General features: G+C 32.3%; 4 protein-coding genes across 5 annotated transcripts; 1 reads left to right on the top strand and 3 right to left on the bottom strand.

Moving 5' to 3' along the window:
• Nucleotides 1–4,030: 4,030 nt before the first annotated feature.
• LOC122519419 (coiled-coil domain-containing protein 112-like) lies at nucleotides 4,031–6,110 on the bottom strand. The gene is made up of 6 exons (XM_043638827.1): nucleotides 5,765–6,110; nucleotides 5,590–5,693; nucleotides 5,241–5,519; nucleotides 4,551–5,163; nucleotides 4,243–4,464; nucleotides 4,031–4,177 (listed from the first exon to the last, which is right to left on the bottom strand). The coding sequence occupies exons 1-6, from the start codon at nucleotides 5,983–5,985 to the stop codon at nucleotides 4,120–4,122; spliced, it is 1,497 nt and encodes a 498-aa protein (XP_043494762.1). The 5' UTR covers nucleotides 5,986–6,110; the 3' UTR covers nucleotides 4,031–4,119.
• Nucleotides 6,111–6,466: 356 nt separating this feature from the next.
• LOC122520197 (GAS2-like protein pickled eggs) lies at nucleotides 6,467–93,159 on the top strand. Of its 2 annotated transcripts, none has more exons than XM_043640234.1 (8): nucleotides 6,467–7,340; nucleotides 31,688–31,877; nucleotides 48,909–49,436; nucleotides 83,765–83,966; nucleotides 84,117–84,201; nucleotides 85,377–85,863; nucleotides 86,861–87,341; nucleotides 90,391–93,159. In XM_043640234.1, the coding sequence occupies exons 2-8, from the start codon at nucleotides 31,707–31,709 to the stop codon at nucleotides 91,299–91,301; spliced, it is 2,865 nt and encodes a 954-aa protein (XP_043496169.1). In that variant the 5' UTR covers nucleotides 6,467–7,340; nucleotides 31,688–31,706; the 3' UTR covers nucleotides 91,302–93,159. The 2 variants fall into 2 exon arrangements, with proteins under 2 accessions (XP_043496169.1, XP_043496168.1); XM_043640233.1 differs by having other exon boundaries at nucleotides 85,377–85,974.
• Nucleotides 12,339–16,127, bottom strand: LOC122519418. The gene has a single exon (XM_043638826.1). It carries the CDS (start codon nucleotides 16,125–16,127, stop codon nucleotides 12,339–12,341), a length of 3,789 nt encoding a protein of 1,262 aa, XP_043494761.1.
• On the bottom strand, nucleotides 16,188–17,459 carry LOC122519417. The gene has a single exon (XM_043638825.1). It carries the CDS (start codon nucleotides 17,457–17,459, stop codon nucleotides 16,188–16,190), a length of 1,272 nt encoding a protein of 423 aa, XP_043494760.1.
• Nucleotides 93,160–109,785: the final 16,626 nt, after the last annotated feature.

The following is a 109,785-nucleotide window of genomic DNA, read 5'->3' as shown; positions in this document are numbered from 1 at the left end:
GAAAGAGCGAAGAAAAAAGAGACAGAGAATGTTTGAAAGCTTGAGTGCGTGCGTGAGTGTGCGCGTGATAGAAAGAGTGCGAGTTAAATGATGGTATGCATTTATGAAATAATATTGAATCTTTTTATTTAAAAAGAATCCTGTGTACATTTTTGCTCTTATAAATATGAATCAAAAAAAAGAAAGAAAAAGAAAAAAGAATAAAAATTTTTAATCCGCGCAATTTTGTTAACGAACGCATAATCACACACACGGAGGAAAATAATAATAATAATAATATTAATAATAATAATAATAATAATAATAATAATAATAATGATAATGATAATAATAATAATAATAATAATAATAAATACTACCGTTCGTTTTTAATTACGATTGATTTAAAAAATAAAATGGAAAAAAATATATTTAAAGAAGAATAAATAAAATAAATAAATAAATAAATAATATATCTCTCGAAGAAAAAAAAGAAGAAGAGGAGGAGGGAGAAGAAGAAGAAGAAGAAGAAGAAGAAGACGAAGCAGAAAACGAAGAAGATGCGGGAGAGGACGAAGAAGAAAATTCACGCTCTTTCAAAATAAATCGGGTCCCCCCCGAATGTGTAAAAGTTCATCTCTTATTATTATCGTCAATAAATTTGACAGTAAATATTAATATAATAATGAGGATTTTATTCGTTTTAAATTATAAGAATACGCGCGTAGAGAGAACGATTGAGTAAGATTTGTTAATAATCAATTTGCGTAAGATTTGTTAATAATTAATTATCGTTAATTTCTTTTTTTTTTTTTTATCTTCTCTTCTCCTTTTCATTTCGTTTTCTTTCCTCTTTCTTTTTTTCTCATTATTACGTTTGATTTTATTTTTCGTCTAAGAAAAGCGTGATGGGGGGGTGAGGGGGTAGCAGAGAGGGATGACCCTATCGGATTTCTCGATTATACGATAATTAATATCGATGTTTAGGTTGAAGAAACAATTTTTGTCTCGATTCATTTAGAAATTGTCGCGTGTCCGATAAATAAATGTACAAAATTAATCGATTTAATAATTCATTATTAACAGCGAATCTCTTTTTTAAAAGAAAGAAAAACAGAAAAAAAAAGAAATATAGATATTTTCTAAGAAGCTTTTTCCTTTTCGACGTTGTTTCGCCCAATCTAAGACTGTGTAAAGGAGAGACGGGGGGGGGGGCGGCTGGCTTTTGTAATATATATATGTAATGATTCTATACTAATTAAACGAAATATGAAATTGGTAATTAAATTATCCAATTGATTACACATTCGAGTGTATTAATTACGATTACTTGAGACGAAACAAATCTTTGTTTCTCACGAGAGAGAGAGAGAGAGAGAAAGAGAGAGAACTAAATCTATTTTTATAGATTTAATTTTCATTTCGTTAATGTGCTTTCCTTTTTTTATTTTATCCTCCCGTCTATATCGACTTTTATTTTCTCTCGAAAGCTTACCGCTCGTTGCTCGGCTTTTAATTAAACAATTATTTTTATTATTATTATTATTATTATTATTATTTTTGCAATATGTATAAATAAAAAAAAAGGGAATGAAAGGGAGAGTGAGAATGAGAGAGAGAGAGAGAGAGATAGTTATGATATTAAGTCTATGACTTAGAAATAAGCACTCGAAAGATAAAATTTTTCTTTGAACAAAATATTCTCGATTATTAATTTGAACGATCGAGAATACGATTGAATAATTTCTTCGTTTCGAAAAACTAAAGACTCAGTAAATCAGGATCTCATTTTCGGAATCTTAACCGTCCCCAAATAAATAAATAAAAAATAACAAAAATAAAGAGAGAGAGAGAGCGTGCAATGCTTAGAGCTTAAGAAGAGAGAGAGAGAGAGAGAGAGAGACGACGACGAAACAACGATAAGAAAATAATAATAAAAAAAGAAAAAAGGGTGGTGCTTTTTTATGAACTCTTATTTCTTATCATCTATCGTCTATCTAATCTAATCTTATCTAATTAATCTTCGTCTATGAAAGACACATGGCTTAAAAGATGTTTAAGGGATATTAAGAAGGGTGTTGCGTATCTGAGAATACGCATAAGATTTCTCTTTAGTTTTTCCTCGTTGTTTTTTTTTTTTATTATTTTTCTTATCTTTTTTTTTTTTTTCCTTTTTTCTACTATATATTTTTATATTCTTTTTATTTAATTTAATTTAGATTTATAAGAGAACAAAATATAAACAACTCGTGTGGATAGGGTCTGCGTTCGTTACGAAAGATCGTCGCGAACTTATTTTTCCCCCCGATCGTTTGTTCGATAGAAAAAAAACATAAATAAAAATAAGAAAAAAAAAAGAAATAAATAAATAGATAAATAAATAAAGAACGAAAGAAAGAAAGAAAGAAAAAGGAAGGAAAGATACAAATTTCTCATTTTTTTTTTAAAAATCCGTTTTGAAGAATAGTCCTCTCGTCGTGTGCGCATTACTAATTTTTTATTTTTATTTTTAAACAGATAGATAGATAGAGAGAGAGAGAGAAATATGGAAAATATGAAAGGGTGAATAGAAGATAAAGAAAATACTAACTAACGTAGAAAGGACTGGGGTTTAGAGATAGTTTCATGGGGAGGGGGAAGGGGGAGGGTTTTAAAAGACGATGTTGTACAAATGTTCGCGTGTACATATTTATTAATTGAAATAAATAATTAGAGAGAGAGAGAGAGAGAAACGTGTCGAAGAAGCCGTATGCGTGTGTATGTGTGAAATAGAAAAAGAAAGAATGAGAAAGAATGATTGAATTTTTCGTGTAGACGGATAACAAAAAATCGTGGTTATAGTGCGTCTTATTAAACAATTTATTGCTCGTTGTAATAAAACTCTCTTAGGAGATATACATTATAAATTCTAAATAATTATATTTCTACGTATATATATATATAATAATAAAAAAAAAATAAAATAAAAATAAAATAATAATAAATAAATAAATAAATAAATAAATATATATATATATATATGTATGTATGCATATATATATAGAAGTATGAATGCATGAATATATATATATATATATATATATATATATATACATATAGATATAAATAGTTTAAAAAGAGAAAGAAAAGGAAGTACTTTCTAAGAATTCTATTCGTAAGTATCTCGACAAAAAAAAAGTAAAAGGTGCCACCGTATCGTGCAGCTTTATGATGATCTATCGCGAGAAATATTAACGTAACAACAAGTTTTATCGTAATCAGTACAATACGTGGGGCACCCTTGTATTATAACACTATATATATATATCTATCTATATATATATATATATATTGTATCACCTATGTTTTTGTATTTGGTAATCTAAAAGGATATCTAATTAACGAACAGAAGGTTAATAGAAAGTATATTATATATATTTGAGTAAAATCGTGTCGAGTGTTGGTGTTATCCACGACCAGATGAGATAAATTATCCTTTTACTACCCCTGCCCCCCACTTCTTCCTTCTTCTGCTGCCTCCTGCTAACCCTCTCCTTCCCTGCTGTGTTTTAAAAAATCAGGTAATGTATTTAGAAAGTCCTAGGTGATTCTATATAGTTGTAAATGCTAATTAATACCGATTAACAAACTGTCCTGGATAAACTCAACGTTCGCTTACTCATAACTTATTATATACCATCGTCTGAGAAGAAACACACACGCATACACACAGAAAAGAAAAAAAGAAAACGAAAAAGAAAAAAAATAATAATGATAAACAAAAAAAAAAAAAGGTACGTTCGTAAAGAAAAATAAACATAAGTATATATCAATCGTTCGGCTCATTTCACCCCCGTGTTAACCCTTTTGTTTTATTCTTTTTCTTCATTTGTATGTTGAGAATGATTTGTTTTTTTTTATCATTTCTATATTTATGCGAAGTATAGTATTTTCTTTTTTTTTTCCATTCTCTCTTTATTTTTATGTTTAGAATACAATTTGCATGTTAAAATATATTTTATAATTAAAGCTATTATGTGTGTGGTATATATATGTATAGTGTTATACTGAGATACATTATTGCGACTAATTCATAATGGAAATTCCGTGTATGGAGTGAACTTTTGCGTGCATTTAAAAGAATAATGAAAGGTCGATTTATTAGAGAGCAAAATAATTTTGTAAATCTATAGACTCTTCGTTCCTCCAACGTGTATGTCTGCAAAGAACAACAAATTAATGGTACGTATTGTTAGTGTGATTAACTTCAATTAGTTTACTCACAGTTTTGGTAGATCTTTGATGTATCGTACTTTTTGATTATCATCTATTTTGTAATCCTCGATTTTACATTTTTCTTGCCACGCTTTCGTAGGTTTACACAATGTCGAGGTATTTGTATTATTTAATTGATATTTCCGCAATGTTCTCGATTTATTTAATCGAGTTTTATTCGTACGCGATAGTTGCATCCTTCTTTTTCTAACGTATTCCTCATCCTGTTTCCTTTAATTATGATTATTGATTAAAATTAATTTGTTTATAATTAAATAAAATAAATTCGCAGTGTGCGAGAAAATACGAAGACGTACCTAAATTCTTTGATCAAAATTGGATCATATTCTTGAATATTTTGTAATTCCTTTTTCGAATTTTCTAATAATTTATCCATCGATTTTTTATTCCTATAATCTCGTAAACTTTCTCGTATATTTTCTATCCTAATTCTTGTACGTTTTTCATCCAATGCTCGTTTAGATTCTAATCGCAATTTCGACTGTTCTTCGTCCATCAATCGTTTCTGTTCTTTTTCCAATTTCCACTTTTTTATTAATTCCTTTTTATTCAGATTTTTATCGGCAACTAAGTCGGATCTATTTTCCTTGTCGTTAAGTATATCTTTGTTTACAACATTCGAAGGAATTTTTTCAATTGGTAGATTATTTTGATCGATAATTCCTTCGTTTTGTAATTTTGTAACTTTGTTTAATTCCTTTCGCTTTCGCCATTCTTTTATTTTTGATCTTTGCTTCTCTCGTAGATCGAGATATAATTTGTACCAAGTTTCATGATTTATTATCGTTTCTATCGTCAAGTCTGGACACTTTCTTCTAATCGCGTTAACCAATGTTGGTACGTTTTTACACTGTTTTCGTATTTTTAAAAATAACGAATGATCCTCGTTGCTCCAATGTTGAGTGTAACCTTGGAATCAAACAACATTTCTATTTAAATTTCCTTGTAAAATGTCGGAACGTTTTTTAAATCGAATTTAGAAGCACCTGTTTTAGCGATCAACGTATGAAAATCTTCGATCTCTTCGTAATCATCGTAATCCTCGTGATTTTTTTTCTTATCTTTGTTAAGAGAAGACAAATCTATAGTTGATGATTTGATTGCTAAATTCACTGAATTATATTTATGTAAACGCGATGAAAATTCTTTTAAATCAGAGTCCAATTCATTTCCTTTTTCGGATAACGTTTGAAGAGGACAAGTATTCTTAAAATCGTCCAATTTTTTCGATATTCCAATTAGTTTCGATTTCAATTTGTTTACATCTAAATCAACGATCAAAAGTATTTATTTAAATCGATAAGTAGGGACTAAAATTTACATGAAATTTATTACCTAATTGTTGAATTTGTTCGGGGTCGGATATGATTAGTTTAACTGTCTTAACGTCGTTACTAATGTCAGAAATAGTTTTACGTAGAGTTGAAACAATATTTTGTCTACATGATACAAAAACAAAGGTTATACAAAAAACATGAATGTAACGAAATATTATAAACATCGAACGTACCTTTTGGCAGACAGTTCCTTCTCTTCTCTCGACAAACTTTTAATAACATCAGCATCGAGTTTCATATTATCTATTAAATTAACGAGTCCTCTCTCTAAAATATATTCCTGATTTTTTAATTTCATTAAACCCTTTAAATATTCCGATTTTTTAATCTTTTTTATTACCGACTTTACTTTGTTTTCTTCCACATTTTCACTGTTTTCTTTTCGCGTATTCATATTCGATTAATGTACACAACTATAAGGGGAGATTATTTATAATTATAGGAGATACTTTTTAAAAGAGTTTCGATTTCTTATTGTGCGTAGGGAATCGAACGGCTGTGCGTAGCACGTGCGTTTCCATGGCGATTTACGAAAGGTGTGCGTACACCTGCTCTTTTTAAAACGAAACGTATAAAACTATAAAAAAAGAAATAAATATAAAAATAATCTACACAGAGATATATATATCTTAATTTCGACGAAATAAAACAAAGAACAATATCGATGAGATATTTAAAAAAATTGTATAATAAAAAGTAAGATAAAAAAGTAAACTACATTATCGACCGCATATATGAGAGGTGTTCTCGCTTACCGACGGATTAATAGTGCTCTTCCTTATCGACTAATCGCTCCTGTTCGTCGCTATTCAGTGGCGCCCTCTAAAACGCCCGTCTTAGATCGTCAACCAATCGGAGACGCAGGATGCTCGTTTGGCTTTGAAAACGCGGCATTTATACGGGTGGACTGTACGTAGGCGCTTCAGTCTCTGGTTGGGACGCGAAAGTTTAGGAGTGTGGCTTTACGACGGATCCTCGGATTACGCGAGGCGCTCATATACACAGAGAGAGAGATAGAGAGAGAGGGAGAGAAAGAAATAGATAGAATATAACAACAACACACAACATAGAGATAGATAAAGTCCCGATCATATCACAGTTGATACATTGTTTACGTTATTCTCGCAGATGCAAAAAAAGGAGAGGTTCGAAATCGAAGACAACGACAAAGAAGAATCAGGAAATTTTTTCTAATATCGACGATTTCAATCTTTGCTTTAATTATTGCATTTAGCAAGTTTTTATTGTCGATCGGCCTAATAATCATCGTCATCATTCCCTTTCAAACGACGACGACGACGACGACGACGATTTAGCGTCGTTCTGTCGTCTTTTTCTTTTCTTTTTTTTTTCCTTCTTCTTCTTCTTTTTCTTCTCTCTCTCTTTTTATTCTTGAAAATCATTCGAGAATCGAGCTACGCGATTATTAAACCACGAAATGCTCGTCGTTGCTACATGCCGGAAAATTTCGTGATGTAGGCATTCGATCAATCGTAGTGATAGAAGAACCAAACCCCTGCTCGTGGTTATTATACTTCGACGAAGAGTTTCGTTATTGTTAGAACGCGCGCGTACGGGCGATTATTAATTTTTTTTTTTTTTTACACCGACTCGATGAACATACATATATATATGTATAATATTGGATAATATATTCCGGTGTGATTTATGCGATTTTTTTTCTCGTAAATGTACATCAACCACAACTGCACCTGAGGATCCAAGCTTGACTAAACAATACATTCACGCGTGAGTATATACTTTTCTATTTTTTCTTTATATTTATTATACTTTTTTCTTCTATCGCATTTTATACGATCGATGTAATAAAATTTAGGTTAATTAATCAATGAACATTTTGTCTATTGAAAATTTGTCGACTTTAATTTAGAGTCGTTATTAGAACGTTGATAGTTAACTTGATTAACGTAGTAGTTAATTTACTCGATAATCGAATTCAATTGTTTTGTTTTTTCAATACTATTTTTATTACTCGATCGTTCGTATTATCCCGTGAACTTTCTTCTCGTGTTCTTCCTAAAGTTCGTACATAAATAATGGGTAGAATAGAATGTTTGAGTTTGCGTGGAAGAATAATCGAAGAGAGGAGAGACTACGTTGTTCAGTTTTGATGAAAAAAAGAAAACGTTGAAATACTTGAATTGTGTGTGTTTGAAAAATTTATTGAATTTATTAGAACAAAACAAGTTAAGTATGAGAGACATGTTTTTACTTTTACGTAAGTTGAAATATTTGTTGTTGGGTATCTTAGAATCTGTTAATTCAAAGTTCTCATTAATTACGTAGCAAATTACACAGATAATAGATGGATAATCTTGAAAATGTTTCTCCACGAGATCTTACTCTCGAAACAAAAGCGTTAAAGGTGATAGTAATAGCACAGTGGTGGTGGTGTATTATAGATTAGTATTAGTTATAGTATAAGTATTTAAAATAGGTATCGTGGAAAATAATGGCGGGAACGATCGTGACTCGGAAAAGTCTCTCTTACATAGGATTAATACGGCAACTTCAAAAGCGTGCCGATTGAAATTCGAGATAAGGAAATCTCGTGCACTGGGATTAGAGAATTAGAACGGGCCTGGTTTATGAGAGCTCGGGATGTGTCATTATCTCGTTTCTTCAACGAATAGAAAGGAAGCGACTTATATACATACTACTTACTTATACAGTACACACACTATCCATCTCTCTTTCTCTCTCTTTCTCATTATTACAATGTTGACTCGGGCGTGTAAGTTTGACCTCGCAGATATACATTTCATTTTTTTGTATATTTAATTAATGAGTATTGCAAAAGAAAGATAGAATTACATATGATACATGTATACGAATATTTATATTGATTTTATAATTCGTACACGTATACACACATATGCATAACCAGGGTTGGGAAGTATCTCTGTGAATATTAATAAAAATGAATTTTTTGTTATATTTTTATAGTTTTATCGATAAAATTAAGACGAATAATTAATTGCAAATTTATAGGAGTAGCATGAATTACATATAATACATGTATACGAATATTTATATTGATCTTATAATTCGTACACGTACACACACATATGCATAACCAGGATTGGGAAGTATCTCTGCGGATATTAATAAAAATGAATTTTTTTGTTATATTTTTATAGTTTTATCGATAAAATTAAGACGAATAATTAATTGGAAATTTATAGGAGTAGCATGTAATTTATTTGAAAAACAGTACGATGGGTGTGATTCTTTGGGTCACCCTGTATATGCATATTATTAGGTCGCGATGCCGTAACGATAGATACGAGGAAATAGAGAGAGAGAGAGAGAGAGAGAGAAAGAGAGAATTTTTATCGAATTGAACAGTAAAGTTTCTGCACGCCTCGCACCCGCAAACAAAGGACGGATCGTATCGGAAGTATGTGTGCAAACTTTCTTTGTCAGACTTATCCGGCAAACGATTTTAACTCTAATATCATTTTGCAAGCGATTCTTCCCTAACAATCATCTATCCTCTTCCTATTTGTGTTATTTTCTGATCGTGAATTAAACTCGATCGAATGATCACGATTATTTTCTAGGACGAACGTAATATTGTTTTATCATTCGATTGTTTTGTTGAAATTTTGTTTTTTTTTCTTTTTTTTTTCTTTTCTTATCGGTAAAAATTTACATAATAATTTTACGTTTGTAAAAATTAATCGATGTCAATTTTAAAAAATTGATTTTAATTATTGATTTTCATATTATTAAACGTTAGTGTTTTCTTATTTTAAAATATAAAGCAAACGAGTTTTGCACACGGTTGTTTAATTACGAGAAATAGAAAATGGAAATTCGAGAGAGAGAGAATTAGTAGTCGTAGTTGGCGATTATCTCAACGGGTAGTTTCGTCAGTAATGACTCGATAACTCGATAATGATTGTATTTGCTAGAACGATTACTTTGAACCGTACCGAAGGTTGAAAAGTTCGACGAGAATCAACGACTATCTGCTTCGATGTAGATTACGACGAGAAGATGAACACAATTTCCCATCATTCTCTTTCTTCTTTCTACCTTTCTTTCTTTTTTTTTTTTATTCGTATAATTTAAAAAAGAAATATTGAAACGAGAGAACATTTTTCTTACACATATATGTAGGATATAAAAAAAATACTATTAATATTTATTAATATTTTTGGTATACACAAATAAATTTGTTTTTACACATTTCCATAGTACCGAATTACCGAATAATTTACTTTGTCTTTTCAAGATGAGATATCTTAGATATTTATTTTTCTAGGCACGTGATACGCATTATGCTCCTGCACGCTCACCACCCACAAACGATTTCCCCATTTATTTTCAACGTTTAATCCTCCCGTCTAGATTGCGAGTAACATCCTGAAATTGGCTGTGCTTTCGTGAACCATAGGATTATCCGCCGTGACTAATTGTAGGTGCATGAGCGCGAGAGTATCGGTCTTCTTTATTTTTTTTTTTTTTCGATGAAGGAAATAAACAAAAAGAAAACGAAAAAAAAAAGAAAAAAAAAGCGACAGAGAAAGAGAGAAATTAGAAAATTAGAATAAAAATCGAATTATTGTATACAGGATTTGGGGTCTCGAAACAAAAAAACATTTTTTTGACGAAGTGCAATTGATGTTTAGAAAAAAAAAAAACATTTGGTTTATTCTGTAGATTGTAAAAAAAAACAAAAGAAAAAAGGAAATAAAGAATTCGCATAGAAATTTCTTTGACAAAGTCAACCATAGAGCCAGGTGACATTTATGCGAGTTTCGTAGACACTTTAAAGATGTTTTTATACGGAGAAAGGAAAGAGAAAATAGTTTACGGTCTTTCGTGTCGGAGTGATTTGCATTGAAACGGCCATTGTGGATGGTAATCGAGTATTTTCCATCTGACACGGTACTACGATCGTTTTTCTATGTCTGTCTTTAAGTAACTCTTGCTTTTAAACGTTTCCCTTTTTTATTATTATTATTATTATTTTCTTTTCTATTTCCTCGTGCGTGTATTCCTTTCGACGACGTACTTTCTAATCCTTCAAAATTGCCGAAATTTCATTTCACACAATTTTCTTCTTTTTATTTATTACAAAATAGGACCCGTGACATTCTCGAATTTCTTTAATATTTCCGACAAATTCAAACAAGACGTGCTCTATAAAACCCGAACGAAAGAATAGATTTTCTCAATAATAAAATTTGATATTGTTTGTGCATTTATAGGAAAATCGTGACGAGACAATATCGTAACTTTTTTCAAATTGTAAGAGAAACGTTCTAAAACCTAAATTCTTACCTAACGCTCTTCTACAAACCAGATGTTCGTCTCCTAGTGTTAGGGTATAAGAATTGTTTGAAAGGTAGAATCCTAAAATGACCTACATTTTAAATTACAGAATTTTCCAAAATTCTTTTCTATTTTTCTTTTCCTTTTACTACGCACATTTTCATTCGATTATTTATCATTCGATCCCGTGCAGTTATTTTTTAATAAATCTTCTATTTCCTTAGAGAAAAAATACTTTTCATTTCTTTTGATGATTTTCTATCGTAGTCAAGTTATTCAAATTAACGAATAGATCGAGCTTAGAATATTCAATTTTACAGATAAAGAAAAGAAGAAAGACGAATGAATACATTGGTATATAGATTATAAAAGAGTGTGTAGGTGTGTGAAAGAGAGAAAGAAAAATAGTGTGAATCGTAATAGAAATAAAAAAGAATCTAAGTATATGAGTGTGTGTGTGTCTGCGTGAAAGAAATAAAAAAATAGTACGTAAATGTGCAAAAGAGAGAGAGAAAGAGAAATAATATAGATTACATGAGAAAGATTGCGTGGAAAATAAATAGAGTTAGTATAATAAACCTAATTGTATTTGCCAAAATTCCTCCAACACGGAGTCCTCCGGCGATTGGATTAAGCTTATTATAAGGAGGTGAAAAGGTGAATTAGAATAAATAAAAACACGTGGTTGAGCCAATAAGTGCAATGCTTTATTGGCTCGTCAGGGAAAAAGCCTTGCGGCAAAAAACCCTGGTTGTTATTAATACAATGGACGACGATGGATAACGGACATAGTCCGTAATCACTTCTCGTCACGATCACCCGGATGGGTAATCAAGTTGAAAGAAATAAAAATTATATCTCTCACCGTTAATTGTCGCCTCTACCTCTACTACCGGGTTACCACCTCTACGTCTATTACCGGGTATATCTCTAAGACGTATTCGTCTCAACAGATGAATTCCTTGCCTCTCTCTCTAATATTCCTTTCGCTTGTAGTCTCCGATTAACTTGTCTCCAAGTGTCCTCGTAGGCGTCCAGCGGTTGAATAGACCGAATGTCTTTTGTAATGGGCCCTGCAGGGTGCTCTCACTCGACGGTCGAGTGGTGGGGTTATGCATGCTAGTTACTAGTAACTCTCTATCGAATTAGTGGGCGCATAGTAATCTCGTATTTTAGTTACAATCGATTTTCGGCTATGATCGATTCCGATCGTACATACTCCCCCCGTTGAGAGGGTACCTATCAACAATATTCTTAACCTACGTAGGTATGACGTTAATTTCTTAATTTAGGTTACAATGGGTTTGTCGTAGATCGTTTAGCGTCGTTATAATGTCGCTGGCCAGGCGACTTATATATCTTGTATATCTTGTACGTACAAGCTTATCTATTGCAAATTACATTATGTCTTAATATTTCGTCTAGCGTGCATACTTAAACTATTCATCTATCACTTAATAAAGGACAGATGGTTGTCGCGTTTCGCTTGATGTTTCCGTGAGTAGTTTTTATGGTTACTACCCGAACCACGTCGTCTTCTCCGGGATGGACGTCTATGATCCGTCCCAATTGCCACCTCATGCAGGGTTGATTTTTATCGATGAGGATGACTATTGTGTCCTTCTCCAGTTTATATTGGGAATTATTCCATTTCTGTCGTTTCTGCAGCTCGCGTAAATATTCGATGTACCACCGTCGCCAGAAGTCTTGTCGCACCTTTGTAATGTGCTTCCATGACGATAGTCGATTTATCGGCGTGTTTTCGTAGTTTTCTTCTGGTAGCATATTAAGAGGTCTTCCTACTAAAAAATGTGCAGGTGTTAGAGCTGTCGCATCGTTCGGATCTGACGAAATAGGGCATAAAGGTCTCGAATTTAATATGGCTTCGATTTCGATCGCGAATGTGTTCAGTTCCTCATATGTAAATAAGGCTTCTCCTACCACCCGTCTAAAATGGTGTTTGAATGACTTAACCGCGGCCTCCCATAGACCTCCGAAATGAGGTGATAATGGGGGGTTGAAGTGCCACGAGATTCTTTGGTCGGTCGCGTAATTATGGATCTTTGTTTTGTACTCTTCCGATTCGATTAACGCGTATAATTCCCTTAATTGGTTGTTCGCCCCGACAAAATTGGTACCGTTATCCGAATATACGTGCGATGGAATCGCTCTTCGCCCCGTGAAGCGTCGAAAGGCGGCCAGAAAAGCGTCTGTTGTCAAGTCGCTGACTAACTCGATATGCACGGCCTTTATGCACATGCAGACGAAGATGCACCCGTATACCTTCACGCGACCCTTATTTCGGTATTTCTTTTCTTTCACATAGAGTGGACCAAAGAAATCCACTCCAGTGTGGGAAAACGCGATGGTTTCTTGGACTCGAGATCTCGGTAGATCGCCCATTTTGTATTGTATGCCAGATGCACGGAATCGAATGCAACGTACGCAATGACGTACGATTTTTCGCACTTGATTCTTACCGTCCAAAAGCCAAAATCGTTGGCGTATAGCGTAGAGAGTAGTTTGTATGCCGGCGTGAAAATTTTGTTCATGGAATTTCCGGATGAGGAGATCGGTCACGTGGTGGTGCGATGGTAATAATATTGGACATTTCTCCTGGAAAGGTAAGTTCGCATTCTTTAATCGGCCTCCTACTCGAATCAAGCCCGTTTCATCGATGATTGGGTTTAGCGCGGCGAGTCTTGCGCCCTTTACTCCCCCCGATTCAGTTAATCTATCCTTTTCGGCGCGAAATTGTTCATTTTGTATGAGCCTGAGTACGTGTCGTTCTGTATCTATTATTTCCGCGGTCGAAATTTCTCCCCGATATGAATTGGTTTTGACCCATCTTCTACATCTAGCTGTGATTCGTAATAATCGCGTGTAGTTAGAGAATCGCCGAAAGATGCTCTCCGGTTCGATCCGTGTCATCAATAATGGAATTTTTTTAAGTTCGGGTAGTTCGTCTGTCTCTGTTTCGGTCTGAATTGGCCATTCAAGTTCCGGTCGGTGAAGCCAAGAAGGGCCATGAAACCACGAATTGTTTTTTATGAATTCGCGTGGAAGTTGTCCGCGAGATAATGCGTCCGCGGGATTGTTCTCTGTACGTACGTGCCGCCACGTGATCCCTACACAAATTTCCTGGATTTCGCGTACGCGATTCGCCGTGAATTGTTTCAACGTGTTGGGATCCTTTCTTAACCAACCTAATACAATCGTGGAATCGGACCAAAAGATTATCTTGTTAGGTCTTATTCCGCAAGATGCCCGAATCTCTCTATATAGTCGAGCAAGCGTTAATGCTCCACACAATTCTAATCGCGGTATGGTCGTGTCCTTAAGTGGAGCCACGCGGCTCTTCGCGCAGAATAATCGTATGTGTACGTTACCAACTTGATCTCGCGATCTTACGTATAAACTGCCACCGTAACCCGCCTGACTCGCATCGCAAAATCCGTGGATTTGTACTTCAATGTGATTATCAATGATCAAACGTCTTTCAATGGTCAAATTGTCAATTAATTTTAATTGTTCTGCGAACCTTGTCCAGGAGGAATGCAATGCATTAGGTACCGACTCGTCCCACTCGACCTTAGTTTTCCAGCAATCTTGGATCAAGATTTTAGCTGTTAAGATAATGGGGCCTAATAATCCCAGTGGGTCATATATTTTCGCGATTTCCGACAGTATCCGACGTTTTGTGATTTTCTCATGAAGGTCTATCGGCGCGACTGTATAGATCAAATGATCATGATGTGTATTCCATGAAATTCCGAGTGTCTTTAGGATCGATGTTTCTCCGGAGAAGAATTCGACGTTAACCTTTTTTGTATCTAATTTATCGAGAATCGGCCTATAATTGGAAGCCCATTGCCGTATGTTAAAACCGCCTCGTTTTAATATCTCGATGGTCTGGTCTCGTATTCTCCCGAGTGTCTCTACATCGTCGGTTCCCGTGATGAGATCGTCGACGTATAAATCTCGGTTTAGAATCTCAGCTCCGAGGGGATAATTGACGCTTTCATCCGTCGCTAGTTGCTTTATGGTCCGAATGGCGAGAAAGGGTGCTGACGCTATACCGAATGTAACCGTATTGAGCTCGAACGTACGAATTCGATCCTTATGTATCCAAAATATACGTTGATATTGCCGATCGTCCGGATGTATCCATATCTGTCGATACATTTTCTCTATATCCGCGGTTAACACGTATCGATATGTACGAAATCGCAGTAAATGCTCCACTAATGTGTCCTGTATCGTAGGCCCGACTAACAATGTACTATTAAGGGAAATGCCCTGACTATTCTTTGCAGAAGCGTCGAATACGACTCGAACCTTCGTCGTTGTGCTGGTTGATTTAATAACGGCGTGGTGGGGAAGATAACAGCCGCCCGTCGGGTCGTCCTCGACAAGCGACATGTGTCCTAATGTTAAATATTCCTGCATGGTGCGCTCATACTCTTTCCGAAGTTCCGGGTTCGCGTTCAACTTTTTCCATAGGTTGTGGAAGCGACGTAAAGCTATATGATACAGCTCGCTGTAATCGTGTCCCTTTTCGCGGAATGGTAAACGCACTATATATCGTCCCGTTTCGTCGCGTTTTGTATTTTGAGTATAATGGGTTTCGCATTCTACTTCCTGTGTTCCTTCCGTTCGCGTCACGATCGCGTCCTCGATTAACCAAAACCTTTCTAATTGGTCTCTCAACTCTGTGGTCGCGAACAGTGCGGTTTTTTCTTTTGATTCTTCCGAGTCGATTCCGCCGACGACTACCCAACCTAACTGCGTCTTTTGAAGTATTAGATCGCCGCGGGCGCGTGACAAACGAAATTGTCCAACGGACATAAGGGATAACGTGGCTCCGGAACCTATCAAAATATCCACTGGTCGCGGTAAGTGAAACTGAGGGTCTGCTAATTTTCGATCGATTGGAATCTTAATAAGTTCTCGAGGAAAGACTTCGCTTGGAACTTGGTCGGCTATCTTGGGTACGATGAGTAATGAAAGGTTCCGTTTATATCGACTATCTAAGGATTGAATTGTTATCTCGATAATACCCGTCGATCGAGTTCGTGTATCATTAATGGCATTGATAGGAATTGAATACGGTCTGATTGGTAAACGTAATTCCTTCGCGACGTCTTCGGTTATAAAATGCGCTGCTGCGCAGGTGTCTAATAGTGCGCGGCATTGCTTATAAGTTCCGTCCCCCCTTCTCACGCGACACATCGCGCTCATGAGTAATTGAGGCGTTGTGCCTCGCGGGTTAACATGAAAAACTGGCCTAAGTCACAATGTTTTAGAATCGGTTTGAGACGCGGTCGCGACAGCTTCCCTTTTTGGCGACGGGCTTTCATAATTTTCCGCGTGATTATTTGAATCAGTTCTATGTAACGATGTATGATGCGGTCTGCAGCAAATCTGACAAAGTGGACCTGAACAGTTTCCTACATGTCTTTTTAAACAATTTGGACATAATCTCCGAGATTTTACTACTGTCCATCGCTCGAGCGGTGTCATGCGTCCGTATCGACTACAACGAAATAGTGCGTGAGAATCTCTTTTACAAAGGGTGCATTTCTGTTTAATCTCCGTGAGAAATGTACGCGTGGGTCTTACAATTTGTCGTTTCCGCGGTCGTAACGCGGTCGGTTCGGTGCGTTTACGTTTTTCGCGGGGCTCGTCTTTGATATCCGTCGTTAGCTTCTCCGAAGCACTGTATCGGTGGTCTATCTCTTTTAAAAATTTATAGAGTTCCTTGAGGGTAGGGTAATCGTCCGAATTGAGTTGTCGATCCCATTCTTCCCGAACGCGACGAGGTAAAAGGCGCTCGATAACGCGCACTGTTAGGGCATGAGGCTCGTTAAACGAATCAATCATGTTGAGATATGCCTCCGTATCTCTTATGAGTTTTTGAATCCCTCTTGCCGAATCATCCTCGGAGTGTGTTAAATCCAGAATCGCGTCGAGAAGTCTTGCTAGCAGTACGCGTTTTCTATCGTATTTTTCTAATAATGCTTCCCACGCGAGTTTGTAATTCGACCCGTCCCCTGAATATAGTGTAATCACTTCGAGTGCACGGCCCTGCAATGCATCTCGAAGATAGGCGTGTTTTTCTAGATCGGATATGTCCGACCGCGCGTCTATCAGAGTTAAAAAACCTTTCTTAAATTCTAACCATTTTTCTAATCTTCCATCAAATTTAGGTATCTCAATTCGTTTTAATTTAATCGGTCGGTCGGTCGTACTCGTCTGATTTGAAATTATACTGTTATCGTTCGGAATGTTAGCCGCGGGTATTGGATTTGGGTGAACTCTTGCTTCTATGGCATGGTACCGGCGTAATATTAACATTACTTCTTGTATTTCTTCTTCCCCTAAATCCTCATCATCACACTCCAGTTGTGCCTGATCGTATGCTTCTAAGTGTTTCGTGATTTTCTTAAATCGACCTACTAATGTTGTTTCATCTAATCTCTCCCCTTCAATTTCTTGTTCAAAAATTGTCAATTGCATTTTTAATGTCCTTCGTAACCGATTCAAACGTTCCTTCGGTTCCATCGTTTACCGGTTTTAATTATCTTACTTTTCGAAGATGGGTTAATGTAAATTATGTTGAATACGAAGATTTTAATATATGAATTTTTGTTATAATGCGTCGGGTTTCCGATTACGCGGTTACGGTCCTGAGCTGTGAGTTGGTAAAGAAGGGGGTGGGGGTCCCTTATCTATCGGCTCTATCGACGTCACGATTTCGTCGTTGCTTAATCTTATGTTTGAAAAAGTATCGTTGCTAAGCGATGTAACCGTGGAAACTGTTATCGCTCTTTGTCCGAAAACAAAGCGATTTGAAAATATGTATCGTTGCTAAGCGATGTAACCGTAGAAACAAAGCGATTTGAAAATATGTATCGTTGCTAAGCGATGTGACCGTATAAACTGTTATCGCGCTCTTTGTCCGAAGACAAAGCGATTTTCAAATTCTATTAATATACGTTACTTCGGTTAAAATTTGAAGTGGATTCGAATGAGTTATTTCCGATTTTAATATACCAATTTAGTAAGAAAGATGAGAGAAAATAATAAAATTTATACTAGAAATTACGAACTTCTACGGGGTTCGAAGACGTAATTTCCTATAGAATATTTTATAATATTTAAAGCGGATACGCATAAACGTATGCACAAATGATGCAATCTACTTATCTCCCTTTCGAATCCTTTGTGATGACTAGCTCGACGTGGCAGCGTGTATGTTCAGGAACTAGATTTTCTCAGTGGCGATTCCGTATACGCAGCTTCACTCAAACCAGGAATCAGAAATTCAGACCTCACAGGAGGCACCAAAATGTATTTGCCAAAATTCCTCCAACACGGAGTCCTCCGGCGATTGGATTAAGCTTATTATAAGGAGGTGAAAAGGTGAATTAGAATAAATAAAAACACGTGGTTGAGCCAATAAGTGCAATGCTTTATTGGCTCGTCAGGGAAAAAGCCTTGCGGCAAAAAACCCTGGTTGTTATTAATACAATGGACGACGATGGATAACGGACATAGTCCGTAATCACTTCTCGTCACGATCACCCGGATGGGTAATCAAGTTGAAAGAAATAAAAATTATATCTCTCACCGTTAATTGTCGCCTCTACCTCTACTACCGGGTTACCACCTCTACGTCTATTACCGGGTATATCTCTAAGACGTATTCGTCTCAACAGATGAATTCCTTGCCTCTCTCTCTAATATTCCTTTCGCTTGTAGTCTCCGATTAACTTGTCTCCAAGTGTCCTCGTAGGCGTCCAGCGGTTGAATAGACCGAATGTCTTTTGTAATGAGCCCTGCAGGGTGCTCTCACTCGACGGTCGAGTGGTGGGGTTATGCATGCTAGTTACTAGTAACTCTCTATCGAATTAGTGGGCGCATAGTAATCTCGTATTTTAGTTACAATCGATTTTCGGCTATGATCGATTCCGATCGTACACTAATCGTTAAAGTATAAAAATAAAAACTAATTTAATAGACTATATACGAAAGAGTGAGATAGCAAAGATGATAATGAGAGTGTGCGAAGAAAATAGAAAGAGAATATTATTAGAATATTATATTAATATTATTAGAATATTATTCAACGATTTTACAGATGGAGTAGTGGTGGATTTTACAGATGTATAGGTGTGTGAAAGAAGGAAAGAAAATAGTGTGAATCGTAATAGAAATAAAAAAAGTCTAAGTATATGAGTGTATGTGTGTCTACGTGAAAGAAAGAGAAAAATAGTACGTAAATGTGCAAAAGAGAGAGAGAGAGAAAAATAATATAGATTACATGAGAAAGATTGCGTGGAAAATAAATAGAGTTAGTGTAATAAACCTAATCGTTAAAGTATAAAAATAAAAACTAATTTAATAGACCATATACGAAAGAGTGAGATAGCAAAGATGATAATGAGAGTGTGCGAAGAAAATAGAAAGAGAATATTATTAGAATATTATATTAATATTATTAGAATATTATTCAACGATTTTACAGATGGAGTAGTGGTGGATTTTACAGATGTGTAGGTGTGTGAAAGAGGGAAAGAAAAATAGTGTGAATCGTAAGAGAAATAAAAAAAATCTATGTGTGTCTGCGTAAATAAAAAGTACGTGTAATAGTACGTAAATGTGCAAAAGAGAGAGAGAAAGAGAGAAAAATAATATAGATTACATGAGAAAGATTGCGTGGAAAATAAATAGAGTTAGTATAATAAACCTAATCGTTAAAGTATAAAAATAAAAACTAATTTAATAGACCATATACGAAAGAGTGAGATAGCAAAGATGATAATGAGAGTGTGCGAAGAAAATAGAAAGAGAAAGAGATGTAATATAGATCATGCGAGAAAGAGAATACGTACACGTGCGTGTATGTCTGTATGTGTATGTGAGAGAGAGAAAGAGTGAGTGAGTGAGTGAGTGAGTGAGTGAGAGAAAAGGAAGGCGTTGAGACTCGTTACGACTCTACCACTCCGTTTAAAAGTGAATGGAGAACCTGCTCATTCACAAGATTTTCTTCCGAGGGGGCGCGCTCGCGTGTCCGAGCTGTGTTGCCCAGCTTGCTTCTCGATCTTGCATGTGTGTGTATGTGTGTGTTTCAAAGAGAAAGAGAGAGAGAGAGGACGTTGTCGCAAGGTACAGATAAATCACGTGCGGATTTACTGCGTTTGCCGCATCTCATCGCGGAAAAGAAAAAAAGAAAAGAAAAGAAAAGAAAATAAAAGAAAAGAAAAGAAAGGGGAATAAAATGAGAACTACAGTGATTTTATTTCTCTTTCTCTCTCTCTCTCTTTCTTTTTTTCTTTCTCTTTCTTTCACTTTCATCTCTTTTTTCTTTTCTTTGTACTTTTCTCTCAACCCCTTTTTTCAGGGTTTATATACGTAGGAACAAAAATACGTATGTGTTGGTAGGCGTATATTTCTACACGTATACGGGTACTATAGCACATAGCAATTTTCTATTCGAAAATGCGTGAAAAGCTTTGAATTATGTATATGTGTGTGTGTGTGTACGCAGCTTTATAGAAGAGTACAGAAGGTTTTTTCTTCTTGTTTTTTTTCTTTTTTTAAAAGACTGGTTGGACGATTTAAAAAGATGAACGCTAGACTCGGTGCTGTTTCTGCTGCTGTTGCTGCAGTTCGCGGTGGTCGATCATTGCGCGAAAAGTCGGAAAAAAGAATTTGATATTCTCCCCCCTTATTTCGCTTTGAAACCGAATTCGTTTATATAATTTACGTTTTTTAAAAAAAAAAATACTGCGAGTGATTTTTTCAACGAAGCCACCTAGCACCAAAATCTTTTTTTTTCGATTTCTTTCGTAATTTGCGTCGCAATTAACGTCGCTTGGAAATCTCTCCATTTTTTTTTTTCCTTTTTTTTTCTTTTGTTCGTTCCACAATTATACACGCGCGAGTGTATCTTACGTATAATTATATTTATAAATATATTTTTTTAATTACACAATTCGTATATTTTATATATATATATAAATGCTTGTACGAAAGTGTGGAAATTATGAATATATATATAAATAATATATAATAATATATATATATATATTTTTTTTTATTTTATATATTTATATCTTTTTTTTATTTTATATTTATTTTTTTATTTTATATATATATATATATTTATTATGAAAATATAAATTATGAAAATTAATATCGTAACAGGTTTGATAAAGATAAGATAGAGAGAGAGAGAAGAAAAAAAAATCACAGAAAATTCTACAAAATAAATAGGGGCGGGGACTACTAAAAGCATGTCGACAAGGAAGAAAAAAATAACGAAGGTAGAAAAGACTAATCAATCTCGGCATACTCGAAAGGAGCTTAATGATAAACGACTTGAGAAATGTTACGGACATTATCGACCGTACGTCGAGCTTAGGGTTACACAAAGTCGAGATATCGCGATATTATTTTTGTTTCTTTTCTATCGTATACCGAACCCTACCTGCTTTTCTTTCTCTCTCTCTCTCTCTCTTTACAAGAGAAATGTTATGAACTCACAATCAGAGATATTCGTGATTTGCATGCGACACTATGAGACCCAACCATAACTACAACTTACAACTTACAACTACAACTAAAATTGTAATGACAACGATAAAAGGAACAGGTTCATTTTCTACGATCATGAAATAGAATGAATGAAATCGTAAAGCCTCTCTCTCTCTCTTTCTATTCGCATTTGTGTATGTGTGTGTGCGTGCATAGAAAGGGTCGTTGAGTGCTCGTGTCGTGAGAGGGTTGAACTTTTATTGGCTTCTTCTCGAGTCTCCTGGCTAGCGAATGCAATTATTATGCAAAATAATATGCTCGACCTCTTACGATTGAACCGATAAAAAGTCTCTGCTGCAAGTTTTTTTTTCGCGTCGTCGAATTATTCCACCATCGTCAATTTTTGCAATCATTCTTATACGATTTCTTCTCGATGTGTTATATTTTCTGGGCTGGGTCAAACATTATTTCTATACAAATATATTCCTTTCTTTGCTTTTTTTAAATCTAATTAACTATCACGTAGAAATCGTGAATCAAACGTCGTAGAAAAAGATCATTCGGTATTTGACTTTAAACCGAGATCCGCCATATTGATAAATTCGCACCGATGTGAAACTTTGCGTTTCTTTTTTTCTTTTGCGTTATATGCTAATCCCGTGTGTGAGATTTTCCATAGAATTAAAACGATTATTTAGCTTGGAATATATTCCTTCCTCAACCCACCCCCCCTCTTCCAACCCCCCCATCCTTCTCCTTCTCCTTCTCTTTTCTCTTTCTCGTATGATATTTGTTCTGTTTAACGGTAGCAACGAGAGAACATTGTAAACGCGTCCTGGGGGCCAGAGAACAACACGTCGTGTTCCTTCGGTACCAATAATTATGCAGAATCTGATATCCGTCTTCGTGTCTGAAGGAAAAGAGATCCGCATAGTCGATACTTAATGGCCCGTAAAAGAGGGAATGGACCATTAATTGCGACAAAGTTCTCCTATCGATAACAAACGCCAGATTCACGTTTCTTATTTTCTTAACTATTTTTTTTTCTTTTTTCTTCTATTTTTTTTTCTTCATTTGCTATTTCATTCTCTTTCGTATACAATTATTCTATAAATATATCATATAGAGATAATATTTATGACAATTAAACTAGGTCAATCAATTAATATTTTTATTTATTTTACGTTACAATTATTTATATCGCAATTTTTATTTTTGTATATTAAAAAAAGGAAACAAAGAACTATGGCCGAATGTATTTTTTTTCTATAAATATATCATATAGCGATAATATTTATGACAATTAAACTAGGTCAATCAATTAATATTTTATTTATTTTACATTACAATTATTTATATCGCAATTTTTATTTTTGTATATTAAAAAAAGAAAACAAAGAACTATGGCCGCATGTATTTTTTTTTATTTGCTATTTCACTCTCTTTCGTACACAATTATTCTATAAATATATCATATACCGATATATATAATATTTGCGACAATTAAACTAGGTTATTCAATTAATACCTAATATATTTTATTTTAGAAAACAAAGAACTATGGACGAATGTATTTTTATTTTTTCTATTTTTCTTTATTTGCTATTTCACTCTCTTTCGTATACAATTATTCTATAAATATATCATATACCGATATATATATAATATTTATGACAATTAAACTAGGTCAATCAATTAATACCTAATTTATTTTACATTACAATTATTTATATCGCAATTTTTATTTTTGTATATAAAAAAAAGAAAACAAAGAACTACGGCCGAATGAACGAACGTCTGGAAGAAATTTCGGTATGGTGGTAATAACGAGGAAAGGAGTTAAACTAGCTCGAACTATTCGCCGAAAGTTTTATTATTCATGGTGTACGAAGTAAAAAGGGTGGGAATATAAAGAGGTGGGTGCCCTTCGCACGAGTCATTCCTATAGTAACCCGCAACGTAAGTTTACCTACGTGAACATACTTTAAAGGAGCGCCACGTACCTCCTAACGGTATATCGCAACCATTCTACATATGAGTGTGTGTGTGTGTGTGTGTCTACATATGTGTATATAAGTTTGGTATATATCAAATAAATACTAGCATGCATATATGTTCATAGTATACTAATGCGTTTAGATGGACGGATAAATGGATGGATGAAATATCGATTGCACGTCATGAGAAAGAAAGAGAGAGAGGAGGAGGAGGAGGAGTAGGGGGGAGGAAGGTGGAGGGATAGAAAGCATTGCTAGAAGGTAGTAAAGTCAAGGACAAAAGAATATGTAAATCATTTATTCGCCATGTGATGAATAACAAGGCAATAGTAATCATTTTCCAAGTAACGATCAACACTTATTTTTTCATTCAAACATAGAGCATTAATTATTTCTATTATTCATTCGATCTATTGATCGATCGATCATCAATCATCTTTCGTACGTAATCTATTATATATTTCATTGTCAGATTAATTACATGTATTTTTCTTGTGATTATATATTATTATTTATTAATATTCACGCACGCAATTAATGATATAGATTAGATTTATTCTATTAAAGCAAAATGTTTGAAAAATTTCTACGTAAATTCGTAATAGAAAATATTTACGAATGCCTTTATTAAAGTATAGTTATATATCGAGGAATGAGTTGTTTTTTTTTCTTCGAATATTATCAAAAAAAATTCAATATTCACAAAAAAAAAAATAAAACTGCCTTTATTTTTAATGACATGATATTAAGTTGATATTAAAAATCATTCGAAAATTTATATCAGTTTATTAGATTTTCATGGGTAAATAAGTAAAAAATATTTGAAACTTTTTGATCAGTTGTGTATGCACTTTTACGCGTGGTATGTATGGTGGATGTAATTCGTTGGTGAGAATTGAAAATTTGTATTTTTAATGACATCTTGACGAATTCGAATAATTGAATATTTTGTCCATGTTTTCTAATAGAATCTTGTCAAAGATGATATCTTAGTAGAAAAATTCTCATTAAACTGATTGTAATTGTTAAAATTAATAAAATGAATACTACGAGAACATCAGAGTATGCCGAAAATCTCTTGAAACGTAATTCAACTTGATATTAAAAATCATTCGAAAATTTATATCAGTTTATTAGATTTTAATGGGTAAATAAGTAAAAAATATTTGAAACTTTTTGATCGGTTGTGTATGCACTTTTACGCGTGGTATGTATGGTGGATGTAATTCGTTGGTGAGAATTGAAAATTTTTATTTTTAATGACATCTTGACAAATTCGAATAATCGAATATTTTTTCCATGTTTTCTAATAGAATCTTGTCAAAGATGATATCTTAGTAGAAAAATTCTCATTAAATTGATTTTAATTATAAAAATTAATAAAATGAATACTAAGAATATCAGAGTATGCCGAAAATCTCTTGAAACGTAATTCAACTTGATATTAAAAATCATTCGAAAATTTATATCAGTTTATTAGATTTTCATGGGGAATAAGTAAAAAATATTTGAAACTTTTTGATCGGTTGTGTATGCACTTTTACGTGTGTTTGTATGGTGGATGTAATTCGTTGGTGAGAATTGAAAATTTGTATTTTTAATGACATCTTGACAAATTCGAATAATCGAATATTTTTCCATGTTTTCTAATAGAATCTTGTCAAAGATGATATCTTAGAAAAATTCTCATTAAATTGATTGTAATTGTAAAAATTAATAAAATGAATACTACGAGAACATCAGAGTATGCCGAAAATCTCTTGAAACGTAATTCAACTTGATATTAAAAATCATTCGAAAATTTATATCAGTTTATTAGATTTTCATGGGTAAATAAGTAAAAAATATTTGAAACTTTTTGATCGGTTGTGTATGCACTTTTACGTGTGTTTTGTATGGTGGATGTAATTCGTTGGTGAGAATTGAAAATTTGTATTTTTAATGACATCTTGACAAATTCGAATAATCGAAAAATTCTCATTAAATTGATTGTAATTGTAAAAACTAATAAAATGAATACTAAGAACATCAGAGTATGCCGAAAATCTCTTGAAACGTAATTCAACTTGATATTAAAAATCATTCGAAAATTTATATCAGTTTATTAGATTTTCATGGGGAATAAGTAAAAAATATTTGAAACTTTTTGATCAGTTGTGTATGCACTTTTACGTGTGGTATGTATGGTGGATGTAATTCGTTGGTGAGAATTGAAAATTATAGGAGAAGGAGGAGGAGGATGAGGAGGGGGATGAGGGGGATGAGGAGGGGGATCGTAAAAGCGCGGATTACACGTCGTAATAATGTTTCTTCGACCCACGCAACTTGTTCACCGTGGGGCTCGCGAGAGACACTCCTAACGACTTCGTCGACGGTACGCTTTCATTTCACCGTCTTGTTATTATATGGACACCATGCAACGTTGTTCCCTTTTAATCGTTCTAATCCAATAAGTCGCGTAAATAGTCTACGAGAAGGTTCAGCTCGTAAATCCGGAAAAGCCATTTGGACCGACGACTTGCGCGAGTAAAGGGGAAGACAAAAATAAGAAGAAAAATAAGAAGAAGATGAAGAAGAAGAAGATGATGATGATGACGATGATTAAAATGAGGAAGGAATATTATTTATGGTATAATAGAAAGCAGATCTCTTTCGGTAATACAAAACGATTGGAAAACTAAGTGATTTTATTTCGAGTAAGCAATAAATTTCATGTCCGTTAGTTAGAGTCGTTCGAAAAATATTTATAGACTGGTTTGTACTGTTTCGCGAGAGTGTTTTTTACTTTTTCCTTTCCTTTCCTTTTCTTTTTTTTTGCTTTACTTTTTTTTAAATTAATTACTCTTTCCCGAGACCACGCAGTCGGAGAGTTGTACTTTTATAAATTAAGAAACAAATATATATATATAGTTGGAAAAAAAATTCTTAATCGATTTTTAAGACGATCAAGAGACTTTTAAGATCCATCGAGTAATAATTAAATATTAAATAATCATATTAAATTAACGTACGAAACGAAAATGATATTAAATGAATTCGAGATTATTGCGCAGAGATTTTGTTCAACGACCGTATGTAAAGTTTGACGTTAATGAAAAAGAATAGAAGATGAAAATCTCGTTGAAAACGTCTTAAATAACATTGAAAAAAAAAAAAATAAAAAAAAAGTATAGTTATTTACTCAGGCAGTATAGAGTAAGGCCAAATCTCGATTATCTTGAGACTCTCTTGTTGGTTAGAAGATACGCACGTAGGATAAAGTAGACGTTTATTACACGAGTGTCGTTTAAAGCGTTGCAAGCATCTTTTCTTTCTTTCTATCTTTTGTATATATATATAAATGCATTTATGTATACGTGTATTCCATGTGTTTATATACGCACGCGATTTAATTTGCACACAAAGTACGTACTTCGCGTTTTGCGTACGCTCACGATCGAGAGGATAAGAAAGTGTCATTCCAGAGAATGCCAGATAAGTTTTACGAGCACGAATATCTTTCCTGTTAAATAAAGAATGTTTTATAAATGAAGATTGTTAAGAAAAAGAAAGAAAGAAAGAAAGAGAGAGAGAGAGGGAGAGAGAAATAACTCGAGAAGTTAAAAGAAAACATTATTTATTTTTATACATTTTTTAATCATTTCTTAAAAATTTTTTATCACTTTTATTTAATTATTTGATTATTACCATTTCCATATTTTATTTACCATAAAATATGGTTAATTATTAGCATATTTGATTATTAAACCATTTCTTAACAATTTTTATGACTTTTATTTAATTATTTGATTACAAATCAGATCGAATAAATCGTTCGAGTTTTTTCATGAATTCTAATTTTGTTTACTTCTTTTTTTTTTTAGTGGAATTTTTGATCCCCGGCTTGCGTGATATAAATATAAAGGATTTAAAAGTGAAGAGAAATATATTTAAGATGTTAGATACTTCGGATATAAATATTTCGTATTTAGAAGGGGCACACTTAAAACACAACTGATTTAGTAACTCGTTAGGTTCATCCACGTGATGATAACGGTCGAGTATTTAGTCGTAAATTAGCAAGTAGCTTCTTACTCTATCGTTTATTCCTTGTACTATTCGTGCTAGTTCTCCTCGATCTTATTCTTCTTCTTATTCTTCTTATTCTCCTTCACCTTCCAGGCTTAAGAGGGACATTTTAATACCATTTCGCCACGCGATTAAACGGACCCATCGTCCATAAATCCTTCCTTCCTTCCTTCCTTCCTTCCTTCCCATTTCTTAAGTGAAAAACAACAACTACAACGATAACTCTGTTTCGTTTTAATCAATGTTATTATCGATTCCAACTATTTATAATTAACGAAATTTCACAACACCCAAAATTTTAGGATTCTTACGAATTTATCATTTGGAATATATTTTATTTAGAAATATTTTCGTAATAGGTATTTTTTGGGTATCGATTAGTTATTTGCTTTTTTTTTTATTTTTTATTTTTTTTTCTCTAGAAAGAGATACATCCTTATGAATATTAACGAGCGTGGGATTTCATAGCGCATACGCACACACACACATAGAACCGCTCTTTAATCGGCCAATTCACTTTCTCTTCGTTTTAGCTAACTCAAGTTTTACGATCGTGAACGATGCGGACATTGAACGTTCGCGTGATTGGCGTTCTTTGAAATTTAGATACTAGGAAGAGACGATTCATTAATTTTTCGTTATATTATATTATGCTCGTGTGTGCGTGTATGTGCTTTCTATCTTTGAATAATTAATACCGAAATAGATGGAACACGTATTTATTATTAATGAGATAAAATTTACAAAGTGTTCTCTAGGTAGTTTCCTTTACTTAATTATTCAACGATAAATTACTTTTTTTATTTTTTTAATTACGATCCGAGAAGAACAAATTAGCTGTTAGAAATAAAATCATATTTGAGAATGATTTATGTAAATAAAAAATAAAAAAAAGAATATTTTTGTCCAGGGTGTATTTTCCTTTCGATTTTCTTGTTCCTCGTGTCTCTGTGTTCTTGTTTGGAAATATTTGTTTGCAAGATCCGCGAGTTGTGTTTGATCGTGTTATCACGAGCACGCGATCGAGGAAGCGAGCTTCTCGCGCATGAAATAGCAGAGGGCCGGTTAAATAAATTTAGAAACCAGGAAGCGGCGAGTCACTCGACTCCGAACTTTCTTTCTTTCTTTCATTTATTTATTTGATTTCTTTTTATTTTGTTGATTTCTTCTCTCTCACTTACTCGAAATATCTTCCCCGTGCGTCAACTTGGCTGGGCACTTATACACTTGCATCCATATATATGCATACGAAGGAATTCCCGCGTTTTATATCGCGACAAGTTCGAGATATCGATATCCAGCGGTGCGATCTATCGAGAAATCGACGTTACCTCCTCGTAACTTCACGCACGATCACATAATTCACTTGTTCATGTGTGCGGTTGCACGTGATAAATAAAGTTGCAAATATATTAGCCCGATTTCTATGTGCATTATTATTATTATTATTATTATTATTATTATTATTATTATTATTATTATTATTATTATTATTTGTGTAATTTTAGAAATATAATTTTTTCAGATAACACGGTTTAATAGAAAAATAATTATTGTTCATGTGTGCGGTTGCACGTGATAAATAAAGTTGCAAATATATTAGTCCGATTTCTATGTGCATTATTATTATTATTATTATTATTATTATTATTATTATTATTATTATTATTATTATTATTATTTGTGTAATTTTAGAAATATAATTTTTTGAGATAACACGGTTTAATAGAAAAATAATTATTGTTCATGTGTGCGGTTGCACGTGATAAATAAAGTTGCAAATATATTAGCCCGATTTCTATGTGCATTATTATTATTATTATTATTATTATTATTATTATTATTATTTGTGTAATTTTAGAAATACCATTTTTTGAGATAACACGGTTTAATAGAAAAATAATTATTAAGAAAAGTATGATAAAATACGACTGTCCTTTATTTCTGGAAAATAAATTGTTTCTAATTTTTCTTTTTTATTTTTTTTTATTATTTTTTTTTAAATATTTTCTTCACTCCTCTTTCCATGAGTAAATCACGCGCGCGTGGATATCATCGAGAAACACGAGACGGTGACATTTTACACAATTCACCTTTTGTTAAACGTAATCCAAGATATCCAAGGTGTTTTGTCGTACCAAGCTTTTTCTCGCTCTTTACATTCTCTTCTTCGACTTTTATATTTTTCTATTTTTTTTTCTCTCCTCTCTTTTACGTATCTTTTATGATTTTTTTTTTACCTCTCTTTCCATGACACCTTCATTTTCCTTATTCCTCCTCCTCTTCCTCCTCCCCTCTTACTCTTCCTCTTCCTCTTCTTTTATTCTTCCACTCAACTCTTTCTCTTTTTCTTTTACCCTTTGTCATCGTCCCTTCTCTTTCCTTCTCTTTTCTTTCCTTTCCTTTCCTTTTTTTCTTCCTCTCATTCATTCTTTTCGGTCTAGCCCTTTCGATCGAAGGAACCACGATAGGTATCATACTAATCTACTATCGTGTATGTAGGAATTGCTACTTACTCGTATTCCAGCATCCAAATTCTGAATTACACCCTTTGAAGTTCTTCTTTTTTCTGTCAAAATAAAAAAAAAAAAGAAAGAAACAAACGAGAAGAAGAATATTTGATCTCGTTTTAAAAGACTTGTCTTGTTAGGCGAGAAATGATGTCAATCAAAAAAGATATATCATTAAAATATTCGCAAAGGACTTTCGATATAAATACACAAACACGTACACACACACACACACACATAGATACACATTTATTAATACGTGTATACAATTTTCCGGTCTGAATAACGAGATTTGCATCGGATTGATTTTTGCATAACGAGTTGGGAACTCGATCGGTTACAAAACTTGGACTACATGATATATGTGTGTTTGTGTGTGTGTGTGTGTGTATACACACATATATATATTTTTCTCGATTTTTTTATATTACCGTTGTAATAGTTTGCACACTGTTGCTCTTAAATGACGTCCAAAAATGGTAGCTCATAATGAAATGAAAAATCACTTCACCCTTCCATTCCCCCTTCTCCCCAACTTCCCCCTCCCCCTCCCCCCTTTTGTCAAAGGAAAGAATGATATCTCTCGTGTTGTACGAACGCATTTAATACACAATACGAATGATGGAGATTTATATGGACTAGTTTGGGAACCCCACCGACCAGATATTTGTACTACGATAATGCCAACTGTGTGTGTGTGTGTGTGTGTGTGTGTGACAGGCAAACCGATTCAAATTGCATTTGAAAATGGTTTTAGCTGTATCGTTTCACTTTATGTTAGGGTTGCTGTTCTCGTATTGCTGTTCTAACGAGGGATAGACACATTTGTTCTGTTAACTTTTTATTACACGCGTGTTTTACGTGTACATAAACGATTTGATGTTTTTGAATAAAATTGATCAAAAAGTTTTTCTTACATATAAGTTAAATTTATAAAATTTAATTAATATTTTGCTAAACGTGTGTTTTATGCTAATTTTTGTTGGAAAAGTAAAATAAATTTTCGATTAATCTCTACTGTTTTTATAATATTTTTTTATGTTTATTATTTATTATTTTATTATAAGAAAAATATTTATTATTATTATATAATATATTTATATTATAAATTATTTTATTATATTATATTTTTATTATATTTTAGTTTTATTATAATAAATAAAAATAATATATATTAGGAGAGTGTATATATATATATATAGGGTGACTCAAAATAATATTTATTGTTAAATAATATAGTATCGAAGTATCTCCTGTATCGATTATTGTCTCTCAAATCGTTTAACTTATTTATAGTATTGTAATAACATATTGAAAATCTCCATCGACCGTGACACACCGTTCGTTGAAGTAAATTTGAACGAGCGACAGAACAACAACAGTGGAGAGTATATTTCGATGGAGATCGATTTGAATTATATTTCGTTGGATAATAATGGAGTGTGATATACTTGTAATTTGACGTAATAGTTTGACGTAAAGCTTTGTCTCGACGCTTGATAAAGCTTGATTAAAACGTTCGTTGAAATAATTCAATTAAAAACTTACAATTACACTGAATATACACGCGTCAACTAATCGTATTTGAAATATTATTCGTAGATAAAAAAAAAGAAATATAAAAATATAAGAAAAAAGCTTTTTTACTAACTCGAACGTAAATTTGTTCTTTCAGATCTTAATAATCATCGATCATGTCTGTACTACTGGAAGCCAGGCCTTACAGGCCCTTCAAATCTTCAGAGGAGTATTTGGTTGCGATGAAGGAAGACTTGGCTGAATGGTTGAATGCACTTTATCCGGAATTACGAATCAATGTTGACAATTTTATGGATCGCCTTGACACTGGCGTGGCCTTATGCAAAGTCAGTATTAATTATTACTTTTTTATTTCAATAAATTATAATTCAATTATTAATTATCGCGATATTAAAATACAATTATAGGAATTGACAATTCGAATTATTGAAGTATATTTTATTTCCGACAGCTGCTTGGAAATAAGAATATATATTATTTATTACAATTTTATTTATATAAAAATAATATTAGGGTGAACACTAAAAATTATTGTTTCAGATAGTGCAATTTTATTTTTTTTTCAGTCGAATAAAATTGAATATTTCATATGTAAAAAGTGTGAAATATTAAATGTTCACCCTAATATTATTTTTGATATATTATTTAATATAACGGGTGTCGCGATGCATTTGCCAAATGAATTTATGAATTTTTTTTTGACAATTTGGATATTTTTAATATATAATATTTGTGTTGTGTGTGTGTGTGTAGCTAAATAAAAGTTTGGCGAATAAAAGATGCGTTCCGTGCGTTCGTTGAACGATTAAATCTTTCGTCATTCACAAATACAACTAAAAGCAACGTACAAAGAAAGAGAAGCGCATTAAAGTCGTCGTGTACGTGTTATATGCGCTACCGCGTTTTTTTCCCTGCGTGCTCGCGTCAGTCGCGTTTAAAAGAGAGAGAAAGAGTGGAAGAAGTGGAGGAGGAGGAGGAGGAGGAGGATGCGTGTGACGTCCAGCGGAAACTCTGAGCCCTACGTGGCCAGAATTAATATACGATTTAACCTCTAATGAACGTGGGTAACGAAGAAAAGCGAAAGAAAAGTCTTTCTCAACCGTTACAACAGTTATTATTTGTATTTTTTTCGTTTCATAAAAACAACGATATTAATTATTTAAACGTGATCGATAATCGTGCTGTTAACGTAAATCTAACAAAAAATATATATTAGAAAAATGACGAAAAAGTAATTAGGGGGAATCAAAAGTATGCGCATTTTTAAATGAATATTTCACTTTTTAATATATAAAGTTATTTTATTGAACTTTTGTTTCACCTTAATAATATGAAATAAAAATCGTCAAATAAATTTGTTAATAATTTTAAATTAATAATAATTTTATATTAGTTAATTATATTATTAATTTTATATTAGTTAATTATATTAGTTAATAATTTTATAAAATTGCATTATCTGAAACAACGCGATAATTGCATCAACTTTTGTTTCACCTTAATAATATGAAATAAAAATCGTCAAATAAATTTATTAATAATTTTCGATAAATATTTGTGGGTCTAGTAACATTTAATATTCAATATAATAGAATTTTGTAGGATACACGAAATAAGAAATGCGCGTTTTTTTAAATGAATATTTCACTAACATATAAAATCAACACATAAATATAAATATAAACAAATAAATATATAAAATATATAAATATATATAAATAATAAATTAACAAATAAATTTGTTAATAATTTTCGATAAATATTTGTGGGCCTAGTAACATTTAATATTCAATATAATAGAATTTTGTAGGATGAAAAAAATTTGAAAAAAATTGCACTATCTGAAACAACGCGATAATTGCACCAACTTTTGTTTCACTTTAATAATATGAAATAAAAATCGTCAAATAAATTTGTTAATAATTTTCGATAAATATTTGTAAGCCTAGTAACATTTAAAATATTCATTGAATTTTCTTGAATATGAAGTAAGAAATGAAGTATATTGTCTAATCGGATTAGTTAGTATGTTTGTAAAAAGGTATGTTAATACGAGTTAGGGTAAGAGAATAGAGTAATCTCGAGGGATCGAATCGAATCGAATAGAATCGATAGTCATCGTTTCTCAAGCACAGCGAGTGGTATTGAGTAGATCATTCGAACGGCAGCAAAGTTAGAGTTGACTTTCACTGATCTACGAGGGACATTCGAGACACTGGGTAGTCTATTCGGAACGTACGGGGCCTGAAACGAGCTCCATTCATCGGCATGAGAGAGTCGACATATTCGTTGAACGCGTATGGCCCATAATGCCCACGGGTTCTCGTTCGATCACGGGGCCCTATCCTATCCTCTATCCAAGTGTGCATTGTATTCGTGTACACGTGTATGTGTGTGTGTATATGTAATGGCAAATATCGAGAGAGTTGAGATTCTGTTTGCAACTCGAACGGCTCGTTATTAGCAGCCGCAGCAACCATGCACCACCACCACCACCACCACCACCACCATCACCACCACCATCATTGCGTTCTTCTCGTCGTCGTCGTCGTCGTTATAAATTCATGCCAGAGAAATATTTAGAGTAGGTAGAACGATAAAACTGGCGGCAGGCCCCTAGAGAAAGTTTATGTGGTTGATCGGTATGGTGGTTCATCGAGGGGAAAATATTCGCAATGCCGAGCTTTTACAATTTCCTATATTTATTCTTTTTTTTTTTTTTTATATATTTTTCTACCATTTCCAAAAAGATCAATTTTTGAAAATTAAACGTTCGAACGAGATCAGATAATTGTCGATCGTTTTTACTTTTTATTCCTCCCCCCATAAAACACGTGTAAAAATAATACTATCGATTTATCGTGGTAGTTTTTTTTTTTTTTTTATAGTTAACGGGACAATGTCAGCAGTTATCGAAATTGATTATTCCGAAGTAGAAAATAAAGAAGAGAAAAAAAAATATAGAAATACGCACCGTTAGACCTTATTTGCTGCTTCGTGCGCCAGTAGCGATTTTGTTCGTTGAGATAAGACCGTATGAGGAATAAAATGTGTATAGGTAGGTGCGTGTGTGTATATACACGCGTATGGATATTACAGAAGGTAAAATCCGTTGTGGAATGTTCAATACGCAGGTACGAGGATGCAAAAGGTAGTAGGGGGTGGAGTCTTCTTTGCATACGCGCCGACTTTACGAGCCGTAACCGGGAGGTGGTCTATGAGGGAAAGGGGGAGGAGAGTTAGGGGAAGAATAGTAATAAAGTATCGCGGCCAATGAACGGTAAGAGGACCCACGTTGCTCTTAATTTTATCTATTTCATTTTTTTTTCAAAAATTTCTTGTGTCAGGGTTGCGTCAGGTAAATGTGTCAGGTAAGATTGATTTGCAAAAGTAGAACAAAAATATTTTCTGTAACACGTTCTCACTTATGTCTCAGAATCTTTATGAACAATTCCCATACGCCAGGTTATACATAGTATTTTGCTATTTATTTTTATGGTTTATTTTTGAAAATAATATCAGACTAAACGTAACTTTTCAGATTAGTGGATGCGTGTTTCATAATTTGTACTATGATTTTGTGTTTAATTAATAATTGTAGAATATATATATATATATTTTTTATTTTTTAACAAGTTCATTGAAACTAATTTCCATTTAATTCCGTGTCAAGTTTATTCCATAGACCTCTGGAAATGTTATGGGATTTTTAGTGGTGTCAAGTATGCTGCACGAAATCGTTAAAAATAATCTCGTGACACGTTGGGTTAACACGTGGAAAGTACTTCAAAGGGAACTTTTCAATTGTTATGGGATTTTGAGTGGTGTCAAGTGTGCTTAACGAAATTGCTAAAAATAGTTCGTGAAACTTAGCACACACTCTCTCTCTCTCTGCGTTATAAGATTTGTTCAAAAAGTTTCTATGATTTAATATACTTCCTAGTGTCAAAAACACAAACGTACGATAATGAAATGTTCTCTGTATAAATAAATAAAAAAATAAATAAATAAAAGAAAAGAAAAAAACAGAAATATTAAATTCATTTAATATAAGATTACTTTAACGAGTAATGAGAAATGATCGAAGCTCGTGTAGTTTCTAACGAAAATCAATTTAAAACTTGCTATGCAATCTTAATAGAAACATAAAAGATTCATTATTTATGTATACGTAAGAAGTCGGTGTCTAGGTTCTACAATTTAACACGCACACTCGTATCTCGTTTTCTCGCTTATAGCATTGAAAATAAGTCATTATAGAATTTAAACGAGATCAGAAATAACGACTCACCTAAATTTAAGTCACGTAATACTCGTTGTTCATTCGAACGCGGTTCGGTTTGTTCATTATTTTTATTCACTCGAGTTCCAACAGTCTCGACATAAATTTTCGATTGATTGGAAAATGGTTTTGAAATTCGATATTTTTATATTAGAAACTGGTGGTGGTGGTGGTGGTGTTGAGAAGTGAAGAGGAGGGGGTGGGTGGGGGAGGGGTTGGTTATGTTGACGTTGATAGAAAAAGATAGAAAAAATATTTGAGTTATTCGTCGATCGTGATAGGACGATATACGAACGAATACGTTCAACACGTGTGTTTAAATATATGTGTATGAGTGTGTGCGTGTGTGTGTTGGGGTTTCCTGTCGAAAATGACAAATACCAGGCGCCTCGATGTTCACTCCTTATATGAGAATCGTTCGACGCTATCTTTTAAATGCATTGCCATCGGTTACAGTTAGTGGTGGTGGTGTTGTGTAGCGTGTAGTTGTGTGATAGTAGTGTCAGTAAGTAGTAGTAGTACCGTAACATTGATTCCTAAGGCGATTTCGAGCGGTCGAGCTTGCTTACATTTTCTCTATTTCTATTTCTCTTGGTAAGTTTCAATGAGATTTCGCGAGATCTCTTAGGTGAGCTATGAGTGCATTGTGCAACCCTGATCGAAAGTTTTAAGATAATATACTAAATGTGCATCGTATATATATATATCTGTATAATAGAATAAACCGTAATCGTTAAGATCCTTTTTCGTTGATAATCGAATATATATTTTAAATTGATAAATAACTTTCTAATGAAAATTATATCAAAATGAATTAAATCGAAGATTTCAAATTAAGATTAAATTCATGATTGATCCTTTATGAAAGAATGAGTGGAGATTATAATGATAGATACATTAAATGATTGTTAATTAATCGTGTAGAAGCACGTAATATAAAAGTAAACCTTGCAATCTTTATTAACTCCTGTTAAAATATAAAACACGTAACTTCTCATTTTATTACAGTCCACCACATACTATATTCAAAACTTTTTCAGTCCTTCTCTAGGTAATAGTAAACATTACATTTTTTTTAAATAAATAAATAATACTTTTATTTATTTCTTTTTTTTAAAAAAGAAACAAACAAATTCTTACACAAGTTTCTCGCAATGACGTTAGTGTCTGATCATTCCTTATCGATTCGCGAGGTAATTTCACCTGTTACAGATATATCCGTTTACTTTATAAATAGAAAAAGAAAGAAATAGATGGAAAGAGATCTTTAGAAGATTCAGTTGCAACTTCCACGAAAGAATTTCTATCGGTGTATACCCGTACGTGTAACTTCGCGATTAATTAACCGCAATTGTCACCATCCTTGCTTGGAAGTAACCTATCTCCCCCTCCCCCCTTACCCCCCTCCTCTTCTCTCTCTCACTTTTCTTCTCTAAACGAATAAGAAGACTTTCCACTAAGGAATTAGAATTTATGGTGACTCCATCGAGGTCGAGAAGTTCTTCTTATTATTATTCTAAACGAATGCTCCAAGTAAACTGGATCGTCTTCTTCTTCTTCTTGTTCTTTAATAAGAGAAGAAATTTCAAATTAAAATACTTAACATTGTGTATATCTAATCTTCACTCTCTTTATTTTATTATTTTATTTGATTTTATTTGTTCGAAGATATTGAAACAATGATAAGCCTTAAGTTCGAGATCAATTAGATATTATTTTATTTTCCCTTCCATTCCACGCGTCTATTAAATTAATTCTAATTTTGAATAAAGTAATGAAAATTTACAAAGTTGTTAAATTAAGTAATTAAATTAAGTAATTAAAATTAAAAATTTACAAAATTACTTGAATTTTGTAAATTTAAGTTTATAGTTAATAGTAAATGTAGTTTAGTAATTAAAAGTAATTAAAATTTTAGAATTGAATTGAATTGAATTGAATGAAATTAAAATTAATTAAAGAGAGAGAGAGAGAGAGAGATACTCGAGAAAAATTCGTAGAAGGAAAAAGATCATTGATTTTGCATTGACTTGCATGGAAGAAAACTGTGCGTGTGTAGATTAGTATAATTGAAATACATGTTTACGAAGTATAACATTTCTCGAACTATTCTAACCGCTTTCATGGCGGAGTTAACAGTGCAAGGAACTCGTTTGCTTACGGAAGGAAATGAAAATAAACGGATTTCATTCTCGATTTCTTTTCCCTTCTCCTTCTCCTCTTTCATGTCATTATGTCGTAGATATTATTTCAATCGTTTTCGTCAATTCTGTTATTGCTAAGATCCAAACTATCGTTCAGATCAGCCAAAGGTTCCTCATTTCGTACTTTTACGAGTACCACGAACTATTCTATACGAAGAATGCGGTTATTTTGATGATCCCTAAGATCGAATTAAACGTTACCGTCCTACCATCCGGTCCTTTTTTCATCCATCCGTTCTATAAATATACCCGCTTTCTTTTTTCTTCCCTTTCATTTCTGTCTCCCCTTACTCTCTTTCTCTTTCTTCCTCTTTCTCTTTCTCGTACTTTCTTAGAAAGGGTAGGGGTTGTACTGGAAAAACAAGACGACGAAAATAGACGAAGGAGAATATCGTGCGGGCGCCAGGCTGATCTTTCGAAAAATAGTTTTCTACTTTTGGGACCACGGTACGGTGGGCATGGGCATGGGCATTTATTTTTATTGCTTTTTAATACCAACAACCAAATCATTCTGTCAAAGAATATTTCATTAATCAATCATTCTGTTCAAAAGAATATTTATTGTTTATTCAATTAATTGATTATTTTTAAAGATCAATCGTGCTTTTTTCAAATGATTTTTTATATCATTTAGATAACAGAAATACTGTCGAGATATCACTAAACATTTTTTCCTCCCTTTTTATTATCGGAATATTTTTAAATGCAAAAGAAATATTGTTTATTAAATTAATTGATTATTTTTAAAGATCAATCTTCTTTTTTCCATATGATTTGTTATACCATTTTAATAGCAGAAATATTTAGTAAAAATGAAAAAGAAACGAGAAAGAGAGAGAAAGAGAGAGAAACAAGTAGTAAGATAAAGTCTTTGTTATACTTAGGGAATTGTTGTGAAACGTGACAAAGTCTGGCTTCAAACGACCGTCGAGACGGATTAGCCACGCAAAAAGAGTACACCGGGCATTTCGGAGGAAAACTAGTGGAAAAAAAAGAGATGCGAGTACTCTAGTGTCATCTATCTCTCTCTCTCTCGTTCGAGGTGAATGATCTCGTGGGAGAGAGAAAAAAAAGAAATTGTGTCCGTTTGTTCTAACGCAAATTAATTTTCCTAAAGACTAAAAAAATATGAAAATAAAAAAGGAACAATTATACGAATGATCATTTTGATTTAATTTACACATTTTTTTTTTTTATTTCAAGTAGAATTAATTTATCCATCACAACGATCAGATATATCACTAACATAATTTATATTAAATCGATATATTGTTTTAGCACAAATTAATTTTTCTAAAGACTAAAAAAGTATGAAAATAAAAAGGAACAATTATACGAATGATCATTTTGATTTAATTTACAATATTTTTTTTTTATTTCAAGTAGAATTAATTTATCCATCAACGATCAGATATATCACTAACATAATTTATATTAAATCGATATATTGTTTTAGCACAAATTAATTTTCCTAAAGACTAAAAATGTATGAAAATAAAAAAGGAACAATTATACGAATGATCATTTTGATTTAATTTACACATTTTTTTTTTATTTCAAGTAGAATTAATTTATCCATCACAACGATCAGATATATCCCTAACATAATTTATATTAATTATTATTATTGTTTTAGCACAAATTAATTTTCCTAAAGACTAAAAAAGTATGAAAAAAGGAACAATTATACGAATGATCATTTTGATTTAATTTACAATATTTTTTTTTTATTTCAAGTAGAATTAATTTATCCATCAACGATCAGATATATCACTAACATAATTTATATTAAATCGATATATTGTTTTAGCACAAATTAATTTTCCTAAAGACTAAAAAAGTATGAAAATAAAAAAGGAACAATTATACGAATGATCATTTTGATTTAATTTACACATTTTTTTTTATTTCAAGTAGAATTAATTTATCCATCACAACGATCAGATATATCACTAACATAATTTATATTAAATCGATATATTGTTTTAGCACAAATTAATTTTCCTAAAGACTAAAAAAGTATGAAAATAAAAAAGGAACAATTATACGAATGATCATTTTGATTTAATTTACACATTTTTTTTTTATTTCAAGTAGAATTAATTTATCCATCACAACGATCAGATATATCCCTAACATAATTTATATTAAATCGATATATTGTTTTAGCACAAATTAATTTTCCTAAAAAAAAAAAGTATGAAAATAAAAAAGGAACAATTATACGAATGATCATTTTGATTTAATTTACACATTTTTTTTTTATTTCAAGTAGAATTAATTTATCCATCACAACGATCAGATATATCCCTAACATAATTTATATTAAATCGATATATTGTTTTAGCACAAATTAATTTTCCTAAAAACTAAAAAAGTATGAAAAAAAGGAACAATTATACGAATGATCATTTTGATTTAATTTACAAATTTTTTTTTTTATTTCAAGTAGAATTAATTTATCCATCAACGATCAGATATATCCCTAACATAATTTATATTAAATCGATATATTGTTTTAGCACAAATTAATTTTCCTAAAAACTAAAAAAGTATGAAAAAAAGGAACAATTATACGAATGATCATTTTGATTTAATTTACAAATATTTTTTTTTATTTCAAGTAGAATTAATTTATCTATTACAACGATCAGATATATCCCTAACATAATTTATATTAAATCGATATATTTCACGTGCACTAAGATTTCATTTTGTGACACAAGATCAGTTTATATTCTATCTCTCTGATATTATATAATATTTTTAATATTTACAATAGAAAAAAATGATTTATTTATAAAACGAGAGGACAATTTCAAAAGGTGAGAATGATTAATAGTCATAGATAATAGAATAAAAGAATCAAGATAATGCAATAATCGCGATCAATAAGTGTCCACTATACTCTGTAGTATAATTTTCTTTCGTTTTTATTTTTTTTTTCTTTTCTTATCCGATCCTCGGATATAATTCAATTTCTATGTTGGCTTACAGCTTATGGTTGTGACTAGGAAACGCTTTTGCTATCGCTTTATGTCGTTCTGGAATTCGTTAGCTATTAATTTACCTCACGCTCGAGATAAAGGAACGATAATTCAGTCGGACGAAAGCTAGCTAACTTTTATTTACTCTCTTTTTATTTTTATTTTTATTTTTATTTTACGTTTCTTTTCTTCCGTATTTCTGTCTCCGTTTTTCATACGGGTATCGGAGAGCAAGTAATCGACGTTAAGCGACCATTAAGCAATTGAGAGCAATTATGGCATCGGGGAGGGGTGTGGGAGAGTGGGAGGGACAGGGGGAGGAGGAGGAGGAGGGGGGGAGGGGGAGGGGACAGACAAGGAGATATCGCGGTGTGCTACTCGTAATTAATGTACGTTCATGTTATACTTTTCGTCCTATCCTATCTCTTTTCACGTCCTTCTACTTCAATTTTTATTTACAACTCGAGACAAATGATTTATAGATTATTTATTTTTTCAGTTTTTCAATAGTTATACGATATATTATACTTATACGAATCAATTATTCGTAATTGACATTTATTACAATTATATATTTTACAATTTTTTCTTACTTTTTCTTACTTTTTTTTTATTTTTTTTATTTACAGATTATAAGAGGGTGATACAAAAATAAAATTTGGGCATTGATCGATCTTTTTCTTTTCCTTTTTTATTCTTTTTTTTTTCATCGCGAGTAAAATTATTTTGCAACGTTAAAAAGATTCTTCGTAAGATTTTGTTAGATTACATATTCCTTTTCTTCAAATTTAAAAAAATTAGGAGCTCAAATAAATGATCGTGTAAAAAAATATAATAATGAATTATTGAAACACAAATTACGATGTTAGAAAAAAAAAAAAAAATCAATTAATCTTCTCTCAAACGAAATTTCTTTTATCTGGATTATACAATTACAATAATCATTTAAAATTATTTACAACAAAATAATATAAATATCAATTATAATATTGTATATAGAAAAAGAGAGAGAGAGAGAAAAGAATAATGAATGGTATGAATAATGGTGTTGAAAAATGTGTTGAAAAAAATGTGACGAAAATAATGAAAGAAAGACAAAGAGAAATAGAAAGAGAGAAAGAGAGAGAGAGAGAGATATAGAATACAACGAAATGGTTTTAACAAGGACCAATTTATAATGTACAATGTGCAACGACCATTTTCATTAAGAGCATCATTTCGCTATCTCTCTCTCTCTCTCTCTCTCTTTCTCTCATTTTAGTAGTAGTGTAGTAACTGGAAGAGACGTTTTGAGGGGGTCATAGGCCACATAATGTGACATCCTGCTGCCGGTCGACTCATCTGCCAAGCATATTAACATATGCGCCACTTCTCTCTCTCTCTCTCACTCTCTCTCTATCTTTCTCTTTCTCATTTCTTACCAGTGATTCTCAAACAACGCATAGATAACAATAATCCACGAATAATGAAAGAATAATCATTCGTGTTTATTTGATATTTTTATCCCTTTCCTTCCCTTCCCTTTTCTTCTCTTTTTGGTCTTCCATTTTCTTTTAGATTTCCTTACTACGATCAAAGCGAATAATACTTACCTTTAAATCACGTTTTTTGAAAGCACGTCGCGTGGCACGTTGCCTACGTGATCGTTTTATAATCACAATCGATTATTTTCTTAGTCAATGAAAAGAATAAAAGAATACAACGGTTATTTGTTATTCCACGTATAAACTTATAAGATTTTCTATTCGGTATCGGATTGCAATCGATTTGAGAGAAATCGATGCGAATTTTAATGAGAGTCGTCTATCTTCCTCTTTTTTTTTCCTTTTTTTTATTTTTTTTATTTTTATTTTTTTTTTTTTTGGTATATGTATTTTTGGTTGGCATTTTTTTTCTCTTTTCTTTTTTTTTTGGTATATGTATTTTTGGTTGGCATTTTGTTTCTCTTTTTTTTTTTTTTTGGTATATGTATTTTTGGTTGGCATTTTTTTTCTCTTTTTTTATTTTTTTATTTTTTTTTGTCGAAAGTTAACGAAAAGTACGATAAGAAGACGAATACTTTTACGGTCATTTCCGTTCAATCAACATTTTCTCATGTCAGATTCATTTTATCTAATCTTCGTCTTCCTATCTCCTTCTCTCTCTCTCTCTCTCACTTTTTCTTTCTTTCTTTATTCATTGATAAGAATTATTCGAATGATTGTTGCTTTGATTATAGAGCACTATTAATTTTTGTCACATCAAATTTATAACTTTGATAATGTTAAATAAATAAAAATTACGATACGTAAAACTTGCAAAATAATTTTTCATTGATAAATAAGAATATTCCTCGACTCGTAGTTATATAATTTAATCATTTCTTGAAAGAATTTGGTTACAACATATTTAAAGGCACAACTGTCGTAAATTAGAATAAAAAGAATATTCGACGAGTAATATATTTTTTATCGTTGACAATTCTTCCCAAGAAATAATTACATTTCGGAATAATTTTATTACGACGAAGGAAAAATTTCGTTAATTTTTAAAATCAATATTTCTAAAGTAAATTTAACAAAAATAAAAACAATCCATTGTACAGTTTCAAAATAAAAGTTTCAATACAATGAATACACGAACTCATGGTTCACCCTAATAATTAAATTAAAAAAATGCAACGAAACGAAACGAAACGTAAACATAGACGTAAACTTATGCAACCGATATTTTTGAAGATATTAAAAAAAAAAGAAGAAAAAAATATTTAAAAACTTTTGAACGAGCCTGTATATTTGATGTAGGAATCGTTCTCATCTTCCGACAAATAAAATGTCTCACTCTTTCTCCCCCTACCGTCCCGTTTTATTCATTGTAATTGAGAGAAGATAGAGAAGAAGGTTTGATGGTCCTGTTACGCTGATCGTTCGCGTCTCGTTTGGTAATTTCATGCGAAGATAACTCTTCTTTAGAGTCATCGTTGGGCGTGTGCGTTCTAATCTTTATATTATCCCGTTGGGAAGAAGTATACCATCATATTATAGCATGGTATGGTGGTAGTGATGATGATGGTGGTGGTATATGGTCGGCTTGTATGGCGAAGAGAAAGAGGAGAAGAAGGACGATGACGACCGGATGCTGTTAGATATGATTTTTACGAGTGTGCGTTGGGACAAACCGGCTGTGCGTAAAACAGGGCGCATAAGGGCCTAAGAAACCTTATGAGTTACACGTGCGAGAGAAACGTGACTACGGATTCTCCAACCCCTTTTTCCTTTCTTTTATTTTTCTTTTTTACTTCTTTTTTTTCTTTTTTTTGTTTTCCTTTTTCGATTTCTTTTTCTTTTTCTTAGTCGAGAACAATCACGAGAGATGTGAAGGGATAGAATTATTATTTATTCAATTTTAATATATAAAAATTAATATATATATATATTTATAATTTTATTATTTATAAATTATTATTATAATTTATAATATATACATTTTTAATATAGTTAAATGAATACAATTTTAGTTAAAAAATTTTATCACAGATATATATGTGGGATACGAGCACCTCCAAGCCAAACTTAAATAGGCGTTCGTGAGAAGATTGGACGGTGGGCTCTGGATAGCTCAATGGTTAAAGAGCAGTCGTCCGGAAATAAAAGCGGAAGATCCGGGTTCGAGTCCCGGTCCAGTCAGTTCTCAACGGCCAAATTTTTTCACGAATCCTACATATATATATATTTATTTAGAATTATTTCTAGAAATGTTTTTGAGATATTAGCATAAATATTTCATAAATTTAAGGATAAAAATTGATGAAATTTTAACGCCGTTATTAAATTTGGATTAGCATAAAAAAAAGGTAGTACATATTTAAAATTCGATTGGGACTGATTAAAAATTCATAGATTCCTCGAAGAGAAATAAATGACGAAAGGAAAGTTAGTAAGTACACGCGTTCAGTTTGAACTTTGCTTATGTTAGATTCTAAGAGTGGCATGCGAGCTGTGACTATAATATGCATTCGGTCACCGTTCCCTTGGTGGCCCACGTACTTGCATTCTTGGCTCGATCTGGGCGCCGAGATGTTATTGGAATCTTTGAAATATTCGGCTTTGCCCGATCCCACCTATAGAAGAGAATAAGGTTTGCCTTTGCGAAATGTTTCGAGTACGTTTCGTGCGTTTCGAATACGAACGAACGAACGAACGTGTACAACGTGGGAATTCCCCGATCGATGTTTCTATGTAATTTTCAAGACTAACATATTCGATGAAATTATGAAATATATATAATAATATAATATAATAAAAAATAAATATAAATATAATTTATTATATTTGTACTATTTTCAAGAAAATTTGTTTATATTCGTATTTACGAGATTTCACGAATTGAATTTTGTAATTAATGGTTCATTGACTTTAAGATTCGAGTATAATTAAATTAAAAAGAATTTCGAAAGTGAAAATCTGAAAGAATCGTGCGTCGAGTAAGCGAGTAGAGAATAGATTTATCGAGTTCAGGATAGTTGTCGAATCAATCAATTTGCGTAAGAAGAAAGATCGAGGCACAGAGGTTCATCATTTTCCATCTATCATCATTTCGATCATCGTTTGGACGTTGGACGTGTGCATCTCGCGAATAAATGGGGGTATACATAGGTGAATAATATTCCTTGGGTTAAAGGTTACGAGTACAAAAAGAGAGAAGATCAAAGCACGCCGATGTGCTATCGGTGATATTGGATCGGTTTACGATCGAAAGATTTCGTCCTTCGATAATAAAATTCAATATTGCATCTCTCTCTCTCTCTCTCTCTCTCTCTCAATTTTTTCTCATTTTTTTTCTTTCCGAATGGAGAAGGGGCCCGATCGTGTACTCGATTGAATCATTAATTAGTCTCGATCTTTTTTGATTAAGTTTCAAAGTGACAAGGACGAAAGTGAGAGAGAGAGAGAGAGAGAGAGAGAGAGGGAAAGGCTAACCGATGCTTTTTTTACCATAAGCATTTTAATGGAGTATGCCAAAATAGGAAGAACAATTAAAGTGATTGGTGGAAAAAGAATTGAAAGGATTAATTGAAATAATAATAATAATAATAATAATAAATTAAATATATTACGCGTATTTTTTCTTCAGTAGTGGAATGTTAATATATTAAAATAACGATAATAATGTTAATAATAATAATAATAATAATAATATAAATAAAAAGTATTAATTAGGTTTATGTTTGCGAGTATATAAAATGAAAACGATCGATCGATCGATCGATCGAAGATTCTCGTTGCATATTGCGTTTGTGCATAACGCGTGCATGAAGAAAAAAAAGAAATAAGAGAAAGAGAAAGAAAATCTTTGGTGTTTGCGAGTGAATGCAATGCGTGCGTGCGTGCGTGCGTGCGTGCGTGCGTGCGTGGCACGGTGAAAGGTTTTACGAAGGAAGGAAGGAAGGAAAGAAAGAGAAGAAGGGGGATCAGGGGGAGGAACCCTCTCGGTGGATCGTTGCTCCGCAGTTCTTTCCCTCCCTTTCCCTCTTTTTGAAAAAAAAAACTTCGTCGTCGTCGTCGTCGTCGTCGTTGTGTCGGAACACGCGAGTAAAAAGAACATTGGAACGAGTTGAGTAGGCACATCACTGTTTTAATAATTAATTACCGACGACTAGAACGATTTTCTACGCGCACAAGCTCGTTTAGAAACTAACGCAACACCAATAGAATTAGAGGAAACAAAATTCTTCTCTCCTTCTTTTCTGTTATATTATATTCGAGTTTTTTTTTCTCTATTTTTTTTCTATCGTTCGCACACAATTTGTTGTTATTTTTTTAATTACAATTGGTAAGATTGGAACCTACGATTGGCAAATAAAATATATTTGATATCCTCGTTCGATCGTCACACCCGTTATTAATATAACTTTCCTGCTACGGTACTGTTAAATACACGTAAATTATTTTGTTGCTCTTGAATTTATAGAATTACATATAAAAAAACCGTTCACTTTTAAAACACGAAGACTCCTGTTTAAAAGTTTGTCTTTCGATTATATCTGATAAACACTTTGGTCTCTCAATTAATTCGTATATAACGGATTATTATTATTATTATTATACTTATATTTTATTTCTGATCATAATTAGTCACACACTAGTTAGGTATTTTGTTTAAAATTTAATACGATTGTGGATTAACGAGTATGATTGAAATAAAAAAAGAAAGAAAAAGGAAAAGGATTTTGTATAATAAAATAAATTATTTGCGATCGACATACGTGCGTATACGTTGCGTATTTACGTATACTCGTGCACGTATACATGCACATGCATGCGTGCACGTGTAATACTTGTATGTGGGTTACACATATTGAATATAATTTTATTCGGGCCACGTGCAGAAGAAATGCGTGCTTCATTAGTCACGATACGTCGAACCGTAAACGGCCGATCCGCTTATTAACGCTCGTATTAAATGCATTCGTTGCGGCCCGTCGCGAATCGCGTAAATTTTATTATTACGCGTATGAAGAATGAGGAGAGGAACTCAAGTCCCGAGTAGTTAAATGCAACAACACTGTGCGATAAACGATAATCAACAAGAGCGGTCTTATTTTCTAGCGGTTTAAATTATACCCCAACCCACCAATCTTCTGGTTGGTGCTGCTGCACCTCGTCGCATAATCTCGCGTCACGCCTAATAACTGCTTTTCATTTCTCCCTTGTCAAGCTTGCCTTGCTATTCGAAACTTTTACGAGTATAAAAAGAAAAAGAAAAAAACATCCTCTTATAATTCTCGATAATAAATGAACCATTTTCAAATAGAAATTTCTAATACGTTCTTCTCGATCATTTGATTTGTTTCTTTTTTTTTTTTGCTTTTTTCTTTGTTCGTTTGTTTGTTTTATGATAGAAAACGAATCAAAAGTTTATTCAATTTTTGCGTAATATTTTTCTTCGCTCGTCTAATAGATTGATAGCAAAAACAATTTCCGATAACTTGCGTTTAATATTTGTATTTATTTTTGTTTTGTTTTTATAATACAGAACGAATCAAAAGTTTCTTCAAATTTTTGTTTTTTGTACCCAACAATAGTGTTGTTCGCGTAATATTTTTCATCTTTCGCGTAATATTTTTCATCTTTCGCGTAAGTGTCCATTCGTCTAGTAGATTGATAGCAAAAACAATTTCCGAGAACTTGCCGTTTATTATTTGTATTTATTTCTTATTATTTTCTTTCTCGTCGTTATTTGTCACGCGTGGCGTCATCCTTAAACGCTTGCTTTTTTTCTCCCGTTTTTTTTTTCCCACGTTGGCGACGTATCTCACCCAAATGTCAATAAAACGCGTTGGAATCCCATTATCTCGGTTGGACGCGAATTAATTTCGCGTCGTACCTCCGTTTTTCAACACACACACCCCCCCCTCTCACCCCTCCGAACGTTTGAAAGCCGATTTCACGTGGCGAAGGACTGTTTTTATATTTTTTTTTTATTTTTATTTTAGGGCGATATTACGAAAAGGAAAAAATCTCGCGATGAATCTCGTCGTTCGAGAATTATAATTGACTCTGAAATAATCTTCGAAATGAATTAATCGAAATAATGAATCAATCCTATTTAACCCTTTGCACTCGAGGCCTTTTTCGGCAACTCGAGACGATTTCGGCAAAATTAAGTAGACATTTTACAGGTACTTTAAAAACATTTCTAAACAAACAAGCGTATAGAAATAATAAAATATCATCAGTTTATTCATTTATATGTTCGAAAAAAACAAACTTTGGTTGAGTTGAGAGTTGAAATGTGTGAGCCGGGCGCCGTATCGGCGCCGCTCGAGTGCAAAGGGTTAAAATTGAACGATTATGAAAATATTAAAAATGTATAATATATTTGTTATTATTATTATTGTTACAGCACGCAAACAACGTGCGAAAATCCGCAGCGGAATACGTGGCACGACGACAAGCGAGAAAAATTAGTATGACGCGTTCCATAACATCGTCATTGGCGTTGCCGATGTCCCAATTGAGCGACGTGGCCTTTTTGCCAAATGCAAAAGCGGGAACATTCTTTGCACGGGACAACGTGTCGAATTTTATCGGTTGGTGCCGAAACAGTCTTGGTATCATCGAGTGTTTGCTATTCGAAACGGATGATCTGATAATGCGTAAAAACGAGAGACACGTTATATTGTGCATGCTGGAAGTAGCGAGACGCGGAGCAAAATTCGGCATGTTGGCACCTATGTTGGTTCAAATGGAAAGACAAATCGATCGAGAAATCGCTGCTGAGAACAAAGCTGCCAATGGTACCCAAACTAATGGTCATTCGAACGAGGACAGCGACGACGAATACTCCGACATGCATCAGGAAGAACCTTGTCTCATTTACGGTCCGCAACCACAGATTGTTACCAACGATCTCAAGAGTCTCGACGAGATGGTAAATAATTTGTTTGTTTTTTTCCTGTTTTTCAATTCATAACGATCGCTTTGCTATATACTAATGCATGATCTATCCGGTAATTATCTAATTGGATACAGTACAAAGACAATCGAATCAAATTATTTCCTATTTCAATTATTTAGATTGTAATAGTATATTCTTGCTAATTTTTTTTTTATTATTTAACATTTTTTTATTATATATACATATATCGTACAAAGTTGTTTATAATATGTAAGTATTTATAAAATTACCGAATATTTTTTTGTACGATTTCTTTTATGCGGTCCCTATCCACCGCACAAAAAGAGGTTTTACTGTATTTTATTTTTTTTCATTATAACAACACAATATGTAATGTAAAGATGTATTCTTTTTTTTTATTTTTTCAATAAGTACGAAATATAAATGCTTTACTATATACTAATGCATGATCTCTAACTATACGTTCCGGTAATTATCTAATATGGATAATAATAAATAATTATCTAATAATGGATAAAGTACAAAGACAACCGAATCAATTTATTTTCTATTTTAATTATTTAGATTGTAATAGTATATTCTTGCTAATTTTTCTTTTTATTATTATTTAACATTTTTTGTTTATATATATTTTATTTGTTTCATTATAACAACCCAATATGCATTACGGAGTATCGAAATATGTATTATTTATTTTTATTTTTTCTCAATAAGTACGAAATATAAAACGGCGTATAGACGCATTATCGTAAAAGCGAGGACGCGATGCAAATTTTCGAAAGAGTATTTCTATATAAATCATATTGATATTATCACGCGTTTTTCGTCAAAACTAACTCTGTGTGTGTGTTACACATGGGAACGGAACAAAGTACCCCTCATAAAGAGGAGAAATACGACCAACTATAAAATCGATTTTACTTTTTATATGCTTTTTTATACTGCAATGCTTCTTTGTTTACTTTTGATTATTTTTTGTTTGTTCGTTTTGTTCCTTTTTTTCTCTTTTTTTTTTCTTTTTTTTTTCGGTAAAAAGGACGTCTGTATTCTCGACTGCGAAAATAACTCTTGCCCTTACAAGCGTATCGGAGTTATATTTATGGCGTTGCAATGCAGTTCGCCATTAATATCTCGAGATCGGGGTATACGAAAGAAAGAATGAAAGAAAGAGATAGAACGTGTTTCTTTTTAACGTTGAATGGCAAAACGGGAGATGAGTGAAGTGTAGAGAGAAAGGGAAGAATGGCTGTTTTTAAACAACAACCCTTTTCCTACTCAGTATCCGTTAACGAGTATTTCACTCCCTTTTGTCCTACCAACTCAGTCATGCAACCATTCTCACGATACTTTCTTTCTTTAATAGTTCAGTTAAAGGAGTCTCGACTTTTCGTCGTTCCACGCGATTTGCCCAATTTTCATCCCTTTTTCCTTCTCCTCGTTTTAATCATTAAATCAAAATTTGTTCAACGAAAATAATTCTCTTAGTAACGATAATAATCATTTAAATAGTTATAGTTACTAACACATTTGTATATTGGAATTTATTATTCGTTTTAAATGTTATCGATTCGTAGATCGAGTTCAATGATTTACGATCTATTAATTTGCAATAAATTTTCTTTTATCGATACTATCATACTAATCGTAAGCGTAAGATTTTATTTATACGTCCTGGTTGATTTTTACGATACTCGTTGTTGGTTAGTTTTCTCGTCATGGGTGTCCATAAACGAGTATACAAAAAAATCTAAGAACGACTTCATCTCCCTCCCCCACCCCACCCCACTTCACCCCATTCTCTTACTCTTTCTCTTTTTATCGTGAACATGTTAGAAGGTCGAAGAAAATCTAAAACAATCGTATCGAAAATATCGGACGTTTAGTTGGCCAGCGGCTAGCACGACATAGTCGTTAACCAACCAGCTTTGAAAAAAATTCCCTACAACCGTGGGGAGATCTAGGGATACTTGTGTGTAACGTATCTGTGTATGTGTGTGTGTGTGTATGTGTGTTAAGTTAAGGGTGGGAGAGAAGAAAAAAGGGTGCCTACAACCGAGATTTACGTTACAGAGATTTCAATTCTGTGTCTGTGTGTGTTTGTGTGTGTGTTTGTGTGTAGAGTGAGAGGCCAAATAAGCGCGACATTTCACGAAGCAGAAATTTTCTCCACTACTACGGGGGTTTCTCGTCTACCAAAACGCGTTATCTCTCATTTTTTTACTTTTTCCTTCCTTTTACCTTTCTTTCGTGTATATAAGATTTTCTTGTTCTTTTATTCATGAAAATCTTTCGTGGATTTTCAAGAATCTACAAAATATTCTTTTATTTCCCCTCGTCAATTTTCATAACTATCTTTCTTCTTCGTCCTGGGAATAAAATAAAAACGCGAATAAATTTTTATCGAATTTACCTTTGATTTATTTATTATTATTATCGTAAGATTTTCTATTCGAACGAATTAATAATATCTGTCATTATTTCTTCGCGGTATAATTAAAATAAAAATAAATAAATAAATAAATTGGGATTGTGGCGCGTATTCAATTTTCATGTTTCTTATTTATCAACGTTACTTCCGATCGATCTAACTTCAATTTCTACTATTTTATTTCTACTATTTTATGAAGGATCGAGGAGACAATTTACGATGTGGGTTACGAGTTAGATAATCGTGTTCAAGAAGACACTACTCGTCACTTATTTCTACGTTTTATTTTGAACGTAGGCATAGGATTTATGTACATAACGTTCGCTGTTTATACGCGTGAAGAATCGTGAATAGGAAAAGATTGCAAGTAAGAAAGAAAAAGGGGCTGGGTAGGAGAGGGTAATGAAAAGAAGAAGAAGAAGAAGAAGAAGAAGATGAAAAAAAAAATGAAAAAAGAAAAAGACACCCTACCATGGTGGTGTTTCTCTGGTTGCAACCGCAATTGCGATTGCACTCGAGCGATGCATCAGTGAAACACCACTGGGAGGAGGACAAGAAGGGTGAGGGATTAGAGGGGAAAGGGTTTGAGAAACATATACATTTGAACCAATCGCGAATAGTTCTATCCCTCGACATCATTCCAACATCTTCTCCTTTTTCTTCTTTTCTTCTTTTACTTCTACTTTTTCATCCCTCTTTTTCAATCTTTTCACCCTTATCTTTGGGTTGCTTTAATAGCACCCTGTCACGAGCACCATTACTACTACCAACGTGTTTTATATCGTAAAGGGTTGATCTAAAATCCTACGATGAATACCAAATTTTTTTATTTTAAAAATTAATTATAATCTTTTTAATAATTTTTCTCTTTTTTTTTCATTTTTGTTTACGCAGAATTGTGCATACGACTGATTATATAGGTCTGATAAGTTATTATCAGAAATATTTATTTTGTTGTTAATATTATCTTAGCAATTATCTATCCAACTGTTAAGAGAGGCACGTAATTTATTTTCTTGTTTAATATTCAAAAGGGTAAATATTCTTCGGATAATATAATTATTATATTTGATCGGCTAGTTTGTTCGCGTTTATTTAGTAGCTTTCTAATAATACTTAATGGGATTTGAAGAAAAAAATCTAAGTAAAAAAATATATACTCTCGAGAGTTTAATTATTGGAAAAGTTGCATAGCGTTTAGTTTGAAAACATGAATAGTATTTTATATTTTATATATGCTGGTCACGTTATTTCGTAAGTGCAACATCAACTTGGTCGTTCGTCAACACCCATCCAAACGATTTCTCTTTCCTTTATTTTTCTTCACTTTTCTTGATTTTTTTTTTCTTTTTTTTTTCTTCTTGCGTCGTATCTATGCAACAACGTAGGAGAACATAAGTATCTCATATGGTACTTGGTGTCTAGAGTCGAGTACAACTCGGTTGAGAGTTACATCTAAAGAGTGAGAGAGAGAGAAAGAGAAATCTAAACTCGACGTGACTGAACTTTTCGCATAGTTTTTTTTTTTGGATAACTCTCTTGAGAAATATCGGTTTGCGTTTATCGTGAAAATACCCTGTCTTGATATTTTAGTATAATTTTACGATTATTTTTGATAATAATCCTAAGAAAAATATCGAATTTAATTGCTGAAATTGCATCGAAACTTTTGCACGTATTTATTTACAAAAAAATGTAAAATAAGGAAATAACATTCAAAAAGAATTTCTAACCCGTCCTAATTTCATGAGACACGTATTTTAATAGTTTTATTTTCTTAATTTAAATAAGGAAAATAATTTATTAAATTTTAATTTTAATTGAAATTAAAATAAAGAAATTTTAATTAAAATAAGGAAATAATTTTCTTATAAATAATTTAACCAATTCAAATATTAAAACGAAATTCATTTGAAAAAAAATAATAATCTGTATAATGAGCATCGTAATTTAAAAAACAAAAATCAGATTCGCGGATCGAACGATTTTTTTCTTTGAAGTCAAATTTATTGAACGATGTTTTGAGAGATTTGAAGTGAATTTGGGGAGAATTTGTAGCGCGTTTCTCGAGGGAGCAATACAATCGATTAAGTTCACCGTTTGTGTGGCATCAACGTGATCAACAAATTTCGTTTTATTACGCGGAGATCGTCCCAATTGGTTGGACCACAACACAGTTGCGGTGAATCACAGATTAAACTTCGTATGAAGAGTTACGTGTACAAGCAATATCAACGATGTTCATTGAAATTTATTTTAAAGGAAGTATCATAGAAGATTATTATTTACGACGATTTACGATTATTAATTAGAAATCGTGCGGGTATCTTTAAAACGAAAATTAATATTAAACGTTCATTTGGTTTAATCGATAAATCAAAAAATATCTGAGATTACGATATTAAAGTAAATAATAGAATATATATATATATATCTTTAAATCGATTAGATAAAAAAGAAACGATTAATGATTTTTAATTTCATTTTTTTTTTTTTTTAGATGAGATTAGATAAAACTATTGTCGTAACGTAACAATAATAATAAAATAATCAAAGTAATTAATTTCTCTCTTATTCGCGTAAAACTGTTCAACAAAAAACAATTAGAAAAATCTAAGAAAATAATCGTAAACTTTACTCAAATTTTCTATCGTGCGTTGGAGCAGTATAATTTCCAATGAAAATAAACAAATAAAATAATATATATTTAAAATATTAAATTTGATATATTTATAAATTATTCATAAAATGATAAAAATCATTTATTAATATAATAAACCTAGATCATCCTAGATTAAAAGATAACAAAATTGTGATATCTCTTAAATCAATTTCTAATCTCGCGATAAGTTTCAATAACAAAAGAAAAAAAAAAAATAGAAAAAAACGTCCTGACGTTAAACAAAAAAAATATAAAAAAAAAATAGAAAAAGTGTATAAAGATAAAGCGTGGAACTGTTCGTGGAATACCTATTGGACATCATCTATTTATAATATTATCTCGTAATAAATCGTTTTATCATCTCTCGAGAGTGCAATTAGAAACAATAGGTATTATTCTACTTAGCCACGATTCATCGTGATCATCTTCTTTCTATAATGCCATCCAACGATACTGAACTTGACACACACCGAGATAACCGAGAATTATAATCATCATTATTTTTTATACACAGTTCTATTTTTTTCATTTCAAAAAATCAAAGTCCAATTTTAAATAGAACAAATAACAAAAGTAAAATTCGATGTAAAATAATCGTCAAGGAGACGGTAAAGGTAAAAGGATACGTAATCAATCACTTCGTCAATCTGGAATCATGTTCTATGAATGTTGTTCGATAATAATAATCTATTAAAAAAATTTGACGACCTTGTTCGGACTTTACGTTATCTTTACGATCGTAAATCGACGTAAAACACGGTGACACAGGAATGCTCTTTTTTCCCAAGATTTATTTCTTGAAAATAAATGAATCATCCAATGGGGATTTTAGTTTGTTACTTATTACGTTCGAAGAAATTCTACTTTTATAAATTAAACACCGGTTATGGGATAGTTTGTTTAATCATTTCCGACGATATTACTGAGATTTTTATCTTTTTTCTTTTTTTTTCTCGTTTAAATAGAATTAATTACAAATTGTTAATTGTACAATTAATTGTTACGAACATTAACGAGATTATTTACAATGTAACAAATATTATTTTACAATAAATATGTTTTATCTTTTTCGTCACTTTTAGATCAAATGTAAGATACGAAATTTGATTGGGTGTGTCCCTTGACCTGAAATAATTCGGAGATCGATTTGGAACCCTCCACTTCTTTTTCTACCTTTCTAGGACGAAAGACCCGAAGGTGTCACTCAAAGATAACATTTATTTCCCTTATTTCTCTCTCTCCCTTCCTTCTTTGTTTCTTTTTCTTGTTTTCTTAAGGGAAACTCAGTCAGTCAGTCAGTCAGCCAGTATCCGAAATTTCGTTCCAAGAAACGAGTGCGTGGGACGTGCAAAACATCGGATACGATGTGCGTAATATCTCGTCGATGTGTGTTTTGTCGACTGAAAAAGAAAAAAAAAAGAAGATAAAAAAATATAAGAGAGAAATAATAACCGGTATCGAAAATGTACTCTCTAACATAATAAGTGCGTACGAGTGCTAACTAGCGCTAAAAACGGAGACGATCGTTTAAAAGAAATAATGTATTTGACTGTATCGCGAATCTTCCCATGTTGGTGTCGATAATTGAAAAGAATTATACCATTTCAGTTTTTTCTTTTTTTTTTTAAAGCGCCACATCTAAAATGGAGATGAAATATAAGAACGTTTGCAGAAGCTCGAAACTTTTCGATCCATCTTCAATAATGTTGACATTTATCGTTTGCTTCGCATTTAAATTCGATAATAATTCCTTTTTTACATTTTTAGTAATTTATATTTAATTAAATAATTATTAATTTTTATTTAAATAGAATTTATTTGATCGTTAGAGGGAATTTATTTGGGGAAATATTAATTAAAAAAAAAACACACGAACTTTTATTTCACATTAATAATTAAGTTAAAATGAATTGGTATTTTTTTTTTCAATTTTTTAATTGAACATTCGGACACCAATTTATTGACAAATCTAAGTAAAAAATGTGGAAATTGTTCGAGGTTTCGAATCTAATTGTGAAATAAAAACAAGAAAAATGCATACTTGTGCGTATAACGTTAAATAGAAAAAAGAATAATAATAATAAAAATAATAATAATAATAGAAAAATCGAATCGTCTAGACTCGCGTCGTCTTCTCTTAGATATTTCTATGATAATAAACAATCGGCGTGGTTCGTCTCGTTGGAGCCTTTTAGATTGGTTACTATCCGGGCATCGTCGTCGTAGTTGCTCAACCGGAGGAGCTTTTGCTTCGGCTCGCAAGCGCCGAAAGCTCTCGTATTGATCGTCGTTAGCCCATTTCGTTCAAGTTCAAGCGCAAAGTCAATGCGAACTTTTTAACACGATGAACGAGACCAAATTTTTTCTCACATTTATTTCAGATATATAAATGAAAATTATAAACAATTATTCTTCGACGAAAGAGAGAGAGAAAAGTTCGAAATTTTGATTTTTAATTTTTATATTTTCTTTCATATAATTTTAATTTTTAATAAATATAATAAATATAATAATATATATATATATAAATAAATTTAATAAATTTAATATAATAAATTTAATAAATATAATAATAAAATTTTGATTTTTAATTTTTATATTTTCTTTCATATAATTTTAATTTTTAATAAATATAATAAATATAATAATATATATATATATATAAATAAATTTAATAAATTTAATATAATAAATTTAATAAATATAATAATAAAATTTTGATTTTTAATTTTTATATTTTCTTTCATATAATTTTAATTTTTAATAAATATAATAAATAATAATATATATATAATTTAATAATTTAATAATAAATTTAATAATATAATAATAAAATTTTGATTTTTAATTTTTATATTTTTTTTCATATAATTTTAATTTTTAATAAATATAATAAATATAATAATATATATAAATAAATTTAATAAATTTAATATAATAAATTTAATAAATATAATAATAAAATTTTGATTTTTAATTTTTATATTTTTTTGTCATATAATTTTTCTATAATTTTTATATTTTAATATTTATTACGTCATTATATATATCGAAGGAACAGGAAACTCGGTTAAATCCACGTCTCGTACTTTCGCGAACTGTTCTCGTGGTTTATTTGCACGATGACATACTTCCGGTTTGAGAGAAAGAGATAAGGAACAAAAATTTACCGAAGAGGAAAAGATAAAAAGGAAGGTTTGTTCCTTCGAACGAAACATTCGGAGACAAAACGAAAAAGTTTCCAATCCTTCTTCTATCTCGGCGAATTTTCTTTTTCTTTTTTTTTATCCTTTTTTCTTTCCTTTCAAATTCTTATCAACAATTTCTTACTTCGTCCTAGTTCTAGTTACCATCGTCCTTTTCGATCTTATGTGCATACACATAGGTAACATTTTATGTACTACATAGTTATCTATACTTTTGAACTATTTTTTTTTTCTTTGTCTAAGGATCGTTGCCAGGACTTTGCAATTAAGGTCGAGGTACACTTTTGAAGGAACTAGGATAATTATTTCTTCGAAAATATTTCCAACAGTCACCCAATCACGTTCTGCTCTTCTTCTTCTTTTTTAATTTCCATTAAAATTCAAGAAGTTTTTTCTTTCTTGGTTTAATTAAAACGTAATTCACAAGAAAGAGAGAGAGAGAGAGAGAGAGGAAAGAAAACCTTCGTAAGTTTGAATCATAACACGAACACTGTGTAAATCGTTTTTATTATTCCCAAAAGACCAAATGATTCAGAGAATGTGTTTAATCTTTTTACTGCATCTAAAATTAGCAAGACGCGTAAATACTCGTGGTTGAGTGCGTACGTGTGTGTTTTCGTTATAGAGATATATAAATGTATCAGAAAAGCTTATCAAAATGAAGTCACTTCGTAAGAAGACCCAAGTTTTTCCACAAGTTTGCAGATAAACGAAATCTTACGAAAATCGTTGATTTGAATGATTGATATATATGTACATATTGCAAAAGTATAATAATAACAGTTGATTCTCTTATTCCTGGTAGCTAATCTCGATATATCTCACTCGCGTTACGCTTCGATAAATCATTCATTATCGATAAATGAAAAAAATATGTACGCACGTAAGAAGTTATACTTCTTTGCCGTACCAAAACGAACATAACCTCAATAACCTCAAAAATAACTTCAAAAAAAAAAACTTCAAAGAAAAAAATAACTTGAAAAAAATATAATTATTATTATATATATATAAGAAAGAATAAAAAAAAAGAAAAAGAAAATATCAAATATAGATATCAGTCTACACTAAATATAAAAGAGATATATCGAATAACTTCACGCGTCAACAGCCATGGCGCGGTTACAGCATTAGTTCTCGCTTCGATCATTTAAGTAAAGCAGCGCTGAGTTCGATTAGTATTTGGATGGGTGACCCGCTTGAGAAAAAAGGGGGGAAGAAGAAAAGAAGACAACTTCATGCCGTATACTTGAAATCGCTTTGCCGCGCTTCGTAAATACCGACAAACTTCATGGTGTCGTTTTTCCAGACGCTCGGAACAAAATCACTCCCCATTACATTTTCCCCAACGCGCCAAAAGAAGTATAACTTCAAAAAAAAAAAAAACAAACAAAATAACACAAATATTGAAATTCGCGATCATCTGTAAAAACATATCACCAACCAAAAATAATAAATGCTTACAATCCTAATCAACGAATATACATTTCTAATAGAAATTTTGTTCCTTTAAAAGAGATAGAAAGGAAAAAAAGATTGCAGAAAAATTGCATTTCGCGACAACTCCCTCAAAAAAAAAAAAAATAAGAAAACCCCTCCCACGCCATGGAAACGCGTTTAAAAATACGCGTTACAAACGTCCTTCGAGCTCGACACTACCGTAGAATTTATTTATAAAACGGGAAGAATGACTGTTGTTGTTGTTGTTGTTTCTTTTTTTTTCGTCTTCCTCAAAATGAAGCTTGTTCACGAGCAACAGCAGCAACAGCAGCAGCCAGCAGAAGCAGTCAGAGTCGGTAGGACTACCATAAATGGCGTTGAAGTCTTGACGGCATGTTAGTTATTACGTACAATTAGCTCGAGATAGTCAGCAACAGGAAAGAAAGAAAGAGAAAGAGAGAGAGAGGAAGAGAGAGGAAGAGAGAGGGTGGGAGAGGGAGGGAGGGAGGAGGAAGACGATTGGTCGACTTTGGGAAAGGGAAAAAAAGAAGAGAGATGGAACATACTACACACACACACACACACACACACACATATATATATAAAAATATATTACTACGAGTATAGATTCGTGTTGAAAGAAAGAGAATGATAGAAGGCTAGCACCGAGCCGTGCAAGGTCTACCTGTGGTCTCGTAGTCTTAGCTAATCACTGTTTATCGGAAAGGGAGAGGCGCTTATAAGATGAGAGGGTAGGTGAGAGGGAAAAGTAACGATGTGTATAGAGAAAAAGATAAAGAGAGAGAAAGAGTGAGAAGGAGGGTGGGAGGGAAAGAAATGGGTCAGAAATTTAATACCAACGCTTACCGGTTACTCTCTCAACAACAGTTCGGAGTCGGTCAGTAATTATACGTAGCACCCATATTTTTTTTTACATATACACATACACACACACACACATGCATGCACGCACTTACGCACACGTGTATGTATAATATGTATATAAATATATGTATGTATATTATATGTGTATAACGAATCCGTATACATATATATATGTTAATTATAATATATATATAATAATATAATAATATAAATATATAATATATAATAATATAAATATACTATATAATATTAATATAATAATATATATATAATAATATAAATATAAATATATATGTATATATGTATACGTATTCGTTTATATAAGTACACACTTATGTATTTCTTTCTTTATTTCTCTCTTACGTTCATGAAAACACACACACACACATACGCATATACGTGTGTAAGCTGCCGGTTCTTTATAATATATTATAAGAGTAAGTACGTAGGTCGAGTTAATAATTTCTAGGTAAGGATACCTGATATTCATAGTATCGAGAATACAAGTAGGGCAATATAATCCGGATCGTTGTACGCGTTGATGATCCTTGTTGAGAACGTGATCGAACGACGATGAATACCGATTCTCAAGATCATGCGTGGAAAATTAGATCTATCGGCCACTGGATCAACATACTTTTTATCCTTTTACCTATTATTTATAATGTACCTACTTTTTTTTCCTTTTTTTTTCTTTTTTAAACGTTTCATTTTTATTCCGGGTAATTGTAGAAATGGTATTTGATTCTGGAACAAAAAAGTAGATATCGATTTTCTACGTTGTTATGCTTGATTCGGTCGGATTTATTCGGTCTTTGCTTTCCGACCTATCATTCCGTTCTTCTTTGATCACGTAAGCGTATCAAATGCCTTACCTAAATATAATCATTCGCTGTATAAACGATTAGTTAAAAGGAAATGGTAGGTGAATTCATTACGGGGTAAATTTAAGGTCAATTTTTGGATAGAACATCGTTAGGTTTTTCGAAAGAAAAATACTATTTTTAGTTTATTATAATATCGGCCGAAAAATGTAGATTATAAAATAATGAATAAAAAATCCAATTAAAAAAATTAGCATCGTTTCGTGGCTTTGATTTGAATAGGATACGTCGGGACTCTATTCTTTTGTTCATTTTTATTAATTTTAATTTTTTTTTTCTTGGAACGAGAAGATTTCATTTAAAAATCTAACTGCTCGTCTTAGTTTGAATTAATGAGACGTACCTTTTTCTTTTATTTTTACGGAATATAATAGAATCAAAAATGACGGAAGGGAAAATGAGAAAAGAGAAAGAGAGAAAAAAAATGATTGAATAACGCGGAAGTTGTTTTTTTTTTTCGCGAGAATAAATGAGATGAAGAAGAAGAGTAGAAAGGAAAAAGAAGGTTCGAGGAAAATTCTTAAACGGAACGAGCGTCGTTGGCACCTTCTTCGTTGACTTCGATCCTCGAATGTGGGTTATTCCAATAAAGTGCACTCAAAGTGCTTCTAAACGTTGCCGATCATTACGAAGCACCACGTTCCGTTGTCCGACGAAGTTGAAGTTAAAGTTGAAGCAGAAGTAAAAGCAGATACAGAAGAAGAAGAAGAAGACGAGAAAGGGAAGGAGAACGTTGGCTAGATAAAATTCCAAAGGTGTCTTTTGGTTTGGAACCAACCAACTACTACGTTACTCGAGTTTTTTTAAGCGAAAATCTAAAGTTGTCTCTCGAAGACCATCCCAAGCGAACATTTTTACTTTTATTTTTGCTTATTTAGATGCGTATTTCTCACCTTAATATAGAACGTTCGCATTTTTAACATTTTTGTTGGTGAAATTATTTTCCGGGGATGGGGGGTGGGGCAGGGGGGGGGTCTTGAAAATTTTGGATTCGCTAAATTTGCCGATACCACTTAGCATCATTTTATATCCAATCGATATTTTCCAACTGTATGTGTTTTACCCACACCATACGCATAATATGCACCGTGCGTGCTAGCAAAAGGGGGAGCAGCTCGCGTTAATCACGGTCGAGACACACAGTCAGTCCCAAGTTGAAACTCCTCAAATTACTCGCACGGTCGTCGACTTTTCGCGTCCGTGCTCTTACATAACGATCATCCCCCCCGTTTCCCCTTTTCCCTTTTTTCATTTTTCAAATAACGTAACACGCGCAAACGTATTTGTTTGAAAATAAAATGATAGGGGTGGTAAAATAAAAAGAAGGGGGGGGTCGAATATTTCAAACGATTTATATTACACGGTGTACTATAAAAAAAAAATCGAATCGTCACGTTTACTCTTGCGAATATTAACGAAATAAATTATTTATTTAAATTAACATAACGAACAATTATAAGATGATTTACAAAGCCCCCCCCTCTTCTTAGTTTGTATTCGAACGAACGTAATTGTATGTGCTTCGCGTATCAAATTTTGATTTAGGATAGAATTAAAAAAGGGGTACCTAAAAGGTACCCCCCCCCCTCTTCCTTCACCAAACGATTCTGTGTCAGTAGTAAAATATTTCGAGGCCAGATAGTTAAAACTATTTGCGTAAGTATTCGAGAGAGCAAAAGGCGACACGAATCCCGGCGGCGGGATTCGTACCTTCTCGAATTACAGGCGTGGCTGGCTATTCGTTGTGTTAATTCGTCGAACAGTCTCTCACGTTATACGAGCAACGAGTAATGAACTAACTAACTAACGAACGAAGGAACGAACGAACAAATGCGAGATCTGATAGAGTTGCCAAGAGACACTTTTCTCTTTGCTAACATTTCACATTTCTACGTTTAAACGATCCACGATGAGGAAGATCTCGATCACGTGCCAAGCTCATTATACGCGGTTCTATACTAGTGCTTTCGTTCATTTAGTATGGAAAAGACACCCTCCTTGCTTGCTACGTGTTTCGATTTATTTTCATTTCTGAAATTCTACTGAAATGACAGAGTGGAAAAAAAAAGAGACATTTTTGGCATCCAATTTGTACGATTTAATTAGATAACGTTTGTACGCGTGTAATTAGAAATGTTTATTATTTACGAGGTATTAACATATTTGTTTAAAACGATGTTAGGAATTATTTTTCTACTAACCCTAACGTTTATAATTTCTATTAGAAATTGCTATTTTGATTAGATACATTTTGAATTTGATTTAATTCATATTATTAGGGTGAATCAAAAGTTGCGTTATAAATTGCATAATGGAATGTTTTTGTAAAATTTACTTTGGAAATATTAATAATAAACAAATGTACGAACATTTGATTTATCTTAATATAAAATGTATATTATAATATTAATATATAATATAAATATAATTAGTAAATTTATATATATATATTGGTATCATTATTCTGGAAAAAGTTATTAGGAATTTGTAAAGGAAGTTCGCGCGTTTGTTGCGTTATAAATTGCATAATGGATTGTTTTTGTAAAATTTACTTTGGAAATATTAATAATCAAAAAATGCACGAACATTTGATTTATCTTAATATAATGTATATTATAATATATATATGAATATATAATATAAATATAATTAATAAAATTATATTGTGGTATCGTTGTATTCTGGAAACAGTTGTTAGGAATTTGTAAAGGTAAAAAAGGTAGTAAAAAAAGTAAAAGAAGAATAAGAAGAAGAAGAATAAGACGAAGTTAGAGGAAGAGAAAACAGCTGACTGACTGAGAGAGTAAAACTTTGCGGTATATTGCGCCGTACACCACGGCACGAGGGTATTGATTGCGGAGACGCCGGCGCCGGGACGCCTCTAGGTGCTCTCTGCAAAACGCGATGCCAGACCCAAACCTCGTCGTCGTACGTCTACTACTCTTTCCAATTCACCTGTCGCACTCGGTCTTAACACCGAAATAATAATAACAACTTTCGTTTTACTTTCATACGTTTCCACCCTCGTCTAATTCTCTTTTATATTCCTATTTTTATTCGTTATACTTATCTTCGGATAAAAACGTAATTATGTAACACTTGCATTTTATTTTATATACTTTATCCTAAATTATTTTTACAAACTCCTATTTTTTATCCACTTCTACTTCTCGTTTATTTTATTTTTTATTCGGATAGAGACTTAATTCATAATACTTGCATTTTATTTGATATACTTTATTTTAAATCATTTTTACAAACTCCTATTTTTTATCCACGTTTATTTCTCGTTTATTTTATTTTTTATTCAGATATAAACTTAATTCATAATACTTGCATTTTGTTTGATATACTTTATTTTAAATTTTCATAATACTTGCATTTTATTTGATATACTTTATTTTAAATCATTTTTACAAGCTCCTATTTTCTATCCACTTCTATTTCTCGTTTATTTTATTTTCTATTCAGATTAATGCATAATACTTGTATTTTATTTTATAAATTTCAACTTAAATCATTTCTACTATGTTTCTAATTTTTCATTCTTATATATATTATTTTTGTTTTGTTTTATTTCACTCATTTCCAATGATACTATAAAAATCTTTCCACCACGATTTTGTTTTCTATTTCTTTTTTTTATCAGTTCCTATTAAGCGATGAATTAATTATTAACGAAACATTAGCCAAGATATATTACAAAGTTTGTGTTTCAAGAAAGTAATCGACGTTTCTTTGAGCTTCTTTAGATGCTCTTAGGTTCGCATTAGTTATCTTCAAAGATGGTTATCATTATCACAAAAGAGAGAGAGAGAGAGAGAGAGATAAATCAAAAGGGATATTCACTCAAGGTTGGAAGGATCGGCTTTCAACGGCATTGCTTTTCTCGTCCTCTACCATTTAACGTTTCTCGATGAGACTCTCTTAATGACAGCAGAATTCTCATTCCTTGTTCATCAACGCATTACGTTCACAGGGTGGTGGTGGTGGTGGTGGTGGTGAGGAGAGTCTTTCGTCGGCTTTCAGCCAAGTCAAAATTAATTCCGACGTTTCCGAGAGAAAGAAACGGGCGTGGTTGATCCAGTATAAAACAGAAGCACAAAAAAAAGAACCTGATTTATCGTGGTAATAATAATAATAATGATGATGATGATGATGATGATGTTGATGGTATAAAAAAAATTTTTTTGCACGCATCAGACAGTTATTAAAAATATTTTAGTTTAAATTCATTTCATCGGCAGAAGAAGAAGATGAAGAAGAAGAAGAAAGTGTACGTTTTTACAAATGATCTGCCAAACGTTCTTAGATTATCTTAGAAATTAATTCAATTTTTTGTCTCGAGACCTCGTTGGATCAAGTTTCATTTTTTTTTTGCTTTTTGGAGAGTAAAATTCGAAGAGTTTCATTTCTAAAATGACGAATTATATGCTATTAATTATCATAGAAATGATTTGAAAAATAATTTAAGAACATTTAACCTATTTAGAATTATATAGCATAGATAAATCATCAGCACCGTTATAAGAAAGAAAAAGTAACATTAGTAAACAAAAAATATCAATCGATACGTATGTGAAATCCTTAAATCACGTAAACCTCCTCCCCAACCCACCGACATTTATTTTAACATAAATAATGTAACAAGTAATCGAAGAACATTTATATGATGCACCCAGAAAATCATTTTATTATCACTCGATATGAGAAATTATTAAATCATGTAAATCCTTCCCCTAATCCTAATTAAATACTCATATAGTACTCTCCATTTACTATAACATTTATTTTAACATAAATAATGTAAAAAGTAATCTAAGAACATTTATTTGATGCACCCAGAAAATTATTTTATTATCACTCGATATAAGAAATTCTTAAATCATGTAAATTCTCTCCTAACTCCAATCAAATACTCATAAAGTACTCTCCATTTATTATAACATTTATTTTAACATAAATAATGTAACAAATAATCTAAGAACATTTTATTTGATGCACCCAGAAAATCATTTTATTATCACTCGATATGAAAAATCCTGAAATCATGTAAATCCTTCCCCTAATCCTAATTAAATACTCATATAGTACTCTTCTTTTACTATAACATTTATTTTAACATAAATAATGTAACAAATAATCTAAGAACATTTTATTTGATGCACCCAGAAAATCATTTTATTATCACTCGATATAAGAAATTCTTAAATCATGTAAATTCTCTCTTAACCCCAATCAAATACTCATATAATACTCTCCATTTACTATAACATTTATTTTAACATAAATAATGTAACAAATAATCGAAGAACATTTTATTTGATGCACCCAGAAAATCATTTTATTATCACTCGATAATGTAAATTCTCTCTTAACCCCATCAAATACTCATATAATACTCTCCATTTACTATAAAATTTATTTTAACATAAATAATGTAACAAATAATCTAAGAACATTTTATTTGATGCACCCAGAAAATTATTTTATTATCACTCGATATAAAAAATTCTTAAATCATGTAAATTCTCTCTTAACCCCAATCAAATACTCATATAATACTCTCCATTTACTATAAAATTTATTTTAACATAAATAATGTAACAAATAATCTAAGAACATTTATATGATTTACCCAGAAAATCATTTTATTATCACTCGACATGAGAAATCCTGAAATCGTGTAAGCCTCATTAAATGCCTGTATACACCCAAACTACTATTAACTGGTAAGAAACATAGCGAAAGAGTGGATCTCGAGGCAGGTCGCGCGTGTGTCGATTTATCCAAGGAAAAAAAGGGCTTCTCTCGATCGAAGAAAGATCGTAGAGACAGAGAAAGAGAGAGAGGAAAGAAGAGGAAAAAAGAGAGAGAAAGAGAGAAAGATAGGACGGCACGGTGCAACAAAGTAAAGCATTCATTCGGCTTCGGTCGGACAAAAAGGCGGAACTTCGATGACCCGATTGCCTCTCTCTCTCTCTCACTCTCTCACTCTCTCTCATTCTCTCATTCTCTCTGTTCGTCTTGTCTTGATATAGAAAAACGTTTATCGTCATCTTCTTCTTTTTTCTTCTTCTTGTTCTTCTTCTTATTCGTGTCGCGTTATCTTACCGTATATACCTACTACGTAAATACGTTCAGCTCATACGTTAATCATTTTTTTGCGGTCACGAGTGACTCGCACGATTCCTGTCGTTTATAAGACTATACCTATCTATACACACACACACACACATATATATACATTTATATGCACGCAGGCATACACTTATATATATTGACTTTAAGTAGTACATACGTGCATCATATTGGAATATATCCGCTGCGCAATTCTAGACGGTCGTCGATCTCAACGAGCTCCATTGTAACTCATTGAGTAAAGAGGGGAGAAAGTATAATCGAGAAATCCGAAACGCAAAGAGAACGAACCAACGAATGAACCAACCAACCAACCAACAACCTACGATCCAACCAACCTATCCAAGTAAACCTACCAATGAACGAACAAGCCCGTCAACTCGCGCAAACTTTGGACCCAGATGAACGAAATCGATATTATCGATTTTATCTTCGAGCTAATAAACGTTTATCATGATAACCCTTTTTCACTCTCTTCTAGCACCGCAATCTTCTATTGTTATTGTTATCGTTTATTGTTATTTGTTTGTTTGTTTGTTTGTTTGTTCGTTCTAATCTCGTTACGAGTTATTCGTGATCCAAACGATACGATTATGATAGTCTAGAAAATCGTAATCTAATGAAACATACGTGCAATACGAAATGTATCGAATAATTATGAATAATTATATGATTGGTCAAATATTTATAAATGGTTTCAAACTAATGGTCTTTTCACTTTGTCGATTCACGTTTACGTATACAAATGTTTTATAAAATTATTTCTTGTAATAAGATGACAAATGATAATAATAACAACACGATGTAATATATATTTAAATAACAATTGCAAAGGTTCCATGTGTAACGCAAGTTTGAGAACAATTGTTTACACGTTTTTATTTTAAAATTATTTTTTTGTAGAAACTTTGTTACGAGTTTAATAACAAATTAATATGATAATAATAACAACACGATGTAATATATATTTAAATAACAATTGCAAAGGTTCCATGTGTAACGCAAGTTTGAGAACAATTATTTACACGTTTTTATTTTAAAATATTTTTTTTGTAGAAATTTTGTTACGAGTTTAATAACAAATTAATATGATAATAATAACAACAGGATGTAATATATATTTAAATAACAATTGCAAAGGTTCCATGTTTAACGTAAGTTTGAGAAATTATTTACACGTTTTTATTTTAAAATTATTTTTTTGTAGACATTTTGTTACGAGTTTAATAACAAATTCTACGAAGAAAGAGAAAGTTAGTTATTTATTTTGAATATAATACAATTTGAGAAATTTAGATCTAGTTCGGAAATTTTGACCACATTCGTTGTCCTTTAACGAACCTTCGAAGGAAACTTCGACAAAGTTCTCTTAACTTAATATAGTTGATACTGCGGCTGGAACAAACTTCTTCATTTCTAAGTGGAATAGAAAAAGAGATAAGGATAAAGTAGACGACGTATTTAGCATCGATATTGAACTCTTGTTCAAATTCGTCTACAAATTTTGTTTACATTTGTTTTTTTCGAGGAACAAATTTTTAGTTCATGCAAATGTATTATTACATTAAATATAATTAAATAAATAATTATATTTATATAATATATAATATAATTTATATAATAATAACAAATAATTTATAAATTATATAATATATAATATAATTTATATAATAATAACAAATAATAATTTAATAATTTATAATATATAATAATATTATAATTATTTATTTAATTATATTTAATAATAATAAGTAAATAATTCGTAACTTTCGTTCACCTTATTTTTTTATCTCATAGAAAGAAAAATATTTAAGCAAAGGGGGAAAAAATGTGACCAGCATGGTTTTTTCTTACCAATACTTGTATCTAACCAAATATCGTATAGGAAAGATAAAATGTTAGATAAAAATAGGAAAAAAAAATAGGTTTTATTTATCTTTTTTTTCTTTTTTGTTGCATTTAGTATCGTTTAACAGCTGTGCAATTCTCTGATTATCTCACTTTAATAGTACGACTCGTTCGTTCTTTCGTTTCCTTTGACACAACTTTTATCGTATTTTATCCGGCATACTGAAAAATAGAGAGACGAAATGAAAGAAATTGAGAAGAGAGTACGAGAGTGGAGGGAGAAAACGAGTGATAAAAGGACAGAAAGGGTGAGAATGCAAACGAGGGCGTGGTACGGAAAAGGGATGAAAGATAGGTCACTCGAACTTTTCGTTATGTCACTTCAATAATCCTCCAATTTCGTTTCATTCTTTTCCATTTCAATGATTTTTCTTTCTTATAAAAATATAATATTTCATTTCATTGAATATCTTCAACAATAATTTGATTTTTCAGTTTTACTTATTGAATTATATCAAAATTATTTTCACTTTTTCACGTACTAAGAAATATTTTCTTTTTAAATTGCATATTTTCGTGAATTAAAAACATTACCGAATATAAACGATGACTAATTTTTTATTTATTTATTATTTTATTAATTTATAATATTATATTATATATATATACAAAATTATAACAAATATTATATTATATATAATATTAATATTAAATAATATATAATATTAATATATAAAAAATTATAACAAATATTATATATATACAATATTATATATATATACAAATATTATATATAATATTATATTATATATAATATTAATTTATTAATTATTTTATTAATTTTTAACGATGACAAGATTTTAAAAGTCATCGTAATACTTTATTGTAACATAATAATAAAAAAACAAAAAATACATTTTAAAATAAGAATTGAATTTCAGATATTATTTTTCGTGCGTGTATTTTTGAAAGATTGTCATAACAAATGAGATTATTTTATTTGTAATAGATTGAACAGAATATTTCTTCTCTCTTTTATTTTATTTCTGTCTCTCTCTCTCTCTCTCTCTCTCTCTCTTCCCATGACAAAGCCACCCCCGCATAAAATCCTGGGAAGATCGTTCGTCGGTGATAGCGGTGAGATAGCGATCAGGATCTTCAACTAAAGTTCCATCACTTTCTCCAAGCTCATCTATATATATATATATATATACTTGTATGTATTATATGTGTATTTATATACCTAACCTACCTTCCTACCTACCCTCTACATATTTGAGCAACTACGAGAGGACGAGAAAAAGAGGAGAAGAAAAGGATGAGATACAGAGATTAGGATGTGTCTTTTACGATCGACTTTCCACTCTTATCGAAGTCAACTATTTCGCCATAACCTTTTCAACTTTAACAATACGTTTTTTTTTTTCTTTTTTTTTTTTTTAAGATCTTCCCCCCTTCTTCCTTTATTTTCTTTAATTAAAATTTATTATTATATCGCGATCTCTGACAAAGATTATTATTATTATTTTTTTTATTTATATTCCTAGGATTATTTTTCATTGGTTTAAATAATTTTTGTATACGTCTTGTATATAATATTTTTCACGATTGATAATAATAAGATAATAATAAGATAATAAGATTTAAAACAACGTTTCAGAACTTTTTGTTTTATACATACGTAATAAACAAATATTGAAATATATTTCTAAGTGTTTACAGAAAGACATAAACGATAATAGACGAAACAAAATTGTTTAAACTATTTGAAAAATGTATGAACTTCCGATAGATTTTGAATGAAACATAGAAATATAATATTTAACATAATTGAAAATGAGATATAACGTTCGTATCTCGTTCGTAATTTTTGGGGCAAATTATTTAAAAAAAAAAAACAGAACGTAACAGTCGAGTGTGACCCACCGGTGGGTCACCTCGGCGTGAACGTGTTAAATTAAATTAAATTAAATTAAATTAAATTAAATTAAATTAAAAGTGTATAAAAAAAAGGTTCGATAGGATAAATAATCAGCTATCGCGAAGAGTATTAAAAAAGTATACAAGTCGCGTCATGTTATTGGGCACGTTTCTGATCTCCGCCAGAATAGACGGTGATTTCATCACTTTCTCTTCGCGTCGCGTTGCATAGACCTCGTAAAACGTGAAAAACTTAAAAGAGTTCGATGCACGAATAAGATTTCACGCGCTTACTTCGTGTAAGAAGTAAGGGGAGAGAGAAAGAGAAGAAGATTACGAAAAAGAAGAAAAAGAAGAAGAAGAAGTGGATGAGATAGGATTAGAAAGAGAAGGAAAATAGGATCGGCCATCTTGGATCGAACTTTTAGAATCTTTTTCGATTTTTTTTTTATACACTTTTTATTATTTCTTTTCAAAGGAAAAAAAAGAGTAGAATGCACGAACAACAACGAACCCTTTTCTCATCTCTCGCTTCGTGTCACCGTTAATTTTTCCTCTCCCCCTAATTGGTCACCTCGAGGGTAGAAATAACTCTTCCGTATTATAGTTCTTTAATATTAATTCCGTTATATATTTTCTCTCTCATCGTTTTCAAAATATATTTCATTTATTGTTTCATAATTGTAAGACGAGTAACTTTTTGGTAAACGCGTGTTGGTTTAAGTTTTGTAAATTGAATTATTAACGCAAAATTCGTTCTTCCATTTCGAAGCTTGAAATTTAAACAACGAAAGAAATAAAAAACAATTTTTATCCATAAATTATATTATTAATAAGATAAAATAGTATATATCGTTGAAATTATGATAACAACTTATTTTTAGTGTATCATAATTACATCATAATTTTATGTGTTAACAAAACTATACACGCATCTTCTCGAACCAACAGTATATAATAATAATAATAATAATGGAAGATAGTTCTCTCGTATTTTTCAAATAATTCAATTTTTTTTCATTCTTTCTCTCTCTCTCTCTTTCTTTAAATACTTTAATAATCATGGTACGTGTAACATGTTGGCAGAATAAATATTGTTTTCGAACACCATCGAAGGTAGTTCTTCGCATTGCAAATTCAACGGTACCACGAATGTAATATCACCGTTGACAAGCATTTAAACTTCCGTCGGTTTAGAAATATGCGCGCGTGTGTGTGTTATTCTTGTTTCTTCGTTTACCAAGAATTCCTCTCTCTCTCTCTTATTCTTTCTATTTCTCTTTTAACGACAATACTTCCGCGTGTCGACGCGTCTATTAACATAACAACGCAAAGAAAACTAATCCCGTCTGAGTTGAGGTCCCCGTTTTACGTGACCTTAACGCGTGCCATTTCTCTTCCTTCTCTTACAATAATTCTCTCTCTCTCTCTCTCTCTTTCTCTCTCTCATCCTCTCATTCTCTCATTCGTTTTCGTTGATTCTTATTTACGTATATATTATACGCATCTTCCAGCATCCTATTTTAATGTCGTCGTTTATAAGAACGTTTGTGTGTGTTTCTTAACTAAACTTCTGTCATTTCGTAACTGCTCCCGTCAAATGTACATATTATCTTTCAACGTATCACATTTGTAATGAGTTTATTTATAGTTAACATAAGCTAATGTCCGCGTTTGTTAGATTCATTTGCATCATTATTATTCATTGCATTTATTTTTCTTCTCCTGTCACTTTTCAAATATATAATAAAATATATAAAATAATATATTATATAAAAGTACCATTTTTTTTTTTTTATTAAATAAAATATATTTATTCATTATAAAATAAAATATTTAGATAAAATAATATATAAAAAATGAAATATAAAATAATATATTATATAAAATACCATTTTTTTTATCAAATAAAATATATTTATTCATTATAAAAAAATATTTAATAAATTATATAATATATATAAAATAATATCTATAAAATAGCATTTTTTTTTTAAATAAAATATATTTATTAATTATAAAATAAAATATTTATAATAAATAATATATATAAAATGATATATAAAATATATATTTTTACCTTCCCCCACAATCATTCAAGGTTCATCACCCTTTTTAAAAAAAACTGATTTCAATTATTTTATCGCAACATTGTTGTTGTTGATCGTTATTGATTAATACATTGATTAATACAAAAAGAAAAATAATCAATGACGTCAAGTGAAGAAAATTATATACGGTGGCGCGAATAAACGGAGAGTAATAGATAAATATTATCCGTAATTATTGTTTATACAGTCTCGAATAACTCGGCATAGAACAGATGTTGAATAAAGGGGGTCATATTAAAATGTCCATTGAAAAGGAACTTTATAGAGCCATTATGAGGTTTAACATTTTCCTCTTTAATCGTATATCGTATGATGCCGTAGATAATACGATCGTAATTCGCTATTATTATTTTCCCCTAACTCCCTGACGATCAAATCTCTCTCCCTCTTTCCTCCCCCTTCGGATTCTTCATACTTTTCCTTCATCTACAATATTATATCTACATAGAAATTCAATTTGATAAATGTTTCTACTCAAAGATCCTTATCTCAAATATTATATTTTATTACCTATCATTCGATATCCGATCTATTATCAATAATGTTACTTCAAAATTAAACAATTAAAGGATTGATATTATTTTTATTATTTAACACACACTCCCAACACATAACAATAATAATAATAATAATAATATTAACCCTTTGAACTCGAGCGGCGCCGATACGGCGCCCAACTGATTTCAAGTTTCATTAAATATCACAACAAAACTAACTACAGAGTGTAGTATCTATCAAAGTTTGTTTTTTTTCGACATATAAATGAATAAACTCATGATATTTTATTATTTCTATACGCTTGTTTGTTTATAAATGTTTTTTCGAGTGCAAAGGGTTAATACATTTTTAGAAAAAGATTATACAACACTGCAACAACTAGTAATAGTAATAGTAGTAATAATAATAATAAATAAAAATAAGAAAAAAAGAAATAGAAGAAAAGAAGTAGATTTGATCGAGATAGAAGAAAAAAAAGAAGCGATAATAGCACGCTCCAGTTATAAATAATTCGATCGAACAGCTTTGTAGGTCGACGAATTCCAAATGGTCGTTTTCTGGACGATCGACGACACTGCATTTTGCTGGAATACCGATCGTTGCTCCTGTCTGTCTTGCCCTGGCTAAATGTACTCTCTCGACACGCAATGTAGAAACATGCATACACATAACCACACACACACACACACACATACATACAAACACAATCCAGCCACTCTCGGGACAAATTGTGTGGCGCATTGCAGGTGAGCGGACAGGATGAATGGTTATGATGCTATAATGCAAGGCCGCCACGACGACTTATGTAATACAACCTAACTCAACGATACGGAATATATGGTATATTCGTTTAGAGAGAAAGAAAGAGAGAGAGAGAAAAAAGAGAGAGAGAGAGAGAGAGAGGCGAGCCACCTCGTTTTACACCCACGCAAAAGCAAACTATATACACCTATTTCCATCATCTATCTTTCTTTTTCCTCGTTATATTACAAACACCAAAGCCAACCTACTGTGTCGAGTCGACTATGTCGTTGACATTTTTCGGATATCAGCTTTGGTTTTCTATTTAATTCTAATTAAGGTACGATCTGTCGCAAGTATTAGTCGAGAGAATTATACGATTCCAGTTTATCTCATATATATATATGAATTTATACAGAAAAAAAATATTTCGTATTTATCTGTTAAAAGTGGATTAAAAAAACAAACCTTACAACTCGACATACCGTTCGAGTTTTATATCGGCACTATTAACGACGACGTAGGTTTAACTTGAATTTTAAATATATATAGTGTGTCCCATTGAACTTTAATGTTGCGTATCTGCGATACGAAAAATGCGTAAGAATTTGTTCATTGATTTGATCCTATTTGAAGTGGAGGATAATAAAAGTAAGAAAATATATTCGTTGGTTCATTCATCGTCGAACATTCGAAATATTTCCAATGAATTTTCTTCGCGGAAAATATTTCTTGCTTCTTTTGTTTTTTTTGTTTTTGTTTTTTTTTGGTTTTAATATTACGAAGAAATTTTCTTAGGGGAATTCGTCAATGAAAATTCTTCCTCGTTTCCAACTGTTTCAATTTTACGAGGGGGGAAAAATTGTTCGCATTGTACGACGATCCATGGTATGCGTGCGTTGCTTTGGTAGGATACCTCGAAGAAACTTGGAATCCGAATCAATACATACCTAAATAGTTATCCTTCGGCAACGATCGCATTTGCAAACAGGAAACACGTAGCCTACAAAGTCAACGGCTCGTAGACAATTGGCTTGTCACAAAATGCCGGCCCTGAGACGACGATAGGAAGCCGAGCAAGGAAGCAAAACGACCTTTCTTCTTCAGATCGTTTTTTTATCCTCTTATTCGAAAATCTTACAAAATTTTCTCTACGAATTCTATCGTAATTCAAAAGAATTTCATCCGTTCGGACGAGTTTAAGATATTTGATCTTTTTATAAGTAGCATAGATGAGTTCAAAAGTTCAGAGAAGTGTACATTTTTGTGACGAATTTTTTCAAAGGTTGCGTCAAATTTTTCTCATAACATGTAGGACTTAATTTATTTATATTTGTTAAATTTTAGGTTAGGATTCTATTTGAATTTTCTACATTGATTGAAACATGTAATTAAACATTCATTTAATTACATTTTAATAAGGAAAAATAATATTTGGACGTTTTATTGCGGACGTTTGAAAATAATTTTGCGTTTTGTTTGAATAACAAAATCGATTGATAATTTAGCTCGAGAGAGTCCAATTTACGCTTACTGAGGTTTAACCGATTGCGTCAAAGAGTCGTAAACACGATGAAATTGAGTCGGTCGACGTGCCCCTTAATTACAAATTGTTCCGCACTTTCATACTTCGTCGTAAGCATTTTAGATCGCGTAGGCGTAACGAGAATATGCTAGAAACGCGACAAGCCTTTTGTCAATCTTCGATTTAACGTTTATTATTTTTTCTTTTCTTTCTTTCTCTCTCTCTATCTTATCTATTTTTTTTATTCTACGATATTTTAGAATAAATCAACAAGTCTTACTAAGAGACCATTAAAGAAAAATTAATGATCGGCAAAAGCGGTTACCTGTATTTCTTCTAATGATATCAGATTTGTAACTAGTTGAATTTTTAACGAACCTTTTTATTACTATTTTTTTTTTTGTTATTCTAACGAGACTGTTGGATAGAGTCTGATTTATTTTTGCAAATGTCTAACAATTAATTTTGAATTTTTTTTAATAATATGAGTTTAAAAGGTAGATTATTTTTAACGAGATTATTAAACATATTTGATTAATGTAATAATAATTAATTTTTCTTTTTTTCATTTCCTTTCTTTTTTTTTTTTTTTTTGACAAGAATAATATCGAAGTTCAGGAGGCTTTTCATTTTAGAGTCGAGTGTCGGTTTGCAAAGAAACCACAATTGTGGTAATATCATTAGCCACGATAGTTTATTCTGGTAGTAGTAAACCTGTAAGGAACACCAATAATTAATTCCCACAGTTCGCAAGATTACGATAAATACGCGTGCAAGTGTGTACATTCATTGGTGCTTTTTTAACGATGAGTACTATACCTATCAGGGAGAAAGGGTAGAAAGGGGCAACTGGGAAAATTAGGTCAACGAGAAATATAATCGATATGTGTGCAACGTGAGGGTATTTCGGATGAGCCAAAGGAGACCTTGAATCTTTTATGGACAGAAATGTGTCTCTTTTTCATTCCATTTTAAAATTATTATGATTATTGATTTTTCATTTGGAATTTAATAAGTGTCCGTTTAATTAAGAATCTTAATTATATCAATTTCACCGAGGAGATCATTCTTCTCATTCATTTTTACATTTTTTCGTAGAAGTTTCGTCAATAATCCTCCATGAAAAAAACTTCATAATAAATCTTCCACATTCGACTCTATTTTCAATAATAATTCATTTTTAATTAATCGACACACACACACCAATAAAAATAACCATTTCAATTATATCCAATCCACATAACGAGAAATATTTTTCAATGGTATCGAGAAATAATTATTTCGTACTTTTTTTGTTACCATTTGCGAACAATTCTTGAGGGAAAAATCTAGATTCGAATAATTACGAAGTCGTGAAACCACCCTTCGCGATAAATCGCTTAATTAACGTCAACCAAAGTTGGAGAAAGATGCGAGAGGGTTTTCAATCGATCGAATCGATCCTTTTGTTGGTTGGTTGGTTGGTCGTTGTCGTTGTAGTTGTCGTCGTCGTCGTCGTCGTCGTCGTTTCGCGAAGCGATTAAATAAATATTTGGGACGAGGTACGGCACGCCGTGACGCAAGTGGATATTCTCGAGCGACGTCAGGCGGAACGCCGGACTCGTACACGATTGGAATCGTAATGAAACTCGTTCGAGAATCGCCGTTGATTTATCACCGATTTATCGTATTCTTCCATTTTCTTTCGTTTCGTTTTCGTTTCGTTTATACCTGCGACTACTTTTTCCCCCGTCCCCCTCCCCCTGTCCCCGCCCCGTTTATTCAACAGAAAGGAAATAAAACGATTATTACGTTATTTTCGCGAATCGTTTCGACGAATTCCAATCGGAAGGCCCAAATATTCGATACATTCTTTTTTTCTTTTTAATCTAACAGTGATCACGATGATTCTTACGATTTTACTTCTCACTAAATTGTAATACTTGAAAAATATACTTCTACTTATTTGGTATGTAATATGAAATAATTTACTTTTGTGGGATGTCAAATTACAACCCGAGGGTGTTCGAGACATAAATGATACATATTTATAACGTTCGATAAGTTACATCGATAAGTACGACGATTGATCGATGATCGATCGACGATCGAATTTAATATGCACTTTTTTTGGGTGAAAAAAACCTTTTTATCAAGTATTTTATTTATATTTTCCTTCATCCTCGCTAATTTATTATATAATGTGTCTAGTAAAATAAAAAGAAATAAAAAGGATCCATGATGCATATATACGTGAGTTATTACAAAAATTCGCACTTTTAAAAATAAAATGAAAAAGACAAAAAAATACAATTCTAAGTGCATTTTCAGTAGAATAAAAGAAAATGAATAACGCGCGGGACATTTAAAATATATTGATAATAATATTTATTACATAATTCACGCGTATTAACGCGGATCTATAAAAGGAGAGATAAGTTCTTTCGATTTATCGATACGAACTCAATTCGCGATAAGATAAATAATAATAATAATAATAATAATAATAATAAATGTTTTGTGTCGAACGTGTTGGAACGAAATCTTTTCGGACGTCATTTTCAATACCAAGGAAGACCGACAATTTGCCAATGATCGTGGCAAATCGAGCAATCGATCTATCGTTCGGGCATAGGTTATCGATCGATCGATCAACCGATTGATCTGTAGATCCGATAACACTTGAAACTCCAATCGCACGTTCCACACATACTCTTCCAACACACACACATATGTTACTCGATTTCTATGCGTTTTATAATCATCTAATAGTCAAATTTTCTACTTTGATACCACACACTCTTCTTCTTTATATTTATTTTCTTATTTAAGATCAAAACTAAACAATAATCGCAATCAATATCAACGATTTTAGTTTATTTAATTGCACAATAAATATATTAATTAATTTATTTAATATTAAAATTATTCTGTAGATCCGATAACATTTGAAACTCCAATCGCACGTTCCACACATACTCTTCCAACACACACACATATGTTACTCGATTTCTATGCGTTTTATAATCATCTAATAGTCAAATTTTCTACTTTGATACCACACACTCTTCTTCTTCATATTTATTTTCTTATTTATGATCAAAACTAAACAATAATCGTAATTAATATCAACGATTTTAGTTTATTTAATTGCACAATAAATATATTAATTAATTTATTTAATATTAAAATTATTCAGATTATATATAGTAGGATTCGTGAAAAAATTGGGTCGTTGGATTGACTGGACCGGGACTCGAACCCGGATTTTCCGCTTTTATTTCCGGGCGACTGCTCTTTAACCATTGAGCTATCCAGGGTCCACCGTCCAGTCTCCTAACGAATGCCTATTTAAGTGTTTGGCTTGGAGGTGAACAATAATCGCAATTAATATCAACGATTTTAGTTGATTTAATTGCACAATAAATATTTTAATGACTAATATTAATTAATTTATTTAATATTAAAATTATTCAGATTATATATGAGAAGAAAATCATTCAAACAAATTTCTAATTAATTTCATTGACTTACAATTATAAAACACCATTAATTTTCTCCTATAAAAAAATGTTCTATTAACACATTGTTCAAAATAATTGCAAAACAATTGTATTTTCTCGGGAGTCCGTTCGTTATCTTCGTTTGGTAAATCCTTCGAATGGAAGGAAGCTGAAGTAAAAGAAGAATAAGAAAGAGAAAGATATTTCATGTACGTCGGACACGTTTCACGCCTCGCTCGACGGCGTTCGTTCATGAACGCAGGTTTCCTTCTTTTTCTTCTTATTTTTCTTGTTCTTTCTTTTTCTTTTCTCTCTTTTTTTTTTTTTTTTTTTTAACACGGTAAGAGCATCCTTTTTCCACGGCGTGACACTAGCCATATATCTTTCCTCGTGGCCGTCGTCCGCGCGTGGTACACGGATGACATATTGCTCGAGTAGATCTCTTTCTTCTCTTTCTTACCTTATCTTCCAATTCGTTCTTATTATCTTTAAATGCTGTCTTATTCTATATTTATTCATACATTTCTCATTCACGATAAATCACATTTTATAGGAAATAACGTTTAGTTATAATGTATTTTCTTTTTTCAAACAATTTATTTCATAAAAGTGTATCACACAATTGTTTTGAATTATTTTTCGATAAGAATCTTATAAATAGGAAGAAATTTTGGTTTTATATTGATATAGAAAAATTATTTCATTTATATATATATATTTGATAATATTATTTATAATTAATATTGATTTAGTATATAAAAATAATTTTATATGAAAATAATATTTATATACGATTATAAATAATTTCATGAATTAATTAACAAAACACGTTTTAATCTTTACTTAGAACGTTCTAAAGATTTTAAAAATTAATTATTACTTTTCTCCACGTACTAATTCCCAAATGTATCACAATTGTTTGAAATTATTTTTTGATAAGAATCTTATCATAAGTAGGAAAACATTTTGGTTTTATATTAATATAGAAAAATTATTTCATTTATATATATATATTTGATAATATTATTTATAATTAATATTAATTTAGTATATGAAAATAAATTCCAATATTATTTTAACAACTATTAACGTCGTACCAAATATTTATATACGATTATAAATAATTTCATGAATTAATTAACAAAACACGTTTTAATCTTTACTTACAACGTTTTAAAGATTTTAAAAATTAATTATTACTTTTTTCCACATACTAATTCCCAAATGTATCACAATTGTTTGGAATTATTTTTCGATAAGAATCTTATCATAAATAGGAAAACATTTCTCTGTTTTATACTGATATAGAAAAATTATTTCATTTATATATATATTTGATAATATTATTTATAATTAATATCGATTTAGTATATGAAAATAAATTCCAATATTATTTTAACAACTACTAACGTCGTACCAAATATTTATATACGATTATAAATAATTTCATGAATTAATTAACAAAATCAAGCAATAGATACGAGCATAAACAGAACATATATTTCTAAATGTAATAAGATCTCGTAGCACGTTTTAATCTTTACTTAGAACGTTCTAAAGATTCTAAAGATTAATTATTAGTTTTTCCCACGTGACGTGGGAGTTAGAAAAGCGACTATTTTTGCATGAGCTAATAAGCTTACTATAAAGACGGAAAGATATTCGAAGAAATCCTTTTTTTCTTTTTATTTTTGTATTATTTCTTTTTTCTTTTTTTGATTCTTTTTACCTCTAAAGTAATACGTTAGTCCTTCGCGCCTAATGTTATCTAATTATTCTTAGAAGGTTTTAACAAATAATTCCTTTTCAAATGTCTCCTGTCGCGTGTTTGTCCCTTGACATTCCACGTAGAAGAGCACCACGGTCTTTTACCTTCTCGACTCTCAAAGCCTTTCTAATCACCCGCCGTTTCATGTACAAGGTGTGTTTTAAGATCTTTCCTCTCTTCTTTATTCTCTGACATCCACCATTATTGACACGCTTCTTAACGCTACTTGGAAATCATTTACTGTAACATATATCCTCCTTTTTTTTTTTTTTTCTTTTCTTCATTTCGAAAAGTCAACTATTTTCTATTACGCCAACAAAATACTTCTTTTTTCCTTTCACGAAATTCTCTCTGGTACGATTTTCACGAATTCTAATTACAGTGATTTTTTCTTTTAGTAAAAATAATCAAATCATTCTTCGATACGACGAAACAAAAAAGAAGAAGTCAATTTAACTCTGCGGTATATAAATTTGTATGAAAAGAAAATCAGATAAAAAATCTCATTACAATCGTAACACGAATGATATTAAGAAACGATTCAAATGTGTTCATACGTTGTTCATATAATTTTCATCTAATATTTTAACTCGCTTATTTTTGAAGTTATACTTCTTTTGGCGCGTTTAGGAAAATGTAATGGGGAGTGATTTTGTTCCGAGCGACTGAAAAAACGACACCATGAAGTTTGTCGGTATTTACGACGCGCGGCAAAGCGATTTTAAGTATACGGCATGAAGTTGTCTTCTTTTCTTCTCAAGCGGGTCACCCATCCAAATACTAATCGTACTCAGCGCTGCTTTACTTAAATGATCGAAACGAGAACTAATGCTGTAACCGCGCCATGGCTGTTGACGCGTCAAGTTATTCTATATATCTCTCTTATATTTAGTGTGAACTGATATCTATATTTTGATATTTTCTTTTTCTTTATTTTATTCTTTCTTATATTTATATATAATAATAATTATTTTTTTTTTTAAGTTATTTTTTTGAAGTTATTTTTGAGGTTATTGAGGTTATATTCGTTTTGGTACGGCAAAGAAGTATAACTTTTTACGTGCGTACATAAGTACACACACCAGTTTTTTTGTATTTATTTCATTAAAAATACTATTCGATAGAAACATTTCCTATTAATGATAGGATCGTTTTCAAACAATCTAACATCATCTCAAGCACAATCTTAAAGAAGACAAAGTAAGAAGTTATTACATTAGGGGGTTAAAAAACGAGACGATTGGAGACGTTCGAAAGTGAAAAGTGATAGACATAAAGTGAATCAAGTGTCGTTTTCTTTACCTTTTTCAAATGGTACTCGCAATAGTTGCGTAGACAGAGAGAACTATAAGGCTTGCAATAATTAGCGATACAGAGCTAATGGGGTGGGAGGAAACGGGTAGGAACGGGGGGGAGGAAACGAAATTCTTGGAAGAGCAAGTCAGTGGAGGTCCTAAATGGGCGTTCGGTTTCGTTAACAAGGCCGAACCAGGTAAAATTGCTACGGCGGGCGTCTTTTTCAATCGTTTTCAACGATGCTCCGCGTGTTCGTTTCTGACTCACGTTTACCAAAAACAGAATCGCCCGTGTAAAGCCAATTACATGCTGCCGTTCTTTCGTGGCATTAGCGAGAAACGTGAAACGTTCGTTTCCTTTCCTTTTTTTTTTCTCTCTCTCCCTTCTCCTTTTCTTTCCCTCTTTTTCTTGTTTATAAGAAATCTCACGACGACGACGACGACGACGACGACACTCGACACTCTTTAATTTATAATCATCGACAAGCAACGTTTATATACAATTACGTAAACACTTCTTTCCTATCTAATATTCTCTCTCACGGACGTTTAAAAATATATACACACGTATGTACTTACGTATGTACAGGTTGTCTCAAAGTATACCGGCATAAGTTTTGTTAACGGGGGGTGGGGGGAATGGGGGGTGGTTTAAGTACAACGAAAATAAGACGCAATCTACGTATATAACCTAGTTTCTGAATTATACTTCTTTTTGTTCTTTCGGTAATTGGTGTAACTTTACCGACCCATTCGTTTCGACTATTTATAAGTATGATTCTTATCTCAAGTGGACGGATAAATGGAATTGGTCGTTAATTAATCAGTCAGCGCGATTACTTGCCGCTCTAAATCCCATTGAATTTTTATTCCTTGGAATATATAAAGTTTTTAGTTTACGATATGCACAGTTGCCGAGAAACTCTACGGCTAATTTAAACATCGCTTTGGGCTGGTATTTTTGAACCAGCGAGAGAAAAATCTGCGATAACATTTTTTTGGAAGCTCGCATCAAAGCTGAAAGTTTTTTTTTATGAAAGTCGTGTAACGACAACTGTGAAATACGGAAACGTAAACGTATCTGGGGTATACGATTGCACGTATCCTTTTGATTTGATTTTTTTTTTTTGTTTTAATTTTACCGAAACCACCCCTTCGGTCTAATTATTATTCGTTCGTGTATTTTGAAACGTCCCGTATTAAACATTTATCACGATTATAAACGATTATAAAATCAAACAAGATATAATAATACTTTAATAATAATTTGCTAGAGATTTTAATCTTGCGTTTAATCTCTCCTCACATGCTTATATAACGCTTGCTTAAATGTGCAACATTTTTCGAGAATTCAAATGAAAATCATTTTGTTCTAATGCGATTATAAAAACGCATCACATCGTAGAAATATATTTTATATAACGTATAATGCAATTTACATGCACATTATGTAAATAAATCATTGAACTTTGCATTTTAAAGATGTGTTTATATTTTTGATTCCAGGTACGAGATTTAGTCGAGAGATGCACGTGTCCAACACAATTCCCGATGATTCGTGTATCGGAAGGAAAATATCGTATCGGTGACACTAAAGTTCTCATTTTTGTTCGTATTCTACGGAGTCACGTGATGGTTCGAGTTGGTGGGGGTTGGGACACCCTCAGTCATTATTTGGACAAACATGATCCCTGTCGATGCAGAACTTGTAAGTTCCGATCACTTATTTCTAAACTTCATGTCAATAATTTTCCAATCATATTTCTATACGACAATTCATTTTAATTGAAATTAAATCGCAGCGTGTTACCTTAACATAATAAATAATTTTGTTTTGTTTTTTTTTATGTAATTTCAGCACATCGTTCGATGATTTCCGCAAAGTTGATACAAAAGGCAGGAGGCTCGTTCGATCTTGGAAGCGCGCAGGTGCATTACGAAAGGTAAAATTCGTGTTAATTTCCAGCCCTCGTAATAATAGTCAACCAATCGAGAATTATTCTCCATTAAAGTCGAATTACGAGACTCTCACTCGTACTAATAAATTCAATTTGATATTTGTCCAATTCGGATTGTTATTTTCTCGGAAAAGAAATAACATTATCATTATAAATGTCTACTTATTATGTCGTCGATAATGCCATGCTCACCTTGATGGATTTAATAGTATTCTTGGAATGGGATCAAGAGACAACGAGATGATAATCGGCGTCGATTATCGATTCCGTTTTCAAAAGGAGACCTTTCATTAGTTACGTTATATGGAAAGATCGATTTTTCCTTTAATCCTATCGTCGTTTAGTCATACACACACACACATAAACACGCACATGTATTCACGCGAGCTCGCGCACGCGAACGAACGCAAATGCATACAAATATATTTATATGCACAAACATATTCTGAATTTCCTCGAAAGAACGTACGAACGATCGGAAGAAAATTATAATAAATCTACAAGTCCGGCATATACATTTTCATCGCGCAAACTTCTCTGCATGGTAAAATCGTAAATTCCGTTGAATAATACAACAAACTTTGCGCTATCTCAATCTTACCAACGTCGTTTCTTTGAACAATACGAAGTTACGTTCAAAAGTCGAGACACGAGTATAATCCTATATATATAAATAAAAGAAAATAATTTATTAAATAAAGAAAAGGCAAAAAAGAAAAATTCAGAGATAAGATCCCCCCCTGCAACCCATGTTGTCAGAGAAGAAGGAAGAACTCGCGTGGGAGTTAGAAAAAAAAACACACACACACGTACAGACGCGCGCGAGCATTGAGATATTTGACGACGTCGAAGATTCGATATTCTTCTCTAGGATCTATGTTACGACATAGACAACACATACACACACACACACATATAGAGATATCAAACAATAGCTCGGTATTTATTCATACGAGTAATCCGTCATAAGAGTGTAGTACTTGTACGCGTCGGTATTACGAACCAGTTGCTGAAGATAAATCCTTCGTTCGTATATCAAAGAGAGTAAAAGAGTGAGAGAGAGAAATAAAAAAAGAAAAAAGAAAGTTTGAAGAGCTTCCAACGTTTCCACGTTGATTTATACGTCGACCCTTCTCATTCTCTTTTCTCTGCATCCTCAGATCACCTCCAAGGACTCGAAGAAGTTCCGCGTCGAGCGTTGGTTCTTGCGCTGGCACGACGTTGCAGAATCAGCAATCACCGGCAACGGCAACTGCAACGGCAACTGCAACTGCAACTGCAACTGCAACGGCAACTGCAACCGCAGCAGGAACTCTCGGACAGCTGCACGCGCCCAGAAGCGTTTCCAACAATCGTTCGAGATCGCCCACACCTCAGCAAACCAACAAGCATCAACATTACCACCACCACCACCACCATAACCAACAACAACAATATCAACATCACCATCACCATCAACAGCTAGGAGAGGATCAACAGAAAAAGATTAATCGTTCGAGGAGTCCAACCCCTCAGAGAAAATTCTTCAACAGTCCGAGTCATCATCAACAAGCAACGACCACTATTACTAATCCTGACTCTGGGAAACAAAGATCGAGGTCACCCACGCCCAAAGTAACCTTGGGATCTAGAAGTCCAACTCCCAAGGTAGATTCCCATCAACACGTCAAAGTACCCTACAGTGTCCTCGACTCACCTAAAAAGATCTTCAACGATGATTATCGTACTTCTCTTCAAAATCAAACGAAACATTCATCGGTTAGTTGATTTTTCATTATCAAGATAAATAATTCGTACGATTTTCATCGAAATAAAATTAAAAAGTAGATTAACGTTGTTTACGTATTTACGGGGGGGGAGGGGGGATCTTCTTTCTTTCTCTACATTCATCGGTTAGTTGATTTTTCATTATCGATAAATAATTCGTACGATTTTCATCAAAATAAATTAAAAAGTAGATTAACGTAGTTTACGTATTTTTTTTTTTGGGGGGGGGAGGGTGTCTTCTTTCTTTCTCTCGTTCTCTCGATCATTTTTTTCTCTTTTTCTTCCTCGTTTCTCCTCGGACTATATTATTCAAAGAGAGATAACATTTCTCAGACTTTATACTCCGTGTTGTACGCGCGCGTATCCCTCTGGTACGTGGTAAACATATAAATAGAAACTCCTCTCGACGCGTGGAATGCAAACAGTAGACGAATTTATTCCGCGTCGTAATGGGGAAATTGCGAAGCGGTCTAAAGAGAGAGAGAAAAAAAAAAAAGTAGCGAAAGCAAACTTTTGCAGAAAAAAAAGAAAAAAAAACAAGCAGGAGTTACGTATTTTCGCCGAGGGAAGGAAAAACCTTTGTGCGAAATGTTGCTGATGAGAGGAGGGAAGAGAAAGTGGGGGTGGGGCAGTTTGAAATTCGTTCTTGATTAAAAAAAAAAAAAACAAAACAAAACAAATAATTAAAACGAGAGGAAGAAAAAGATGAGTGAGAGAGGGGGGAGGCAGGGGAAATTGGCACGCTGAGAGAAAAAAGAGAAGCTCCGGGAATTTACGGAATGAAAGAAAGAAGTTTCGTCGTTTAATACGTCGATATATTATAAAAAAAAAAATAAGGCTAACTTTAAAGTCGCGGGTTTTTTTTTTTCTTCCGCAGGATCCGAAGAGAGAGTTGCACCAAGAGATCAAAGCAAAAGTGCCGCTCTCGGAGGAGTTCGCTAAGAGATACGTTGTTGATGGTGGAGTAGCACGAAGGGCTGTCGAAAGGGAAGACACACCGAAATACGAGGCAACGATTTACAATTACAAGTGCCGAGAGAATTCGAGCAGTCGAAGCCCAACTCCGAGTCCGCCCGCAATTAAGGAAGAACCAGCATTGGAAAGTTTTACAAAGGACAATACCAACAATCCGACGGTCACCAACACCAACACCACTACCAACAGTAGCACCACCACCTCGACGAATGTACATTACGCTAAATCTCTTCACGGTGATGGTGAACATTCGGACAATTGCAGTGAAGTATCAGACGAGGGTTATCGAAGTCTCGGTGCAGTTCAACCACCGCCACCAACAGCCAATGGAAATTCTGCTCCAAATGCCCAATCATCGTCACCGACGGTTGCCGATTCTCAAAGTGAGTTTATCTAAATTCTTTTATTTTTTTTTATCCTTTTTTTTTTCTTTTGAAGTTATACTTCTTTTGGCGCGTTTGGGAAAATGTGATGGGAGTGTGATTTTTTTCCGAGCGTCTGTAAAAACGACACCACGAAGTTTGTCGATATTTAAAACGACGCGCGGACAAAGCGATTTTCAAGTATACGGCATGAAGTTGTCTTCTCTTCTTCTTCCCCCCTTTTTTCTCAAGCGGGTCACCCATCCAAATACTAATCGAACTCAGCGCTGCTTTACTTAAATGATCGAAGCGAGAACTAATGCTGTAACCGCGCCATGGCTGTTGACGCGTGAAGTTATTCGATATATTTCCCTTATATTTAGTGTGGACTGATATTTATTTTGATATTTTCTTTTTCTTTTTTTTATTCTTTCATATATATAATAATTATTTTTTTTTTAAGTTATTTTTTGAAATTATTTTTGAAGTTATTGAGGTTATGTTCGTTTTGGTACGGCAAAGAAGTATAACTTCTTACGTGCGTACATAAGTACACACATCAGTTTTTTATATTTTTTTATTCTTTCTTATATATATATTATTATTTTTCTTTTTTTTTTGAAGTTATTTTTGAGGTTATATTCGTTTTGATACGCCAAAGAAGTATAACTTCTTACGTACGTACATAAGTACACACACTAGTTTTTATATTGTATCCTTTCTTCTTCTCGCAAATTGATTAACGCGAGACGTCAGAGACGTCGTTTGGTAAAATATTTCGTCGGACAAAAAGACAACAACAAAAAAATAGACCGCCCCCGCAATCCACTTCGTGCAACACTTATGTCATAGTTGTTTAGCATTCGTACGGTACTGAATGAATATAAACGGGCCTATCGCGAGGTAAATATATCGCCCACGTTATTGGCCGATTTTGGCTTCGTAACTATCCTTCCTTTTTACTATGTGGATTATATTATTTTTTTTTTTTTTTGGTTTATTTTATTTTTCTTACTCCTCCTTGTATTTTCTCTCGTTCGTCCTTTTTCGGTGGGTGGGTGGGTTAGTTGGTTGGTGCGTGCACGGATTAGAAAACGTAGTAGGCAGATTTAAAGACACGTTCGAGATTCGCGAATTGATAACCGTGACGTTGACACCGTTACTCACTTTGTAATTTATTTTTATTATTATTATTATTATTATTATTATTTTATTTTTCGAACTTTAAAAATACGTGCTTAATAATGTAGGCGTAGGAAAGAAATATAAAATAGAATATCATCTTGATACGATCTGGAATATTAAACATCGTTAAACATATAAGTAAATGATTATGATAGTATCCTAATTTAATAACTTTCTAAACTTTCAAATTATTTTTTGAAAAAAAAAAATATCTCATTACTCGCATAATTATTTTATCTCACTCAATGTGCTTTATTAAATGCAGACGTATTCAATTAAAATAAATATGAAAAAAAGAAAAACCAACGAGACAATTCTCAGATCACTTTTGCTTTAAATTTAAAACGATCACCAGAGAGCTAGCTTACGTACGAACGATCACGATGATGATACAAAAGGTGGGAATATACTTTGGTAATACTAATGCGTATTTATACTGTGTAAGAACAAGAAAATAAGAGAATCAAGCAAGAGACAAGTAAGTTAGCGGCTTGTTACAACATCGGAATAAATTAAATCGCAGCTTCGGATTCGAGATCGGTAAACGGGATAGAAACGCGTGACAAATAGAAAGTGAAGAGACAGACGAGCAAGAGAGGATAAGAAAGAGGAGAAGGGGGGGCCGGGAAGGGGGTTAGGGGGGAAGGGGGAGATACCGTTTACAGATAGAGATTATCGCATCGCGATGCGACCAAACTACCAAGCTGACGTAATTTTTGAAACGTGTTACGAAGATCGACCTACTCAAAATCCTTCCACAAAATGTCAATTTAAAATTATATTCGATTGTTGTAACCTTTTTATTTCGTTCGAAATAAAATTCCGCGTGAAATCTCGTAGCTCTAACGTAAGTAAATTTTGCAAGAAAAAAATCTAGGTCGGGGTGCCGTAATACGAAAGAACATACGAATTTGACTTTTTTCGTAATCATTTGTTTCAAAGAGTCATTGCATTTAATTAATGAGATAGGTAGAACTGATAGGTAGAACAAACGAGTATTCTTCGTCTTTTGAAATGAAGTTTGATGTACGTTGCACGCGTATGTTTGAAGTTTTCGAATGCATCCGATCGATTTAAATCATACGCTCGCTTTCTTTCCGAGTGTGTGTTTTTTTTTCTTTTCTTTCTTCTCGTTATATATTTATGTCATTCGCATAACGAGGAAGATTAATTTGGGAAATCTTAAATGAATTTTTCGAGTTACATAAATTTGTGAAAAAAAAAATGAAATGATGACGACGAACACCGGATTCTTGAAATGACCGTCATTTAGGATTGGTTTGTAAGTAAGAGAAAAAATAAATAAAAAAAAAAAAAAACAAATAAGAAAAAATGACTTTTCGAAGAAGTTAATAAATTTGCTTACGTTACGAGCACCCTGTAGAAATGATTAATATTCAAAGTACACACGAGACCGCTTGCAGAGGTTGGCCTGACATTTAGTCGGGGCGACGGATTATATGAAGGATCGCTCGAAGCGTGGGCGATTTCCAACAACCTGTCCTCGGAACAATCGCCAACGGTCGATCCTCGATAACGCTTATAAACTCGCCTTGAATACACCGAAGTTACATACGCGAGAAGGGTACTCGACTCGCCCAGTTGACTAAAGAAAAAAAAAATTACATGTATATGTACGTACGTGGAAATAACTTTCGAGATCCGATCCGATCCGATCTGTGTAACAAGAGAGAGAAAGAGAGATGAGATTTTATCGATCATTATTTTTCCTTCCCGATAATTGATTTATAAACGTGCAATCGATGATCCGATAATATATTTGTATAAAAACAATTTGCGTTATGTACGAAAGAGATTTTGATTGAGAAACAAAAGTGTTATACGAGCAGGTGAAGAGAACGTTCGATTTTGTTTTATGTTTCAGAGCAACCCAGCAAAACGACGGAGCACGAGGAGAGATCATGCGTAGAGACAGAAAGTATCGAAACGGGATTGCGAAAGATAAGGATAGGACCGGGTAGTCCACTTAGAGCGTCACCAGCTAGAAGCGTGGCATCTTCTTCGGGAGATCGTACACCGAGAGCTGGTTCGGTTATACGCGAGAACAGTAACGTGTCTCGAACATCTTCCGGTAGTAGAACACCACGAGAAAGTAACTCAAGTCCCGAAGGAAGTCCTCTAAAACGTACGACTATTCGTAACAGTTTACGAAAGCCACCTACTGGTAGTCTGAGTAAAGCTTCGGCGTTACCGAAGTCCAGTCAACTTAGCACCAGCGGTAGCAACACGTGGAACGGTCGACAGGCTAGACAGAGGCCTAGTTTGCAATCCGACACCTTTTTGAATCCACAAGGATCGGCAACCTGCGCGACCACGCCGAGCTTTTCGAGGAAGAGTACAGTTAGGCAAAGTTTACCGAGGCCAGCTAGCAACGGTGGTGGGCCCCAATACGACAGGAACGGTCGTAGAATCAAACAATCGACGACAACCGGAGGGGGAGGTTCCCTTCAATCCTCGCCAACCAAAGTGGCCAACCCATTGCTCGAACAGATTCTTCAAAAAGTTGGACACTTGAGGGACGATCGAGAGGTAGTACAAAAACTCCAGGATCTTCTGAGGGATTATCAAGTGAACACTCACAGCGAGAACGATCCAACCCTGGAATTCACCAGAGCCTGGATCGACGGAAACGGTACCGTCGTTCTTCCTCAGGACAGTCAAATAGTTGCCAGCCCAAGAAAGGATCCCAAAGCAGCTTCGGAAAGGGGCAGCTTTTCCAGAATACCAGCACCCATTTACAAAAGGCCCATGTCTGTCGCTTCCGACAGCGTCTGAGAATGGTCCTTGATCCTTCGATCGAATGATCATCCATCATCGATTGGAAAATCATTTCCAAGCTCGATTAGGTGATCCATTTTTTTTCCTTTTATCAAGTTTTCTCTAACTTTCAACGATGAATTCGCGTTCGTATAGTCGTAAGTTAAAGAATTCTTTTAGAACGGTGGAAGAAATTTAACGAGGTTTATTTATTTCCTTGTTAAATTCCTTCCAATGATATTTCGATGACGTTGATGATGATGATGATGATGACGACGATGATGATGAATAATGATGACGCTGGTGCTTGGACGATGGTGCTGTAAGTTCGACGTCTCGTTGTCGAACGAACTTACGAGTTTCGATAAAAAAGAAAGAAATAGAGAGAATGGCAAATTAAAAAAAGAAAAGAAAAAAAAATTAATAATAAATGAATAAACAATTGCGTTGATCTTACGTTCTTCGATAGCTTCCCGATCGTACTCGTCTTATGGGGGGGACGAATTCTTCTCTTTCTTTCAACGAAACGAGCCAATCTTGATCCGATAATTATCGAAAACAATAAAAACTATAATAATAACACCTTAAGTTAACTCCTCGTAATTATTTTCATTCGATAAGCTCGATTTAAAAAGAAAAAAAAAATAATCAAGCTGTTAAAATTGAAGAACAGGTGTTAAGGTAAAAAAGTAATGAAATCAAATGAGTAATAAAATGTAATGAAAATATAAATGGTAGAAGAAACAAGGAGGAAAAGTAGGCTCGTTTCGTCGAAAAAGGAAAGAAGTCGTCTCTCGCATGGGTTTCCATGGGTCGGCGGTGGCTCGACCCTCCAAGGTCGATCGAAAACGAGGTGTCGCGCGTCACGGTGCTTTTTTTAGATTAGTGTAAGCACGATCGACGACGAATTTAGCTCGATTCTCGGTTCTCTTCCTCCCCACTTCTTCTCCTTAACGATTAAACCTTCTCTTTCTCGATCTTTGCGACCACACCACCCAACCAACCCACGCTTTCGATTACACCTCAACTTACTTTCTCTCTCATCTTACCCTCCCCACCCTCACCTCCTCCTCCTCTCCCTCTTTCATTTAGCAAAATATTTCAACGAATACCCATAAAGACCCCATGCTCGTCGTCGATCGTAGCTCATTGCTCGCGAATCCCCACTTTTCGCGTGCGTGTTTCTCTTATTGAAATTATTTATTTTATATAGTCTATTGGTTGTATTTATTGAACAAGGAGAGAAATAATTAAAGAAGAAAGAGAGAGAGAGAGGTGATTTATTCACACGCGTTAAGACCTCGAGATTATTTACCTGGTCAAGGTCGGAGAAACGTGGATGAACTAAAAAGAAAAATAAAAAAAATTGATAAAATGACGAGAAAAATTTCTTTTCGTTTGCTTTGATACTCAATCGTTAGAATAAACGTTGTCAAGATTGAGAAGGGAGTTAGGTAGGTGTAGGGTCAGTGTTGTCGTGAACATGCTTCGAGTGGAAGGCATGAAGGAAAAGAATTAAAGTCTTACCTAAAACACACACACACACACACACATATATACGAGTATTAAACCACGTTTACACAGAGAGACAAATCTTACGCATAACAGAACACGCGAGAAGAGTGCATTTACACAATATTCCACTTTATTCTCAAAACCTTTCGTACTACCCTTCTTGCAATCCTTTTTCAAAAAAAAAAAAGAAAAAATGAAAGAAATGTATTACGAATATGTGCTAGGATCGTTTGTAGGATAACGAGGGATACGTGTCGTGTCGTGTCGTGTCGGGACGAATGCCATTCCAATGTTTAAAAATGTTTTTTATACCAAACGCGAAAGTAGGCCGTTTTTTACACATTACCAAGTGTCTTAGAAAGAAGGAAAGAGAAAGCAATAGGAAGAAGATAAAAATAAAAGCTGAGGAAAAAGTGATTAAAATAAACAGACGACAAAAAAAAATTAATAAAATGAATGAGAAAATAATAATAAAAAAAGAAAAAAAAAGGAAAAAAAGAAAGAGAAAAAAAATATATAAAACTATGCAAAGATTTTCAGGTGGAAATGTTAAACGAAGCTAACACGAGAGAGAGAGAGAGAGAGAGAGAGAGAGAGAGAGAAAGCGTGAAATAAATAAGAGTTTATTTTATGAGAATGATGAATTTATTTTTTAGTAAAATTTTGTAGACTTAATCGAGCTCTGCTGACGCGTTTTCCGAAACTAGAGAACCTAAACAGATTTTTCAAAAGCGCGAAGGAAAAAAATGAGAAAGAAAAAGAAAATTATAAAAAAAAAGGACGAAAAAAGTGATGAAAGGAGATGAGTGCGTGTGCGTGCGCGTGTGTGTGTGTGTATTATGCGTGTTTCTATCGATTTCGATGAGACAGTTTCGTTACTTCCGATGAGAAACAACGATCATCATCTTCGTTTATCGCTATCTCGTGCTCGATAAATCGTACTTTTTATTATTGTTATTATTTTTTGTATACTTTTTGCGAAATTTTGTTTCGTAGGATTAATTAATATTTTTTTTTTTTCTTTTTTTTTTCGACTTTTGCGATATATATATATTTATGTATGATTACATATCACTCATTCGAACTCATTTACGAGAGATATTTGTTTTAACCTTCGTAAGATTTTTCGTTAAAAAGGTTTTTGACGAACGAATGAAATTTTAATACGAATTCGAAGATCGAGCACGACGAGACGATCAAACATAGGGGGGGGGCGGCGTCCTTTTGACTAATTAACTCGCATCGATTACCTTTTTTCACGACAATTAATTAATTAATTAACATTCGTATTCTTCTATTATAATAATATATAGAAAAATTAAAAGAGCTTTGGAAAAGAAAGGAAAGAAAAAAACAAACTAAACAATTCTACTATTCCGAAAAAAGTTTCCCTTTCGATGTAAACAAAAAAAAAAAGAAAAGAAAAAAGAAGGAAACGATCAGAAAGGAAGAAAAAAATAAAAAAACCCCCCAAAAAAAAACAATTAATTAAACGTAGAAATTTACTGCCCAAAAATCAATCCCTTTCAAAAAATGAATATTGAAAGAGGAGTGTAGAGAGTGAATGCATCGTTGTAGTAGATTCGTTCTAGAAATTAGAAATAACACAACAAAAGTATATAAATCGCAAATAAATCAATTTAGAAAGAAAATCGTGAAAAATCGTATCGATAGCGAGTCGATCTTATCGGACAACGAAAGTCCACTTGCTGTCTCGGTATAATAATTATAATAATAATAATAATATAATAATGATATTAAAAATAATAATAATAATAATAATAATAAATAATTAATAATAATAATAAAAATAATATTAATAATAATAATAACAACAATAATAATCATCATTTTCGTTTAAGAATTTAGTTTCTTCGCTAAGATTCGTCGCGCTTTTTCTATTATCGAGGAAAAAAAATAACTATATTAGTTGATGAGATTTAAAAAGAAGAAGACACGAGTAAAAAAGAATAAAAAATAGAAAGAAAAAGTAAAATAAATAAAATCACACATACCCACACACACACACACACACATACACACACACAGCATGCAAGGCCTTAATCCATTGTTTGCTAAAAATATCAGATTGTCTTTCTCTATTAAGCGTAAGCTTCGTAACCCCCCGTCTACACCCCCATCCCCCCGTTTGCCTGCTCTTCTTACCAACAATTGCAATTGAAGCGACACACGTTATAAATCGCTGCGTTAATTATTAAGTATAATATATAATATTAATGATTGATGGAGAGATAAACGATAATAAAGATGATAACGAGATTATAAGAGTGCCGACATTAATATTAATATTATATAACTATTATTATAATTATAATTATTATTATTACCGTGCAAAAAAAAAATATTTGCAGTTATCGCTCTATATATTACTATTTTATTATTATGATTATTATACGCAAACGTTGCCTCTATGTTAGAATTATATCATTTATTATCTTTATCCAGAGAAGTTGTGAAAATTTAAGAGATTCCATTTAAAAAAAAAAAAAACAAAAAAAAAACCAAAAAAAAAAGTATGAAAGAATATAACGGCGTAACGAAGTGATACAAAACGAAATGAAATCAACACACACACAAGAATAAAATACAAAACGGAATAAATCATAAAGATCGAATGAAACAAAATATAAATGATGAAATGAAATAAATAAATGATGAATAAAGGAAAAAATGTAATAAAAAAAAAAAAAAACATATTACAAACCGAGAGAAAATATTATGAACGTCCTTCGTAACATTCTCCTCCTCGTCTTCCTCCCCTTCCCTTGTAGCCCCACTACCCTCTTTTTCTGAAATATAATTAAAGGAAAGATTTCCATCGTAAGAAAAAGATTGCGACGAGAATTGCGATCGCAATCGTACGTAGAGGATGGAATTTCTTCTTGTTAATCCTTTTTTTTGTTCTTCTCTCTCTTCTCTCTCTTCTCTCATCAAGGAAGAAGGGAACAGCCAACTGCAACTGCAACTGCAACGGCAACAGTCACGAAGTGTTCGCGTGTGTAAGACCCGGGGCCCCGTTATAAACAGCCAATACCAAACGAATCGTCGTCCTTGCCACATATGGCGAGAAGGCTCTCCTCGAAAGAGTAACATACGACGACAAGTATCAAAATGAACACACACACACACAGAAAGAGACAGAGAAGGAGAGAGAGAGAGAGAGAGATTATGCGTTTTCTATTCGAAGTTTTTGTATTTTACATTTCTTAAATAACAAACCTAATTTGTATTCCATTTTTATGTGTACCAATTAGAAGAAAATATATATATATATGTACAGGATGTGCAAAATAAAAAACGTAAGTATTTATTGCAATATTTGTTGTTGCATATGAAAAATTTTAGATCTTTCGTTTTTTAGTAGCTGAAAAAACATAATTTGTATTCCATTTTTGTGTACCAATTAGAAGAAAATATAATTTATCTATATATATGTACAGGATGTGCAAAATAAAAAACGTAAGTATTTATTGCAATATTTTTGGTTACATATGAAAAATTTTGGATCTTTCGCTTTTGAGTAGCTGAGAAAACCTAATTTCTATTCCATTTTTATGTATACCAATTAGAAGAAAATATAATTTATCTATATATATATGTACAGGATGTGCAAAATAAAAAAACGTAAGTATTTATTGCAATATTTGTTGTTGCATATGAAAAATTTTAGATCTTTCGCTTTTTAGTAGCTGAAAAAACACAATTTGTATTCCATTTTTATGTGTACCAATTGGAAGAAAATATAATTTATCTGTATATATATATATATGTATATATGTACAGGATGTGCAAAATAAGAAACGTAAGTATTTATTGCAATATTTTTTGTTACGTATGAAAAAATTTATATCTTTCGCTTTTTAGTAGCTGAGAAAACCTAATTTGTATTCCATTTTTATGTGTACCAATTAGAAGAAAATATAATTTATCTATATATATGTACAGGATGTGCAAAATAAAAAACGTAAGTATTTATTGCAATATTTGTTGTTGCATATGAAAAATTTTAGATCTTTCGCTTTTGAGTAGCTGAGAAAACTTAATTTCTATTCCATTTTTATGTATACCAATTAGAAGAAAATACAATTTATATATATATACAGGATGTGCGAAATAAAAAACGTAAGTATTTATTGCAATTTTTTGTTACGTATGAAAAACTTTAGATCTTTCGCTTTTGAGTAGCTGAGAAAACCTAATTTCTATTCCATTTTTATGTGTACCAATTAGAAGAAAATATAATTTATCTGTATATATAGGATGTGCAAAATAAAAAACGTAAGTATTTATTGCAACATTTGTTGTTGCATATGAAAAATTTTAGATCTTTAACTTTTTAGTAGCTGAAATAAATAGATAAAAACGTATCAACGTGAGTAAATCCTTTAATAATATTATTTATTTTCCATTTAAAATGAACTAAAATTAGAAATAATCAATTAACTGTGTTATAGAAGATAGTGTGATAGAAATAAATTAGATTACAAAGAATAGGACTAAAAATAGGATCTCGAGAGTGCGAAGGGTTAATTAATTAACTTAGATGGATAGAAATAAAAATACGATGTTGAACGTACGATTGGATAGGGTTAATTAGAGAAACAGAGAGATGGGGGAAAAATAAAAAACAAGAAAAAGAATTAGAAGTAAAGAAGGAAAGAAAGAAAGAGAGAGAGGGATAAAAAAAAATTTTTAAGAAAGATAATAAGAAGAAATCGTTTATGCACGGCCATTAAGACGTTAACACTCGTCGGACTAATCGAAGCAGCAGCAACAGCAGCAACAGCAGCATCAGCTGCAACTGCAGCAGCAGCAGCAGCAGCTGTGCACTCGAGAGATGCGTTCGTTCGAACTACTTTTCCTCGTGGGCGGCATGCAGGTGCCTCCGGCTTCTTCTTATTATTCTTATTTCTTATTTCTTATATTTCTTATTTCTTATTCTTCTACTTGGCCGTGTCTACCACCACCACCACCAACCTAAGAGTAAGAAACGTGTGTGTATGTGTAAGTACTACCCACGCGAGTACTGTACTAACTCGTTCGTCTCGCTTCTTCTCTCTTTTTTTGATTTTTATTTTGATTTTTATTTTGATTTTGATTTTTACTTTTACTTTTACCCGTTTTTCTTTTCGTTCTCTTATTATTGCTTCGTTCTTTTTTTTTTTTTCGTAAACTTTTAACTCTCGTCTCTCTCTCTCTCTGTTTCGCAGAAACACATTTTTACGATTGATAATTGAAAATAAGCTTCAAATATTGACTATTATTAATTAATAGTAGTTATACGTTCTTCCTCGTCGCGTTGTTCATTTTTTTTTATATTTTTAATTACTACAGTTTGAAATAATTATTTTGTAGATACGAAATAAAAGTATACGTGATTAATCGTCGTGATGAATTAAACAAATTTATTAACAATATCAGGATGATATTTTTTAGTTATTTTTATAATTATATATATATATATATATTATATATATTATATATTATATATAATTATATATTATATATATTATATATTATATATAATTATATATTATATTATATATTTTATAATCCACATTTTTAAAATTACGAATATTTTCTATTATATGTTAAAGAGATTTTCTTAGACCACCCCGAAGATATAAAACTATGATTACTATAAGGAAGCATTCGTTAGCCTATTAGTTAGTGTCGTCGTTTTATAATAGGTCGTTGACATGATCATAGTGGAACTTAGAAAACGAATGAGCTTCATGGAAGCCTCGAGTACTTTAAGTAGAAGAAGAAGAAGAAGAAAAAGAAGAAAAAAAAAAAAAAAGATCATCGAAGAATGGATGAGAGAGGTAGGTTCGTATAAAATAAATCCGATTGGTTCAAAGACATCAATCATTTTCTTACTCTCTTTATCTGTCTTAAAAATATAACACAGCTGTGGGGGGAACATGGAAATAAATAAAGAAAAATAGAAAGTTAAAAAAAGATATAAGATCGGACACGGTAGAAAGATTTTCTTCCGTCTGGTCATACATTAGGATCATCTACTTGTTCTGCTGCAAGAGAAGACGTTGAAAACTATGCTGTTAATGATGCGATCATTAGCTCGTTAACGTTAAAAAAAAAAAGAAAAAAAAATGAACAAAAATGATGGTACACGCTTACAATATTTTAATCGTAAAAATTGAATTTTTTTTTATTTACGCTTATAAGTAAAAATAAAAGAAAATAAACGGGGGGAGGGAGAAAAATATGTGTAATAAGTAGTATATAACAAGTAAAATATATGATCAGAGTCTCAACGGTGTGTGTAATAAATTATCGCTTGTTATGTGATCATCCACCTTCGCCTTGACGACGCTTCTTCTCTGGAATGTCCATTAAATTTTAATTAAATGCAATCACCGACTATACTATGACTGCATCCAATATCACTTAAGCGAGGACATATTCTCGTGTTCGTAAATAATCGAGACGAATATTGACGGCCCGTGTAAAGTGCTACCCCGAAATAATATCGTTATCAATGATAAAGCTTACATTCTCGTTCGACGTTTCATCCTTTTCTTCCTTTTTGTCCTCTCTTAAAAAAAAAAATAATAATAATAAAAAAAGGAGAGAACACATTTGTAACGCAACGCTCGACCCAAATTCAACTCGATACACTTTAATGCATATGTATATATATATATATATCGCGATAATGAGAAAAAAAGCGAGAGAGAGAGAGAGAGAGAGAGAGAGAGAATGAAAATATATATATTTCCGTCGATATTTAACGAAGAAAGATTTCACAAGAAATTCGCATAAATCCATTATACGAATTTACTCATGAATATTCCGAAACGAGTATTACGAATATTACTCGTTTAATTTCTGTTCGCATGATTTTAAAATGTATCACCTTCGAATTCTTTTTTAAAGAAATATTTTCCATTAATAAACTAATAACGCACATCTGCTCACAAAAATATGAAATACATAATAACATATGTAATATATATTTATAGTTTATATTTATATCCATAAGTTATATTTCGTCGTAATACACGTTTCGAACCAATACGTGACTATTTCCCGTGTTCCTCGTATATATTATAGCAAATACGAGTATATGTGTGTATATGTGTGTGTGTGTGTGTGTGTGTGTATGCCTTTTTTAAAATGTTCCTCACGCCTACCGTCCAGAAAAGTAGAGACTTCTTCGACGTTCCAAGACAGAAGATAAAAGATAGAGATAAAAAGATTAAGAGAGAAAGAATGGTGAACGTTACTTTCGAGAAAATTTATAGCCGATTTCGAGACTACTGAGAAAAAGCGAAAGCGAAAGAGAGAGAGAGAGAGAGATATGGGGAAAAAAAAAAAGGTAAAATTTCGTCTGAAGCATAGAGATGCGTTTGAGTGGCAAATCAACTTTCAAGGTCATCAATGACAGCTCTTCTTCTTCTTATTTTTTTTTCTTCTTCTTCTAAAGAATAGGAATAAGCCAGTTGCATGACGTATGGATGTATACACGTTAAAGGTAATTATTTTGACCGATCTCTACGAGCACGAGCATAAATTTAATCAATCGAGAAATAATAATTAAGACATTTCAAATGTAAATCAATTAAAAAATATTTGCTTTTTTTGTTTTCTTTCCTACGTCCATTAAACATTAACGAATAATATTTCATTGGATATTTGAACGATGGGAAAAAACATATAAAAAAAAAATAAATTTTCTAAATAAAGATAGACGTTAATTAATAAACATAGTGCATAGAAAAAAAAAAAAAAAGAAAATGGAATATTGCGAAAATTTTGACGTGTAAGATTTGCTTGAAAAGAAAAAAAATAAAAAAAAGGATTGAATAGAAGGAAAATAGTTGTAAGGGTTAGGATTTGTTAAAGGCTCAGCGATGAGGAAGTTTAAAAAGGGTCTTGACCTTAGCCAAGACACGACGGAAAGTAAGCTTTCGTGTCCCCCCCCTCCCCTCCACCCCCCTTCTTCTCTCGATGCCCTTGCATTCCTGTACTTGCCGGGAGTTTCGAAGAAAGGCAACCCGACGACGAGACACAGTCGTGCTAATGAGAAGTTAATGGGTAGCCGGTGTCTTCTGTCTGATGTTGAAGAAATGTGTGCTGTGTTTCAGTGCTCTGAAATAAGCTCTTGAAGTTGTCTTAGACTGCCCTGCATTTCCTTGTACTTGCCGGGAGTTTCGAAGAAAGGCAACCGACGACGAGACACAGTCGTGCTAATGAGAAGTTAATGGCGTAGCCGGTGTCTTGTCTGATGTTGAAGAAATGTGTGCTGTGTTTCAGTGCTCTGAAATATTCTCTTGAAGTTGTCTTAGACGACGAGCCCATTCTCTTCTTTAAAGTGCCCTTCTTCCTTCCGTTGATGCTGCTCCCCCAGTCATTTTTTTTTCTTTACCGAGATAAACGAGTTTTATCTCATTTTCGTTCCTATCTTCGATATATTAATATTTCGATATTAATATATATTTGCAAATTTTATCTTTAATAAAAATACGTAGATACGTTATATATTTTACTTTGGTATTATCTTTAAGACTCTAAAAAAAAAAAAAAATAGAAAGAAAATAATTGTAAACTCTCCTTTATAATTCTATCGTGAAACAATGAATATTTGCATAATATTGAAATTGAATTATCGATAATATCATTTCGTTCGTATGCGTGTATCTTAATTGAAATTTCTACGGAGATAAATATTAATGAATATATATTTTGAAGAGTATTCCTTTTTTTTTTTTTAATCTTTTTTCCAAATTAAATAGATCGTCATTCAGATCTCATCTTTAATCCGAAATACTCGAACGGAAAAAAAAAAGAAAAAAAAGATTCACTCGACAAAATCTCTATTAAAACGAATAAATTCTGATTGAAGAGAAAAAGGAAAGAAAGGAAAAAGGTAATCGGAAACCGTCTGGACGTAATCGCTTAAAAATAAAATCTTCGAAGGTATCGGTTAAACTTGAAGAATTCGATTCCTTTCGAGGATAGGAGGTAAGATCGAATCCGTGGCTCGCGATATCGATACCGTCATTTGCATTAGTCCTTGCGAAGAGTCAACCAGCAATCGGGAATGCACGAGAATGCATTTAAAAGGCGAATAAATAAACGTAAGAGAGAGAGAGGGGAGGGCAAAGGCGTTAACGTCAATCTTATCTTATACATTTATAGAAATGCATATATAAATAAATAAATAAATAAATAAACGAATAAATAAATAAATAAATACGCGTATAAGATTTCTCTCGGGCATAAATTATCGCGAAAAGGATCGGTAGTTAGCACGATATCAAAATCATCCATCCATCCATTCATTCATTCATTTATTCATCCATTTATCCATCCATATATACACACACACACTCATTCATCCAACGATCGAGATGGAAGGAATAAGAGAAATCCATCGGAAAATACAGCAATTTATTTATTCGTCAAGTGTACTACTATCTCGAAATGATTAATGTTCCGTAATATCTTCGTACCTGTTGTTGTGTTGTATTATCGTAGTCGTCGTGGTTTATATTAATACGAACGAGTTATATATATTTTTTCTATACACATTTCATTTGATTCATTTATTTTGAATCGAACAGACCGATTCCGTCACGAGTTATTTTTTCTATACACATTTCATTTGATTCATTTATTTTGAATCGAACAGACCGATTCCGTCACGAGTCCCGTCAACTTTCCTCGCAATTAGCTTTGACAGGTCGAACAATGCACGACACTCTCATCTGCCAGAATCCGAACGTTGTTTCGCGTTCAAACCAACAACGAAATTTTCGCACAACTCTATCTCTACCCATATAACCTACGCACAACTTCGGATTACCGGTTATTTTTTATTCATTATTTTTATATTCATTTTATTTTATTACGTTTGACGTTACATCGATATATCTCCGATCGATATATATATTTCGACGTAGGATTTTCAATGAGGTAGAAATTAATTATGATAATTGATTTAATATCGAAAAAAAAAAAGAGAGTTAACACACGGTAATCTTTTCGTAGAATCAAAACATATCGAGTATAACGATCAACGTATCGCATATAACTGTTATTTATTAAAAACCTACGCAAGGATAAGAGATTTTCGAAATGATTTATTCGCGATCGATCTATATGACAATGTTCTCGACGATGTATCGATCGTATTAAAAAGAGGATATAAAAAAAAAATAAAAAAACCATAATAACACATATCGTCTTGTCAGTTAAGTGACAGCCAACGATGCAAACGAGTTTTCATTTTCCCTCGACAAACGCATTACCGATTGATTCGTTATATACACATGATACATACACAGACGCATGTAGTGTAAACTATTTAAAATTCGAAAGAGTGAAAAATGAGGAGAAAGAGAGAGAGAGAAAGAAATATAGATAGAGATGAACGTTCAAATATCGTCGTGCAGAGTCAATCAATACATTGAAGCAGAACGCTTGGACACAGGCGTGGCTCAATTTCACGAGGAGGCGATATTTATCCGACGATATTCCGGATGCATAAATATAGCCACGTGTTTCTATACTCGTAATACGGGTGCCCAAGCACTAGGTATTTCCGTTGCGATCGTGCTGCGCCTATATTGTTCGTAAATCCGGTCCATAGGCGGAAGCTGGGTACGGGGGGTATTAACTCCTGGAATTATTCTCCAGAGATTTGTAAGGGATTTTTTTTTTTAACGGGGGGGACAGGAGGGAAAAGGAGTGGGGAGGATTTAACTATAATCCTTTCTTCGAAACTCGAAGGATAATTTTCTTTTTTTCTTTTTTTTTTTTTTCGGTACAATTACAAAAGAAACGAGAAATACGAGAATTCGTATCTTTCCATTCGTCTATTCTCGCGTGTCGTATTTCGATTTGAAAAGACTTGTCTATCGTATATATAAAAATAATTGAAACACATTAAAGGCAAAACAAAATGGTACACCAGGTAGGAATAAATAAACGATGAGAAACCAAATGGTCGGTCCCTGGCACGGTTGGCGCCAGTGGATGCTAATATGGCGGGCCGAGGGTCGGCAGCATGATTCTACCATCAAGATGATGACTCTCGAGCGATGACGAACGTGAAAATGCGATGACGAGTCGTCGTATCGCGTAAGATACGAGAATACCGGTCGGTCTGCCTTTTTCTTCATAATTTTTTATATTTACGAATTAGATCGATTAAAACATTGGGATTTGATCAAAACTAATACAAATTAGGACAAATTTAATAATAAAAATCAAATGAATGATCATTCCGAAAGGATTGTATCCTAAATTCTCTTCTTCAACTTCCTTTTCTCCCCAACCCCCCCTCTTCTCTCGTTTCTTTCTTTTCGATAGAAACATACCGTTCGAGTTGGAGATACTCACACGCGCCAACACTCATGAATAAACATCGTAGTGGATCGTGGATAAAAACTTGTTTACAAACGGAACCCGCGAGAGTTACACGCGTAAAGTTCCACCGACTTAGCTTCTTTTATTTTCTCTCATTCTTTTTCCTTCCTTCTTTAATCGGATACTTCGCATTGTGATCGAGTTTTTGCGATAGATTTGCACGTGGGATAGGGGAGACGGGAGGGAGGGGGAGGAGGGGGGAGGGGACAAAAAGACACGTGCATTTTTTCCATTTACGGAAAGATCGAGTTTTCTTTGTATAAAAGGATACAAGAAACTTACGGGGCTTTTTTTATTCGCATATAATTATACGCGTATATATTTTATTCGCCTAATTTCATTAATTTAAATATCTGCTTCGATTTTTTTTGGTTTCTTTCCCGATAAAACGTTGATGAGTTTCTAGGAGTAAATGATGACTGAAAAATAGGAAAGAAAAAAAACGAATTTACCTACAATCGCGATTTTTAGAAGTATAAGTCGATAAACTTTGTTCATGACGTAGCCTAAAAGCATGGTTTAACGTTCCTTTTTTTTTTGCTTTTTCTTCGGATAAGATATTCGAGAGTGACCCGAATATCTCTTAAAACAAGAGAAGATTTTTGAAGGAAGGAAGAAATAGAAATACGTGACACGGAATATCGTTCCTCTTTATTTCTTCTTTCTTTTCTTTTTTTTTTTTTATTTATTTTCTCTAAACACACAGTCGTTCGCACCTTTTTAAAGTATGTAAGTACGTAAGTACTCATTTACTCGTCAAACATTTCACCGAACGTTTGTTTGACCAATCCTAACACGAATACGAATAGAGAAGACCAAGGTGGTATGCGTAATACTTGTTTTTTCTTTTTTTTTTTTTTTTTTTAAGAAAAAAAAAAAAGAAACTAAATTCGCCGAACGTCTTCATCGTGGGGCACGCGCGAAATTTCGACTCTTTCGTTCCGTTTTCTTTTTTAAGTTCGCACTCGCATACGCGGCAGGTCGAAAGTTCGCCAACCCGTTCTCTTTTCTTCTTTGATTATTTTCAACCCGGAAGAAAAGGATAGAAAAGAGATGGTCAGTTTGGTATTACGTTAGACGAGATAAAATTGTCTTTTAGATCGAAATACGGGCGTCGTGTGCGAATACACGAATACATTTTTTTTACATTATAAAATGAAATCGACGATATTCGAATCTTCCTACCTCGTCGAATTTGTTTTTGTTATTTATCCTTGTACGGTGATTTGACATAAAAAAAAAGAATAAAGGAAATCGTCGATCGTGTAACTTTCCACGCTTCGATACCTGCACTTTATCGTATCGATCTATCGACTGTTGAATCGTAAAAAAGAAATAGTTAGATAAGATTCGTTGAATTATTAGACATATTCTACTATAGTGCAATACTAATCAACGATGTGTAACCAAGTCACATGACTTTTCTTCGTTTCGTTTCTCTTAACAAACAAACAAACATTTGCATATTAGCTTGGACGATAGATCATAGATCATTCTTCTATTATATCATCTCTGAATTATCTTTTTTATATATTATATTACAAAAAAAAATAAGAAAAAATAACTTAGACGAATCACATGCAAACGATAACGTCGCAGGAAAGATAAATCATTGAAAATTGTTCATATTTGAATAAAACGATGTTTATCCTGTGGAATCTTAATCAAATAAAATAAAATACAAATAAAATAATATACTAAAATAATGAACTACAAAAAAAAATAATATAAATAAATAAATAAAATAAAATAAAAATAAAATAATATACTAAAATAATAAACTAAAAAAAAATAATATAAATATGTTTATCTTGTGGAATCTTAATCAAATAAAATAAAATTAAAAAAAAAATAATATACTAAAATAATAAACTAAAAAAAAAATAAATAAATAAATAAATAAATAAAATAAAATAAAAATAAAATAATATATACTAAAAATAAAACTAACAAAAAAATATAAATATGTTTATCCTGTGGATCTTAATCAAATAAAAAAAATAAAAAAAAATAATATACTAAAATAATAAACTAAAAAAAAAATAATATAAATAAATAAATAAAATAAAATAAAATAAAAATAAAAATAAAATAATATACTAAAATAATAAACTACAAAAAAAATAATATAAATATGTTTATCCTGTGGAATCTTAATCAAATAAAATAAAATAAAATAATAAATAAATAAATAAATAAATAAAATAAAATAAAATAAAATAAAATAAAAAAAGGATAAAAACAAAGATAGAGAATAAATTAGATTCTTATGGTTAAATCTCGCCTTCGCAGTTGTCCGCAAAGTTAGTACTCACTTACTACTCACTTACTATCTCACATAATACGTGTTTTCTACACGTTTAAACGTATATGCACATACGGGGAGAATAGATGCGTGCGCTACCGGTCGTACCGCATAAGGTATACGGAAAAATCAAAGGTCGATATATAAATAGTCTTGCCAGGAGATATCCGTAGGTGCGACACCCAATAGAAACGTGTGCTCACCGCGAACGAGTTGCAACGCGTTGCTCGCGGACTTGTAAGGGCATACTCGACTTTTTCTCGACGATTCTGACAAGGTGGTACTTGGGTGCACACGCGCACACGCACACACGCACTATTTCTATCCAACACAAGATATAGTTTTACATTATGAATATATATCTATTTATCTATCTTTCTTTAAGTTGGTTTGTTTACGCCTAATAAAACTCGCCTAACGCGTTCCGTTGTTGTTTCGTTTCTATTTCAATGAAATGAGATTAAGTAAAACGTTTAAATTAAAAATAATTACAAATGATGAATATTAATCGTTTGATTGAGTAGGATTTTTTTTGTATGAAAGTTAAATAAAACGGTTAACGACTCGTCGAACATTCTACCTCGTGGGTAAGAAGAATTTATCACTTTCACTGAAACATCTCATTACCATAGGCTAAAGACACCATTACTTACTACAGTCGATGAAAATATGGAAAATCGTATGAGTCTTCTTCTTTCGTGTAAGGAAAAAAAAAAGAAAATAGACAAGTCTACTATTACTATTACTACTACTACTACTACTTCTACTGATCGTTAATAAACGATTACGAAAGAAAGTTTCTCCGATGCGTGTTTAGAACGATAGAGGAAATGACATTTCAGAGGAGGAGTAATTCTTTTCTTTGGTCACGTTCTTTCACGAGAAATAATCCTTGCCGAAAGTATAATAATAATAATAATAATAATAATAACAATAATAATAATAAGAAGAAGAAGAAGAAAAAGAAAAAGGAATGATTTTAGAAGTCAGGGCGGGACATTTCTTTGAAGAAAGAAATAAAATGAGATGAACGAATAATATAAGAGTACTTTTGTCAAGGTTGAAAATATAAAACTAGAGTCGTTGAGAGAGAGAGAGAGAAGGAGGTAAGGCCTAAATGGACTACTACTACTACTACTACTATTACTACTACTACAACTACTACTAGTAGTAGCCAGGGCAAGGATCATTGGCATTGTCCTTCGAGTCGAGTTCACGGCGTGACTAATTTTAAGATTACCAACGACTCTTTTGGCGCTGTACGCGATGTTATACGATCTCGATGGAGGACATTGAAGTTGGCTGGTACACGAAGACAACGACAACAACGACGGACGGATGGACGGGTCCTTAGGACTCCCTTAGAAGGAAGGATTTTTTTTCTTTCGAATTATCTCCGGAGGCCGAGAACGTATCACCTGGCAAGGATACGCTTCCTATTAGCGCCACCTTACTGTTTACCATATTTGGTTTTAGACCTCTTCTCTCTCTCTCTTTTTATTCTTTTATTTCTCCTTCTTACTTTTTCACTTTTACGTACCCGGGTCAACCGGTCGCAGACGTGGATCCTGAGTTTAAACGACTACTTCAAGGTCACTTCCGAAATATCTCTCTCTCTCTCTCTTTTTCTTTCTCTTTCTCTTTCTTTCTCTCTTTACGAGAACATTGCCATACCACTTGCGTTTCGTATTTCTTTGGTTAAACGTTTAACTTGATTAATTGCCTAAAACTTAGGATGTAGGATGTGTATCTTTTACTCTTCTACTGAATTGATGGATCTTTACAAATACTTCGTATCTTCCTTCTCGTGTATAACATAATATATTACTTTCAAGATAAATGTAATAATGGAATCATTACTGTATAATATTCTGTAAAGCGTAGACACTTCCTTAAGTATATTATTTGAAAAAAAATACTTCGATCTTCCAAATTAAACAAATCGTTGAAATACTAATAATTGAAACAATCGTGCAGGATATTCCTTAAACCTGGACACTTCCTTAAGTATATTATTTGAAAAAAAAATACTACGATCTTCCAAATTAAACAAATCGTAGAAATACTAATAATTGAAACTATCGTGTAGGATATTCCTTAAACCTGGACACTTCCTTAAGTATATTATTTGAAAAAAAAAATACTTCGATCCTTCCAAATTAAACAAATCGTAGAAATACTAATAATTGAATCATTACTGTATAATATTCTGTAAAGCGTAGACACTTCTTTAAGTATATTATTTGAAAAAAAAAGATACTACAATGTTCCAAATTAAACAAATCGTAGAAATACCAATAATTGAATCATTACTGTATAATATTCTGTAAAACGTAGACACTTCTTTAAGTATATTATTTGAAAAAAAAAATACTTCGATCCTTCCAAATTAAACAAATCGTAGAAATACTAATAATTGAATCATTACTGTATAATATTCTGTAAAGCGTAGACACTTCTTTAAGTATATTATTTGAAAAAAAAAGATACTACAATCTTCCAAATTAAATAAATCGTAGAAATACTAATAATTGAAACATTCTTGTAGGATATACCTTAAACCTGGACACTTCCTTAAGGTATGATAATATAGTATTCGTAGGAGTATAGGAAAATGCGCAGAAGTTTCTGCGCGAGTACCATTATCGTCCAGGCTAGTATGTTGCTGTAGGAGGAATCAGACAGGCGACGGATTGATCGCGCGTACACACCTGATGACGACGAAGGACTCCTATATACATAGTTTGAGTGGCTGAACTTGCGCGGAAAGCTTTGGAGAAAAGGATAGTGTATTCTGTATAAGAAGAGTTGAGGGAAGTCGGATCGATATCATTTCCTAGACCTCAATGAGAACCCGTTGATATATCGTTCAAGGTCACCTACAACAACCACTATTATCGTTCTATCACGTAGAAAACTAAATTGATATTGAAGCCTACGTACGTGAGCGCTTTATTTTTTTACGATTGAATTTTTTTCATTCAAGAAAAGCATATTCCATTGGATGCAGACATTTTTTTCAATAAGTATTATAATGTTTACGTCAACATAGAAGTTTTGAGATGAAAATGGAAAAGAAAAAAGATGAAAATAGTTTGATAGTAAGACGGATAAGGATAACAATATAATTTCGATGAGATTATGCGGTGATAATTGGTTATAGGTTTGAGTATGGTTGTGTATAATCACCGGAGGTATAGAAATCATTATATTATATGTACCTACCACACAGTGAGTACGTTATGACGAATGAAACGTGTTTTG

The sequence above is a fragment of the Polistes fuscatus genome, unplaced genomic scaffold, assembly GCF_010416935.1.
Source record: "Polistes fuscatus isolate 324 unplaced genomic scaffold, CU_Pfus_HIC Scaffold3, whole genome shotgun sequence".
Lineage (NCBI taxonomy): Eukaryota > Metazoa > Arthropoda > Insecta > Hymenoptera > Vespidae > Polistes > Polistes fuscatus.
Note: the sequence above shows the minus strand (reverse complement) of the source record. Positions and strands in the feature narration are given on the sequence as shown.

Bases quoted from the DNA above. Each gene is read 5' to 3' on its own strand.
- LOC122519419 (XM_043638827.1), bottom strand. From the start codon at position 5,985: ATGAATACGCGAAAAGAAAACAGTGAAAATGTGGAAGAAAACAAAGTA. The intron at 5,520-5,589 runs GTAATAAATTTC...TCGTTGATTTAG, and splicing joins CGAACAAATTCAACAATTAG to ATGTAAACAAATTGAAATCG. The intron at 4,465-4,550 runs GTACGTCTTCGT...TCATAATTAAAG, and splicing joins ATTTTGATCAAAGAATTTAG to GAAACAGGATGAGGAATACG.
- LOC122519417 (XM_043638825.1), bottom strand. From the start codon at position 17,459: ATGGAACCGAAGGAACGTTTGAATCGGTTACGAAGGACATTAAAAATG.
- LOC122519418 (XM_043638826.1), bottom strand. From the start codon at position 16,127: ATGTGTCGCGTGAGAAGGGGGGACGGAACTTATAAGCAATGCCGCGCA.
- LOC122520197 (XM_043640233.1), top strand. From the start codon at position 31,707: ATGTCTGTACTACTGGAAGCCAGGCCTTACAGGCCCTTCAAATCTTCA. The intron at 85,975-86,860 runs GTTAGTTGATTT...TTTCTTCCGCAG, and splicing joins ATCAAACGAAACATTCATCG to GATCCGAAGAGAGAGTTGCA. The intron at 87,342-90,390 runs GTGAGTTTATCT...TTTATGTTTCAG, and splicing joins GACGGTTGCCGATTCTCAAA to AGCAACCCAGCAAAACGACG.